Genomic DNA, 109,276 nt, shown 5'->3' with positions numbered 1-109,276 from the left:
GTACTAATTCCAACTCAGCAAGTGCTGGAGTATCTGAAGCTCTGGCAGATGCTCTGTGATCCAGGAACCGGGTACAGATCACATGGTAGGTTATCTCTCTCCAGGTGTCAGCCAGTGTTTGCCAGTATGTGAGGAATGCTGAATGGGATGGACCTAATGGAATCTTAGGGGAGTTTATTCTTGATTCTTGGAAGAATATATGCCTTACCTGTCTTACCCACTTAAGAGTATAATGATATATTTTAAACAATAATCTACAGTACATATATTATTTCTCTCATGAGATTTATTTAAAGATTCTATTGCCTGGCACCTAAATTCTCAGAGGAAATACAAGGAATAGAAAGGTCATATTTAACTTTTCCATTGCTATACATCATTTGATCTTATATAGAAAGATCTCTGACAAGGTCTGTGCCTTTTTATGCCCTGTACAGTTAGAATATAATATTGGTGAAATAGATAAGCAACATATATAAATAAAAACAAATGAATAATAAATGGAAAGAAATCTAATAAATTATTTCAGCCAGGCTCTGTGCTTTCATATTTCCTCATCACCCAAGGGAATAGAAATAGAATATTTTCTTTCACATGTTCGTAAGGCGAGTTTTCTTTTCTTCATCTGTGAGCCAAAGAGGAGCTGAAGTTAAGGGTTGAGAGAGAGAGAGAGAGAGAGAGAGAGAGAAAGAGAGAGAAGTCGTTGAGAGTCCAAAACAAACACAGTGATAAACATTTTATAGGCGGAATAAGTGGCATTCTGAGTTAAACATGGCAGTTCACTAGGAACACAAAAAAATGCGCACCCCCCTACCCCCATTTAAGGGATATAACAAGATTTTATAAGTTTTTTTTTTTTTAATACTGAAATTTAGGTAGGTCATATGAGAATGTTCAGGTGGGCAGGCCATTGGACTATTTCTCTATTTTTCTTCTGGTGGTCCAACCTTTGAAACAGAATACAGCTACAGTACCTCGGGAATAACCAGGCCTGTCCGGGGTACTTATGGCCACAAAATTTTGAGCACTTACTCAATGACTGTCACTGCCTACATGCTTTTCCCTCCTTGACTAACTAAATTTCAGTGTCTCTGTGTGGACCGCTCATTCGCACTGGATTCTTCTGGGGGCGGAGAGGGCGAGAGAATGGATGGGGCATCATAATTGTCATTAATGTGCTTCCAGGTGCTTTCCAGGAACAAGAGTTCTGGCACTTAACATGAATTGATTTTAAACTCTAGACCTTAATACTCTGGGGAGATTCAGAAGAAAAGCCATGAGAGCAACTGGGTTTCATTAGGAAAGAAAAGAGGACATTCAGTCTTCAAGGAGACAGCTTTCCAGTTTGGGCAGCGATCGCGTTTGTCAGGAGAGAAAGCCTTAACAATGAAAAACGGCTGTTTTGGCTAAAAACCGGCTCTCAATTTGGACCAAATCACTCGTGTGGTGTAAGGATTGGTGCTCATTCCTAGATCTTTCCGAGTGGCCCTCTTCCTCCGTCCCGCGCTGAGCCAAGTCCCGGCCTAGGGGCCAGGCAGCCCCAAGGGCCTCGATACGCGGACAGCGGGATCCCTGGCGCCGGCGGCGCCGGCAGCGCAGGCGGCGGGTTGAGCAGGCGGACGACGGCGGCCGCGCCTTCATTAGAGGGCGCTCTGGGGGCGGCTCTGCAGCAGTCTCGACTCCCGCCGCTTCCTCCCCGCCGCCCCTCCCCGTCAGCCCCGGCGAACGCGGCTGGGCCCTGGGGATCGAGTCTCGGCACCGCCGTGGACGGGGCGCGGGGCGCGCCGCAGCCGGAGCGGGGCCGGGCCCCGCCGCTCCTCCTTCCGCCTGCCATGCATTCTTCCGGCTCCTCTGGCTCCCGTAGCCCCAGCCGGGGCCGGGCCAGCCCGAGGTAACCCCAGGCTCGGTGGGCTCAGGCCCCGGGGCTGCGGCGGGCTGGGCCCGGGGAGGCGCTGGGGGGCCGGGGAAGGGGTGTCGTAGTCGCGTGGCCCGGGGAGGAGGCGGAGGCGGCGGCGGCGGCGGCGGCAGCGGCATGAGGGACGAGAGCGCGGTAGGCCCCAAGAAGGAGGCGGGGGTGCTGGGCATCCGCCCGCCTCCCCGGGACCCGCCCCGGTGACAGGTCTGGCCTCTGAGTCCCCGCCGTCCCTCTGTCCGCAGGCAGCCGCGAGGGGAGTAGGGCGTCCGCGCGCCCGCTCGCGCCGCGCCTCGGCCGCCGCTGCCGGGTCCATGACCGCGACCCCTCGGCCGGGGACACCCGCCGCCGCCGCCGCGCAGCACCGCGTCCCGGGCCGCCGACCCCCGGCCCCACCGTCTCCCGCGCTCCACCGCCCGCCGCCCGCGCCCGCCGAGGTGAGCCCGGCGCGCGGGCCGAGACCGCCGCCCTAACGCTTCCACATCGCGGAAATCGCGGCGGGCCCCACCCGCCCCCTGAGCTCTGCCGTCGCCTCCTCTTCCCTGCTTCTTTCATCATCCCTGGTTTCCCTGCCCTCTGGTCGGGGACGGTGCTCCTCATCCCTGGCCCTTTGCCTCCACCTCCTTCTGCTATTGCTCCCCTCCCCCTACTCCTGTCCTTAATCCTTTTTTCCTTATTATCGCCCACTTTCTTCCTCTCACCCTTTTGCCTTCTTTTCTGCCGCCCCCCTTTTTTTCTGTAAAAAAAAAAAAAAAAGGAACACAAGACCCGATTTGCCGCAAATGAACAATTTTAACTTAACTCTTTTTGCTAACGCGAGAGACCTTTTAAAGGAATGAATCAGTGCAGGAAGGGTCGTGGTGAGGGTACCGAGGTCGCAGTGTCTGGGAGATTTGATCTAGAGGTCCCCGTTTTAGTCTTCTTTTCACTCGTATCGTCAGTTTGGAGATAACTGAGCGTGTGTGAAGCAAGTGGGTCTATTTTTCTTCGTTAAAGTCCAACAGAAGACTGCAGTCAGACGCGGTGCGGGCCGGCCACAGATTAGTTGGTGGGAATAGTGTTATCATTTGCTAAATATATTATGACATAGCTGTGCCTCCGTGAACAGCTCCCTTGACCTTGTGCGGCTCCTCCTCCCTTGCTCTCTGTCCCCCTCTGGAATTTGCCGGACAGATCGCCGAGGTAATACACTAGGAAAGCTTAGACCCTCGATTTTTTCATTTATTTTTGTGCTGGAGGTGATTTCTCTGTTGGTGACTATCTAGATGTGTTTAATCCATTTTCCTTTTTAAATGAATTTTCTTTTCATCTCAGAAAGACAGGACAGTCTCCAATGTGAGAATGGCTGTGACTTTGGAAGAAGCTCCGTGGCTGGGCTGGATCTTGGTGAAAGCCCTGATGAGATTTGCCTTCATGGTCGCCAACAACCTGGTTGCTATTTCCTCCTACATCTGCTATGTAATTGTGCTTCAGCCCCTTCGACTGCTGGACAGTAAGCGGTTCTGGTATATTGAAGGAATCATGTACAAATGGCTTTTAGGAATGGTGGCTTCTTGGGGATGGTATGCTGGATATACAGGTAAGAGTGAGAGCACTTTTTTAATGCATATTAAAAATTTTGTAATGTTATGCTTAAGTCAGGAGCCATGATTTAAAAAAATATATATATATATTACACTTTGGGTGGAAGATGCTTTGACTATTGAAAAAATAAATAGAAAACAATTCTACTGAGTTGTTTTTTTCCAGAATCCTAATTTAGGAAGAATGATATTTTCAGAAGTATAATTTCGTAATTATATATTGATAAATTCCTTAAATAATGTTTTAAAATGATTGACGTCTATTAAAACCAGTATGTGAAAGCTCTCCTAGAGGAGTAGGAGTGAGTTTTATAGGGCTTCAGGGCTTGGAAAATGAAGAGGTGAGATATTTAGCCCATAATCATTAGGCATTAAGAAAAAGTACTGAGCCCCATTTGTGCTAAGATAGTTTAATAAGTTTTTTCACAGTGTGTCGTACTGTGTTCACATTTGAAGCCAAGCAAAAAATGGCTTTCTTTTCTGTTATGTGTTTCTTTTGTTTACTAGAATCTATGTTTTATCTCCTAATTCTATATTAGAATATTAAGTATAAGAAATTAAGTTTTATCCCTGTTAAGCTAATTTATCTTCTAAGTGTCTTTTAGTAGATTTTTATTAATTCTATTCTGAAGCGAACTTTTAAAGAACCGAATAAGTAGTGTTTATTTTCTGTTTATAAGCCTTATGTGCTTTGAGAACTTATGCCCCTGCTGTGAAAATTCTGTATTGTTTATTATATTTATTTGACTTCTTTCCTCTAAGAATTAGGATAAAGAAAAAGGCACTGAGGTTTCTGGCATTTGTCTTAGACATTGAGACTTTATCATAGAATTCTATAGCTGATAAGCTCCTTAGAGATAGTGCCGCAGGTGCTGTAGGTCGTATCTTGGAAGAGTGAGGAGGGTACTCTTAGTGTGGAACTGCACTGCAGTTCCCCATTGAAAATTTTCTGTCTCCCTCTTTCCTGCCCAGGCTACATCTCCAGATTTTATCCACACATGTGAGGGCACTGACAGCACACAGATTTTATGGAGTCTGACAGTCTCTTGCTAGATCAGAGTGCTCTTAGTTGCCCCAGATGAAGCCTTTTCTCCTTCTGTCAATGCCATTTATTATTCTGCAAGACCTGAAGCCTGGGGAATAGTGTAGGCATTGCTTCTTTGTTATGTGTCTTGTTGAGATCCCAGTGCTCTTTACATACAGTAGGTGAACTTTGAGTCCTTTTTTTGGGACCTGGTGTAGCAGTAGTAGTGGGAGAGAAAAAAAATTAAGTTTTCATCTATGGTGTTGAATTCTTACCTGAACTGCACTGCTGTCATAGAATTGCTTTGCTCTGTATAGTCTGAGCTTTCCCCAGTATGCTATGCGGTATGAGTGGCTTTGTTCTTTGCACAGTATACTTAAGTTTGCTTGTTTTAAATGAGCTCATAGTATTTTTAGATACAAGTTCTAGAAGTTCACTCTACTTAAAAATAATGAAATTACTGAAACACTTGTGCCTGTGTGTGTGTTTGTGGAATATTTGGGTATAAGTATTAGCATGATGAGAAGCTTGAAAAAAATAATTTGGCATTTACCTTGAGATTGTAAGGAGTGCAGTGGTGCTGATTGAAGTTAAAGTTAGTTATCCTATGGCCACAGCAAGGCTGCAGTGTATTTTTAAGCATATTTTCTTGGGGAATCTCTTCCTTGCTGCCTATAGAACTACGCATTTTCTTTTGCCACCTGCTTGGAAGGTGGTCTTGGCATGATCTGCATATTTTAGTCTCTCTGAAGCATCTGCTCTTCTTCAAGCTACTGCTTTTTGACCATTTGATCAGTTGGTCTCATTTAAATATAGGATATTTTAGTATGTACATTTTAAATGGTCTTTCTATAAACAGAATACTTCTAGAGGGTCTGGTCATAACAGAGCACAGTCAAAAGGTCAAACAAATGTAGGAATGACTTTTGTTGAAAGCCACGACTGGGTCTAAAGAAGCAAACATAAGCAAGGGTTGGTGAGCAGATGTTCCCAGAAGGGTCTAGGAAGTTGTATTAGGCTTTGTATAGATTATGTGTTTTATTTCTTACCTTTGTATCAAGAGGAGGGTGGGCCTAAGTTGTTTTTTTTCCCCTTTCCCTGTGCTTAAGTTTCACAGATGGAAAATTGAACGTTGCCAAAGGAATCCTGCTCAGCAGATCTAGTGTGTTCACGTTCTAGAATAAAAATTGCCAAACTTTGTTGAAAAGCCACTTCTGAGGAAACCTTAAATGTTAGTTAACTAAATATTAATTAGGAAGCTGAAAATTGAATATCGGTATAGAATATATTTTCAAATTGTGTCATTCTGTCTAAGGTAAGTCAATTACTCAGCTTTGCTGCTGAGGACTTAAGTTGATTATCTAATCTACACTGCCCCAAATGGTAGCTGCCAGCCATATATGGCTATTTAAATTTAAATTTATTAAAATGAAATAAATTTAAAACTCAGTTTCTCAGCCACACCAGTCACATTCCAAGTGCTCGGTTTTGGTGGCTAGTGGCTACTGTATTGGACAGTGAGATAATAGAACACTTCCATCATCACAGAAAGTTCTACTGGATGGAGCTGATAAATAATAGGTATGACATTCTCCTTTTTCTTAGAAAAAAATGCATTTTATCTTTATAAAAGAATATTTTTCTCAACACAGTTCTAAACAGATTTCTTTTGGGGAGGACAGGAAGATTTATTAAAGTTTTATAAAATTGTCCTTTAATTTGAGGCAAATGTCACAAAAAATGAGTCCTTTAAACTCAGACATGCTTCTTGGATGGGGAATGGTGAGGCTAGTAAGCCCAAGAACTTGACTGAACGTTCTTATACTTAATCTGCGTTCTCAGAGCTGGAGTACTGTCTGTGCACACAGAGGAGGGAAAGGGATTTTCTGGTCTTTCTGCGTGTTTCTGACTTTACATCTGTTCAGGGGAATACATTTCTTGAAATAACTGAGAATGTTGGGGTTTCTTCATCTCTAATATGCAGCTAGGTAGTGATGATTGTTGTTATCATATTTCCTTTAGTGGGAAGTGCTGTATAAGCATCTTATGTTGAGGAAAAGTTGTATACTGCCTTGCTCTCTTATTTCAAGAGCAAACCAAAAAAACCTATTACCTTAATTAATGATTCACTTCTACATGCTTCATTCAGATCTGGGATAAATCAGTACACTCCCCTGCCCTCAATTTAAGTGAAGATTGGCAAATATCAGTGAGAGATTTTGTTAAAATAAGATGTTTATTTTGATTTTCATTCACTTATTTTAATAAATTCATTGTTCCCCATCCAAACACATTTAATTAAAGTCTCTTACACAAAATAATTTAAAAATATTCAATGTAAGTGGAAGCTCCAGAATTTCTTGTGTAGAATGACGAGAGTCTTTTGGGCCACAGTCTGGCTGGAAGAGAGCTGAGGTGCCAGGGGACTTGCCACCAAGCCCCCTGTTTTTGCTTAGCAATAGCTGTTTCCCTTAGATCGGGTATTTACTTTAGAGAAAGCTGATGGAGATTAGGTTTAGCTTCCTCCCACTCCCCAAGTGACAGCTGTCATGGCTCTGTGTTAGTCTTTGGGGGTTATTTGATTATTTGATAGTGTTTTATTTTTTTTGCTGGGACATTCGTTGTGTGAGAAGAATAAATTATTAGGAATTATATCTGACTTTGACATTTTAGAGAGAGTTTTAAAATATATCTTCTAGAGCAGTATTTTTCCACCTTTGAGTCATAAACCAATTTAATGTGTCAAGATGAACATTTTAAAAAAGTGAAATAGAAAATAATTAAATAGAAAATATCAGAAGTGTATGTGTCTGTACTGGGTAGTGCTACAGAATACATTTTTTACTATGAGCCTGTCAACATTTGAAAGGCATTGTTCTCGTGGAAAGAGCACTGAAATTTAGGAGAATTCTGGGCATCAGCTGTCTTGATCTAGCCTTAACTTTAGCATCTCTTCTTAACTAGTAGGAGGGAGATCCTTACCTGCTCCGTGCCCACCGGGCTGTGAGCTCTCTATAGACAGAGATGTGGTCTTCTTTACAACCCTAGAGCCCGGTTCATTGCCTGGTACTCACAGGGTACTCTGTAAGTGTCTAAATATTTCTTCTTTCATTCTTGGTCCCAGCTGAGCTGCCTTAGCTGCCTGCCTTCCTGATCTTGATAACAGACCTTTCAGGAAGGTAGGCAGCTAAGGCAGCTCAGTCTGTAATCAAGATCATTGCAATCCACAGAATATAAACCCTGAACTGGATCATGTTTTTCACACACGTGCGCGCACACACACACAAAATACCTACAATACCACATTTGTTAATTTAACACACCTTACTTGAGCTTATATTATGTGTGGGAACAGGTGCCCTGGAGGTGTTGAGATGCATAAAGACATAATCACTGACTTTAAGGAGTTCACAGTAGCCTTGGTGGGGAAGACAGTGCCAACAACAATGAACACATCCTGATAAAATGCTCTAATGGAGATGTACCATGGGATGAAAGAGGAAGGGCTCCTGATCTCGCCCCAGGGGTAGCTGGTAGCAGAGAGGGAGTAGGGCATTTAGGAAAGGAGCAGCTTTACATTCTTTTTTTTTTCCATTAGGGAAATATTTCTCTGTGGGGCTAATTCTATCATCAGCAATTATAATAGATTTAAAAGATTTGAATAATACATCAGTTTGAAATTTATATCTTTGTGATGATAATATTAGCTAACATTTATTGCAATATAAGCTAAGCAGTGTGCTAAGCGTTTCAGTCATTTAATGCTCACAACAGTCTTATCAGGTTGATACTATTATTATCCCCCCTTTTATTATTGATGTTGAAATTGAAACAGATTTCACAATTACTTCCTCTTATGCATTAACTGAGTTGATGCTGCCACAAGTGTATTTTTGTATTTATAGAGCCGTTATTGACCTTTATATAATATTCCTAGAATGTTTCTTAATTTTTACTACCCATATTTTTGTTTCTGAGGCATGAAATCTCTTTCTGAAGCTACAGATCTTTAACACCTGAAAGCAATATTATAGCTGTGGCTTTCTGCAAGAGGTTTAAAAAAAAATTGTTGCTTCAACAGAATAATTTGTAGTATACTATAAATTTCATAAAATGCCACTTCCTTAAGATTCAGAGAACAACTCAAATTTTAGTATTTGAGTGCTTGACAGTAGATTGTCATAGAATAAGGAGTTACTGCATGCTTTTAGATCGACAACTTATCTTGACATAAATCCAGGTGAGGAGTTTTCAGTAGTGTTTTGATTTTTATATGGAAAAAATTTTATATACCATTATACCATTTATATACCATTACCATTTTTATAAGGAAAAATTTTTATATACCATTAAAGATAAATATTACTAAATTCTTTAAACTCAGAAATTTGATATCTAGTCTTATTTCAAAAACTGTATATAATTGAGTAATTTGTTATAGTTTTTAAAAATATATAAGGCATATTCATTCATGTACACATACCGTATACATGCACTATTACAGAAGCACATGAAACGTTATTTGCAGTTTTTGTTTATAGGTAAGACTTCAGATTCTGGAGTCAGAAAGAGCTGGGTCAAATAATTCTTTCTTTCTTTTTTTTTACATTTGCCGTGTATATCTTTGCCCATCCTTTTGTTTTCAAACTATTTAAATTATTTTGATTTAGATAGATCTCTAAATCAGCATGGAGTTAGGTTTTGCTTTATGAGTCAATTTGTCATTGTATTTTGTGTTTTTAATTATATAAATGTTAAGTCTTTCACTGTGTAGTCTTTCTTTGCTTTTTTGTTCTTTTGATATTTAGAAAGGTTTGTATTTTTGTCTTATTAGTTACTTTATAAGATATTTTAGTTCTCTATTCATAGTAACTATTAGCTGTTTTCTATGAAGAAAGGTAAAATTCTTTTAAAATACTCTCTTCTCTCTTCCCCTTTCTCTTCTGCATCACCCAGTTTCAGTCAATAGTGAATAGTATGTATTCACAATTGTATTTACATTTGCACTATTATGTATGCTTTTACTTCTACTGCTTGATTTGTGAGCTTTAAGGCTATCTATTGACTCCCAGCTGTTACATCAAGGTAAGCAGTAAGTTTATTATACTTCCTGCTCCCTTTCTCCCTTCACCCAATTTTTGTTATTTGAATTTATACATTGTTATAGCCTATAATGTTTGTGTTCTACTTTATCACCTTTATCTCTTTCTGTTTTAGTCTTAATCTTTCAGTTAAATATATATAATGCTCACCCAAGCACTTTTGCAGAAGTTTTTCCCAGTTATCCTGCAGCAGGTTAAAGTTTATCCTCTGGTAGTTTCTCAATAACGAGTCATGAAAATAATATGGGAATATTATTCTTACAGCATTTTCAGAACTTCTTTTTGTTGCTTTACACTTAGGATGGCTTAGCAGGTATAAAATCCTTGGCTCACTCTTTCTTTCCTTGAGTATCTTACAGGTGTTGTGCAGATGTATTCTGGCATTAAATGTTGCTGTAGAGATGTGTGAAGCCAACTTGAATTTTTTCCCATGATTAATGATTTGATCTTTTTGCCTGTTGGCCCCAAAAGATTCTCTCTTTGTCTCTAATATTTAGTAATTTTACTAGGATATGGTGGTGTAGGATATACTGGCACATGTGTGCCTTTTAATATGTAGATTCAAATCTATTTTTATTTCAGGAAAGTTTTCTTTAATTATAACTTTAAATATTTATTTTGTTTGATCATTTTGGTTTTCTTTCTTGGTGACCCTAATTATATGTCTGTTGGATCTCCCTTTGTATATCTTTTTTGTTTATTATTTTCTCTTTAATCCTTTTAAACACTTTTTCATTTGTTTGTTTCTGTCTTTAATGTCTCTTACTGTGTCTTCTGCAATGTCTCTTTGTTCTGCTTTCAGTTTCTTCTTCATTTCTGTGATGCTTTTGTTTTTTCTTCTGTTTCTTCCTTGAGTTCTGCCAATTCATGCTTCCTTTGTTCCTGTTGTCTAGACAGTTCTTCCTTGAGTTCTTATTTTATTTATGCTTTGTGAGCTTCTTCATAGTGGGGTGGCTTCACTGATTTTCTTAAATTCATGCAAGAATATTTAGTTATAGTTTTTATCTTCTCCATTGTAATGTTTTTCTAGCAGTATTGTTTGACAGCTGGTACGTTATGCTGCTTGTTTCTACCATTTTTCTTATAGTATCTCCAAGTCAGTGCTGTGCCAGTTACATTTTTATTCCCTGTGATTTAGTGAATTGGATTTTCCTCAGTTATTTGTAGGAGGTGTGGGTGGGGCCAAGGTATATTTCCAGATTTCTGCCTCAGAGATAGTTTTTTTTACATGTGGCGCCTGGGTGTGTTCTCTGTGTTGCCACAAGTCCTCTGCCTCTCCAAACCAGACTGAGTCTAGGAGGCTTTTTGCCACCAATTCTGGACTTCCCACTCCTTCCTTTGCAGCTGTGACTGGAGGGACACAGCCACAGCATGCCAGTGTAAATCCCTCTCCTTAAGAGTGTGTGGTTTTGCTGTTGCTTTCTGAGATCTGCCATTATTGGGCCCTCCTCATCACATGCCACACGTTCTGTCTCTGCTCTCCACTCCCAGTATAGATTCTGTCTGATATCAGCTTTGTTTGATCTCAGTCAGATCTCATGTATTTTGGAGTTTTTATATTTTTCTTTTTCTCCTAGGTTTGCTGGAAAAGTTTTGTGAGGTTTTCTTTTCCTCTTTCTCCTTGTTGCTATGTATATTTTCCAGGAAGATTCACGTCTATAACTCTACTGTGTTCATGCCAGAAAGTGCAACATAAGACTTTTATTCAACTATGTAATTATAATTCAGTCAACTCTGTCTCCATTCTAATGCATTACTAGTTGATTATTATAAAATGGAGACCAACTTTATTACATAATTAATTTTCTTTAAGGTCTGTCCAAAAGCAAGAAATAGCCTCCCCAAGGTTTTTTTCCTCCTAAACTGTTTTGGGTTTTGGTTCTCAAACTGTTTTGATTCTTGGAATACTTATCACTGGAGTATAGTTAAGATATCCACTCTGTTTCCACTTGGCTACAGTCAGAAAATGTCACCAAAATGAATGGAAGAAGTGAGTTACCTTTGATACTTGAGTAAGGAATATGAATGAAATGTAACATTACTACTGCTCTCTAGGGTCTGGTCTATAGACCACCTTGAAAACTTTAAGGATGACTAGTGCCCCCAAACTTTGAAAATATAATATAGTATATTATAATGATTAAACATATTAAGTATATATATTAGTAAAATAAAAAGTGTATTATCTCTATTAAATATAGTATATTTATAGTTTATCTGTTACAAACTAGTTTCAAGAGTTTCTTTTCAGAGTTTGCAAACTAGTGGCCATATTCAGCAGCTGATGGGCTTTATTTGACCTTCGCAGTATTTCAACTTTTCTTTTAATTAGTTGCCAACATTTCAAAATTAGGGGGATTTCCCAAAACATGAAAGATAAAACCAAGATTTCCAGCTCTTGAGAAATTAGAAATCTGGCCGTGTGGGGCTCTCACATCTGGCAGCAGTTTGCTGGAGCTGAGTGATGACCGCCTCCTTTAGATGGGCCTGTGCTCTCCACTTCACCCAAGAGCCCACGCCTTCCTTGTTTTACTCTGGACCTGCTTTGCTCGTTTACATTACCTGCCTGGACCCCAGAGGCTCAGATGATGTTCATTTAAAAATACTCAAGTAACAATTACTAGGCTATTTCTGCTGGGCATATGATAGTTTTGCATTTATATGCCTTAATAGTGCCTATATACTAATGAGTTCTACCATTAAAACTGAAAGCTTGTTAGTGACCTCAGCTGCTGATTTCATGTAGCAGAGGCATGCCATGAAAACTGAAAAATAAAGTTCTGTTAGTAAGAACTGTGGTCACGGGTTTTTCAAGTTTCATGTACCGTATTACTAGCCCAGTGAAATGTTTCCTGTTATTTGTGCACTCGTTAATTAGTAGAATGTCTCAATTCTTCTTTTGAATATAGTCATATAAAAATCTAGATTATTAAAAATTGGTTATTCTCTTTGCTTTTCATGTTTTGAATATGAAAAACAAAGCAAGTCTAGTTGATTTCTGTTTCTTTAAATTATAGTGCAGATAATTTTAAAATAGTATTGTAAAAAACATGCATAAATTTTAGTTATGAGGTTATACTTTTTCTTAAGGTTTGGTAGATCTGATCAAGTTTTGCTAGTAAAACAATTTTCCCCAAACTTTTTTCTTTCTTTTTTTTTGTGGTACGCGAGCCTCTCACTGTTGTGGCCTCTCCCATTGCGGAGCACAGGCTCCGGACGCGCAGGCTCAGCGGCCATGGCTCACGGGCCTAGCCGCTCTGCGGCATGTGGGATCTTTCCGGGACCGGGGCACGAACCCGTGTCCCCTGCATCGGCAGGCGGACTCTCAACCACTGCGCCACCAGGGAAGCCCCAAACTTTTTTATTACTCATTAAACTTTAAGAAACCATTATGAATCAGGTATATAAACCGTTTTGCATATGTTATTAACTTGGAGTTTACATTATTTGACACTTTAAGGGATAAAACATCTGTAAATTTAAACACATCAAGATGTTTTTGAATCATCAAAAGACTAAACTATGAACAATATAACTTTACTATATATGTTAAAAATTTATATACATATATAAATTGAGGTAGAATTCACATACCATAAATTTCACTATATTTAACAAATAAATGGTTTTTATTATAGTCACAATATTGTACAACCATCAGCGCTGACTAATTCTAGAACATTTCATTACCCCAAAAGAAGCCCCAAACCCTTTAGCAGACACTCCCCATTTCCTCCTCCGTTCAACCCCTGGCAACCTCTAATCTCTACTTTGTATGGATTTGCCTGTTCTGGACATTCATATAAATGGAATTGTACAATATTTAGCCTTATATGTTTGGCTTCTTTCACATAGCATAGTGTTTTCAAGGTTCATCCATATTGTAACATGTGTCAGTACTTTATTCCTTTGTATGTCTGAATAATATTCCATTGTATGGATAGACCACATTTTGTTTATACATTCATCAGTTGATGAACATCTGGGTTGTTTCCACATTTTGGCTATTGTGAATAATGCTTCCATGAACATTCGTATACAAATTTGGGGGTGAACATATGTTTTCAAATCTCTTGGACCTAGGAGTCCAATTGCTGGGTCATATGATAATTCTATGTTTAACTTTTTGAGGAACTGCCAAACTATTTTCCATACCAGCTGTCCCATTGTACATTCCTACCAACAGTGTAGAAGAGTTCCAATTTCTCCATATCCTCACTAATAGTTATTATTTTCTGGGTTTTTGTTGTTGTTTTAATTTGGCCATCGTAGTGGATGTGAAGTGATAGCTCATTGTGGTTTAGATTTGCATTTCCCTAATGACTAATGATGTTGAGCATCTTTTCATGTGCTTATATATGTCTTTAGAGAAATGTCTATTCAAATCCTTTGCCCATTTTTAAATTGGATTATTTGTCTTTTTAGTATTGAGTTATAAGGTTTTTTTCTGTATTTTATATACTGTACCCTATCTATTTTTTCACTGGTTGCTTGTGCTTTTCGTGTCATCTAAGGAACCACTGCCTAATCCAAGGTCACGAAGATTTACACCTATGTTTTCTTTTAAGAGTTTAGGTTTTATGTTTAGATCTTTGATCCATTTTGAGTTAATTTTTCTATATGGTGTAAGGTAGGGGTCCAAACTTCATTCTTTTGCATGTGGAGGATATCCAGTTGTTCTAGCATTGTTTGTTGGAAAGACTATTCTTTCCATATTGAATGATCTCAGCACCCTTGTTGAATATCAGTTGGCCATATGGGTTTATTTCTGGCCTCTCAATTCTGTTCCATTGATCTATATGTCTGTCCTTATGCCAGTACCACGCTTTCTTTATTACTGTAGTTTTGTACTAAGTTTTAATGTTAAGTATATTTTGTTGTATTTTAATTCTTTAAAAATTCATGATCCTTTTTGATATGTATAATGACTTCAATAATGAGGCTAGTTCACTAATCAGAACTAGTTTAAAGCTGTTTTGGATTTAAAAGTGTTTACTGAAAACCGTGTTTTTCAAGAATTAACATTCATAATTGGGTTAAATCACCCCTTTTTACCTCTGTGTTGAGGAAATGCTTACTAGCTATGTATTTCACTAGGAGTTGTCTTAGAAATAGTGTGATTAGGAATAACGATATTTCTTTCCTATTGCTCTGTCAAGAAAACAGGACCTTAGTTGTAGAAGTATCTTGTGCGATTGATCAATCAAATGCTTATTGACTGCCTGCTGCCAGTTAGCAAAGTTATTGATTTGTATAATACTGTGTTAGAGAGTGTGATTTAGATTAATTTCTACCAAAAGGATTTTTGGCATAGTTTCTACTTTGATGGATGGCTTTGGGAATAGTTGAGTTTGCTATGAACTATGTGTTCAAAATGCTTCTGCGAAAAGTTTTCTGAAAAATGGAGCTCAATATACAGATTTCCCGCTCATGTGATGGTTCCATTTTCTAAAGTTAATTTAATTTTAAAGTTAATTGAGGTCTTTGCAGAGAAGAAAATTAACTAGAAGCTAAATTTATGTTGTAGAATAAAGTATGGATTACATGGATAAGGAAAAAGGATGTCATTTTGAATGAGTCACAGGCTGTTTTTTATGGGTGGGATAGAATTAGTTTTTGTATATGAGAGGCTAAATTAGGCAGTCATTTTAAAGCTGAAATAATCATTTAAAGCTGTTTTAAGCCTCAAATACTTATATACAGGTGTTGTATTTTTAACAAATAATAGTTATTGCTAAATAAGTATGATATTGGAGACAGCACGACATATTAGAAAAAAACATTGACCTACAAAAATTTTTTTTTAATTTATTTATTTTTGGCTGCGTTGGGTCTTTGTTGCTGTGTGCAGGCTTTCTCTAGTAGCCTTGAGCGGGGGCTACTCTTCTTGTGCGTGGGCTTCTAATTTCGGTGGCTTCTCTTGTTTCAGGGCATGGGCTCTAGAGCGCAGGCTCAGTAGTTGCGGCGCACGGGCTTAGTTGCTCCACGGCATGTGGGATCTTCCCGGACCAGGGCTCGAACCTGCATCCCCTGCATTGGCAGGCGGATTTTTAATCACTTCGCTACCTGGGAAGTCCCAAAACGTTGACTTATGAGTTAGTATGAGTTTGAGTCCTGCTACCACCCATTGTTAGTTGTATAACTAGTTATAGTTACTAGTTACTTAACTTACTGAACTAGTTACTTAACTCTCTGAGCCTCAGTTTCACCATCTTTAAAAATGGAGGTTATAATATTTATCTCTTGTGAAGCTTAAATGTAAAGTGAATAGCATGATGTTTCTATAAATAATAATAATATTATTATTACCATTATTATTATCATTATATTAATGCCTAGGAAAACATATTAACCTTTGGGGGAAAGGTATGTCTAAATGAATAAAAGCTAAATTTATGGAATAGTTTTAGAAATACATTTGAGGATATTCACACTTAGCTAACAGTATATCTCAATATAGTTCTTGTGCTGTAATCAATAAATAAAAATAATTTATTATTAGTAATTTAAGCCATAGTCTAACTAAAATATTAACTGAATTTTATGTTTGTAAATTATGAAATGCTTCAAAGCAATTTATGTTTAACTACATTCTAATTCATTCAGTCACCTATTCTAATACCAAATACTTGAGTGCCTTCTCCATCAAGCACCATGCTGGTGGTGGAAATAAAACTGACAAATAAAACAGGACAGCTCCTGTTGACTTTTTCATGTGGGAGACAGAAGGAGTCACATGATAACCGTGTAATCACAAGTGTGAAAACAACAAGTATAGAGGCTATAAGAATAAGTAACAGAGAGCTTGTTCTGGAGGTGATGGTGTCAGGGAGGAATGGCCTCCTTGAGAAAGTGATATTGAGACTCAGACTTCAAGTATGAGTGGACCAGGTGATGCTGGGGGAGGGGCCACATATACAGAGGATGAAAAGAGTTTGTCATGTTTGAGGAACAAAGGGAAGGCCAGGTTGGCTGCAGCATGGAGTGAATGAAGAGCAGAGTAGTAGGGGTGGTGGTGTTGGTGGGGGTGAGCCGATGAGGCCAAGTCCACTGAGGCCTTGTAGTGCTTACTGAGGATTTTGAAATTTATCCTACGAGGAAACAATGCAAGGATTTTAAGCAAGGGAATGATGAACCCAGGTTCGTATCTGAAATTTGTAACTGTAACGATGAAATCAGATTCGTATCTGTAATTCTGCCTGTTTTGTGGAAATGGACTAGAGAGAAGTGAGAGTGTGCAGGCAATACCCTCTGGAAGAGTCTCAGCTTCCCCAGGTGAGGAGATAGTTGCTTGGCCCAAGGGTGACGGCAGTAGAGATGGAAAGGAGTGAACTAATTGGAGAGTTTTATAGGAGGAAATCTGTCAAGACTTGCTGAGGGATTGAACATAAAGGATGGAATACATGCTCAGGTGACGGGGGTGACCATGAGGTTTCTGGTGTGAGACGCTGGGTGGATAGGGAAGCCCACAGAAGGAGCAGTGTCGAGAGGAAGGATGAAAATTGAGCACAGGCTGAGTGAGAAGCATCTAAGTGTAGCTCTGAAGTAGACATGGATATGCAGTCTAGAACTCAGAAGAGAAACCTGAGCTAGAAAGATAAATTGGGAAATTACCAATGGTATTTAAAGCCATGGAGATGGGTGGGTTCACCTAGGGAGATTGTAAGTACTGAATGATTAGAGGCCCAGGGTCAGACTCTGAGGGCATGCCAACATTTGGAGTTTGGGGAGAGGAGGATGGTAGAGCCTGGGAAGGAGCAGCTAGAGAAGTAGAATGAATGCCTGCCCTACAAGTGTGTGTCAGAGTCAGCAGTGTTCCAGGGCTGGGGCTCTCCATGAGAGCTGCTGAGAGTTTACCTTTTGTAAGATGAGAGCTGGTTTAGCCTTTCATTGATTTGGCAAGAACAGCTTCGTTGAGGTGGTAGAAGTGGAAACTAGCTTGGAGTGGGTTGGAGATGAATGTGACTGGAGGAGCTAAAATGGAAACATGAACGTATGACTTTCCAGAAGCGTGGCTCTGAAGGAATAGAGAGTGATAGTTGCAGGAGAGAAATTGGGTCAAGGGAAGGCTTTAAAAATTTTTTTTAAGATTTAAAAGTTTAGCTTTCAATCCACTTAGAGTTGTACCTGATGAAACCAGGGTCATTTACTTACATGCCTCAGGTATTTAGGAATCTATTCTAAGACTGAATGAGAGAAAGCTAATCAGGGCTCCTTGATACAATGAAACATGGAAAGCACTTAGATGCTGGCTCTGGTGACAGAGGCAGGCAGCAAGGCAGGGCCTCCATAATTTGATCCTGTTCTCAACTCTTATTCAGTAAGGCTGCTTTCCCTTGGCCCCTCTGCATTTTCTCATTCATATTCTTCCTGTCCCTAAAATCTGTTCTTCAGTTTCTTTGAAAATTTATCTCCTTGTCTAAGCCTATGATGTCCTTGCCCGCTACTCCAGTTTCTACTGTTTCCTTCTTTCTGAACCTCTTTGGCATCTACTCTGTAACTGTGGTTATGAACCTTTGGGCTGAGGGTTTCGGCAGTGCTTCAGAGTTCTCTCAGGGGGTCAAGAATCCATACACATCTTAAGTAACATCTGTGGTTGTATAAATAATGGGTCTTATAAATACATGTTAATACTTTTCAAATATATGTAGCTGCTGTTCTCATTAATAAGAAATCCCTTAAAAGCATTATAGACTTTACAGTTGCTTTTTGTTACAGATCTTTTCACTCATTGCTTTAAAAAACTACTAGCATAGATCTCTGCCACATTTTTTTTTAATTTAAATTAATTTCAGATTGCTGTACCACTCACTTTGAGAAACAGTCTATTAATGATGGAGGGGGTAAATGTTACAAGATATAAAGCCAACTATTTATTAGGCTACTAATCTAGGACAGTAAGACAAGTGTTGGTGAAATGCTCAGATTTCATGTATCATTTCTCTGTGCTCTGAGTGCCCGTATTGCCAGGCCCAGGGCTTGTCACATTTTGTGACATTAAAAAAGACTCTTCATACTTGGAACAGTTAGGACTCACTGCTCTACAGCATAAAACATTCAGGATTCTGCTTCATGTTTTTCACTGTTGATTTCACCTTTGCTGTTCCTGTCTCTTTAACTCGTCAGTTGCTTCAGGGCAGCGGCTGTGGCTCCTTCTTCTTCCTTATACCTTCCTGCAGAGGTTGACAAGCTACAGCCCTTAAGCCAGATCCAGCCCACTGCCTGTTTGTTTTGCAAGTCCTCTCCAGCTCAGGAGGTTTTTATAGATGACGGTTTGCAACTGATTTTGAGCTGATGATAGGAAACACGAACTTTGAACCCCAATTAAGTAAAATCTTACCCCTCGCAAGAAAGGATTTTATTCTACTCATTAGTAGACCAATATTGCAAAAAGTTGTATTCAGTTATTTTTATAGTTTGAATTTTGTCAATAAAAAATTTGTAGAAATGTGTTGGAAAACAAATTTGTCATGTAAATACCTATATAATATCCTCAATTTTGCTTCTTGGCCTGCATAGCCTAAAAGTTTTACCATCTGACCTTTTAGAGAAAAAGTTGACTGATCCTTGCCTGATAGTAGTAGTTCCCAAATCTGTCTGCACATCTGCATTATCAGAGGAGTTTTAACATGTACATATATGAACTTCTCTACCCTGGAGATTCTGATCAATATATTGAGATGGAGCCTGAGAACCTATATTTTTAACAGGCTATTTAATTGTTTGGGAATCACTGCCTTTTAATGCATTTGTAGGGTTGAACTCCAAGAGATAGTGAAATGAATATTGGATTAGATATCATAGGAAAGCTTGTTATTTTCTTACTTCAATATTTACTAACTATGGGACCTTATCCAAGTAACTACTTGTTCTGCAGGTTTAAAAAAAATTTCTAGTTCCTTTGTTTATAGGTGGTTTTGCTTAATCTTCTACATAGTAGATCTTTTACCTTTTGGGGTTCATAAGAACCTCTTCTAGAGTCTGATGAAAGCTCTGCACCCTCCTCTCAGAAAAGTACACCTATATTAATTTCCTATGGCTGCCATTACAAGTGACTACAGAAGCACTTAAAACAACAGACCTTAATTCTGTCACATTTCTGGAGGGCTGAAGTTCAAATCAAGGTGTCAGCAGGGCTGCACTCCCTGCAGAGGCTCTAGGGGGAGATTCCTTGTCTCTTCTACCTTCTGGTAGCTCTCAGCATTCCTGGGCTTGTGGCTGCATTACTCCAAGCTCTACCTCAGGGTCCTGTGGCCGCCTCCTCTTCTCTATGTTGTCTTCTCTGTGTGTCTCTTGTAAGGACACTTGTCACTGATTGAGGGTCCATCTGGGTAATCCAGAATTAGCTCCTCTTCTCAAGATCCTTAACTAAATCACATCTTTTACCATATAACGTAACATTCACAGGTTCCAGAGGTTTGACATGGGTATCTTGTGGAGTGGGGGTAGGGAAGCATTTTTTGGCTTACCACAGCACCTTTGCACGTGCTCACAGTTTTACAAACAGTTTCAACAGGTTTACAACTCTTTGAAGTCCATTTATGGACCCTATGGACTCCAGGTTTGAGCTCCATGCTCAGTGAGAAGAGCTTTACACCTTAGTGTATTCTAGTCTATTTACTCTCTCCTCTGTGTCATGTCTCCTATTAATACCAAACTAGAAATGATGTTTTCTTCCAGTGACTTAGATTCTTCAATTTATCATATGTTTTTTGAGTTAGTTTCTCTGGTTCCTTTAGGAACTATTTATCTCCTAATAAGATTTACTGTTAAAATAAAAGCCTTTTCCAATCCCTTTTACTTAATTCTGTTGCAAGGAGACTAACTTCTGTGTAAACTGTAGATAACTGGTAATCCTTCCAGTGAGAAGAAGAACTTACCTTGATCAAGTACCTGATGTGCCAGACCTTTTAGCAAGTGCTTACATGTGGTTTCCTATAAATATCGAAAGCAGTCCTGAGAGGGAAGTAATATCAACCCCATTAAACAAATGAGAAGAGGAAGACTTCTGGAAGTTAAGTAACTTGCTTAATGTGGGTGACAGAGCTAGCAAGGGATGGAGCTGGTCTTTGAATGAAAGTCTTCTACTCTAAAGCCCATGCTATTTTCATTATACCTTGAAAACAGCACACTGCCCTTTTAATTGAATGGTTAATAATTTCATTAGACAGGGGCTATCCATAGTTTGGTTTTAGGGTCCAACAGACTTAGATTTCAGTCAGATTTATAGCGCTTACTCATAGTATTATCTTTTACAGTATCTTCTCAGATTCTTATCTTTAAATAAAATTGATATAATGTAAAATAGATAGCTAGTGGGAAGCAGCTGCATAGCACAGGAAGATCAGCTCGGTGCTTTGTGACCACCTAGAGGGGTGGGATAGGGAGGGTGGGAGGGAGGCGCAAGAGGGAGGAGATATGGGGATATATGTATACATATAGCTGACTCACTTTGTTATACAGCAGAAACTAACACCATTGTAAAGCAATTATACTCTAATAAAGATGTTAAAAAAACATTATTCACCCACATAAAGAAAAAAATAAGATTGATATATGGCCTGTTACGCCTTATAGTGCTGCTGTGGCAATTGAGAGAATATGAGTGAAAGTCCTTTAAAATAAGAAAGTTTTCCTAATATGTGGTACAATTAAATCGTTTCTCCTTTGATTATATTCTTAGTACTTTCTTCTTTCAGTATCCTAGGTTTCAAAGCTTAGGAATATGGCCAAGCCTCAACCCAGAGGGTATATTGGCTCCAACCATGAACTCCTTTGCTTCAGGCTTCTTGGACAGTTGGCTGGCATGAATGCTTGTATGTGCTTTCTGCTCTTTCATTTTAAGGGGCATCCCCAATTTTGTCTAGCTCAGCGCCACTTAGGATATCTACGTTCGTGGTGCTTTTCTGAGCAGTTCTCTTTTTAACTTTTTAACTCCTCTCATTGCCTCTTTGCCATGGGTTTGGTTAGTGCTCTGGAACTGTGCTGTGGAAAGTCTTCCCCTTTTCTCTGTCCTCCTCCTCCAACTTGTTCGCACCCTCATTCATCTGTAGGTAAGTCTGTTACCCAAAGCTAACATCCCATCTCTCTTGCTTCACGTTACTGATTACTATCTCCTTCTATCTTTGCTCTTAGTCTTCCAGGATATAAAGATACTAAAGACATTCTCACCTTAAAAAAAAAAAATCCCCCACTTAACAACTAGCTACTCTCCCAAATCCCTGCAGCCCTTCATCCCTTCCCTCCACCCCACATATTGTCAGTTCCTTTCCTGCTGGGTTTCTGTGGTTTGTGAGATAATGTGCAGAATTCTGGTGCTCTAGTAGCCTGGCCCAAGCCTACCTCTTAAGCTACATCTTTTGGTATTCCTTTATTCTTCCTGTTACATTGCAGGATGTCCTTTCTATCAAGAGCCAGTCCCTTTGCTTAGATTCCATTCCTTCCTGCTTGCCCAGGAACCGTCCTCCATTGTTAATCTCCTCTTTATTTAACTTTCATAAAAACTCTCAAATTTCCAATTACTCTTAAAAAATTGGAGGGTCTGGTAACCGGGGCCACGTTCCCAGATATCGGCAACAGCCTGGAGCTGGATAGGTAGCTGCCCTCTTTGGGGGTGGGGCATGCACTCTGTTTTTCACACAGTCCCACTGCTCTCTTCTGTCATATAGGAAGCCCACTTTCCTCACTTATGTCACCTGCCTGGTGACAAGAAAAGGGATTTTATATCTCCTGGCCTAAATTGTAGTATCTGACTTCTAAAAGTACCTCTGTAATCTGACCTCTTATTTACAGATACAACCTCATTTTCCATTTTTCCCAGTAGCAACTGTCTGTTCAAGGCCATTTCCCCCATGTCTTTGGTATCTCTTCCCTTCATGTTTTAGCTCCCAATGATTTCTCTTTCCCTGCCTCCTGTGGTACGTATCTTCATGTGTAATGCATTAATCCCCAATTTATCTTTTATTCCCAATAAGTGAGCAGACCTCTTGAGGGCAGGGATCATATTGCATCAATTAAAAAGTGTGCTTAAGTTTTATTTGGAAGAAAATGTATTTTTTAAAAAACTGAAATCATCCAGCTCAGCGAGCTGCTGCCTCAGTAAGATGCTGGCCTGATGACAGGCACACGCCAGCTGAATTGATGAGGAACAGCAGATTCACAATTCCAGTCTCAAGCTTCCTCCAGGGCATAGATCTGAGGACTGGAAAGGCTGGCAAAATTGCTTGTACTATTTAAAATGTTCTCTGTTTCAGTCTTTTATTTCTGCCCTTCCATGCTCTCTCTTCTCTCACCTTTTACTTTTTCTCTCTTTCTTTCTTTTTTGCTAAGTTCCTATGGTTGAATTTAATGAGTTAATTACCTTGTGATAGAACCCCTGTGTACGTTTATGTCCCCCGCAGTGGTAGAATCCTATTTCTCTATGAAGAGAATAAAACTAGTTGGATGAATGAATACATCAGTAAGTGCTTTGGGGGATAGTGAGCAGGAGGTGCTGTAAATTAATTATCCTTACCATCTGTATGTTTTTCTTTGCAACTAATTCGGTCAGTCAAGAAGCAGCCGTAGAGTTCTGTTTCTTTTATTTGATAAAATATCTGTGAAGTGAGGAACTTGGATTCAGATATCTGTAAATTCCTTTCTAGCTGTAAACTTCATTAAAATCAAAACCCCTACCATATGTAATAGTCTGATTCTAAAACTATTTAGAGCTCTAGTAGCAAAGCAGAGAAGTACCTACATTGCCCTCTTATTTCCTAGCAATTTGGTGCAATCCTTTACCTTTAGGAGAAGTTAGAATTTCCCTTCTTCCAGTTACTCATTTTAGCAGCCTAAGGCAGATAATATTTAATCCCACTGCTTACACTTTTCCCAATGGAAACAAATTAAAGTACCTTTGATTTAAATCCCCATCTCTGAATTTAGTATAGTGTTCTGTTGGTCCACTTACAAGTGAATGTAAGAAGCTGTTTAAAAGGTTGAGAAAACAAAACTTTGAGCAAGTTGAGCATTTTGCATAGAGTGAAGTACTTTTATTGGAACATACTATAAAAAGAAACGTAAGATGTAAAGTCTTAGCGACTTCAGCTCTCAGTGGTTTAATAAAATACATTTGAACCAGACAGGGGGAGAGGTTTTTAGTTAGTGAAAGTGAGAAAATGAACATTTAAGAAACAAACAAAAAGATTGCAGCCCAGTAGTAGTATCTTCCATTAATTTTTTTTTTTTTTTTTTTTTGCGGTACACGGGCCTCTCCCTGTTGTGGCCTCTCCCGTTGCGGAGCACAGGCTCCGGGCGCGCAGGCTCAGCGGCCATGGCTCACGGGCCCAGCCGCTCTGCGGCATGTGGGATCCTCGCGGACCAGGGCACGAACCCGCATCCCCCGCATCGGCAGGTGGACTCTCAACCACTGCGCCACCAGGGAAGCCCTTCCATTAATACTTTGATCTGGGGAGAAAAACCTTCCTGAATTACAAAAGTAATAAGTCAAATGCTGAAAACAGAAAAATATAAAGAAAAGAAAGAAAAATAACAGAGCAAGAATTATCTGTAGTTCTGCCATGCTTTAGTCATCATTATCCTTGGTACTCACATTCTCCCCTAACTTCTAACCCTGGCAATCCCTGATCTGTTCTCTTTCACTATAATTTTGTCTTTTTTGAGAATGTCATAAAATGGATTCATGCATTATGTAACCTTTTGAGACTGACTTCTCTCACTCAGCTTGCCTTTGAAAGTCATCCAAGTTGTTGCATGTATCATTAGAATGTTCTTTTTTGTTGCTGAGTCGTATTCCATTGTATGAATGTACCACAGTTTATATCCATTCAGCTACTGAAGGACATTTGGTTTGTTTCTAGTTTTTAGCAGTTATGAATAGGCTGGTATAACATTCATGTACAGGTTTCTGTATTAACTTAAGTTTTCATTTCTCTAGGGTAGGAGTCAACAAACTATGCCCAATGGGCCAAATTTTCCTGTTGCCTGTTTTTATATGGCCCTATGAGCTAAGAATGGCTTTTACATTTGTAAAGGTTTGTAAAAAAACAACAACAACAAAAGAAGAATTTGCAACAGAGACCATATGTGGCCTGCAAAGCTTAAAATATTTAATGGCTGACCCTTTGCAGAAAAAGTTTGCTAACCCCTGCTCTAGGGTAAATACCCAGGAGTGGGTTTCCTGGGTCAGATGGTAAGTGTATTTTTAACTTTATAAGAAACTGCCAAACTATTTCCAGAGTGGCTATACATTTTGCATTTCTATCAGCAGTGTCTACAAGTTCCAATTTTTCTGCATCCTTATCAAAATTTGGTATTATCAGTATGTTTAATTTTAGTCATTCTAGTAAATGTATAGTAGTTGCTCGTAATGGTTTTAATTTGTATTTCCCTAGTGGCTGATGATGTTGAACATCTTTTCATATGGTTGTTTGCCATCCTTATATCCTCTTTGGTGAGGTGTCCAAGTTTTCCGCCTGGTTTTTACTTGGGTGGTTTGTTATCTTACTGCTGAGTTTTGGAAGTTCTATAAGTATTCTGGATACAAAGACACAAATCCTTTGTTGGATATGTGATTGCATATATTTTCTCCCAGTCTTTTCATTCTCTTAACAGTGTCTTTTGCTGAGCAAAAGGTTTAAATTTCGATGAAGTGCAATTTACTGATTTTTTTTCTTTTATGAGTTATTAATTGTTGTATAAGGTATAGGTTTAGGTTTCATATTTTTCTAACATTGTTTTTTGAAAAGACTATTCTTTCTCCATTGGATTGACTTTACACCTTTATCAAAAATCATTTAGCCATATTTGTGTGGTCTATTTCTGGACTCTCTTTTCTGCTCTGTTGATCTGTGTGTCTGATCCTTCACCAATACCATGCCATTTGATTATTGTAGCTTTATAGTAAGTTTTAAAATTGGGTAGTGTGATTCCTCCAACTTTATTCTTCCTTTTCAAAGTTATTTTGGTTTTTCTAGTTTGTTGGCCTTTCTTTATAAGTTTTAGAATCCAATTGCCTGTATCTGCAAAAGTTCTTCTTGGCATTTTGATTAGAATTGTGTTTTACTTGTAGATCAATTTGTGGGAGAATTGATATCTTTAATATGTTGAATCTTTCAATCCATGAACATGGTATTCATTTCATTTTGGCCTTCTTTAATTTCTTTCATCAGGACTTTGTAGTTTTCAGCATACAGATCCTGTCCATGTGTTTTAGATTTGTACCTAAGTATATTTTTTGAGCTATTGTAAGTGGGATTTAATTTTTAAAAATTTCCTATCATTCATTACTAGCATAAAAATATGATTGATACTTACTGTTAGTAACTTTGCTAAACTCACTTATTAATAAGAGGAGCTTTTTGTAGATTAATTGGGACATTCTACAGAGACAGTCATGCTATTTGTGAATATGGGCAGACTTATCTCTTCCTTTCCAACCTGTATGACTTTCATTTATTTTTCTTATTTATTTATTTATTTATTTTTGCATTATTGAACGGGCTAGGACTTCTGGAATAATGTTAAATAAGAGAGGTGAGATTGGACATCCTTGCCTTGTTCTCAATCTTAGGGAGAAAGCACTCATATATAACTAATACTAAATATTATGTTAACTATACGTTTTGTGTAGAAACACTTTATTACATTGAGGAAAGTCCTTTCTGTTCTTAGTTTACTGAGAGTTTTTTTCATGAATGTATATTGGAATTTGTTTAGTGCTGTTTGTGCGTCAATTCATATGTGTCTTAGTCTGTTTGAGCTGCTATAACAAAATGTCACAGGCGGGGTGACTTATAAACAACAGAAGTTTATTGCTCATAGTTCTGGAGGCTTGGAAGTCCAAGACAAGGTGCCAGCATAGTCACCTTCTGATGAGGGCTCTCTTGATGGTTCATAGCCTTTTCACTGTGCCCTCATTTGGTAGAATGGGCTAGACAGCTCAGTGGGATCTCTTTTATAAGTGCACTAATCCCATTCATGAGGGCTCAACCCTTATGACCTAATCACTTGCCAAAGTCTTCATCTGCTAATGCCATCACCTTTGGGGATTAGGACTTCAACATTTGAATTTTAGGGGGACACAGACCTTCAGACCATAGCAATATAATCATGAGGTTTTTCTTTCTTAGATTGTTAATATAGTGGACTATTACACTGATTAATTTTTAATATTCAATCAACCTTGTATTCCTGTGATGATAAACCTTACTTGGTTGCAGTGTATATTATTGGATTCCATTTCCTAACATTTATTGAGGATTTTAATGGATATAAGTCTATAGTTTTGTTTGTTTGTTTGTTTGTTTCTGGTTTTGGTATAAGGGTAATGCTGGCCTTATAAAGTAAACTTGAAAGTTTTCCCTTCTTTTCTATTTTCTGGAAGAGATTGTTTAGAATTGGTGTTATTTCTTTTTAAAATGTTTGGCAGAATTTGCTAGTGAAATCATCTGGGCCAGAAGAATTATTTTTTGGAAGATTTCTGACTATAAAATCAATTTATTTAATAGGCTGCTTTATTTTCTGTCTTTCACATTAAAGGCTTTTTCTGGGTATCTGGTAATACCTGACCATCTGTTCTTATTTAAGAGTAGGGGACTATAAAGTTGATTGGTAGCCCTGTTTGTGGCTGCGTCTTGTCCACACTAAGCCTCACTGTAGGATAATCTGATTGGAATACTTCACTGGAGAATCCTAAATGTCAATATTTTTAGATCTTTTCTCTTGAGCTGATCAGATTTCCTAGAGAAGACTCCTCCAAACTCTTGCTGCCATATCCTGGGGCTGAGTGGGTAAAGATTAGGCATCAGAGGGCTTGATCTTTGTTTTCAATAAGCACATGTTCACTTAGTCCTCATGTTGTCTGTACTATTCTCATTTGTTATTTAACCTCACTCTGATTTTACCACAGGATTATATTGACCTAAATCATTTTGAACTTTCTAACGTAGTGGTTTTAAATGGATAGGGGTGGGGGTGGGATGTTTGGAAATGTGTAGGCTCTTGAGGGTTGTAACAGAGAATGTTGGCCAGGTGTGCTAAAAGTTTTGCAATGCTGATGACTGCGGGAAGAATTGCTTCTCCCGAGATACCAATATCTCCCCTGTTGGAAACTGTCTAGGTTTAAGTTAAAGCAAATCTCAATACCAGTTAGAGTTCATTATCACTTATTATCTTTGACTTTCTTGCTCTTTCTTTTTCCATTCTTGCCAGTGGTGATTTAGATTATACTGGTATTTGAAATTAGCAACTATTTTAAAGTTTTCTTTTAAGCAGGTGGCTAGAGTGGAAGTGAGAAGACTAGTTAGGAGGTCACTTCAGAAGTCCAAGAAAGAGGTACTGATGGCTTGGCCTAGAGTAGTAGTAGTAAAGAAGGAGAGACAGAGGTTGCAGGATGTGTTTTGGAGATAGAGTCCAAAGGACTTAGAGATGGATTAAATATGGAGAATTGAGGAAAGGGGGGAATCAAAAGTGGTCTTAGGTTTGGTCTTGAACTGACTGGGTGAATGATGGTGTCCTTCGCTGAGATGGAGCAGACTAGGGTAAAGAGCTGGTTCTGTATTGAGCACATTAAATTTAAGATACCTGTATCCTGGGCCCAAAGACAATGTTGCTTTTTTTTTTTTCTTAGATACTCTTTGCCTTTTTAGACTTGTTTATTATTCAGCTGTCATGCAAAAAACTCTTGATCCTTGGCTTCTGCACCGTTCCTTATTGTTGCCGCCCACTAACCTTATTTGTTGAGGACTTTGGGACTTGGCTTGTCCACCCCACTTCTTGGCATAATCATGGGCAACGTCAGGGGCTGTGTGGGCAACTTACCCGTTCCTGTTCTCAAGGTTCCTTGATGTAGCCTGCCAGCAGTGACAGCATGATACAGTGGTTTTGAATCCCAGTTCCCCTACTGCCTAACTGTGTAACTTTGAAGATACTGCTTAACCTTGTGTGTCTCATTTTCTTCAATTGTAAATTGGGGATAACAGTGTCTGTACACTTGGGATGTTGTGAAGATTACATAGGAAAATAATGTGAATTATTTTCTCTTACTAATTATTAATGCCTGACACATAGTAAGCATTCTATAAATGTTGGTTATTAAGATTATTAGTATTTAATTATATATCTATTTAATAATATATACTACTATTATTCTTTTAGTTAACCAACCCCTCCAAAAGCTACACCTTGAGCCTTGCCTCCTCAAATTTAACCTCTTAAATTAAATTAAATTAATTAAAGTGCCAAAAGGCACTGACCACAACTTCCTAGTATGTTCAGTATACTTGTTTTAAGAAAATAAAACTCGTCAGAGCTAAAATTCCAGTGGTTCTTATTTACAGACATACATTAGATTCACCCGGGGGCTTTCTCACAACGTCTGGGCCCTATCTATGGGGGTTTGAGTAGGATGGGTAAAGGTGGAGATGGGGGATGGCTTCAAGTATCTCTACTATAATAGCCCTCCCTCAGTTTTCTTTAGTGAATTACCCCCTTGCTTGGTTCCTTTCCTCACCAGTCTCCTCTCCATTAATCAGTACCTTAATCTACTTTCTCACGGCTACCCTTCATGTCCTCACTCCCTTTTTATCTTCCTCTGCTAACCCCTAACTTTGGATCAGTCCAACCCACTCTGCCTCCAACGTGTGTTACTGAAAGCCACAGTTCTTGAGCTACATGAGATTCTTTTATGTGTTTTGTTGTTCTCTAATCTTTACTATTCATATTAGAATACCTGACCTTACGTGACACGGTAGTTGTATGACTCTTTTAGTTAATAGTGATTTCAAAAGTAACTTCAACTGTCATGTAATCTAATTGCCCAGGACGTCTGTGATTCTGTCATTTATATCTCATTCATCTTCACAATATGTTTGAGTAGCATAATGATATTAATGTTTCTTAAGTGAGTCACAGAATGGTAAATAGTTTGCGGCATCAGCTTGCAGGCATTTTTTTTTGAACTTTGAGAAGTAAGGTATTATGGTCGTGTATAAAGCAACCTTTCTTCTCTGCATTAATTCTGTTTTGTGGGTCAGTATAACAGCTTTAGCATCACTGTTTTAAAGGAAATTGTGATGGTTTATTGTTTTTATTTTCTTTTTGAGATGTGAACTGTCATGATCAATTTTAGTCTAAAACTTTTGGGGGGAGGTTTATTAATATGTGTGTGTGTGTGTGTGTAGCAGGTGATAATCTTTGGCTTTGGTTTTTAACAAGAATTTTTAAAAATTCAATTACAACTAGGGAACTTTTCTTCCAGTTTTTACTCAGTTATTTTTCATTCCCTTTGGAAGTAGTGGACCTGACCCAGTTCTTTTTTGAGAATTCCTTTCACAGAACAGTGTGTTAAAATATTTTTGTCCTTCTAATCAAGTACAATGTAAGAACTGGCAGGCATCCATAGCTTCTGTTCTTTAACATGAGAATAATTCTATTCCTTGATTAAGATACTGGCTCCATTATTATACTTACTGGTTTGGATAGCAGGGTATGATTTGAGGAACATAGCTATTTCATACATAAAATAAATGCTTTTTCTCTACAAGCATTTTTTAGTCTTGATTTTGTTAGTCATATAACTTTCTAACAGTGATCTTTGAAGTATATAATGGTTTGGTAAAAGAAGAATACCATAGATACTGGAAATGAAATTTATTGTTGAATAAAATTTAGATTATTATAAAATCCAGCATGACTTTATTGCTACATCAGGATAATTTTAAAAAGTTGATCCTTCTACCTTCACTTGTTTGATTTAGTATGTGTGTGAGTCTTAGCAAATTGACATTTAGTTTGAAAATTAATTTTAGCTAAGTTATGGCTGAGAGATAAAATATGTATTGGATTAACTCTTAATGATTATACCCTGAAAGTATTATAGAAATAAACATTGAGAACCCTTTATAATACGTAATGGTAGATTTCTATGATAATGTTCTGGATGTTTAAACTACAGTGCTGTTGTTCTTTTCCTATAGTTGGTTAGAAAAAAACTATAATTTGGGGGGAATAGAGTGGAAAAGAGAAAGGATGGGGAAAATTGAGGAGGGTGGAGTATATTAGTTTCAGAGGGCTGCCATAACAAAGTACCACCAGCAAAGTTCCTGTGGCTTAAAACAACAGGAACTTATTCTCTCACAGTTCCAGAGGTTAGAAGTCTGAAACTGAGGTGCTGACAGGGTTGTGTTCTGTCTGAAGTCTCTGGTGGGAAGGATCCTTCCTTGCCTCTTGGTCACGTTGGGTGGTTGTCTGCAGTCCTTGGCTTGTAGACACATCACTCCAGTCTTTGCCTCCATTGTCGCATGGCATTCTGCCTGTGTATCTCTGTCCAAATTTCCCTCTTTTTATAAGGATACCGGTCATATTGGATATAGGTTTAGGGCCCATCCTAATCCATCATGACCTCATCTTAACTTGATACATCTACAAAGCCCCTGTTTCCAAATAGGGTCACATTCACAGGTTTTGGATGGATGTAAATTTGGTGGGACACTATTTAAGCCAGAACAGAGAGTTCTAAGTTCAATTTTTATTTTGAGATTTAAACCAACACACTAGATTTATCTACTTTATATAAAGCAAGTAAGATACATTTTAAGTAGAAAACTTATTTTTATTTGCAGTTATATTCACACATATGCTTTCCTACTGCACAGGCCTAGGTATCTAGTATTTTCCATTCATGTAGCAGAAATTGCATTAAAGGACTATTTGGTTATGAAACATCTATTTATATAGATGTGGAACTAGAAGACTTTCCACATTACCTCTTAATAGCCTAATATTTATAGAACCAAGTTAGACTTTTCTTGAGTGTTTTAACTGCATTAGAATAATACTTTTGTTCTTATTTGTTTTATATCCACAGTGCCTGATGCTGATTTATTGAGTGAAGAATGAATTAATGAAAGAATGGTGGTGTGTGTGTGTGTGTGCGCGTGCATGTGTGCATGTGCGTGCGCGCGCACGTTCATTGAAGGGTTGTCAACAGAGATGTGATATGAGGAGTTTTCATTTAGTAAATATATTCTCTCTTCACACGCTGTTCTGCACTTTGCTTTTATTACTTATAGTATATCATTCATATTAGTGTAAAAATGCTATGATTACATAATATTCCATTGCATGGATATATTATAATTTATTTAACTAGTCTCCCTTTTTATTTTTAATTGTGACAAAAGACACATAACATAAAATTTACCATCTTAACCATTTTTAAGTGTCAGTATTGTTAAGTATATTCACGTTATTGTGTAACCAATCTCCAAAACTTTTTCTTTTTTTTTTTTTTTTTTTTGCTGTACGCGGGCCTCTCACTGTTGTGGTCTCTCCCGTTGTGGAGCACAGGCTCTGGACGCGCAGACCCAGCGGCCATGGCTCATGGGCCCAGCCGCTCCGCGGCATGTGGGATCTTCCTAGACCGGGGCACGAACCCGTGTACCCTGCATCGGCAGGCGGACTCTCAACCACTGTGCCACCAGGGAAGCCCTAAAACTTTTTCATTTTACAAAACCAAAACTCCATACTAATTAAACAACTCCCCAGTTTTCCCTCCTGTCAACCACCATTTTAGAAATTTCTTTGAATTTGAGCTAGTCTCTCTTTTTAGTTTTCATCTTTGCTCTTATAAACAATGCTGCAATAAAGAGCTTTGCATATGTGTCATTTTACACATGAATAAGTATATCTGTAAGATGAATTCCTAGAAGTGGAATTGCTAGGTAGAAGGATTTTCACATTTCTTAGTTCTGATATATATATCGCCAAATTGACTTCCAAAACTCTTGTACCAATTTATACTCCCCCTGCTCCCACACACAGTGTATATCAGCTATTCAAGTATGTTTCAGTAAAGTTAGCTTGTCAGCTAAACTTCACTGGCAACTTGGGAGAGGAAAGGCCGCTGTGAAGGAAAGTTGGTGTTGCTGGGCTGTCCCCAGTGTTCTACATCTATTCCTTAAGGATTACTTGACATCTGTAATGTAGTTTCCATTCTGCATTCATTTTAAAAACTTAAAAACTGGGCTTCCCTGGTGGCGCAGTGGTTGGGAGTCCGCCTGCCGATGCAGGGGACATGGGTTCGTGTCCCGGTCTGGGAGGATCCCACATGCCGCGGAGCGGCTGGGCCTGTGAGCCATGGCCGCTGGGCCTGCGTGTCCGGAGCCTGTGCTCCGCCGCAGGAGAGGCCACAACAGTGAGAGGCCCGCGTATCGCCAAAAAAAAAAAAAAACTTAAAAACTTTCACCGTACAGTGTAAGCTATTTGTGTGTTAGTAATAATTTCTGAGAGAATGACTGGAATACCTCACTTTGCAGGTAGGTACCACAACTGCATATATGTTCAGCCCAGCTGAAATTCCCTTAATACAAATCTTTAAGATCTTTAAAATGAATGCATAGATACCTTGCTTTAATGGCTGGTTTGTTTTTTTGTGGGTTTTTTTTGGCTTCATTGGGTCTTCCATGCTGCGCATGGGCTCTCTAGTTGCGGTGAGCGGGGGCTTCTCTTGTTGCAGAGCACAGGCTCTAGGTGCAGGGGCTTCAGTAGTTGTAGCACGCAGGCTCAGTAGTTGTGGCTCGCGGGCTTTAGAGCGCAGGCTCGGTAGTTGTGACGCACGGGCTTAGTGGCTCCGCGACATGTGGGATCTACCCAGACCAAAGCTCGAACCCGTTTCCCCTGCATTGGCAAGCAGATTGTTAACCACTGCGCCACCAGGGAAGCCCTTAAATGGCTTTTAATAATAAAAAAAAATTAACAGAACTCTTTTCTCAAATGAACTCTTATGAGGAGCTCCGCTGTATTGGGGTGACAGTGAAAGGTGACTGTGAAGGAGGGAGGCTGGCAGAGGTAAAGCAGGTGAGCAACAGGTCTCCCATCCCTATTTCATCCAGAACTATTACACACAGGTGACTCAACTTCTTTCCTTATAGCAGTGAGTGAGATGAGTGAACGCTAACATATATTCAGCCTCTGGTAATTCACGTCAGACATTTGACGAACCTAGAACCTTCTTTGTAGAGTCCTGATGTTTGACACTGATGCTCAGTTTTATTTTTTTGCGTGTAGTAAATTTGGTATAAAATGAGGCGTAACTACCTGGAGATATCACTGTTTTCCTTAAAGTGTACATATAGGCTTTGGTGCATTGACTTTTCATCCAGAGATTTTTAATAAATGTAACATCCTTAATTAGTTTTCTTGTAAAATGAGAATGCTTACACATTTTATAATATTTGCATATTTTATTATAAAGTAGAATTTAAGGGGGCTTTGGGAACCACCTCCCAATGATAATCAGTATTAAGTTTTGAATTCATTTCCTCAGACTTTTTCAATGTATTACGTTGCATGTAAATTTTATTCCTTCTTTGAAAAGATGGGATTATATTTTATATACTGTTTTGTTTTGTTTACTTGATAAGAAGTCCTTTTGGGTTAGTGTATAGAGATATCCTCCATTCTTTTAATGGGTTTATACTCTTCCATTATATAAAAATTATCCATTCCCCTGTTGGTGAACGTGTAAGTTGCAATAAATATCCTTTGTGCATATCTTTGCCTGTTTGGACAAATGTTTCTATAGGATAAACTCTTAAATAGAATTTCTAAATCAAAGGTATGGCCGTTTTACATTTTAACGGATATTTTGAGTCTCTATAAAATATGAACATCCTGATTTTTATAGGAAATAAACTTAGTTCTAAACTTTTAGAAGTTTTAGCTAAGTGATGTATCATCATTAATGTGCACCAGTGTTTCTAATATAAGTCTTCTGGAAATGTATACATTTTTTAAATGACAGTTTTGAAACTTTTTGTTCTTACAGTGATGGAATGGGGGGAAGATATTAAAGCAATTTCAAAAGATGAAGCAGTAATGTTGGTGAATCATCAGGCAACAGGAGATGTGTGTACTTTGATGATGTGCCTCCAGGACAAAGGACTGGTAAGCCATCCTGAAGGCAGAGATAGACTGCAGAAAGGGGAGGTTAACAGAGAATCAGTTTACGGATCTTACCACAGTTGGGAATGTAGACTTACACTTTAATATGTATACTTTTCATGAAAATTTAGAAAAATTTAAAAAGAGAAATATACTATGTATATAACTCTAAATTATTCTAAGAGAGGAATTTACAGACCTAAAGAAAAATAACTGGGATAATGTGGATTATATCTCCACAAAGCTGTTTTTTAAAAAAGATAACTGAAATGGAAGCAAAGTTAATATGGTTCAGCATGGGGCTGTCTTGAGGTGAGTGGTGGATTGCCAGTTTGAGAAATACAAACACAAAAAGCAGTTTGCTTAAGATAGGAGAGTAAAATTGGACAGGGAATTAGGTGATCTTGGGGATCTTTAGCCAAAAGAAAGTAAGGTAAATATTATTTTGGATTTCACTTAGAAAGCAAATTGAAAGGAAAGATATTAGGGCCATTTTATTCAGTGTTCTAGGGCTGTGTTTGAACTGTTGACTTCACATTGCTTATATTGCTAACTAAAACATACCTGTAAACTGGGAGGGTTTAAAATAAAGTCAGTCCTTAACATTAAAAGAATTGTTACCTTAAGAGTAGGTAAAGCGGTTATGTTCATAGAAAAGTAAATAAATAGAAAATACATAAAATTAATGGAATTAATATTTGGCCTAATAGTGAAGAAACAAATCAATAGGTATTTTATAAGTGTTTCATATTTATGGTCACCGACTATAAATATAGAAGACCATCCTATAAGATACTATCCCCGTAAAGCAACTAATAATCTAGTGGTAGGTGGAGAGAGGGAATAGCAAACAATACTTAATTGCAAAGTGAGAAATATTCAGTGGAAAGTGAGCTCACCATGTACTTGGTGGATATAGAAAACTTTGCGTAGGGGAGAGGACATAAACTTGACCTTGAAGGGTGAGTAGAATTTAGTTAGGCAGAGTAGTGAAGCAAGGGCCTCTTCTTTAGTGAAATAATCTTGGCCAAAACATTAAGGCAAGAATACGCCTGGTGTGTTTAGGTCCCAGAGTTTGCATTCAGCAGCTCAGGGGTCAGAAAATGAGGTGACAGTAAATGGAAAATATGTTTGCTTATTATGGAATCTGTTTTTGTTGTTTATCTGAAAAGCAGAGGCATAATTTTGCTAGAATGTAGAATAAATTCAGTCCTTTCTTATATTCAGAATCATATTCAGAATTGTTATATCACTGTGTAGATATATTTGCATTATAATAATATTTACTGCCTGTCCCCTAAATTCTTGATGTTAAAATTGTGTAAAAACTAGTTTGTTTGGCTTTGTATCAAGGAGAACATTTTTATGCTTACCGATAAGATACTTATATTTATAGTGATTTTTCTGAGGGCCTACAGTGTCTTCTATTGGTTTTTGAATCTCAAAGAGTGCTTAAAACGGTGACTATAAATATGCCTAACTTTGTTACTCTAACTCCAGTTTGGCAGAGATGAGAACTGTATTAACCAGAGTATCAGGTAATCTGAGATTCACCGATATTGTGGACAAGAAAAATTTTGGTTTATTTGTTTGCTCTTGTAAAAAGATTTTAGTTGGTCTTTGGTTCATTTTTCTGTCCAGAGTTATTTTGTTTTTATTTTCAGATTAATTATACTAATGTTACTATCTAATATTACAAAATAATTTGAAACCTTGAAGAATTTTTTATCTTGTTTCATAAAGGAGTAATTGAGAAATAAAAAGGTGGAAACATGAAAATTTCTGGCTCCTGCGTAATAAGTATGGGGCAATATTAATTTACATTCACAAGTAGGAATGTTTACTTGATTAATTGCATACTCCATGGGCACGTTCAAAGAAAGAAAGCTAATGCTAAATTGTGGGCCAGTTTAAAAATACTAGTTTAATGGTGATGTGAGTATAACATAGCTTTTTGAATTCAGGAATTCCTGTAGCGCCTGTCGTTGTTCCTCAGTGGGGGCACTGCTTGCATTTTGGTAGGACGGCACTGTTGTTCTTGACTGTCCTGCTGCACATTGTTTTCCTTACCTGGCTGCAACCTACTATGTGCTAGTAGAACTCCCTGGTCATTGTGACAGCCAAAATTGTCCTTGTAGACTTCTAAACGGGAAAACCATTGGCTCCACTAAAATTTCAGAAGGATATGAAGAATGGAGCCATTCATGTAAGCCTCCCCAGATGTTTTGACATGTAGAAAATTCGTGCTTCCGGGTAAAGAATAATTGATGTAGAGCAATTTTGTCCCTTGGAAATACCTAACAACGTTCTGAGTGACAGCCTGTGAAACATTGACAGAGTTGATTCAGGCAGCTTGTGTTTACTGACCTCATTTTTTCAGAAATATGAAACAAAGGATTAGTTATATTTTCTAAACGTGCTGGTACCTTTTTAATAAGTATCTGTGAAGTGCGGAGTCTTGCCCTTTTCTGTCAATTGATGATAAACCCAAGAATTTTTATTTCTATCAATAGAACTTTTAGATATGTAATAAATATTTATTGACTTGTAACATTTCCCCTAAAATAAGTTAGGACAGAATTATCCATACAAATCTCAGAAGATAGCTTGGCTGTCTTACTGAATTTGTTTTACGTTACCCTTCTAACTGAGGCGGTAAATCCACTATAAATGTAAGATTAACCATAAAAGCTAGTTACTTTAGTGTTGGTATTAAACCCAGAGAGCAATAAATTGCAGCCACACTTCATACTGTGTATAAAGGTTTTACAGGTTGACTCCACTTGCTTTTTGTTTTGTTTCTTGGGGCACTTTTCCGCAAATTCCATTTAGTTCAGATCTCAATATATCTAAACAAAGTGGTTATCATTACAAAGCAAAACAAGATTCAAAAATGAGATGTTGGTGATTATTTTATTCTGTATTAAGTGATTTGGGAATCAGTCTTTCATGTATGTATCTTTATTTTTTTAAAGTTATTTTATATGGTAAAACTGTTGGAATAGGAGTCATGTAAATGAACTGTTCAGTGATACTGAAAAATTACATCAGAAGCTTGAATATTATTTGTGGGCTTTTATAATGTTTTTGTAAAAGCAACACATGGATGTCAATGCTTAGTTTTTTCCTTATATGTTAGTTCATACAATTTGGTGCTCAGAGATGAAGTTTACATTTGTTATTCCTGTAGGAACCAAAGTGGAGCTCTGTTGCTTTCTTGATGGAGGCTGTAGTTTTCACTTTATTTATTTAAGGCTTATAACAAGGGATGCTGTTATCTCAGCAGGGGAGAACAATTAACCAATTCATTTACTAGATCCTGTTTACACTTACTTTTAATTTTGAAATTTGCTTGAAATAAAGTCTTCTGCTCTTGATACAGCTATTAACTCTTATCAGCAGTGGATAATATTTTTGTGTTTAAGAAACTGAGTATTTTTATGCTGGCAAAGAGTAAGGCCTTGTATAAACTAACAAATACTCTTCGTGATATAGAATGTGTAAATCATTCTACTAAATGAATTTTAAAAAATTTTACAGTGTATTTATTGACTAAATGAATTCTTTAATGTTCTTTTATTTTGGATATTTTTGTATTTTATATTTTTATACATTTTTATATTTACATCTTTATATTTTATGACTTTTAATATTTTAGCCATGAAGTTAAGGTCACATTTTATAAAGGCTTAGTGCTTATTAATTAAACGTGGAGCCCTCATTTGATAACTTAGGTATATTGTATTGTTTCAAAATAACTTTACAAGTTATATAAGAATTTCCAAAGGTTTCGTTTACATAGAACAAATTGGAAATCATGAAGTTCAAATTTAAGAAGTTAATTCAGTTTTATTTGTTACCCAGTGATATGTATATACCTGTGACCTAGGAATCCAAGACTTGGAATCAAGACCTGTAATTTTTTTTTTTTTTTTAAGCACTAACATAGCAATAAATATATTATGTTTAAATAGTCTAAATACAGCAAGTTAAAGAAAGATTGGTGGAGTAGATAAACATATTATTCAACAATATTCTGTCTACAAGAAACTTACTTCAAATACACTGAACTAGTTAGTTTTAAGGTAAAAGATATAAATAAATAAATATATATATATATATATATATATCATGAACACATTAATCAAAGAAAACAGTGAGATTGGCCATATTAATATCAGAAAAAGTAACCTTCAAAGGAAAGAAAATTAATAGAAACAAAGAGGACCATTACATAAAAGGACCAATCTTCCAGGAAAGCATAACAGTCTTAAATGCATAAACACAAAACAACAAAACCTCAAAATGCATGAAGCAAAAACTGATAGAGATGAAAGGAGAAATAGATAAATACAAAATTATAGTTGGAGATTTTAGTACCCGTCTGTCAGCACCTGATAGAACTTACAGACAGAAAATCAACAATGATATGGAACTCAACGACACCATCAACCAATAAAATCTAATCAAAACGTGTAGAATACTACACCCCAAAACACAGAATACACGTTCTTTTTAATCGTCTGTGGAACATATACAATGATATTCTATATCCTGGGCCATAAAACAAACTTCAATACATTTTAAACATTGACCTAATACAGAATAGGTTATCTTAATATAATGAAGTCAAATTAGAACTCAGTAGCAGAAAACAGCAGAGAAATCTCAAAATCCTTGGAAATTATACAACACATTTCTAAAGAATGCATGAAGACCTGTAATTTTTCATGTAGTGCTTTATTTGTAGAAGTAACAGATTTAAGATAGTTAGGTTAATTAAAAGTATGCTTGGATGATTATACATAAAATTTAGAGACTGGCTAGACTATAGTCAGGTTTTTTTATTTTTTCTATTCAACATTTATTTCTTGCTTTTAAATATTTTAGGTTGTTGCTCAAATGATGTGGTTGATGGATCATATTTTTAAGTACACAAACTTTGGAATTGTTTCTCTAATTCACGGAGACTTCTTTATCAGACAGGTAAGTAATGAGCATTTTTTTCCACAGTGATAGCCTGATCAATCTAATTCTTTATTGTAAAAAGAGGCATCACAAAACCAGTTATAATAGATAGAGCCAGCTCTAGTTATCTGAGGGAGCTGGGAATCTTTTTTCCTAAAACATTTATTTCAGTCTGAATTTGAGTATGCATAAACATTAAAATGCAAATATTTTAATCTCTACCCTCCTCGCTTCTAAACAGTTTACCAAGCGCCTGCCACATTCTCAGCTCTTCTGCTTCTTAGCTGTGTGAATTGGGCAAGTTATTTAACCTCTCAAAGTTTCCTCATTTTTCAAATGAGAATAATGGGTACTCCTCTCACAGAGTTGCTGTGTGGATTACATGAAGTAATACGTGTTACACGCTCAGAACAGTCCCTGCTACTTTCATCAACTTCATCATGACTACCACTATCATCATCTATATTATCACTGTTATTTTTATTTACAAGTCACCGTTATATGATACAGAAGGTATCTATGTTAGCAGTTGGGAGATGGTTAAATAAATAAGATTACCAGTCGGGAGAATACTAAATAAATAAATAAGAGGAAATATTTTGCGAATTCATAGTATGAAAAGTGAGTACGTCAAATTTCTGTAAATTCAGAAAAACCTTAGAGGAGAAGATGATATGTGGCATACATTTAAAGAATGAGTACGGGTTTGATGGAGGAAGGTAGATTGGGAATGGGTCGTAAGCATTAGGGATAGTTTAGTATAGGAAAAAGAATAATACCCTCTTATCAAGTCAGCATACAGGGACTTCCCTGGCGGTCCAGTGGTTAGATTCCGCGCTTCCAATGCAGGGGCTGCGGGTTCAAAAAAAATAATAAAAGAAGAAATCAGCACTACATTATAGTGTTTCCCTGATATGCTACATGCTTTATTTTCTCAAAAATGGATAACCAAAATATGATATCAAGAGTTTTTATGTATGATAATGCTACACTTATCTGGTGTTTATGTATTTAGCCACTTCACCCTGGATGGTGCAGTACCTTACACGTAGTAATTACATAATGAATTGCTGGTGAATCTAATTAAGCCTCTTCTGAGTATCACAAATTCAGAAATAAGCTAGAAGTGTGTAGAAAAACTTCTAAGCTCTATGAAAATAGGTCTCCCCAAACACATATATTATACTTTGCTCCAGACAGTTTTTTTAATATTTATTTATTTATTTAGCTGCACCAGGTCTTAGTTACAGCACACGGGATCTTTGTTGTGGCATGAGTACTCTTAGTTGTGGCATGCATGTGGGATCTAGTTCCCTGACGTGGGATCTAGTTACCTGACCAGGGATCGAACCCAGGGCCCCCTGTACTGGGAGCACAGAGTCTTAACCATTGGACCATCAGGGAAGTCCCCTCCAGACAGTTTTATATACAAAACATATTTTTGTTTTTCATATTCTGTGTAATTGTCTAGTTTTTTCTGGAAACACCCTTGGTTTTTCTGAGCAGAGAGATGGAAAAAAGCAGGCACTGGAACCCTAGGAAGAATTGGGAATGGGGATTGGCCACAACAAGGTTGAGACAAAATAAACAATGATCAGAACAACTTAAGGAAGAAACTAACCTAATATCTTAGAGTGTCACTGGAGGCGAAGACAGGAGAGATTTACAAATTCATTTCTGAAGTGCAAAAATATTTTCCCTGTTTGATAGTAATAAAAATCTATAACATGGGGGAAGGGGAGAGAAAAAAAGTATTAATGTTAAAGAAAATCTCTTGGGACTTTGCTACTAAACATTTTTGACAAGGTATTTCCAAGAATATTAAAAATATTTTACATGTACTCTAGGGAACTTAAAAGTAAAGCTTAATTATAATCAATTCAATTCCGTAAATTAGCTAAGAAAATTGTTACTTAGTTTGCATTTAGAATAATTTAGTCTAAAGACTGAAAGTGTACAAATTATTTTGGGGAGCTTCTGTAATTGTGTTGGCTGGAAAATTATTAGCGAATTGACCATACTGAAAGGAAGAACCTTCTTATATTTAGTCATGGGTTTTGGGCTTTCCTAAAAAAGCTTCTAGGTTCCTCTTTTCGGTCTCCAAGTTATCCTCTTTCCTCTCTTTCCCTCACAACTAAGATCCAGTCTATCAGAATGTCCTGTTAGCTTTCAGATTTTTCCCTGAATGTGTGCGCCGCTCATCGATATCCCACAGTTGAATCTCATCAAACTCCCTTGTCCAGACTCTACAGGAGTCTCCTAACTTATTTCCTATAGTCTTTTTGTCACTGGAGCCAGCAGATTTTTTTTTTTAAGTAAATAAAATCATGACTCTCCCTTTTTGAGAACTATCTAATGATGTTCCATCCCAAACTACTACTTAACCAAGCTCAAGGCCTTTCTTATATGTCCTCTGCCTCTCTCTGCAATTTTCAGCCACACTGACCTTGCCACAGTTCTCTGAACATGCCAAACATGTTCCCACCTCAGGGCCTTTGTCCTTTTTCTCCTCATCACCTGGAGTACTCTGCCACTCATCTTCACATGGTTTATTCCCTCACATTATCAGCTCTTTGCTCAAATTTTACCTCCTTGGAGCTGCTTTTCCTGACCCTGTTGAGCTTCTCTAGTCTCTTACTCTTCTTCCTAACCTTATCACCAGTTGCATTTGTACATATGCACATATACATATGCATATGTATTATATATCTTCCCCATTCAAGTAAGCTTCATGAGGGTCTCTTACTTCTCTATCTCCAGGACAGTGCCAGGCAAGTAAGTAGTAGGTACTCAGTAAATACTCACTGACGATGAATGAATGAACTTTCGGGGGCAATTAGAGCAATTTTTTTCTGCAGGGGGAAGGGTTTATTTATGTAAGTGCTAATAACTTACTTTTTCCAGTATGGTCAAAAGGGGAAGTAAGTGGGGGGAAATCACTATTCTAGCCTATGATTGGGATTTACTCTAGAAGCAGTTATTTCTATTTAATTTTACAGCCTTTAAATTTCAAATGTGACTGTACTTACTCTATGTGTGTCTACCTTCTAGGGAAAATCTCATCGTGACCAACAGCTTCTTCTTCTCAAGAAGCATCTAGAAAATAATTACAGGAACAGAGATCGAAAATGGATTGTTCTGTTTCCAGAAGGGGGCTTCCTCAGGAAGAGGCGAGAAACCAGTCAGGCATTTGCCAAGAAAAATAACTTGCCATTTCTTACACATGTCACTTTGCCAAGGATTGGGGCAACAAAAATTATTCTGAATGCACTTGTAGCACGACAGGAAAATGGAAGTCCAGCAGGAGGAGATGCTAAGGAATTAGGTATGATGGTTTTTAGCATTTTTTTCTTTTCTTGGAATTAAAGGATTTTCTGGAGTTCCAGAAGATAACATTGTTCTTTTTTATATTTATAATTTTTGTCAAACAGAAATAATACTGAGGGAGAAGATGAAAATATAACTTTTTAATGTTTCTACAAAAGTAGTCCATGCTTACAATAATTTATTCAAATAATATAGGAATGTATAAAGTCGAAGGTATCTCTCCCTTACTGTACACCTTACTCATGGCCATTCCCACTGCTGCAGTCAACATTCCTGTAAATATCCTTACAGATTTGTGGAACATGTCTGTAGTATTAATTCGTAGAAGTGGAATTGCTGGATTAAAAGATACAGGAATAGAAATGACAAATTTGAGAAACTAATCATAGATATGCAAATGGAATTATAATGATTTATATTTTTTGCAGTTATCAAATTTAGAAAGTTTTTTTGTTTTTAATACAGAGAATGAGTTTAATGAAGTTTGGCAGTATTTACTAAGAGTCTTAAAATGTTGATAAATTACTCAGTTATTCTGCTGCAAATAATACTTATCAAAAGGGAATGATCTGAAATACTGGCAAAGTAGTTTATCACAGCATTATTTCTAATGGCAAGAAATTGGAAATAGCCAGAAGAGAGAACAGATAAGTAATTATTAAATATCCATCTAACAGAATACAACACAGCCATTACAAATGATGTTTATTGGCTTGGAAAATTCTTATGCTCTATAATGTTAACGGGGTGGGAGAAACATACAACTCTTGTGTAAACAATATGAGCTCAAATATGTAAATAATAAGGCAGTAGAAAATCAGTGAAAGGAAAGATTTCAGAATATTAGCAGTGATTGCTTCTCTGAGTTGTAACATTATGGATAATTTTTCTCCATTTCTTAATACTTTTCTGAATTAAAAAAATATAGTGAGTATGTATTACTTTTATGGCCAGTAAAAAGTAAACCATACTCAAAGATGCAACTGTGGACTTCCCTGGTGGTGCAGTGGTTAAGAATCCGCCTGCCAATGCAGGGGACACGCGTTTGATCCCTGGTCCGGGAAGATCCCACATGCCACGGAGCAACTAAGCTCGTGTGCCACAACTACTGAGGCCTATGCTCTAGAGCCCGTGAGCCACAACTGCTGAAGCCTGTGCGCCTAGAGCCTGTGCTCCGCAACAAGGAAAGCCACCGCAATGAGAAGCCCAGGCACCGCAACAAAGCCACAACTAGAGGCAGACTACGCGCAGCAACGAAGACCCAATGCAGCCAAAAATAAATAAATAAATAAATTTATTTATTTAAAAAAACAAACAAAACTGAACAAAAAAAGATGCAACTGTCTTGGAGACAGCCTAGTGAATTGTGCATATTTGCAGAAGATATTTGTGCCAACAGCATGAAGACTGTCTTGAACTACTTCATCCAAGACACTATGAAAGTTTGGTGATAAATTATAAATTAAAAAGCTGAAAGAAACTTAATAGGCCTGTTTCCGTAATAACATTTTGCTATTTCTTTTAATATTCTTCAGATAAAATAAAATGGGAATGATTGGCCCTCAGAAATATGTGTTATTTTAGGTGATGGTAAGGACCAAACATGGAAATAATGCCCGTGAGATTGTGCTGAGCTTTCCTTTCATTTGTTTTTTCCAAACAGCTGCCTGGCAGTCAGCTCTCTTAATGTTTCATCATCTATTAAAAAGACAAATTGAAAGAGTCTTTTAATAGAAAAGGAAGGTTCAGAATAGCTTCACTGCTGGAGAGACACTGTGGCAATGTCAGCCAAGCCAAAGCTTGAAGGCAAAGGTCTTCCAAATAGGATTAATTGTGCTAATAAATACCGCTGCTTTTAAGTAGTTTTACCCAGTCAATACCCTGTGGTCTAGATCTCAGAGAAATGAATGGGCACTTGTCATACTGATTACACAAGAGGGAAGAAAAATGATTTTTTCTTTTGGAGAGAAGCAATCTCTGTTTATAACCAAAGTGAAATTGTTTATTACTTATCTTACCTTAGTTAAAATTTAGGCCTCTCGCCTTCTGAGATGGCCCACACTCTGTCTGTGGAGTGTGATTCTCCCAGGGCCAGTCTTGCTTTTCGAGATGGACAGCATTCTGTCTATGGAATGTGTATCTCTCTAAATAAATCCACTTCTTACCTATCAAGAAACAATTTTTTATTCTAGCAGCTTAGGAAAATCATAAGAAATTTTAGAAAACCGTATACCCCAAAACTAGTTTTACTTAGATTTTACCATTTGCTTCTCTGCTTTGGTAAGGACATTTTGTGTTTTATTTTCTTTAGTATTCATACTCACGATTTAGTATTTTATTCCATATAAACACAAACCATGCCTTCATGTCTGTTTTAATGTGAGGTCCGTCCATACACATATAAAAATTAAGTTGTATCTAATTAACTTTAAGTTTTTATATATTTATTTATTTTGGCCGCCCCGTGCGGCGCGTGGGATCTTAGTTCCCTGACCAGGGATTGAACCTGTGCCCCCTGAAATGCAAGTGCGGAGTCTTAACCGCTGGACCGCCAGGGAAGTCCCTCTAATTAACTTTAAAAGGATTAGTATTTTTTTGTTTATTGTATGATTTAATAGATATTAAACTGAACTCTGGTGATTTTTCCCAACCATTTTATTATAAAAATTTTCAAACATACATAAAAGTTGAAATAATTTTGCAGTTAATATCCATGAGCTGGCCAACTAGATTTTATAATTAACACTTTACTATATTTGCTTTATCACATCTCTCTCCATCCTTCTATCCATCTATTAGTCCATCTTGGTTGTTTTTTTTAAATGCATTTCAAAGTAAGTTGCAGACATCAGTGTACTTTACCCCTAAACATTGTAGCATGTACATCACTGGTAGCTTGTTAAAATGTGTCTCTTTACATACATTCTGTTCCTTTAGCAATATGTTATTTAAAAATTAAATTTTTTAAGCTTATGTCTTATATGATTATTTCTTCCCCTTCAGAATGTTGTCTAAAATTTTAAAAGAATTTAAGGCCAGTTTTTAATTATTTGATATTTTAAGTAAAATATTATTGATTCCTACTGTACATTTGGCCTTATATTTAAAAATAAGTTTTATTTTTTTAGGGATCCTTTAAATACTTCAAACAAAGGATAGACCATTACACTTTAAAGTCTAGCTATCAGCGTTCTCTTTGAGAATTCCCGTCTCAATTCTTTGTTTTTAACATCTTTATTGGGGTATAATTGCTTTACAACCGTGTGTTAGTTTCTGCTTTATAATCGTGTGTTAGTTTCTACTTTATAACAAGGTGAATCAGTTATACATATACATATGTTCCCATATCTCTTCCCTGTTGCGTCTCCCTCCCTCCCACCCTCCCTATCCCACCCCTCCAGGCGGTCACAAAGCACCGAGCTGATTTCCCTGTGCTATGCGGCTGCTTCCCACTAGCTATCTACCTTACGTTTGGTAGTGTATATATGTCCATGCTTCTTGCTCAACTTTGTACTCCGTGCTGGGAATAAAAACAGCACGCAGAGGACCAAAGTAAACAGAACTTCCCCAGCCCCTCTCACAACGGTAGTTACCTGTTGTACCTACCAAAGGGTAGACAGATTTATTGCTTTATTTTTATATAACTCTTGCTAAAATGGAAGGAGTTTTTTGTTTGTTTTGAACAAGAGCAGCAACTGATGATCATGTGCATCAATAAAATGCTTAATTTTATTGCCTTATTTCAATATTTATTAATGCCTCCCAAGTATCACAAAACTTGGTGTTTGTATTATATTGTGTTATATTTAGTGAGTGGAGTTTTTTGTTTTAAGGTCTGCTTTTCGCTTTTGTGATGTGATACTTTAGCTACTGACTTTTTTTGTAGGCCAGTTTTTATGAGAGATAAAATGTAAATTAGACCTTGATACTGCATAATTGTATTGAATGCTTAAATGATGCATGTCCAATAAACTATAGCACTCTGTTGTTTAATTTGTTTGAGATTCAGCCATTTTATAATGTAATAGGAAATGCTTAATTTCATCCTAAGTGCATCATATAGAACAGTAACGCCAAAGTTCATTCTCTTAAAGCAAAGGATATATCAGTATGCTTTATAATTCTATACTATGTTATTTGCTGCAAATAATATAAAAATTGATCCAATTTTATATTGTTCTCAGACAGCCGATCGAAAGGCCTCCAGTGGATAATAGATACAACCATAGCTTATCCCAAAGCTGAACCCATAGATATTCAAACCTGGATCCTTGGATACAGGAAACCAGTAGTCACACATGTACATTACAGGTAAGAATTACACATTAGTACTCAGCGTAAAGCCAACATAAAGTACTATCTCAGGACATTGTGAATGTTTTAATATTAAATTATAATTGATAGTGAACACAGTTGGCTCAAAATCATTCTTATGCCGAATTTTTAATATGAAAATATCATTTGAAGTAGTTATTTTCACTGAGTGATAAAAGTCTCTAAAAATGGCATTCTAGAGGCACTATGATTATTTGATCGCCTGACACTCTTGAGTGAAAGTAATTAACTTAAAGGGCAAATATCAAGGATAAATATGTACTCAACTGGGGTAAGTAGATTTGTATTAATAGAAATGGAATTTGTTTTTAAATCATTAAGTCATGTAAGATTTTCTAAATGAATTGATAATTTAGCAATGACTTACACTTTCAAATTTTTAATATTTTAATATGCCTATGTCTTTTGCATGAACAACAGCAAAACCATTTATTGAATATTCTGCAACAGCTCCTTGAGATTTTTTTAATATAGACCTTTCTTTTTTTAAAGTGTTTGAGGTAAATGTGTATAGGTATTCATATCAAAAAATGATGCTGATAGGACCTGGATAGAATTGATCGCTTTATAAGCCATTTATCTCCTCGTCAAAGATCTCAACACATGGCAACTAAGTTACTAAGGGAGTAGTTGGTCCCAAGGAAGATCACAATTGCCACAAAAGCCTGCCTTTAATGAGGAAAACTACTCAAATTACATATACATTGGAAGTAAATAGGTAACATATTTTCATAGGTGTAAACCATTAGAGTTTTCAAATATAAAAACAAAGTTAGGGCTTCCCTGGTGGCGCAGTGGTTGAGAGTCCGCCTGCCGATGCAGGGTACACGGGTTCGTATCCCGGTCCGGGAAGATCCCACATGCCGCTGAGCAGCTGGGCCTGTGAGCCATGGCCGCTGAGCCTGCGCGTCCAGAGCCTGTGCTCCACAACAGGAGAGGCCACAACAGTGAGAGGCCCGCGTACCGCAAAAAAAAAAAAAAAAAGTTAACCATCACAATAGTCTACATAGAAAACCCAAGAAACTGAGTTCACCTTCTATTTATAGAGTTTAGCAATCTTGATATAAAATCATCACAGAAAAAAATCAATATTATCCCTTTTTACTGACATACATAGAAAATGTAATTTTTTTAAAGATACTTATCTGAGAAGCAAGAAGACTATAAAGTATCTACCAATAAAACTTAAGAAAAAATGTAGAAGACTTTTATGAAGGAAAATATAAAACTGCATCGAAGAACATAAAAGACCTGAATAAGTGGAAAGAGATACTGTGTTCATAGAGGGGAAGGCTGAAAATTATAGAGATGTCAGTTCTCCCAAATTAATCTATAAATTTAACATAATTGCAAATACATTATATCCAGGAGGATTATGATCAGAATCCAGGAGGGTTTTTCTGGAAACTTGACAAATGGTTCTAAAATTCATTTGAGAGAGTAAAGATAAATGAATAGCTAAGATAGTGTTGAAGATGAACAAGACAGAGGAATTCTTCCTACCAGATGTCAAGGCTTAGTGTAATTAAAGCAGTGTGGTATAAGGGCAGGGTCAGATCAATGGAAAGATTAGAAAAGCCACATTTACTTGGGAACATGTGTATGATTGATGATTTTCTATTTCTTATAGTTGATAGTTACAAAGGTGATAATTTGAAGCCCATCCCATAAAGTAGTGTTACTTCTTAGATACTGCATTTAAATTCTGAAAAACACAATCAGCGAGACATCATATACCATATTTCACCCATTAAGATACATATTTTTTCACATGTTAACATCTCTGAAACTGAGAGGCATCTTAAAAACCAGTATAATAAAGGCTTAGTTATAATTTAATTGTATATTTGGCATGCAGCACTTAAAAGTCCAAAAAGTAATTGCTACCTCTCCCCTGTCCCCCCCCATCCCCCCAAAAAAGGCAGCACAGTGACTGCTGAATGGTTGGTATTTGACTGTTGACAGTGAATGCCTCTGGGGAGGGACTCTTACTTCTCTTTGTACTATTTTAGGCCTTTTTTTTTTTTTTTTTTTAACAGTGTGAATATATTAATTGAAAAAAGAAATTGCCCACAATTTAGAATTTTGGTTTAATAATCATTTGAGTAATTGCAACAAAAGCATTTTTGTCGGGTAGTTATAAGAATTTAATAAGTTCACATTTAAAATGCATACTATTTAAAAGATACCAAATAGATTTTACCCCTTTAAATCAAGGTATTGAAATGCTCAAATTATATAATCTAGATTTTCATATTCTAGTGTTTCATCCATAATTTTTGTGAGGCTTAAATTTCTATAATAATTTTTTAGTATAAAATCTAGAATAAAGTAGAATATAATTAATATAGTAAAAATCAGTTATTCAACATAATGAGGTTTCACGTCACCTTTTCCCAGTAACTGTGAGTAACACTAAAGTGGTTCACACCTAAGTGGTATACACAGGTACTAATGATGCAGGTTTAGAGGTTTACCACCCTCAGCCCTGGCCCCCAAATTACTTACCTGGGAGTGAGGTCATTAGAGTGCCTCTTGAACTAAAAGTGGCTTTTTTCCCCAGGAGAAGGAAACATTGTCCTGTCTTCAGTTTTTCTTATGGGCCTTTTGTCTATCAGCACTTATAATTATTGCTCATTTCACCTCTACTTCTGATTCTCTTCTTCCTGTCTGCTTTTCTTGTCATCTCTTGTTTTCTATTGCTTTGCCTCTGGGCCCTAGCTTTTCCCTGGAAAAGGCTGGATGTTTAGTCATAAGTCACTATTCAAAGCTTCCAGTTGGAAAATGGAAAGTTACACATTAAATTTAATCTTCAAGTTTTTAGTTCTGCTTGACTGATTTTATTTATGTTCACCACCCCCAAGTTCTTTTCTCTTTTCTGCCCCAGCAGTTGTTTTCCCTTTTCTTTAAGAAAACAAAGCATTTTAGTTGGGCACCATTCAGGATGCTGATGGTATTAAATAAGTGGTCTTAATTGAGGTTTGACTGTATTATGGATTGAATTCTGTGTTTCTGTAATGAAGTTGAAGATTTGAAAGAGGCGAATCATCATTTCAAATAAGATAAAATCTCTATCCTCTAGTTAGAAGATATGCTTAATTTCTTCTCAAATGTTTATAAGAAGTTATAGATATACATGAAAGAAATCTTTAATGTTAACAGAGAACCAAGACATAACCTAAAATCTGATTTGCTAAGTCATTTTTCAGTATATGAATCTGGACATAATAAGCTTTGGAAATGAAGTGCTCTATCCCACCTTGTTGGCCCTCTGGGGGCTCACCACGTCTTTTTTCACTTTCAGATTTCTCTAGAGTCAAGGACAATGCCTGCCATTGGTATTCAAAAAATGCTTTTCGTTTTCTAATTAAGTTTTGTTGGAAATATTATGTACCCCAAATTTTCAAAAAAATTCTTAGAGTTTAAATTTTAAGTGAATAGTGGTTAAGCATAACTCTCACTGATCATTATTTATATTTTAGTTACTTAAAGTCATTGGATTGGATCTGAGAAGTAGAAAGGGCTAGCTAGGTCTTTTTGTCTAACCTTCCATTTGATACAGGAATACACACACAAACACACAGAGATTACTTAAGTATAGACCTTCTCTAGGAGCCTGTTTTTAGTCCTCTTTTTTTTTTCCTGTGGAGGTTGAGTCCATAATAGGAGACTATGTAGCAGTGGATCCTCTGTAGGTGTACCTCTAGCTCTCAGTCTTTCTGCCAAGTTCCAAATCCTCACTTAACTTCCTTGCCTCCACCTGGATACCCTGTTGCTTCTTCAAACCTAATATGTCTAGAACTGAACTCATTTTCCTTCACACCAACTTGTTTCTCCTGGCTTTCCAGTTGGGGTTTATGGTGACATCATTCTGCCCTCACCCAGAATAAAAATTTTGGAGTTCTTTGACTCTTACACTTTAAAATTTTATCCTCTCTCTCAAATCCAGCCACCATTTCCTATGAAAGTTACCTCTGCAATGTTTGTTTCTATTCCCTCTTCTTATTTCAATGCCATAGCCTAGCTCAGATTTCATTACTTCTTACCTGGAGTATATTTGCCTATTAAATATTCCCTTTATTGACAACCCTCAGAATGGGAGAAAATATTTGCAAACGAAGCAACTGACAAAGGATTAATCTCTTAAATATACAAGCAGCTCATGCAGCTCAATATCAAAAAAACAAACAGCCCAATCCAAAAATGGGTGGAAGGCCTAAATAGACATTTCTCCAAAGAAGACATACAGATTGCCAACAAACACATGAAAGGATGCTCAACATCGCTAATCATTAGAGAAATGCAAATCAAAACCACAATGAGGTATCACCTCACACTGGTCAGAATGGCCATCATCAAAAAATCTACAAACAATAAATGCTGGAGAGGATGTGGAGAAAAGGGAACCCTCTTGCACTGTTGGTGGGAATGTAAATTGATACAGCCACTATGGGGAACAGTATGGAGGTTCCTTAAAAAACTAAAAATAGAACTACCATATGACCCAGCAATCCCACTACTGGGCATATACTCTGAGAAAACCATCTGTCATACAGAATGAAGTAAGTCAGAAAGAAGAAAACAAATACCGTATGCTAACACATATATATGGAATCTAAAAAAAAACAACAACAAATGGTTCTGATGAACCCTAGGGGCAGGATAGAAATAAAGACGCAGACGTAGAGAGTGAACTTGAGGGCATGGGGAGGGGGAAGGGTAAGCTGGGATGAAGTGAGAGAGTAGCACTGACATATATACACTACCAGATGTAAAATAGATAGCTAGTGGGAAGCAGCACATAGCACAGGGAGATCAGCTCAGTGCTTTGTGACCACCTAGAGGGGTGGGATAGGGAGGGTGGGAGGGAGGAGTATGGGGATATATGTACACATGTATCTGACTCACTTTGTTATACAGCAGAAACTAACACACCATTGTAAAGCAATTATACTCCAATAAAGATGTTAAAAAATATATTCCCTTTATTGATATTGATACTTCACCCTGTGTTATTTATTTCACTGCTATTCTCCTCTTCCTAAAGCATGGTACCTTTTTTTTGGTTTCTTTTCTTGTTTCTTTATTCCTTTGTTTCTGTCTTTTTTCTTTTCTTTTTTTTTTGTTATAGACATTGGTGGGACACTTGGCAAAATTTGAATGAAATCTGTAGATTGTAGATTAGGTAATAGTATCAGTGTTGATTTCCTGATTTTGATCATTGCAGCATGGTTATATAAGAGACTGTTCTTGTATTTAGAAAATGCTCATGGGAGTGTTCAGGGGGCACACCATCTGTAACTTACTCTCAAAAATTGAGGAAAGATCATATATATACATATATATATATACATATATCAGAAAATATATACATCAGAAAATATATATATGGAGAAAAAGAATGATAAAGTAAATATGGGAAATAATGATATTTGGGGAATCTGGGTGAAGCATATATATGAATTCTTTGCACTATTTTTGTAACTTTTCTTTGAGTCTGAAATTATTTCAAAATAAAAATTATTTTAAAAGTCATTAGGGAGATATGGAAAAATCTCTGTACCTTCCCCTCAATTTTGCTGTGAACCTTAAACTACTCTAAAAAAAAAAGCCTCAAGATAAATTTTTAAATGTCATTAGACTCATGGAAAACATAATAGTGATTCTCTTAAGCAAATATACCAATCTTATATTTTGCTTACTGGATAGTTCAGTTCATTCAGCAAGCATCTGTGTCTCAAAGGACGTAATACGATAAAAGATATAATAAATAAATTTGAGGTGTAAACAATGCCATCTCATTGTTTATGCCCTCAAGTGGCATGTTAGTTTGCTATGGCTTTGACTCTTTCAAGGAGCAGGACTCAAGGGGAAGGTGTAACAGGCTCAATTGTCCCTGACTGTGAAGGGAAGCAGTAGTCTAGGTGCTGAGTATTTGCCATCTCCCTTTCTACACAAACCTTAAAAAGTCACTCAAAATTCTCTCCTATATGACCCTAGGTTTGCTACCTTAGAGCCTTGGTTTATTCCTCTATTAAAGTGGAAAAAAGTTTATATCTGAGTTGCTGAAATTGTTTTTCACATAGCTGAGTGGGTTTTTTTTTAAACCTTTCTAGTGGATGCAGGAGGAAGCTACAAATACTACGTTTTAGAATGTTGAGGATGAGGCTTGAGCAGCTTACCTAAGGACGATGGCTCAAAGCAAAACTTCTGGGAATTGAGTGCTGGGAGAGCTTCTGATACGTTAAATTTGACAGGATCTGTTCTTGTCCATAAATCTATTTTTGGTGACAAGTAGTTTCCGCATTTCTGAGTTATTCTTGTCATACCAGCCCTGCTGGTGTCAGTTAACTGTACCTGTGGTATTGTGGCTGTCTCCAGATGGTACCTCATCATGTTTTATGCTGGCGGATTACTTTGCATTTAATTCAGTTCAGCAAACTTGAGTCCCACAAAGGAGCAGGCACTGATGTGCACATGGGTATGCAAAGATGAGTATAGCACAGTCTGATAGAGGAAACAGACACATAAGAAAATAAATAGAACATAAACTAATAAGCATAGTTATGAAGGACAGAGTTGGCACTGAGGAGGAATTATTAACTGTAGGAGAGGAGGAGGAGGAAGCCAAAGGAGCAGACAACAAAGGTAGAAGAAAGCCAAGTCCTTATCTTCCTTAATAGGAAGTCAATGAATACACTTTAAATTGGACAGTCTAGCATGTTTATAAGCAATGTGGAAGTGAACAGCAAAAGAAAGTTGAAAGGGGTTGTATCTGGGGAACAGGGATCTGACGAGGGAAAAAATCGGTCTATTATTTTTCATTGTGAACCTTGTACTGCTCTGATTCTTGAAAGCTATATGCATATTGTTACTCTGTTAAAAATTTGTTTTAAGTTTTTTAATCCTACTGACTCTTTTAGGACAGCTCAAGTGATGCCTTTTCCATGTAGGCTATATCATAAGTAGACATGCACACCCCTTCATTTAAACTTACAGAGAAATTGTTTAAACTCCTTATATAACATTTACCACATTCTGATTTTAGACTTTTTGCTTGTCTGATCCCTCTGCTAGGTTATTAGGTTTTAGAAAGCACAGTTTATCTTCTTCAGTGCTTATTAGCTCCTAATATGTAGTTGGCATAATTGAATTGAGGATTTAGCCATGGTGTTTGTTAGCTCACGTTTGGGAGTCTTTGTGGCATGAAAATTCTAGTGAGAATGTATAGGTGCCAGCTAAGCATTATTTTATATCTTTTTTTGAAAGTATAATTTATCTAGTGCTCTTAAATTTAATACTGTGGATTTTGGTGGAATACTCTGTGTTTAAGAGCACATTCTGGATTACTGATAATAATTTTTATTTCTTGAAAATTAAGAGCTAAGTTTTCATTGGATAGCTATTGGTATTGGAAAGATTTGTTTCTGTTATTTATTTATATCCCACAAGAACTCCTTTTATTTGATTCCAAGAGGACTGGTATTCAGTGCATTTGACACTCTGCCATATTAGAAGATTAGTTGTTTTAATATTTTAATCCCATGGTGACCAAAGAATCGGAGTAATAGAGGTAGATTGCTCTTGAGGGAGCATTTGGTCTGCCCTCCTGGCTGCCTCCTAAGGCAAGAGAATGTCCCAGCTGCTCTAGGCGAATGGAAGGGTAGGTTTTCGGTTAAAACACAGCCCCACTCCCACATTCACCCCATTTAAAGCAATAGGTACTTCGCCAACCTCACCACATTCTTTCAAGAGTTTAATTGGTAAACCCAAACTTCCTCTATTAATTCAGCCTTATATTCAATGTCACTTTTCTCCTTATAAAGCTGCTTTAAGTACTATTTCAGGAAATCAGGAAATTCTTTTTCTTTCTTTCTTCCTTCCTTCCTTCCTTTCTTTCATTTATTATTGGCTGGGTTGGGTCTTTGTTGCTGTGCGCGGGCTTTCTCTAGTTGTGGCGAGCGGGGGCTACTCTTCATCATTGTGGTGCACGGGCTTCTCATTGCTGTGGCTTCTCTAGTTGTGGAGCACAGGCTCTAGGTGCGTGGGCTTCAGTAGTTGTGGCACGCAGGCTCAGTAGTTGTGGCTCACGGGCTTAGCTGCTCCGCAGCATGTGGATCTTCCCAGACCGGGCCTCGAACCCTTGTCCCCTGCATTGGCAGGCAGATTCTTAACCACTGCGCCACTAGGGAAGCCCAAGGATATTCTTTATCTCTATGGTTCTTTCTTAGTTATCCTTAGGTTGATTAGACCTGCTTTTATATTTATAGAAATAGTATATTTTTAGAGGCTAAAAAGTAATACAGGGCTTCCCTGGTGGTGCAGTGGTTGAGAGTTCGCCTGCCGATTCAGGGGACACAGGTTCGTGCCCCGGTCCGGGAAGATACCACATGCCGCGGAGCGGCTGGGCCCGTGAGCCATGGCCGCTGAGCCTGCACGTCCGGAGCCTGTGCTCCGTAACGGGAGAGACCACAACAGTGAGAGGCCCGCGTACCTCAAAAAAAAGAAAAAAAAAATAATACAAATAATTTCCCAAACCATTGGACTGTACCTAGTGTGGTAGAGGGGAATAGTTTAAAGAGCACTACTTATATTACAAAACTGTGTTAAGACAGTATTAAATTATCTAAAAGTAAAAAGTCAGTAATTTGTAATACCGTTCATTTAAAAAATAAAATTTGATTTTTAAGTTTAAATTGTTAATTTTTAATTTTAAAACATTCCCTAAATCAACTATACTACAATTTAAAAAAAAAAAAACAAAACACTTCCACGGAAGAAACAAACAAAACATTCTACTAGTATCAGGATGATGTTAACTGACTTTCCTAAAAATCCAGATATTAAGGACATTTAATTTGGCAAAAAGAAAAATAAACAAATGATTAAATTTCCTGAATAGTTATATTTCCTGCATAGCTCTGGGCATCTCCCTGTGTCCGCTGGCTTTATTCTGCTGGAGTCTGCCTCATACATACATAGTTCAGGGGTTACCCAGAGATCTGAGTGGGGATTATACTCAGAAGTCGTGGCTCCCACTCAGTGCTTACTTCTTTCTGGGATTCCTCACTTTACAACTTCTATGGTCACCCTAATCTCTGTCCTCGGATTCTGCAACCAGGAAGACTTACATAGAGGAACTATTCTCAGGTTAAAAGCTATAAAAACTGGAAAACCAGTGCCATTCCTGTCTGCCAAGTGTTGACTCTGCTCCAATATCTGCCTGCCTTTAGTCACTCTCCAGTGCCTTCCACTAATTACTTTTTGCATTTTGTCCAGAATTTATAACTGTTACCTATGAATTACTCTACAATTACAAGAAGCAGAACTCCTCTCATTTTTTTTTTTTTTTTCGGTATGTGGGCCTCTCACTGCTGTGGCCTCTCCCGTTGCGGAGCACAGGCTCCGGATGCGCAGGCTCAGCGGCCATGGCTCACGGGCCCAGCCGCTCTGCGGCATGTGGGATCTTCCCGGACTGGGGCACGAACCCGTGTCCTCTGCATCAGCAGGCGGACTCTCAACCACTGCGCCACCAGGGAAGCCCCTCTCTCATTTTATTTTAATGGATGTTAAAGATCACAGGGAGAGGTGACTTTTAAGAGGTGAAAGAATAGATTTTGCTCTTAAGTATGTCCCCCGTTAACGTCTCTGGCCTTTTAAAGTAGTACTGCATTGTGCCAAAATGACTATAAACATAGGCACCAAAGTCACATGGCAGTACTTACTCACATGTTTATCTATGATTCAGAATATTTTTATTAAGGTTAATATTAAAATGAAAACATAACATATCTATTTTCTTAAAGAGAGCTCATAGATGGATTCCCAAGAATGTGTCCCCAAATTGGCATATCCCAGTTGTGAAACACTGCTAGGCATCTTCTATACCTAAATCAGAGCCTTCTGATTTTATTATTCTCCAGCTTAAAAATCTTTCTGTGAGAGGCATTCTTATAAATTGCTAGTATAAAGTGGTATAATCTTTATGAAGACAATGTAGCAACATCTTTCAGAATTACTAATACATTTAGCCTTTGACTTAGCAGTTTCGCTTCCGGAATTTTATCCTATAGATATACACATATGAATGGACATTTGCACAGTGTTATTCATTGTAACATTGTTTATAATAACAAAAGATGAGAAACTGCCCATCAATAGTGAGTAATTTAATGTTTACCATGTATTAAGAGATTGCAATGAAATTAGAAAATATTTTTAACAGAATGATAATGAGAATATGATCTATAAAAATGTATGGGATACACCTTAATCTGTGTTTAGAGGAAAATTTATAGCCTTAAGAGCTTCCATTAGAAAAGAAGAAAATTGAAAATCAGCGATCTAAATATCTATCTCAAGAAGTTAGAAAAAGAAAAGTAAATGCAATCCAAAGATAGTAGAAGACAGGGGATAATAAAGGAGAATTTACTGAAATAGAAAACATACAATAGAAGGAATAATGTCATCAAAAATAATTGGTTTTTTGAAAACACTGTAAACTTGATCAGCTCCTGGCAAGGCTGATCAAGGAAAAAAAAAAGGTCCATGTTACTGATATCAGGAATGAAAAAGGGGACATCATCTCAGATCCTATAGTCATTAAAAAGAAAAATTAAAAGACATTAAGTGCAGTTAATTCAGAGCATCAAAAAGAGGGAATACTTCCTAGCTTGTTTTATGAGACCAGCATAACTTGGATACCAAAACCTGAACCAGGGATATTATAAGAAAGGAAAATTTATAGGCAAATCTCTTACATGATTATAGATATAAGACTAACCAGCAAAATATTTAAAATGCATCATATTGTATACTGAGAGCATACATTCCAGGAATGAAAGTTTGGTTTAACATTCAAAATCAGTCCCTTTAATTAATCACATTAACAGAATAAAGGGAGAAATTATATAAGCATTTCGGTAGATGGAAAAAATTGATAAAATGCAAATCTTATGGTAAAAAAGAAAACGCTTGGGCTTCCCTGGTGGCGCAGTGGTTGAGAGTCCGCCTGCCGATGCAGGGGATGCAGGTTCGTGCCCCGGCCCAGGAAGATCCCCCATGCCGTGGAGCGGCTGGGCCCGTGAGCCACGGCCGCTGAGCCTGCGCGTCCGGAGCCTGTGCTCCGCAACGGGAGAGGCCACAACAGCGAGAGGCCCACGTACCGCAAAAAAAAAAAAGGAACACTCAGAGAGCTCTTAGAAACTAAAAGTATGATTAAAAAAAAAAAACTCAGTAAAAAGTTTGAAATTAAATAAGAAATCTCAGAAAGGAGGACAATAAAACAGAGATGGAAGAAAATGAATTCCAACCCTGAATCCTGTATCTAGTCACATTATCAACCCAGGTATGAGGACAGAAAAAAAGACATCTGCACAAATGTAAGATTTCAAGTACCTTTTCTCAAGAAACTGCTGGAGGATGTACTCCATCAAAATGTGGAAGAAATACAGAAAAGGAAGTCATGAGATGTAGGAAACATTAAATCCACTTCAGGAGTACAGAGAATTACCAGGATGATGATGAAGGGGCTTTGCAGGATGAACACTACAGGCAGCAAATCCAGAATCTGGGTGAAGTTTCCTCAGGAGGGTGAAATTGAAAGGATTTCTGATGTAGGTGAATACCCTGGGAGGAGATCTAGACCACAGGTCGACCTGGCCCACTGCCTGGTTTTTAAATAAAATTTTATTTGAACACAGCTACGCTAATTTATTTATACCTTGTTTATGGCTGCCTTCACACTGCAAAGCAGAGTAGAGTAGTTGCAACAGAGATCTTAATAGCCTGCAAAGTCTAAATATTTTCTATCTGGCCCTTCAAAGGATAGATCTAGAGAATTGATTTTAGACAATTGGTCCAGAGTTTGTGGTTGAATTGGTTATGTATACATAGAAAACAATGCAATTGCTCAATCTAAGGAGAACAAAAATTGGGGAGGAAAGGAACAGTAGCCATGATTTTACTACATGGCTTACCTTTGAATATATTTACATGATTATAATAGTTTAAACATCAAATATTGTGGTAATTAAAATGACCATACAAGTGTATTGGGAAGATGGGAAGGATGTACATGTGTGGTGGGAACAGGAAGAGGAAGGAGCTTAGTCCTCATCTTCGATAGTCAGTAGATAAGCCCTAAAACTGAAGAAGAAATATGGCGATAAATACCAAGAGGTAAAAATCGATTCCTCTGTGGTGGGAGAAACAAAGGGCAGAGGAGGTGGGTTGCATTTTTTCATACAAAAAAACCTTTTGCAGATTTTTAAAACTGTACCTTTATACCTTTGATGAAGAAAAAAAATAAAGAACACCTCCCCTTCAAAATTGGAAAACAAAAAAGAAAAGAAACACCTTTTCAAGGTCAATTCTAGTATTGTACTTACTCATGCTGCCACTGTTCTGTTCTCACTCGCAATGGATATATATCACTGATCATCCCAGGCCATTTCCTGTTGAGTAAGGACACAGACACAGATTCTTCAGAATCATTTTCCAGCAACCACGCCCAGTCAGAAAGAGTTGGCCCTGCTCATGAAACCAGTATCTCTGATATAATTAACAAAGAGACACCAATTTAGGTAGATTCTGTCTGGTTCATAGGCATTCCCACCAAAGGAACATTGCCAAGATGCATTATTTGGCCTAGCGTCTGAGTACTCTAAATGTGTTCTAAAGAAACTGCATTTTAAAACTTCACCTGGGGCTTCCCTGGTGGGGCAGTGGTTGAGAGTCTGCCTGCCAATGCAGGGGACACGGGTTCGTGCCCCGGTCCAGGAGGATCCCACGTGCCGCGGAGCGGCTGGGCCCGTGAGCCATGGCCGCTGAGCCTGCGTGTCCGGAGCCTGTGCTCCACAGCGGGAGAGGCCACAACAGTGAGAGGCCTGTGTACCGCAAAAAAACAAAAGAAAAACCAACTTCACCTGTTCCAAAAACCATTCCTACTTAAACCTACAAACACGGGGAGACAGGTATTTCTCAATAATTATTTGTAGATATAGGATAATCTAAAGCTAAGTTGTGGTTCTGAATGATTCTGACTTCTGAATTAAAGTAGTTTTTGCTTTTTTTCTGACTCTTGATAGGATCTTTCCAATTAAAGATATACCCCTGGAGACTGATAACCTTGCTGACTGGCTCTATCAGCGTTTTATTGAAAAAGAGGACCTCTTATCACATTTTTATGAAACAGGTACACAGAGTCCTATTTTACATGTTCCTGATGTTACTGATAGTTTCAAAGATGTACGTTAGGGGAGATAACCATTTTTCGATTCTTCGGATACCCTAAAGGAATCACAGTATTTCTGTATTTAAGAATTTCAGCTTAGAATTTTTATAAAGACAGATTTATGTGAAATTTATTCAGGCTCTTCATCAGCCAGTGTGGAAAGATCAAATGGTGAGTATCCCTTATATAAATGGATCTAGTTCAAGAGAGTACACAGTCTGGAAGACGGCCAGCATACATTTGCGACTATATGGTCTGTTTTATGAAATAGCAAATATCATTCATGTGTTGGCATTGTACTTGATTGTTTGACTGATACCGTCACCATACAGTTGTTTCAGATCACTTTTGACTGCATTTTCAGGGACTTCGCTGGTGGTCCAGGAGTTAAGACTCCATACTTCTACTGCAGGGGGCGTGAGTTCAATCCCTGGTTGGGGAACTAAGATCCCGCATGTTGTGCGGCCAAATAAATAAATAACTGCATTTTCACATGCTTTATTCTTTTCTTTACATGGAGGGATAAAGTTTACATGTTAAGTTTTCATGGATATAACCTTATTACATTTTTCTCCTAGGGAGACATTTACCCTAAGATCCCTTTTCTATACTCAATATTCTCTACGTTCTGTGACAACTACAACGAGCGAAAAAGACCTAGGAGGCAGGGAGGGGAGAGGGAGGAAATAAAGGAAGTTAGGAAAGAAGGAAATAACATTGGTAGAACACCAGGCATACCAAAGTGCTTTCACAGTTAGCTGTGCCATGGGTCTATTTTCTAGACCCTGCAATAGGGATAAAAAGATGAAGAGAAAGTTGTCCCGGGCCTGAGGATAGCCATGGGGTTTTAGATTAGTAGAGGTCCAATTTTCTTCCCACCTAGACTTTTTTGGTACAGAATTAAAGTAGATATTGAATCAGACTACAGAAGGTCTAATACTAATAAGCAAAGGCTGATGCTGTTAATTACCTTTAAGGCTTTTTTCTTTATGTTTAGGGTTGTTTCACTTTGTCCTCAATAGGATTCCTTCCTCAACTTTCCAACCCTGGGGCTTTGGAGTAGTGCATATTAATATGACAGGAGTAGGACATTGTGTATGCCATTAGAATTCCTAGTAAGACTAGTTGAACAAGATGCCTCTCTCTGCTATGTGCATTCCTTGGTCTTACTCTAGAAATTTCTTTCAAGATGAGGTAGGATGGATATCTAAGAAGGCATCAAGTGATTAAAAGGCCAGCAAGATCTGTCTTCTTTTTCAGTCTCAATCTCTTCATGATATTTGGCCTAAATAATAGCAACAATAATAGTAACTCTTTTTAAGAAAGCTATTTGTATAACAGACCTTGAAACTTAAAAGCCTTCTCTGTAAATTGTTTGTGAGAAGCAAATCCTCTCTTGAATCAGCTTATCCTAGGGGATTATCAGCAAGGACAAAGACTATTTGAAATGCTGAAGAGTGTTTTCAGGATGACCTTAGGTAATATTGCTCCGAAGTGGTCTAGCCTTTCTTTCCAGAAGAGAATTTACAGACATCTGTTTACTTTGTGTTTCTCTTTTTATTATTAAGACATATTCCATAAACCATATTGCCTTTTGAAAATAATATCAGTAATTTACAATCCCTTTTGTGGCAAAAACATTTAATTTGTAAATAGAAGAATTAGTATAAATTATGCTATTCTGGAAATATTTTCTTTTTTATTGGCCTCGCCACATGGCTTACAGGATCTTAGTTCCCTGACCAGGGATTGAACCCAGGCCCTTGGCACAGAGGGCACAGAGTCCTAACCACTGGACCGCTAGGGAATTCCCTGGAAATTATTTAATTGAGTCACACATCCTGTGTCCTGGCCAGTGTGGAAATCTATAGGGATGCAGTGGAAAACAATGCAGCCATAGTGCCTTCTGTCATGCAGCTTATATTCCAGCAGGAGACAGAGAGTAAACCAGTCTGTAGAAAAAAGAAAAGGTAGATTGCAATCAATACAGATTGTGGAAAGTGCCAAGAAGGAAATAAACACGGAGATAAGAGTGACTGACGGGGGAAGGGGAGACTAGATGGGTGGTATTTTTCTGATATTGGAAGAATGCAAGGAGCCTGCCATTCACTGAGGTGGAGGAGGAGCGTACCAGCCAGAGAATAAAGGCGAAGACTCAGGGAGGCAGGAAAAGGCTTAGCGGTTTGAAAATCGTATTTCAAATGATATCGCTCTTTAAGAGCAACAAGAAGTCACAGAAGATGCTTTAAAAAAAAACAAGAGCAAAAAACTCTAGTTAAACTAATGTTCAACTTTTATTCTAGGACACCTACCACCAGAGTAAAACAAATTAATATTTCTATCTTGTCTTTTAGGGGCTTTTCCACCTCCCAAGGGCCATGAGGAAGCTGTTTCCAGGGAAATGACGCTCAGCAATACGTGGCTATTTCTTATACAGTCTTTTGCATTTTTGTCAGGCTATATGTGGTACAGCATCTTTCAGTATTTTTACCATTGCCTGTTTTAGGAATTGACTTGGACTTGTCAAGGTCACCACAGGAGCTTGGACTTTCATAAGCGTGCATTGTTTTACATGTACAAATCAGAATATAAAAAAAAAAAGGAAAAGGAAATTCAATGGATGGATTAATATTTATCCCCCTTTGGGATATTTTAAAACTCTACTAAAATGAGGATCAATAATATAATGACCTGCAAATATGTTTTAAGGACTTTTCATGTTTTAAAAAGATACACTCCACCACACATTTAAGCAAACATCACTTTTGGAGAAGAGGAAATCATAAAATCATCCTAGAAGACTCTCTGAGACAAATTCTGTTGCCACCAGATATACCTGTTAATCTAGTTCAAGCTCAGAAAGTTGTACGCATCCGTTCCTTTTAGCTAGTAGTCTCTGTTAGGCAGTGCTGTAGAGCGCCCTCATCTCCACCAACTCTTGCTGTGTTACTGGTAACCTCGAGGGGAGCTGGTTGGCACCTTCTGAAGAACTCTTTCCCTGTTGTTCGCAGCGACACTCCGGTCCTCCACAGCTACATGAAGTTCGGTGTCAAGCATACTCTGGGGGGCAAAGCAGTGTCCACTGGACATATTCTGGTACTAGAATGTGTTCTTCAGAAAGACCAGCTCAGTCCAATGCTGTGTTTACATGCACTAGTGCTTCCCCTTGTATAAGGGGTGGGTCATTTGATTTATCTTCTTGTATAGAAGACATATCATAGGTTGATGATTGTCTTTTACAAAATGCACTTTTATCAGATGCATATATAGCAAAGGATTAGTACTATAACCTAAAAACAAACATAAGCATAATCAGTGAGTGGGATTTTTGAGAGGCTGCCTGTCTGCACGTGGATCTGTGCTCTGGCGCTCTCCAGCGCTGCCTGCATTGGGCACCAACCACACCGAGGCTTCCGTCCCACTCAGAGCCTTTTTTTTTTTTTCCCTCCATTTTGCATATTAGCATTAAATGCATATGGGGATGGTTGAAACAAATTAAGGTAAGACATTTGAATGATCAATTTAAGGTGAAATAGACTAGTTTATTAGAAAAATAAGAGATAAGCCAGGCGCTGGCTTCCAGTGGTGACAAGTTCTCACATGGCACCCCCGGAACCTGTGTTCCCTTAGCACATCAAGGAGCTGCCCATGTCAGAGTGGTGTAACCAGGAGAGAGACCAGCAAAAGGGCTTCTCAGTCTCTTCCAATTGCCTTTGGAAAGGATAAAGTCAAGTTTTTATTTCTAGAAAACTTCTTTTTCTTAAATTTGTCACTATGTTCATGTGATTGACCTCATAGTAGAACCAAACACTTCTCAAAAAGTGCTGGCATGCCATCAGCCCATCACCTGCACTCCCAGTGTTGAGAGAGAGGCTATTTTTTGGCTTGGGACTATAAAACTATTTAGATCCTAGTGAGTCAGTGGTAGTTATCTGTGATGTGAGCATTGTAGGTTCCCCTATCGCCACTAATCGTACAAATGACAATTTTGAGAAGTAGCCAGAAAATAAAAGTAAAGGCTAGTGTTATCTTTTTTTCAATAAACCAAAAAAAACTGGAAAGATGTGAATTTTCTCCCAGTTATGTGGGAAAGGCAAAGCAACACCAAATCAAAGCCCACAGCATCTTCATCTTTAGGGTTAATTCAATGCCTATGTGAAATAGAATGATGCGTTACCTGAAATACCTCATTGAATATTAGACTACTACTGGTGAAATGCAGAAGATAGTGTTAATGTGTTTAGTTTGGTAATGGTTGTTATAAGATGCAGTTTTTTTGAAATCTAAGCATTTCCTTATGTGTTTTACAGTGACAGTGAATAGGTGAAGCCAATCTCAATATAGAGGTATGGATAATGATAGGAAGACGGATAGAAGCTTAAAGATGCTTTTGTTCGAGGCCCAGCAAACACCGCTTGACAAGATGAATTGAAATTGTTCATTTGAGAGATTAGTCAGCCATCTGGAGGATAAGTTGCTCACTGTCGAGTATGGCACGCACAGTCCTAGCCAATAGACCTTTTCCTCGTTGCTAAGCAAGCCGCAGATAGCGTGGCCAGTTCTCCCATCCAAGAAAATAAAAAAAGAGAGAGGAATGCATACATGCATATATAAATGTGGTTTAGGGCCACTTTTGCCATCACTGTGCTCCAAAGGAACGTGGTATTGTTTAATATACTGTATATGTTAAACAGACTATTATGTAAGATGCTTTACTTTTCCAGTGCAGTCATTTCAACAGTCTGTAGAGTGACAAATACCAGTAGATGTGTGAGTTAACTTTTGAAAATAGATCTGTGAGTTGTAAATAGATGTGTATTTGATCTGCCCTATCCCTCTTTGATCCTTCATCAACATGTTCTCTCTCTTCTGTTGGCAAAATGTTTGAGAGCATTGATAGTGCTTTCCGTTATCAGTAACTGGAGTTCTCCTGCTTGTACTAGAGAATGTAAAGAGAGAATCCATGTTTTTATATGGCAATCAGGGAAGCAGCAATATGCCACTGTACAGAACTGAATTAAAAGTCCTAATTTGTATTTTCTTTGCAAAGTGAGATCAAAGGATGTTTAGAAAATATACATTTTGTCAAGGGGAAAGAAAATAAAACTGTGCCAATTTTATGCCTTGTAGAATCTCAGCACTTCTTGGTCTCAGCTGATCTGCCTAGATTCACACAGCAGAGAGGGTTGAGAACTCCCTGCTGGACCCTGGTCTCAACGAGTCGCAGTGAGGGGAGCATCTGCTTGGCCACAGGCAGGCGCAGTGACTACAGAAGTGACCACCCCAGCAGTTCATGCTTAACTTCAGAAACTCTCATTGGTGTTGAAATATACAGATATTGTGGAGAAACCTATATGCCAGTAGAAGGTAAAGGAAAATTACAGAATGGAAAATGATGTTTTGGGTGGGCAAACGAGTTGAGAATCTAAATAGTAGATTTTTTTTAAAGCTAGCTCTGAGTTCAGATCTGTCATGTTATTAAGTAGTTGTTAATATTACAACCAACCCTTAATTTTCCACAGTAAAAGAACTAGAGATTACTGGATAGTTAATCCAGTAATAAGTCATAGTAAGCCAAAAATCTAATTGTATTTAGGTGTTTGAGTTTTTATTATCATCAAACTTTTTTTCTTCTAGGGATGCATATTAATTTAAAAAAATGATTTGAGTTTATTAGTTTCTATTGCCTACATATTTATGACTGTTAATGAGTAGTGAAAAGATTTGGAAAGACAGCTTCAGGAAGAGGAAACACAAAAGCCTAAATAATCCATGGGCTAGAAAAGGAATCCATGAATAATCAAGAGTTGGCGGTATTGTAATTTTTCTCGAGCCTTTTTGTGAAAATGAAACGTTAAATCACCAAATGTAAACCTCAGAACATCCCTGTAGCGTTAATAGTGTTTGGATTAGTGTTAAGAATGCCTCTCATTCTTTGCTCACGTTACTCACTTCTGGTGGATTTGTCTTAGTAACGTTTCTTGACAATCACTTCCCTACAGACTGTTCTGAACTATTGGGACCTGGTTATAATCGTAGAAAGTTAATCATGGATAGCCTTATTGGATTCTTTTTATATTTAAGAAAATTTTATTTGCATTGCTGAATAGGAAGAGTCAGCTATTTCCTTCATTACATAGGACCTCCTTCCAGAGTTACCATTATGAGTATGTCAGCTCTGGTCCACAAAGGATGGATAAAAATGGTTCTTCTTATTTTTTTGCAATGTAGTGCTGTGAATTTTACATCTGTTAACATGAAAGGCAAAGGCAAAGCCACCCTGGGCAGCAAGTATACTGGTTCACTTTATAGAGACTAATACCTTTGGGACCAAAACCACCTAAATTGGACATTTCTCAGTCACAGAGGGGCCAGATGTTCTCTGGAACAGTCGCTGGTTGGTGCTTTATTGTAATCATTTTGCATTGGTACCCAACAATTAGGAACTGGACCCTGGGGATAAGCTGAGGGTGCTGAACTGTTGGGGAAGGCTGACTGTAGCTATATGGAAAATAAAATAAGGGTTTTTCTGCAAATTTCCATTTGAGGATTTTTACATTTAATATTTTTTTAAAACAGTTAAAAGAGCAAAAAAAAGTTTTAAGTGTAATCTACTTGCGAGGTATGCACACATATTTTGAATGGCTTTATTTTTATTGTGTAAAACTGTTGAACACATGACTGTGATGCACAAATTCTTTACATGTAAGGAGTCTATGCATTTTACAGTAACTCATTTCATGATTGGGTAATGAAACAGTTGTACATTGAATTGCCATTGTTGTATTAAGTGCTTTCATTTTCTTTACAGTTATTACAAAGTTGTATTTATTTTATACAGGTGGATTTTCATTTTCCTGATGCCATAATGTTTACTTTAGCTTGTTGACCTGTCTTTCTTTGTGTATCTGCATGTTGTAATATATGATAAGAATGAATGTAAAGGCTGTGGCAACTGTAATTAAATTTTGCAAAGGGCTGGTCACATGTGGATCTGGTTTATGAACGCATTTGGGATTATTTTCGTAACCAGATCACCTTTTCAGAAATTTAGATGTGAACACCAAAAGAAGCATTTTCTCAACAAAAATTAATAGCTGGTTCTATTTTTTTTAACCTAGAAAAAATAAAGTTGATTTTTTTCAAGTAAAGTGCTTTTAATTCTTAGTAGTGGGGATGGGTGGTTGTATTTTACTGGAGATATTTAAGCATTAACATCTGTGGACGTGTATCATGGCAGTTGGATGCTGAGGGCAAACTGAAAACCCAAATGAAAAAACATTGTACTTCCTCCTTTGGTTTTAAACTATTCCCCCCACTCCTTCCCACTTTCCCCATCCAGTGGTCTACTGGTAAATGTTGAATAGACTGCTCTAGAAAAAAAATTCTGTATTCAAATGTGCATACGTTTGTTAAAATTTTGCTGATAGCAAGGACATATAAACACAGTTAACAAATAATAAAATATACTTTATTGTAAATCCCATATAGCCAGTTGATTCTCCCAGGATACTTTAATTGATTTTTGCTGAACTCTTGTAGCCAATCTATGATCGCAATTCAACCATGATTTAAAAAATGGAATTACATCGTAATCCACTTATTTCTCAAATTTATTGTCATTCAATCTGATACATGATCTGTTAAACTATTTCTTACCCTTGTACAAATTATACTCATTAAAGTGAACCACTTTTAGCTTCAGCACTCATTGTAAGCTTATATAATTTAATTTTAATAACAACTGTTTAGCAACTGCTGGCAAAACTCTAAAATTTAACAATCAGCTGTAGGCAGCCAGTAGGGGCTGTCCAGCACACCACTGCCCTGTGCTGTTTTTTTGTTTTTGTTTTTTTTGGCAGTACATAGGCCTCTGTGGCCTCTTCCGTTGCGGAGCACAGGCCCCGGATGCGCAGGCTCAGCGGCCATGGCTCACGGGCCCAGCTGCTCCGCGGCATATGGGAGCTTCCCGGACCGGGGCACGAACCCGTGTCCCCTGCATCGGCAGGCGGACTCTCAACCACTGCGCCACCAGGGAAAACCCCTGTGCTTTTTTTTTTTAATGTAACTGTTAGTGTTGAGTAAACTCACTGCTCTCAGGAAATTCCTATCACTGACCCTTTAAAGGGTGGGAAAGCATTAATATCTGTCCTACAGAGCATGCTTTTGATTTGAAGAATTTGACAACAGCAAATCTTTCCTGAAGTGCATGGGAAGCTTGCACATTTCTAAATTTGGTTCTTTGCTTTCATTTCTCAAAACGAAGTAAACTGATAACAGGCATCTCTAAGATTTTGTTTTGAACACTGAAAACATTTATTGTTTAGGTATTTTTTTGGTGGACAGTATGTTTGATCCCACTGAAAATTTTAAATGCATTTAAATATCTTACACAATCGACCAAATAAGTTAAATAGTTACAGTTCAGCCTACCTCTTCTTTTTCCATCTGGATTTAGGCTGCTGTTTTGGTGAGGCTGTAATTTTTTCCCTAGTGTGGTTTCTGTGGAAGACAACAGACTGAGGGCAAAGGCCTGAAAGCAAATTTGAAGCACTCTGAGATCTGTTGCTGACCAGCCCTATTCTGCATGAGTTGGGAAAAAAAGAAAAGCCATTGCTTTTAACCTCAACTTAATGGGAAAATGTTTGTTTTTAGAAAATGTTTCTTCCTGCTGAAAAAATGTATTTTTAAAAGGAAAAAATTTCCTCTTTTGGCTATAAGAAAAAGTCAGCCCTGTGAGCAGGTGTGACCATATCATAACAGGCTGATACAATATAAATCAATAAATTTTTACCTTTCAGGACTTGGATAACCTTGTTCTTAACTCTTAGAGGCTTGAGAAACGTTAAACTAAGTATCAGTTACCCAGATCACATATAAACACACGCACAAATGTATTGTGAGAGGAGGGTTGGCTAACCACTGGAAATGAGACAGGCTCCTTTCCTAGTCAGAAAAATACTCTTAATTAGGTGAGTAAACCTATTTTCCAAAGGAAGAAATTGGAACTTTTTTTTTCTCTTTCTAGAAATCATGAACATATCACAAAGCTCCTTCCTGAGTTTTCCCTTGGAAAGTTTCTGTTGCCTCTCCTTGGAATACTTTCTGCCTTTAGGTGTGAGATTCACTCTAGAGATGGTGGTAAAGTTCTCACTGCTGAAGAGGGAACACTGGGCCGTCCTTGCAATTACAGTAGCTGTCTTAGTGGTGTCATTGAGAAATCACGTGGCTAAGATACCTCCCCTAAAATATCAATTGCTGCATCTTCATTCCTTTGTTTCGTTTTTGGTGCAAAACTCCCTGAAAAGGTCTTCAGTTTTTATTCGTTAACTAACACCTAACACTCTATCAGGATCAGCTGATGGACAGCTAAGGGAAAAGAAAATAGATACCTAGAAGTGGGGGGAGTTGGGAGGGGATTAGAAGAGCTTGGAGTACTAGGAAGAGGAACCCAGGAGTGTTAAAAAAGAAAATGCCAAAGTCTGCTGTCTACAAACAGGTACACACACCCCTGATACGTGAGGACCCCAGGGAGTATTCAAACATGATGGTCTTAAGGAGGTCGACTTCCATGTGAACTGTCCTCAGACTGCCATTCCTGAGGGCTCACCTCTAGAGGATCCCAGCTGCCATCTTACATACTCCTGCCCTCTTAGCAGAAGAAATATGCCTCTGAGCCATTAGGCATCTCCAGGACGCCAGACAAAGGGACAATTCAATATTGGTGACAAGGAGCCTCTTTTAATCAAGGAATCTAGAGGCCACAATAGGGCTTTTTCTCTTTCCCTGATATGTACACTTTTTAATAGGGACAAAGGATGGCATTGGAAATGAGGCATCTGGGCCCGTATTGGGTCTGTTGAACTCTGATATGTTTAGTGTGCAGCAGTGAGAAGAATGGCAGTTCGGGGCTCCCTCAAAGCACAAAAGTAGCAGCAACCAAGACTTCTTTTGGCTTAGAGCCAGGACTGGCACAATGTCACTTTGGCTAAAGTGAGTCACAGGGCAATGTGGGAGGGTCTACAAAAGGGTGTGAACCCCGGGAGGCATGGCTCATTGGGAGCCATCTTTGAAGACCAGTTATCACAGTAAAAAAAAATTCCTCAGCTATTTGAATAATTAAAGGACGTTACATAGGTCTAGAAGAGCTCTCTCACTTCCACAAGTTTGCCCATAATTTCAAAAGCTGGAAATTTTTTGAGTTTCCAAATACTTGAACAGGATTAGATCTGTTGATCCATCACTCATTCATATAAGTCACATTAATCAGAGGGACACCCGTCTAAAACAATGGAGGTTTTGTTTGGGAGTAACCTTTTTATTATCTTTGGCACTGATTGATGTGTAACGCATTAGCCCTTAGAATTTCAGAGCTACTGGAACTTTAGAAATCACCTTGTTTTGAGATGGTAGATTTCATTCTGGTGCAATTTTGGTCCATTTGCCGGTAGCCTCAAATGGCTACTTAATAGTATTGTGGGGACTACAACCAGGTCTTTTGATTTCCATTCAAATGTTTTCCTCAAAACAGCAGATTGCCTCCGTTGGATTTCTGTTTTTAGTAAATAACAGTTAAATCTAAAGGATTAGGTATGCTTGTTAAAGGGGTAATGGACCTAAAAGCTTCTATAATTTCCTTTTCCCCTGATTTTAAAATAAACATAATAGTTCCCAAACCCTAGAAGATTACTTTTTAATATGTGTTCCCCTCAGCTGTTGCAGAGATACAATTAGCCACTAAAAAGTCGGGAATCCATGCTTTTTATCTTTTTGGATATGGACATGAAATGTATTTTGTTTTTATTTTTGCCCTGTAGAGTACAACATAAAGAGAATGCCTTTGTTTCAGACTGAAGGGGATAGAGATTTCAATCTCATAATGATTCCTTTCATTTCTGAATTCCAGGTATGAAACTGGCAGCAGGTAGTAAATTCATGACTACCTCTAGTGCCCGAATGGCCCTCCATCATGGTGGCTTCTGGGTTCCAGGGCTTGTCCAAGTAGGAGCCCGCAGAGAGGCAGCAGAACCCAGGACTTGTCCCATGAGCTTGAATCTCAACCCCTTTGGCAAGTTTCTTATCCTCTCAACCTCATGCTCATGTGTTAAATGGGAAACTTTCAAAGAGGTATTTTCAGTGTTAAATGAGATCGTGTATGTGAAGAACATTGTGCTGAATGCTCAGTAATGGAGGCTGTTTTATCCCACCCCAACTAGGTTTAACAAAGGGTATAAATTATTCCTACACCTAGCTGTGCCTAAGGTCCAAATAACCTGTTCGGTTCATTAGAATTGTATCACTGTGGCATAGGCTATAATACCCACCATCTCACTTTCCAGAGCCCTGGGTCCTTTGGCCCAGGTAAACTGAAATGCAATCAGCATAGCCAAGCTCCTAACCTCACCTAGTCAGACTATATCTAATTATCTAAGGCTCCAGACAGTAGCAAGAAAAGGCTTTGTGGTCAGAGAGCCAATTAGAAAGGTGAGGAGACTAGGGCCTAAAGAGGAAATAGGACCTGTTAGAAAGAAGACATTACATAGTCTTAATAGGGACCTATTTTTGCTTCTGAGACATGATGTCACTTGTGGTGAAGACCTTGAACTAATTATCAAAAGGGAGGGAAATATAATTTCTAGTAGTTAGAAGCTATCCACCAGCCCAACAGTTCTCTATGAATAATTTATATGATCCTAAATATAAAAGCCTGCATTGACAGCATCCTAAAGATTTAGGAAGCTGCAGTAATTTTGAAAACCTTTTCCTTTCTAGGTGCAGAAGATTCTGAGGTTTATATCTTGAGAACTGACATTTTATCTTCCAGTCCTAAGTGCGGTATACTCAATTCTTGGAAATCTGGGTACCAGAAGGAAGTGGGCAGATTAGAATCAAATGTTGCCTGTGGTTATGGAGGTGTCATGGTAAAGTACAGAGGAACTTTAGGCAGAGCTGGGACAGCAGGTATGGGTTTGAGGCCTGGCTCTGCTGAGGGTTGGAGTGGAGAAGTGATATAAAGGTGATGTTTCAAAGTCCAGTCTGGCCCTAAGGGCCTTTGATTTCCCAGCCTGATAGCTAGCAGGCTGTTCAGTCCACCACTCACAGAACTTCTTCAGAGTATTGACACCAGAAGGTGGAACTCCACAAGAAAGAGGATGAAGGGCAAAGATGAGAGTGCAGAACAGGTCTCCTAGAAGAGACTTGGAAACACCTAGAAGCTATCGGCCGGTGATGACACATGGAGACACATCTGTGCCTGCCCCTGCATGATACTATTCAGAGAAGCCCTGGGCTGGCTTCTAACGAGGAGATCCTGGCTTTGTTTTCCTAAAGAACTACTGAAAAAGGCAAGGGACTGAGCGAGTTCATGAATGTGGAATCTATAAAGCAGTTTCTCCTTGGAGGCAAAGACATGATCTAGTTGACTACTCAACCTGCCGAATCCGCTGCCTTTTAGATCAGGAATAGTCATTGGAATAAATCGGAATCCTGTCTGAATCCTGTCTGAAGAGTGAGGAGACGTGGTGTGTCAGGCGAAGCACTGACTCAGACTGACTGACTCTTTACTGAAAGAGGAAGAGGAGTGACAGGAGGCCTACCTGCCCGTCCCCGCTGGAGCTACCTGTCTTACCCAGGGGTAGATTCTAACACAGACCAGCCCAAGTGGAGGCCCCATGGGTTTTTCATTTGAAAGGTATTTATGGTTGGGGTCGGGTAGGGAGGAGAGGTGGTGGGCACAGAACAGAGCAACAGAGAATCTGAAAACCACGGACAGGAAGGAAATGAAAGTAAAGGCTTTTGCTTTACTCTGAGTAAGGGAAGCAGGAGAGCACTAGTTCTACGGAGCAGGTGAGGAGCAGCAAGCCTGGCCACGTGCTCAGCCACAGATATCTGGGCGGTGCAGGGTGTGCTCACGGGCAAGGCAGCACGTGAGCCTTATTCTACCTGTGCAGCCCCTCCCGGGGCTCCAGCTCTTCATGTCAACCCTGCACCCACCAGGCAGACAGCAAGCCAAGGACAGCCCTTCCTGCCCACGCGGGCCCCCGGGTCCCGGGGACCTCCACTCTCAGGCAGTTCCTTGCCCTTCCCACTCCCTCTGGTGGCTGCCCTTCGAATCCGAGGACACGGGTGAAGGGCTCAGGATTTTCTCAACGGACCTATTTCCCCAGTCTGGGGTGGGATGAAACCACATGGTTCTAGAAGCTTCTGCCTCTTTCCTTGCCTGGCCCTTTTAGAAGGGCCATGTGCTCTACCCTCTTTCCTTGTATGATGGACTCTTCAGCTGTTTGAGGTTGTTGGGTTTTTGTTTTGTTTTAAAATTTCTGTGTTATTTCTTTGGGCAGAAACGGAATGAGTTTCTGTGATCCTGCTTTATTCCACCATCGTTGAACAGAAGTCTAATGCCTCAGCTCAGTTTTCTGAGTTTCAGTTCATTGAAAGTCTGCTTAGCTCATGCCATTTTCATGATTGTTATTCAAAGAAAGCACATCTGAAAAAAAGGCATTATATTCCCCACAGCCCAGGGGGGAAAACAATTTAGTACTAGAAAGAATTAAGGAGTTTTTTCTTCTCCCTTGATAGGGGAAGTGAGATTTCAATTGCTGATAGATGGAAGGGAAAGGCTGAGTGGGGCAACAAAGGCTGTTAATCTGGAAGTTAACAATTTCCTCAATTTCTATGCCTAAGAAAACTCCTATCGTGTCAGAGGGTTGGTAAGAATCCAGTGAGATAATCCTTGTGAAAGGTTTGGAGAACCTCAAAACACCCCACAAGGGTGAGGGGCAGTTACAATTAAAATCGACAATGAAAGGAGTCCTTTTTGGCACTAGAAGAATTCACAAAGAGGCTTGGGTAAGCCTGTGCCAGGGGTGCTGGGCAGGAGATCATGACTCCGGGAGCGGTTGGACCAGCTGGCCCCTAAGGCCTGTCTCCACCCCAGGAGCCATTGTCAGTCACACTGGCTGTGATAAAAGCTCCCACTGTGCCTGCATTTTCTGCTCTGCTCAGGGGAGGGAAGAAGCTGAGCCCAGCTTGGCCAGAGGACAGGGTTCCTTTCACCCTCATCATTTGCAGAGGCCTCTCCCCGAGATGCAAGCCACCAGGCAGGACCAGCTACACAGTTCGTGGGACTTAGTGCAAAATGAAATGTGGAGCCCGTGGTTCAAAAATTTAAAGTTTTTCAAGATGGGAAACAACAGAGCATTTAACCAAGTGCAGGTCACTGGTTTATGAAGTCAGCCTTGCCACCAGGACCACCAGGGAGGAAACAGGAACGGAAAGGAGCCAGGCCCCTGGGGGTCCTCAGGGTCCCCGCTCTGTCCCTCTTCCCAAGGCACTGCACAAGGAGCCCTTATGGAGGAGATAAGAGTCCCAAACACAAAAAGCATTGCCGTGAGCCAGGCAGTGTTCTAAGCATGTCCCACACAACTCCTCTAACCTTCACAACCGCGCAGGTAGGTACTATTATTATCACTGTTTTACAGATGTAGGAAATGACACAGAGTTTAAGTGACTTACCCAAGACCACCCAACCAGCAGTGGCGGAGCCAGAATTCAGATGCCGGCAGTCTGGCCTCAGAGTCTGACCTCTTAGCCGCTATGATTTCCTCTTTTTCCAGGGGAGTTCCGCGCAATGGCTCAGACGGGGGAACAGTTGCAGGTGAAACTGCTGCAGGAATGGAAGTGGATCACCGGGCTGTAGCCTCTTCTCCTTTATTGCCCTTAGTAAAACCACACCAGACCCACCGAGGAGGCGGGCAAGGCTGCCGGGAGCTCTGGGTGCCCAGGCGGGCGGAGATAACCGTGCATCTGAGGGGTGTCTTAGTTTGGGGTCCCTCTTAAGCAAAGCCTGAGATGAGGTTTTGGGTGCAGGTAGTTATTTGGGAGATGATTCCTGGAATGAGACAGGGAGCAGAGGGCATGGAAAGGAAATGGAACGAGGAAAAGTAATATTGGGGACATTATTGAGGCCACCATCACAGGCAGTGGGAGCGCAGCTCTGCCGGGGGCGGGCCGTCACTCACCACCTCCTGCCCCACCCCCCCCGTTGGTGAGGGGTTGGCCCTGTGGCTGGTAACGTCCCCAAACTTGAGGGTTGCCCCTGCAATGAGTGTCCTCCAGCCACTCCCCCCACACACAGTAAAGAAGCCCCCAGGCCAAAAGCAGAAAGACTCAGGGTGCCTACTTGAGGTGAGTGTGAGTCCCCAGGAAACCCGAGCCGTCCACTGCAATGACAGCTGAAGACAGTGGGCCAGGGGACTACGGGCAGGGACATCCAAGAGGTCTGTCTAGGGGCCACCAGATTTCCCTAGGAACTGGCTCCCCATAGGGGCAGGGGGCGGCCAGAAGCTCTGTGGACAAAACGCCATTTGCATTCTTCTCCTGTGCATCTCTTTGTTTCCTCTCCCTTCCTCACTGACTGCAGCTGTTTGTTATTTGAGACGTCTTCTCAGCCCGCCCCCTGCCCAGTCGCACCACGGAACCAGCACCAGAACCCGGGAAAGCAGGACAGTGGGGTGGGGCCAGTCAGCTGTTGTTTGCTGGGTGTGTTTACTGGGTGGACTGGAAAGGGGGTGAAGGAGAGGAGAGAGGACACAGCTCTGTCACCCTTCCAGCAGCATGTTGACACACCCCAGGTGGCATCACTGAGATTAGCTGTGGCCCTGCTGAAGGGCTTCGGAGGAGGGGTTAATCCCAGGAGGCTTCCTGGAGAAGGAGCCTCGAAGCCGAGGCAAGGATTCAGAGTGAACCTTTGCCGTTGGCAGGAGAACCCTGGAGACCCCCCCACCCCAGGCCCCTCAGCCCCATCCTGCTCTCGGGGAGCTCCCCGGCTGCTGGCCTGGGGTGTCCAGGCTGAGTCAGGGTTGCTGGTTCAGCGGGCCTGCCCCTAGCCTCTTGCCAAGTCCTTTCTTCTCTTGGCCCCATTTCCTCGAAACCGCTTTCTAGGCTCTGATTGCCTCCCATACTGTTCTGAGAAACTGGTTGACAAGCTGTCTGTCTAGCCCAGAAGCCCTGAGCCCAGGCAAGTTTATGATTGTTTATGATTGTTTTTTGGTTGTTTGACTGTTTCAGATCGATTTATGATTTCTATGCATCTGTGTGGGGAAGAATCCAGGCCTGGGAAATAGGAACCTTAGGGTGAGGTCCCAGCTCAGCTTCTTTGTAGCCAGCGAGGTCACATTGCCTCTGTTTCCACATCTGCAACAGTAACCAGCCCTGCTACGTCCACCTCACAGAGCTGTTGTGAGACCAAAGGGAACAAGACCTGGGAGTGGGATCTTTGAACCCCTGGAGTTTTATGTGAGTGGAACATAATAACCATTGTTTCTGCCCTTGCGCCTGGCATCGCTTTAGACCTTCCTGGCACACGCAGTGGACTTTGTTATTTGGAACTTGTTCACTTGGCAAACTCCTGCTTGTCTGGAATCTAAAATGGACACTCACACAGGCCAGCTGTGAGTTGTCTGGGGTCGTGGTGCGATGGAAGGGGCACGCAATCCTGGGCCAGAGCCAGGAACTCTCCCTCCAGATCCAACTCTTAGGAGCTCCGCGGCCTTGGGCAACCTCCTTGATTTCCTAGAGCCTTGCATCTGACAAAAGGGCTTATTATGCCTGCCCTGTCTGCCTCTCGAGTGCTCATGAGGGTCAAGCTAGATGAAAAGGGCCAACTAAATGCTCAAGTTTTGTGTAAATGTTGGGGATCGCTATTGAGGAAAGACTTTCTGACTTGATTCCACAGCACACATCCACCCACCAGGCCTGATGAGATCCTGAAATGCTTCCTGAATCTCCTGAGAAAGTCAGTGCACAAGAGAAAGACTTTTCCTTTTATCAACCAGGGGTACCGGTAGTTGTCACCGTTTCGGTGGTGGTGGTTGTATGAAGGTATTGGGGGGTCAGAAAGAAGAAAGGGAAGGGAGTGGACTTTGAGTCCCAGAAAAGGAAAAAGAAAATGGTAAGTCTTGGGAGGGATGGCAGGAGCCAGAAAGAAGGAGCAAGACAGGGCCCACAATGCAGAGTCTGGAAGGAGGCAGCGAGAGAGGCTGGGGGCTGTGGTAGGAGATGCAGGAGGGGATGGAACAGGGGCTGCAGGAGGGGATACAGGAGGGGATGCAGGGGGGGATATAAGAGGGGATGCAGAAGGGGATACAGGAGCGGATGAAGGAGGGGGGGCAGGAGGGGATGCAGGAGATGGTGCAGGAGGGGATGCAGGAGATGGTGCAGGAGGGGGTGCAGGAGATGGTGCAGGAGGGGGTGCAGGAGGGCCAGGAGAAGACGAGGCAGCACATGTGGCAGGTGATCTTGGCTCCTGCGCCCGCAAGGGCCCTCCCCCCCACCCATGAACCATGGATGAACCATGATTGGTTTAGAACCTCATTCTGTACCAGTAATCAGCTTATTAGTGTAACCCAGTCCTGGGCAATAGAATCTGAGAGTTAGTCTACTGGGGGCTTCCGAGAAAGATTTTTTCATGCTTGATTAAAATTAAATAGATGAGGGAGCCTCTTCCCTCCTCCCCATCAGCTACTCCCCCGGTGCCTGTGCCCTCCCACCTGACATTAAGCACCTGAGCTTGACAACAGCTGGTTCACGTTTCTAACCGGCTCCCGCACTGCCCGCACCTTCCTGTGGTGACTGGCGGTGTGAGAGGCTAAAGCCTGGAGTGGCTACAGCCTTCTAGTGACAAAGTCAAGAGCACGGTAGAGATGCTAACCCAGAGCCTGGACAGTGTCAAGCTGCTGAATCTTGGAATTCCTTCCAGGCTTCTCAATGTGTGAGACAAGGATCGGTTTAAGCCACTTGTAATCTAATATTCCATTGACAAGAGGACCAGGGGTAAAATAACACTGATAATACATGCCACTGGAGGGAACGTTACAGTTGGCACTGCATTTTTATATACACTTATGCTATTTGATTGTCACAAAAGACAAGAGGATAAGTGACCTTATCTTTTTTTTAAAACACATGAGGAAACTGAGGCCAGGGAGGGGAAATGACCCCCCAAAGTCACACAGCTAATTGGTGGTAGGTCTGATATCATAAATCAGGGTTTCTGACTCTTGGCCCAGGAGACTTTGCACTCTGCCTGCGAGAGACGGAAATCAGAGCTAAACAGAAGCAGGTGCAAATGCCCGCAGACACTAAACTGGAAGGTCAGGCAGCTCCTTGCTGTCACCTCCCAGAAGAGTCCAGGGGAGAATAAAAGAGAATCTGGTCATCAACTCTTGGTCAGACATTGGGTTGGGGAACTGAGACCAGGGTGTTACCTGACAGCATGGGGTGGAGAGGTGGCCAGATGAAGAACGTGGTAAGTTCCTCCACCACATCCAGAGGAGCTCCCTCACATCCTCCCGCCTTCCTTCCTGCCTTTTATTTTTTCTTTCAATCAACAATCATGTACTGAATACTTCCCGTGTGCTAAGCATTGTACCAAGGAGCTGGGAATGTGGCAGTGAACAAAGCAGACAAGGTCTCCTGGAGCTTATCTTCTAGTCAGGAGAAATATAACACAACCAAATACAGCTGATCCTCCTTAATTTCAGATTCCATTATTTGCAAGCTCACCTATTTGCTAGAACTTATTTGCAACCCCAAGATCAATACATCCAGTACTTTCGGAGTCATTCAGAGACAAGTGAAGGGCAGTGAAAATTCTGAGTGGCTGATGTGCACATTCAGATGAGGTGGAAGCTCTTGTTTCAGCTCTCATACTATAAACAAGCGTCTTTTGTTTTGTTTTCCGGTACGCGGGCCTCTCACTGCTGTGGCCTCTCCCGTTGCAGAGCACAGGCTCCGGATGCGCAGGCTCAGCGGCCATGGCTCACGGGCCCAGCCGCTCCGCGGCATGTGGGAACTTCCCGGACCGGGGCACGAACCCATGTCCCCTGCATCGCCAGGCGGACTCTCAACCACTGCGCCACCTGGGAAGCCCATGGTTCCCATTTCTAACCAGCTCATTTCCCTTGCTACTGGGAGCTGGGCATCCAGTGAGGAGACCAAAGGCCGGACTGGCCTGAGGTGGAGCGGGATTAGAGAACACGGGGTTTTCAGAGTCTGCCATCGCTTTGGATGAGGGGGCAGAGATGGGAGGAGGAAGAGCAGGCTGGCAGCCCAAGGTTCTGGTAATAGCTGTGTTGTCCCCAATAAATCAGGAAGGGGTGATCCTCACTGCCCGAGGGAGCACAGTGAGGCAGTTCACGCACACAGGCTCTGAAGCCTGACCCTTGGATTCTGCTCATAGCGCCGCCACTTTCTCACTGCGGCGCTCAATCTCTCCATCTGCAAAAAAACGCCGAGAGCACGGTGCCCTCATGGAGCGCTTAGAACAGTGGCAGCAAGTGGGCGAGCACTCAGTGGTCAGTGTCCAGAGCTGTCCACTTAACTTCCTCCTCTGAGCTCAGTGATGATTTCCAAGCTGCAGGTCACACCTGCACAGATGACAGAGAGGTGGCTACGGCTGGATTAAGGCTATGGATGTGGCGACAACATAACGAACAGATCCGGGCAGTGCTCAGAACCAGGCAAAAGATCTCTGAGTTCAATAGGTTTCTGTGTAATCACTGTGCTGATTGTAATAACATTCTTGATCCCATAATGCTGTGTGTTTCTCACGCTGTTCATCTTAACCTTACGTATCGTTTCCTACGGCTGCCATAACAAATTACCACCAACTCAGTGGCTTAGAACAACAGACATTTATTCTCTCACAGTTCAGGAGGACAGAAATCTGAAGTCCAGGTGCCTGCTGGATTGGTTCCTTCTGAGGGCTGTGAGGGAGAGACCTCCCTGTTCCTCTCTCCTGGCTTCTGGTGGCTTCCCTCAGTGCTCGCCATCCTTTGGCTTGTAGGCGCGCCTCTCCAATCTCTGCCTCCGTCTTCACGTGGCCTTTTTCCTCTGTCTCCCTGTGCCCTCTCTCTTTTTATAGGGACACCAGTCACTGGATTTAGAGCCCCCCTAAACCCAGGATCATTTCATCTCAAGATCCTTAATTAATTATATCTCCAGATACTCTTGAAACAAAGTCACATTCCGAGGTCCTATGTAAACATGAATTTTGGGGAGACACCATTCAGTCCTCTACAGCTTCCACTCGCAGCCTCTCTCTGGAGCAAGGATGACAGGTACTATAATTCCCTCCTCATGCATTGTGAAGCCAGGGTCTAGAGAGAAGTGAACCAGCCTGTGGTCATATAACTAGTGGGTGGGGATAGATCCCAGATTTCAATTCCTGCCCCACCACCCAAGTTTTATTCCCTTTAGATAAGCGCCGTGTGAGAGAGACACACAGGGAAGGCAAGGCGGAGCTCTCGTCTTATCTGTCCCGCTCTCCTCCCTCTTCCAGCAAATTGGCTTGGCCTCTTCCAGTCATGTGGTGCTGCCACGGAGACAGCCACGCTCTGACAGAACCACCACTCCCCAGCACAGGGGTTGCCCAGGGACCCAACACCCGCCCCAAACTGAGCGCCATGGTACCACCACTGACTGCCCTTGACTGGTCCAGAGATGGGCATGTGACTCAAACTGAGGAAAACAGAGCCTCTTCTTAGCAATTTAGACCTCAAGGCCTGAGAGCATGAGTCTCAGTTTTATTCTACTGGCCAGGCTGGGAGAGGGAGCCTGGAGCTGTGGGTGGCCATGAGGGACAATGCAGACACAAGGTGTGCAGAGAGAGGCCTGGTGATGCTGCAGGTCTTGTTGCGGCCGTCCCTACGCCCTTCCCATAGCTCGGTTACTGGAGGCAACTTATTAGCCCTCTTGCTTGCAATCACAACACTCTGAATTATCATCTTAGCCCCAAAAGATATGTCAGCTCACTTTGCCAATAAGGAGGTCAGTAAACAAAGTTAGAAATCATTTGGTTTTCAATTTAATGTTAGACAGCAAAGTATTTATTTAAATAAATAAATTTATTTAATCAGGGGGTTAACACAAAAGTGTTGATGGAGCTCTGTTTTTATTCAGTATGAAAGAACAAAGGTGACATTCAAACAGTTTCAGGATTTTAATGGCTACACCCTGTGACAGGCAGACTCCTAAGATGGTCCCCAATGATTCCATCCCCTGGTACTCACAACCTTCCCTTGAGTATGAGCTGAACCTAGTAACTTGCTTCTGACAAATACAACACAGCAAAGGTGGTGGAATGTCACATCTGTGATTAGGTTACAAAAAATTATGTAGCTGACTCTGTCTTTTGCTGACTTTGATGAAACCAGCTGCCATGGTGGAGAGGCTGACCTGGCAAGGAACTGAGGGTGGCCCCCAGCCAGTAGCCAGCAAGGGACTGAACGCTGCCACCACCCATGTAAGGGAGCTCGGAAGTGGATCAGGCCCCAGAAACCTAGTTACAGCTGGGTGACACTCCCTGAAACAGAGGGCCCAGCTCAGCTGTGCCCAGATTCCTGACACACAGATGCTCTGAGATAATGCGTGTGTAATATTTTAAGCCACTAATGGTTGGGGGGATTTGTTACAAAGCATTTCCTGTATACACACACACACACACACACACACACAGAGCAGACTTCAGCGTGCAGTGATAGACAAGATAGAAAGTTCTGTCAACTGAAGAAAAACGCACGACCTAAAAGTTGTGAGTTAAGTTTTATTTGGGGACCTGCTGAGGACTATAGCCCAGGAGACTACAGCTTCTCAGGTAGCTCTGAGGAACTGCTCTGAAGTGGTAAGGGAGGAGCCAGGATATAGAGGAGTTTTTTTGCTGGAAAAAAACCAAACAAACGTGTAGTTGAACACCTAAAGATTATTGCTCATCACAAAGAACAGACATCTCGAATTAATGATTTTAATACTTTTCTATGCACGGGAAGAGGCAAGAATCTGGGATCATTTGAAATTATTCCTTAGATTTGCCTCTTAACTATCTAGGGCCCGTATCCAAAGCACAGAATGCGTCCTGCTTTTCTATATCCTGAATTCCCTTAAGGGCATGTGGTCAGTGGCTAAAGGCTTGATCCTTGTAGAACTGAGATGACGGGCAACCTTCTTTGTTTACAGGCAACATTCCCTGTCCACGGTTCCATAGAGAGAGGGAAAGTGAAAAGAGGAGCTGGAACGATAGAGAAAACAGAGCATGAGCACTGGAAATTCAGGGGGAAAACATCATTGTTTCAAGAACCTCACTAAGGCCTTACAATGTTTTTTGTTTTGTTTTCAGTTATGGGTGCGTTTAAATTTGCCTTAGTGGCAGGAGGTGGGATTCATTTATTCATTTGTCTTTTCATTGATCAACAAATATTTACCCAGTGTCTGTAGTGTATTGGACACCATCAGCGCAGCTGGGGTAAGAAATGAAAAACAGGGTCATGCTCCTGAGGCATCCACAGAGCCTATGTACACAGAGCATATGGTCAGAGCCAGATGGTGCACAGTTACAATGCAGAGATGACTGCTATGAGCAGGGTGTGTACTATGGATGGAAGCAGAGAGAACTAGGTCTAACCCAGCCTGGGCTGGGTCACAGAAACCTCCCTGGAAGAGTGGAAGAGTGGATGCCTTGGTCTAAGTTAGCAGGGCCCACCATAGTAGTCTTTGCAAGAACAGACCTGGGCCTGAACTAAGACAGTGTCATAGAATGGAAAGGAATGGCGAATGTGGAGGGGATCCAGGGAGAACTTGGCTGAGGGAGACAGACAGCCCCAAGTTCCCCAGATTTCAGCTCGTGGAACTGGCAAGATGGGGATGGCATTAACTGAAATAGGAAGAAAAGAACAGTTTTAGGGCCAAGAGGATTTTTTCCCAAATATAAGAATCTGATCATATAAATACATGATATAATATTTTCCCAAGGTTCTCCATAGCTTTTAGGATAATATTTAAACTCTGTTGTTCAGCACATATGGCCCCCCAAATTCTTTCTTCTTCTCTAGGTTTATTTCTTGCCACTCATCCAAGTTCATCCTTAGATCCAGCTATAGGAAACTACTAGTAATTCCCAGGCACATTCCATGGCTGTTGTACAGGTTTGTACATGCGATTCTCTCTGTTTAGAAAGTTCTCTATTACGAATATTGTTGTTTTTGTGTTTTCAGTATCCCCTCCTTTGGCTTGCCTCCCCTGTCTCTTTCTGTGTGGCCCTGATGGAGCTACCAATCACAGTATCCTGCTCCCCAGCCCCAGGATTGGGCAGGAGATCCAGGCCTCATCAATCATAGTACCCCAGCCCTCAGTGATTGGTCCAGGATTGGCACATGACCCAATCTGGACCAATCAGAGCCCTTCTCTGGGATTTCATATATGGGTGCTGGGATAGTTTTCTCTTTCTTGTGGGGCCAACAAACTGAAGTGATGTAAGCCTGGAACTTCCTGTGGCCATGCTCCTTCTGCCCACTGAAACACAGAGGAAGCTTAACTGGTTAGGAGAGAATGAGTCCAACATAGAGGGAGAGACAAGAAGAGCAGCAGATCTGAAGGCTTTTTTTTTTTTTAATACATCTTTATGGGAGTAAAATTGCTTCACAGTACTGTGTTAGTCTCTGTTGCACAACAAAGCGAATCAGCCATATGCATACCCATGTCCCCATATCCCCTCCCTCTTGAGCCTCCCTCCCATCCTCCCTACCCCACCCCTCTAGGTCATCACAAAGCACTGAACCCATCTCCCTGTGCTGTGCTGCTGCTTCCCACCAGCCAACTATTTTACATTCCGTAGCGTATACATGTCAATGCTACTCTCACTTCGCCCCAGCTTCACCCTCCCACCCCATGTCCTGAAGTCCATTTTCTATGTCGACCTCTTTATTCCTGCCCTGCCACTAGGTTCATCAGTACCATTTTTTTTTTTTTTTTAGATTCCATATATATGCGTTAGCATACAGTATTTGTTTTTCTCTTTCTGACTTACTTCACTCTGTATGACAGACTCTAGGTCCATCCACCTCACTACAAATAACTCAATTTTGTTCCTTTTTATGGCTGAGTAATATTCCATTGTATATATGTGCCACACCTTTATCCATTCATCTGTTGATGGACACTTAGGTTGCTTCCATGTCCTGGCTATTGTAAATAGTGCTGCAATGAACATTGTGGTACATGACGCTTTTTGAATTATGGTTTTCTCAGGGTATATGCCCAGTGGTGGGACTGCTGGGTCATATGGTGGTTCTATTTTTGAGGCTATGAAGCCACTTCACCTGGTCGGCCAAGTTATATAGTCCTGGTTTGCTTAAGTTAGTCCTGTCACTTAAAATTGAAAGAGTCCTGCAGCCAGAATCCCAATTTCTTCTACCCACTTCTTATACATCATTTAAAACTCAGTTCCAACCCAATTCCTCCAGAAAGACTACTATGACCGGTTGCTCCTCCCTTCCCAGTTTGATGCACTTCCCTGGGTTCTCATAACATTCTGGGCAGATTTCAGTTACATTCCCTAATAATCAGATCAGTAAGGGTTGGTTTACCATCAAATAAGCTCTTTAACCCTCATTGTACTCACCTTATTGCTCAATGTCTGTCACAAAGAAAGTATTTTACAAACGTTTGATGAATGAATAACAAGTTCAGAGTCTGCCTGTGGAACATTCAGGTGCCCAGGAGAGTTTGTGGGTATATAAGTCATGGGGGTGTCTCTGTGTCAGTGGAGCAGGTGGAGACAAGTGGAATGTGGGCAGGGTGCAGCGTGGAGGGCATGTTGCCCTCAGTGTCTTTCCAGTGGCTGATCCAAGAAGGGAAGGAGAGAAGGGGGCTGGTGACTGGAGGGACAAAGGGGAATTTAAGATACCCAAGTCCCAGGTGTGTTTATACATTGAGGGAATGGAGCCAGTGGAGAGAGAAGGGTGCGGATTCAGGAGAACCAAGGCATGGGACACGGGGAGGGGATGAGCCCGGAGCACAGGTAGAGAACAAGGAACAGGCACGATCAGCAGACACTCCAGTTTGGTCAACAGCAGAGACAGGGTGGGGAGTGAGGCACGCACACCGGAGTAACCTCATTCAGCAGCCCCACAGGCTAGCGAGGTTGGGCGAAACAGAGCCGCCTTCTTTCTCCTAAGGCTCCCAGAGCACTCAGCTTCCTGTTCCCTAATTACCCTCCACCCCCGGCAAGTGAAAGGCCACTGCAGAGCTTAAGCGGCCCTGTCAGGTCACTGGCCTCCTGCCGGCTCCGGCTCCGGATCTCCCTGAGCTCTGGCCAGAGTTCAGGGTAATCCTTGCATTGTTCGCCTTGTTGTTGTTACCTGACCTAGGAGATCAGGTTCCCCCGGCATAGTGTTCACCCACTTTGTCCGGGGCCATGTGATCCCGTCCAGGGAGGAGCAAGGATGTAAATTATGGAGGAGACCTCAGGTTCTCTACAACTCCCTAGCGATTCCGATCTGCCAGGACACCTGAGCGCACCGGCCCTGGGGGCCCTGCAGCGGGGACTGAACAGAATCACTGCCCAGGCCTCCAGTGATTGACTCCCGAAGGTTGGTGGCTCGCTGGGGCCTCGGCAGCCAGGATTTCCCAAGATCTGTAGGGGAGAGTGTGCAACAAGTCACTGAGAAACCCAGCTCAGAACCACGGCTCCGGGGCCCTCCAGATGTGGGAAGGTGAGGAGGAAGCAATGCCCGTTCCCTTGGGAGGAGCCCAAGGGAGGCAGGGTCTTCCCTCAAGACAGGCTCAGCCTCATTGTAGAAGACACGCTCCCTGCCCTTGGGGAGCTCCTGGGCAGAGGACACACACACACACACACACACACACACACACACACCCTTGCTCTTTCCAGCTGCTGTGCATCAGACGCTGTGTTTCCTTACGGGGGCAAAGCTGCAAGGGTCTAGCTAAAGTCCCAGACTACTTTCTGGAAAAGAGGAAAAGAAGGCGTTCAGTGTTCAGCCCCTCCAAGCATCCTTTGGCTTTGGTTGTCAGGAGACAGCCCATGCTCCGGGCTCTCACTTCCCTGCCCTTTAACAACTGTGATCACACTCGCTGTGTTCCGTGGGCTCTCAAAGACTGCTGAGCCTGTGCGTGTGTGTGTGTGTATGTGTGTGTGTGTGTTCATGTAAGCCTCGCGTGCATCTCTACACGCCTGGCAATCCAAGTGCACATCTGCGCATTTACATGCGGATGTGACCTTGTGTGGTAATTCCTGCGTTTGCCTAAGTGGTCCCTATACACACACAAGCATGTGCAGGTGAACGTGGTGGGTGTCCTCTTTCATAAACTCACTGAGCATTCCTCTACAAGGTTTTAATGTCCAGCAACATGATGATGTCAACACGGCAGGCTGGACGTTGAACTGAGTCTTGCCACTCCCCTGGCTTTGCCCGGAGCTGACCCATGTACCCTAATGGCCCAAAGTGCCCCCCTCCTCAGCCTGCCTTCAGCCCCTAAAGAACTCTGATTTGCTACACCCGAGACTTTCCCGGAAGGGCTGAGGATGTCTGCTGTCTGCAGCTTCCACTTGACCTCAGTTCATCTGGTCATTTACTCCTCAATCACTGAGCTCCTGCCAGGCCAGGCTCTGTATTAAGAGCCAGGAATACAGAAATGAGTATTTCATGGCCCCTGTCTTCATGAAAGGCACACTCTAGTCAGGGAGAAAGGCCCGGACACAACCAGCAGTGTTCAAAGGCAGACTCTGAGGAGATCATGGGAGGGCAGAGAAAGAAGTCACTACCACACCTTGTGGGACCCGGGATGGTTTCACTGAGGGCCCATTTAACTGGGACTTGAGTAGAATTTCGACAGGAGAATGTGCAGAAGAGCATTCCAAGCAGAGCGATGATGTGATTGGAGATTAGAAATGAGGAAGCCCATGGAGTGTCTGCTTTCAAACCCTTCCTTAGGGCTGAGTGTTGCACGACTCTAGGGGAATGCAAGTGCAGGGCACCCTTTGAAGGTGTGCAGATTGGGGATGGGAGTTCTGAGGAGCTGCTGTGACAATGGTAAACAAGGGAAAAAGGATTCATAAACTCATGGGCAGATGGTGTGGCAAGGAGATGCATCATTTATCTCACTCCATCCAGGAAGACTTCCTGGAGGATGTGTGGCCTCAGGAACAATCAAGGCAAGAAAGGGCAATCTGAAGGGATTGAAGCAGAATTTGTGACACATGAAAGCAAACGGGTATTTGGGGGAGAATAACCAGGCAGTAAAATGTGATGGACTTAAATATGCTTTGAAGAAAGGATAAAGAGGAAGGAGGAGGCTCAGGTCTTACCTGTGCTTGAGCAGCACCCAGCCTGATAAGAGCAAGCATAACACCTCCTGGGAGCTCCTAGCCTGATGGAGGGACATAGGAAATGAGGCTTCTAAGACACCAGACATCAGGCAACAAAGGTCAGTGATACCCAAGAGATGCCCCAGTTTACAGCCTTGAGAGAATGTCTAAGCCACAGTGCAGGGAAGGGGAACCGAGGTGGAACCCAGCAGTATTTATGAGTGGGGAGAAGGAGCTGGGGGTCTGGGGAGACCCAGGCAGCTATAGTACATACAAGAGAGTATCTAAGAGGAGAGAGTTACACAGAGAAAACCCTGGAAATCAAATTTTCAGCAGAGCGCAGATCAGCATATGTGTGTAAGGCAACTACCCGTGGCTGGGGAAATAACCACCCAAAAAGATGAAGGAAAGAGTGCCCAGAGCTCACACAGGGCTGGGAATACTTCCTACTCCCACCAGACTGAAAAAATTCATAATTTTTTTTGACTTTATATTTTTTATTTTATTTTCCCAGTTTCCATCCCCATTACTACAAAGTACAGAATAATATTCCCACACTTATACTTCTGTCTCAGGTATTGTAGTATTAAGGATGTGTCCTTCTTTTCAAGGTTTTGGTAGAATAAACTTCGAGGTAACAGATCTTGATAAGGACCTTCTGAAGCTGATTTCAGGAAAGGTAATGCAGAAATCTATAAGTAAGCCAAAACATTCAGAATAATGTCACCTAAATCCTCAGAGTTTTATTTCAATCTTATTTCTAAAGGTATATCTTAGTCTCCAAATTCTATCTCCCATTTCTCTGAGATGCTGTTATTTAATACATATTCTCCAAATAGGGTACAGTAGAGGTCAACTTCAGTCAAGTCTGAAACTATCAAATTACCCAGGGAAGAAATTCATAATTTATGGGGAGATTACTCAGAAGGGTCTTGCTTCAGTAGTGAAAAACAATTAGCGCTAGACTAAATACTGCTTTCATCTCACCTAACAAATCTTAAAGACCTGAAAGGATAAAACTGCTGCATCCTGAAACAAGTTCAAGGGCATTTATATGAATACAAAAATATCTAGCACCCACCAAAGTAAAACTCCCCATGTCTGGCATCCAAAACAAAATTACCACTAGTGTAAAGAAATAGGAAAATACAACCTATGATAAGGAGAAAAAAATCGTTGAAACTGACCCCACAATTAGGTGATCAATTGTCCTAGTTTGCCTGGGGCTACCCCAGTTTTAGCACTGAAAGTGGTACACCCCAGGAAATCCCTCAGTTCTGGGAAATCTGGGACAGTTGCTCACCGAACCTATAACTAACATCATACTTAGTAGTGAAAGACTGAATACTTTCCCCCTAAGATCAGGTACACAGCAGAATGTCCACGCTCATTACTCTTACCAACATTGCATTGGAGTTTCCAACCAATGCATAAGGCAAAGAAAAGAAATCCAAACTGGAAAGGAAGAAGTAAAACTGTTTTTATGCTCAGATGATATGATCATCTATGAAGAAAATCTGACTGACTCTATAAAAAAGTCACTAAAACTAATAAGTGAGGCTAGTAAGATTGTAAGATACAGGTAAATATCCACAAATCAATTGGATTTCTACACACTATCAGTGAACAAACAGAATTGAAATTAAAATAACAATATCCTTTTCAATAGCATCAAAAAATATGAAATAGGGATAAACATGACAATAGATGAGAAAGACCTGTATGTTAAAAACTATAAAACATTGCTGGGGGAAATTAAAGAAGATCTAAATAAATGGAGAGATATACTTTGGTTATACTTTGGAAGACTCAATGTTGTTAAGCTGTTAATTCTCCCCACATAGATTCAACACAATCTCCCCAAAATCCCACTAGTCCTTTTTTGTAGAAACTGACAGGCTGATTCCAAAATTCACATGAAAATACAAAGGACCTAGAATAGCCAAAACGACTTTGAAAAAGAACAAAGTTGGAGGACTAACACTACTTGATTTCAAGACTTATTATAGGACTTCCCTGGTGGCGCAGTGGTTAAGAATCCGCTTGCCAATGCAGGGGAACACAGGTTCGATCCCTGGTCTGGGGAGATCCCACATGCCATGGAGCAACTAAATCTGTGCACCACAACCACTGAGCCAATGCACTGCAATTACTGAAGCCCGTGCACCTAGAGCCTGTGCTCCGCAACAAGAGAAGGCACTGCAATGAGAAGCCAGTGCACCGCAACGAAGAGTAGCCCCCGCTCACAGCAACTAGAGAAAGCCCACGGGCAGCAATGAAGACCCAACACAGCCCCCCAAAAAAGACTTACTATAAAGCTATAGTAACCAAATAGAGCCACACATAGGTGTCAGTAGTGCGGTGACTCCTGTCCCCCTCCATGAAAATCATATGTCTACCTGGAACTTGTGACTGTGACCTTATTTGGGAAAAGGGTCTGTGCAGACGTAATTAAGTTACGGATCTTAAGATGAGATCATTCTGGATTAAGGATTGGCCCTAAACGCAATGACAGTTATCCTTATAAGAAGAAGGGAAGACACAGAGATACTTGGGGAGAAGGCCAGGTAAAGACAGAAGCAGAGATTGGAGTTACGCTGCCACAAACCAAGGAATGTCTGGAGCCACCAGAAGCTGGAAGAGGCAAGAGAGGATTCTCCCCTAGAGCCTCCAGAGGGAGTGCTGCCTGCCAATACCTTGGTTTTGGACTTCTGACCTCCAGAACTGGGAGAGAGTTACATTTCTGTTGTATTAAGCCATCGAGTTTGTGGTACTTTGTTAGGCAGTCCTAGAAGCCAATGCATAAGTAATATTCTGCAAAGGTGCAAAGGCAATTCAGTTGAGCAAAAATAGCCTTTGAACAAGTGGTGCTGAGAAAATTGGATATACATATGCAAATAAGTAAATTTGGTTTCATACCTTTTAGCATATATAAAAATTAACTCAAAATGGATCATAAACCTAAATGTAAAACCAAATCTATAAAATATCTGGAAGAACTCATGAGAAAAAGCCTTTGTGACCTTCTGTTAAGCAAGGATTTCTTAGACATGACACCAGAGCGTGAGCCATAAAATTAAAAATTGATAAACTAGACTTCTTAAAATCAAAATTTTGTACTTTTCATAAGACGCCATTAAGAGAATTAAAAGACGAGTCACAGACTGCAGTGCATATATTTGATAAAAGACTCATGTTTAAATTATATTTTTAAAAATTCTCCAAACTCAATAATAAAGACACAAACAACCCAATGTTAAAAATAGACACTCCACCAAAGAAGATATACAGATGGCAAATAAGCATATGAAAAGATGCTCAAAATCTTTAGTTAGGGAAATGGAAATCAAAACCACAAAGTACACTTATTAGAATGTCTGTGATTAAAGACCTTCAGTGCCAGGACTTCCTTGGCTGTCCAGTGGTTAAGACTCTGCGCTTCCACTGCAGGGGGCATGGATTCGAACCCTGGTTGGGGAAATAAGATCCTGCATGCTGCACAGTGTGGCCAAAAATTTTTTTTAATTAAAAAATAAGTGGCACAGTGGATAAGAATCTGCCTGCCAATGCAGGGGACATGAGTTCGATCCCTGGTCCGGGAAGATCCCACATGCCGCGGAGCAGCTAAGCCCGTGCGCCACAACTACTGAGCCTGCGCTCTAGAGCCCGTGAGCCACAACTACTGGAGCCCATGTGCCACAACCACTGAAGCCCGTGCGCCTAGAGCCCGAGCTGTGCAACAAAAGAAGCCACCGCAATGAGAAGCCCATGCACTTCAATGAAGAGTAGGCCCCGCTTGCCGCAACTAGAGAAAGCCTGCGTGCAGCAACAAAGACCAAATGCAGCCAATAAATAAATATATTAAAAAAAAAAAAGACCTTCAGTGCCAAATGCTGGCAAGAATGCAGAGCAACTGGAATTCACATGCACTGCTGGTGGGGATGTAAAATGGTACAACCAATTTGGAAAACAGTGAGACAGTTTCTTAAATAAACATGTACCTTTTATGTGATACAGCTCTTCCACTCCTAGCCATTTACCCAAAAGAAATGAAAGCATATGTCCACACAAAGACCTGTACACAAATGCCCATCATCCGTTAGGTGGACAAATTATGGTGTTTATACAATGGACTACTACTCGGCTACAAAAAGGAACGAGCCAGTGATATATGCAACAATGAATGAATCACAAAATAATTAAGCTGAGTGAAAAGAATCTGGACCAAAAAAAAGTATATAATGTACCATTTATGTAAAATTTTATGTAAAATTTTATAAAATGAAATGAATTTATAGTGACAAAAAGCAGATCAATGGCTGCCTGGGGAGGATTAGGGAGGTATGGAGGGAGAGGGGGGAAATTGGAGGGGAGGGTGGATATGTTCATTATCTCGTGGTTTCATGGGGTTTACATATGTCACACTTATCAAAGTGCATACTTTAAATAGGTGCAGTTTATTGTATGTCGATTAAGCCTCAAAAAGCTATAAAAGAAGAAAGAAGAAAAACCAATGTCTCCAGCGCTCCCAGCATTACTGCTGCAGCCACTGCCTGAGGACGGAGGGCAGCGGGAAGGGGTGAGGTGCTGAGGGGTCCCGCAGCTCTTACTCTTAGGCAGCCATGCAAGCCCACCGCATCCACGCTCACACCCTGGACACTGGGTGTAAGAGCAGCAGGCTGTGGTCCCCACTCGCCAGTCCCTCCCTCAGGAGACAGCTGTGCTTGCCTGAGGCCGGCCAGAGGGGAAAGTTAGGGGAAATGAGGTCATTAGAGGCCTTGGAGCGAGAGCCCAAGAGAGTTAATACAAATGTCAGAAAACATTTGGGCCAGCAGATGCTGTAAAACCCCTCATTAGTCTTTGCTGCCCATCTGCAGCTGGATCTTTCCACAACATTGGGGGACTCTGCTCAGTTGCCATCCTGCAGTCACAGAGGGGGGACAGCGTGGGGGGCAGAGTCCAGGACCAAGGATTCCCTGGGGTAGGACCCCAATATAATTGGGGGCTATACTTCCTGGATTCACAAGGGTGTGATTTTTTTTCCTGTCAGTAGAGTTGTTTATTAAATGTCATTACATTTTATATTGTCGTAATTCTTTTAAAATGAATACATGTTTTAAAATTGCTATGAGGATCTATCTACTCAACTCGAAGGTGAGACAATTTGCCACCGTATTCCCAGAAAGACCTGCCGAAGGACTTGGAGGTCGTTTATTCTCTTAAGAAATTCAGAAAACTCTCTTGCACTCGGCTTATCTGGTTTGTACCAAAACTGAATTCAGCTCACCCTTTTGCTAGGTAAAAGCCTCAGAAATTCCAGCCTGCTGTGCATAAGCTTAAAATGATTAGAGCCTACATAACTGGGAGATGTTGGTAGTTCTGCTGGGACCCAGATGTTCAGGTCAACAAGCCTTGAGGAATTCCTCCTTCTTGAGGGGCCTATCCCCAACGTCCCAGAATAGACTCCCCTCCCCCAAAACACACCTCCACCATGTCATCCTGCCATCTCCGTCCCCTTTCTCTGAAAAATAGATCTTCGGATTCGTCCCCTTCCTGCCCTGCTCAACCTGAAACATTAATAATGATAATAGCTGACACGAGCGCACTCAGATGGCCAGGCACGATGTGAAACCTTTATATATATTACCCAGCAAATCCTTATGACAACCCTATTAGCTGGGTAGCATGATGATTCCTATTTTACAAATGAGGAAGCTCAGGCAGAAAGAGGGGAGGGGTGTACAGAGTTTCCAGCTTTGGGTTTTTTTTTTTTTTTTTAGTTTAAGATTTTTTCATTGTGGTAAATTACACACAACATAAAATTTACCATCTTGGCCATTTTTTAAAATGTACAGCTCGATAGTGTTTAAGTACATTCACATTGCTGTTCATCCACCTCTAAAACTCTTTTCATTTTGCAAAACTGAAACTCTGTACCCATGAAACAACAGCCCCCCACTTCCCCCTCTGCCCAGCCCCTGGCACCCACCGTTCCACTTTCTGTCTGTATGGATTTGACTACTCTAGTGACCCCCATATAAGTGGAATCATACAGCATTTGTCCTTTTGTAACTGGCTTACTTCACCTAGCACAATGTCCTCAAGGTGCATTCATGTGGTACAGAATTTCCCAGAGTTTCAGTTTGGCAGGACAAAAAGAATTCTGGAGATGAGTGGTGGTGATTTGCACAACAATGTGAATGTACTTAATGCTGCTGAACTGTACGCTTAAAAATGGCTTAAATGGGGCTTCCCTGGTGGCGCAGTGGCTGAGAGTCCGCCTGCCGATGCAGGGGACACAGGTTCGTGCCCCGGCCCGGGAAGAACCCACATGCCGCGGAGCGGCTGGGCCCGTGAGCCATGGCCGCTAAGCCTGCGCGTCCGGAGCCTGTGCTCCGCAACGGGAGAGGCCACAACAGTGAGAGGCCCGTGTACCGCAAAAAAAAAATAAATAAATTTAAAAAAATGGTTTAAATGGTCAATTTTAAGTTATGTATGTTTTACCACAATTAAAATAACAACCACAAAAATAGGTGAGAAGATGTGCCCAAGGGCACGCAGTAAGTGTCAGACCCACACCCACGTGGGCAGGCGCCGGCATCCGGCACTGTGCTTAACCGCCACTCAGAACAGAAGCGACACACAAAAAGCCTGAAGCCCCGAGGCTTTCCAGGCCATCACACGGATGTGGGCATGGCTGCAGATTCAGGCTTGGGGGTAATTACCAGCAGGAGTGGGCAGTCCACGCAGGGCTCTCAGTGGAAGACGGCATCAGATGCAACAGGATGCTGGGGCCTTCGGGTCAGACAGAGGAAGACAGAGAGGAAAGAACCCTGTGTGGGGAGGGGAGAGAGCCAGAAGGTCTGGGAGCCTCAGGATGGCAGACCCTGGGACGAGCTGGGCAGGGAGGGCCGCAGGAGGCTACGTGAGGACGGTGTGACAAGAAGCCTTGTTTAATGGAGGCAGGGGTGGGGCTAACAGGAGGTGGGACACCTTCTTCCCTCGCCTCTGCAGGGCTCCCGGAGGAGCAAAGGAGCATCGGACCCTCCTCTGTGGGCAGGGACTAGGGGAAGAGGGGGGCAGGGAGAGAGGGCCCGAAGCTGAAGGGGCACAGTGGCCAACTCACCAAGACCCCAGCACTCTCCATGTATCTTAGACATGACTGTGCCCTGCCTTGGCGATCATTTTCTTCCCATAGTTATATTTCACCCGCTTTGAAATAAGGAGTGGACTACCACTAAAAAAGATGTCTTTCATCAACAATTTTAGGTGGTTTTTCAAGAATCCAGATAACAAAAAGACATATAAATCATGTCATAAAAATCGGGATCATTGGCAAAAATACATACCTGAATGTAAGGTCAACAGGAATAGATGACGGTTTTTCTCTCTCTCTGATTTGCCCCTGGCCTGGCATATCTTTTGCTGGGGTGTTAGCCTTCTCGCCCCATTTTGTGAGCCTCACTGGGTGGGGTGGGGTGGCAGGAGAGCACACCATGGAATATGCCAGAGCCTTGTTGGTTATCTCTGCAGGGCTTGGGGTGGGATTAGGGTCGGGAAGCCCACTGCAGAGGGAAATCTAAGTCAGGAACAGACCAGGAAGGTGCCACCTGTGCATGCAGGTGAGGCTGCCACATCCCAGCCGCTCCAGGGCTGTGTCCTAGCAGGCAAGGACTTCAAACTGGGCTGTGGCTCCCCCTCTGGGGCAGGGTGACCTTGGCATGGTGGCCCAGCGACCAGATTACCTCCCAGAGAATCCTTGGAAGGAGCTGAGGAAGAGCCTTGTTTGGCCTCCGTCCTCTGAAGAGGTGTGTGCGCCCCGCCTCCCGCCCTGTGCCAGAGGAGGCTGGCCGGTCTCTGCCCAGTTGCACCGTGCGGCCAGCCCTGGGAGTCGTAATGCCATGAGGGGCCCCTCCAGCATCACCCAGTTAAAAGTTCCCGGCAGAAGAGTGGGGCGGGGCAGGACATGCACATTCCGGAAATTAGCTCAGTGTGTGCATACATCTCCCGTGGTTTTCTTCTTAACTGCTCAGGGCAGCTGTCTCTAGCAGTGGCAGAGCTGGTTCAGGCACAGGGCTTTATTACAGCTTTAAGCAACCTCCTACTCCCTGGGTAGCTGAACAGAGGTGCTTAAAGGGCCCTAACCAAGAAGTCAAAGAGGCAACATGAACACCAAGACTGTGCTCCCACCCTGCCTGGTGTCTGGCTCCTCCCGGGAAATCCATGGCTCCCTCCCCTTTCACACACACCTATTTATCACCTCGCCCTCCTGCATCCACTCTTCCTCCAGTGCCCACAGCCTTCCTTCTTCAGATCCTGCACCAGGCACTGATTTTGCACTGTCTGGTCTCGTGATGACAGCATGCGTGTGTAGCCTTATCTGAGGCCATACTTCCTAGAGCAAGTCGAGGCCAGATTCCTGACAACTCTTGCCTATAAGCCCTCAGGGTCACAAGACAGTGAGCTAAGCAGACTCACCAGTCCTGCTGGGTGGCAAAAAGCACCTGGCCAGCCAGACAGCCTGTTCAAGAGAGGCCTCCTCGGGTCACGCTGAGGTTTTTGACCAACTCCCAATGCTCCAAAGCTAGGGTAGGTAGGCCTGCTCTCCATATGCAGACAGGAGAACAACATCATAATGAAAGAAAAACTAGCTGCTGTTTACTGTACTCGTGCCAGGTCCCAGGCACTTACATGCACTAGTTAATACCCTCTGCATAACTTCAGAAGTCGGTACCGGAAGTTATGCTATTTTTATGCCCTTATAAGATAGGGGAACTAAACCTCAGAAAGCAGAGAGCCAGTTCTCACGCTGGACTCCATTTGTCCGGACTGCCATGCTTGTACCTGATACCAGTGTTTCTCGTCTTTGGGGAGCATGTGGCAACTCCTGAGGTCCCCACGCCAGAGGTCCTAATTCAGTAGATCTGGGGCCAGCGGCACTAGTGGTCCCGGGAGTGACCCTTCGAGTTGCACTGCCCTGAACTACACTTAGGGCCCCCAACCTCCAGCAAAGACCACCCGAGTCTCTCACAACCCTGTGGTGTTGTCACCTCATGGTCTTTATCTAGGAAATCCAGCCACTGCAGGAGTTATGTGTCCCTGCCACCTTGGCTAGAAAGCACCTCTCCCAAAATACCCGGCTGTAGGGATGGGGCAGACACAAACTAACATCCCTGTCTGGACGCAAGACACACAGCCTTTCACGATCGGCAAGACCCTTCACAGCGCTACGAGGCTGCTTCTCTATAACTGAGCCATGCTTGTCTTCCATTGGTGGAAGCAGGTGGGGGTCAGGGTCATGGTTAGCTGGGACAACAAGACCCCAGCTAATTGCTGTTTCTGTCATTGCAGCTCTTACCACTGTCAGAACTAACCCTGATTTCAGCACTGTTTGACTAATGTCTTGTCCTCTGACCGTATGAAAGTGCCGTGAGGACAGGTCTTTTGTCTGCCTCGTTCCCCACTGTTGCCAAACATCTAGAACAGCAGTTTGCACACAGGATGTGGGCAAGAAAGACATGCTGAAGGAATAAACAGATGGACAATGGATGAATGAAGACGTGAACGACCAAATGCAGAGACTCATGGACAGGCTCTGGAGAGGGCCGAGCGTGACTTGTTGAGAATCTGGAATAGAAACTTGAATAGAGAAGCCAGAAGATTCTGTTCTGGGACACTCAGCTCCCTCCTTTCCTTCTCAAAAGAAGTCACCTTTTCACAGGTGTGAGAGGTGGGGCCTGGTGGCCTGACCACGCAGTAATCTGGGCAGAGGTGTGCTTGCCTACTAGGGCTGCTGTTACAAGTATCACAAACTGGACGGCTTAAGCAACAGAAATTTACTGTCCCACAGCTCCGGAGGCCAGAAGTCTGAGATCCAGTTGTGGGCAGGGCCAGTTCCTTCTACGGCCTGAGAGGAGGATCTGTTCCATCCCCTCTCCTGGCTGCCGGTGGTTTGCAGGCATACATATATAATTTTTTTTTTGCGGTACGCGGGCCTCTCACTGTTGTGGCCTCTCCCGTTGCGGAGCACAGGCTCCAGACGCGCAGGCTCAGCGGCCATGGCTCACGGGCCCAGCTGCTCCGCGGCATGTGGGATCTTCCCGGACCGGGTCACGAACCCGTGTCCCCTGCATCGGCAGGCGGACTCTCAACCACTGCGCCACCAGCGAAGCCCTGCAGGCATCTCTGATGTGACTTGGCTTGTAGAAGCATCACATTTCTCTGTCTTCATCCTCACTTGGCATTCTCCCTGTGTGCCTGTCTGTCTCCCAATTTCCCCTTTTAATAAGGACACCAGTCATATTGGATCAGGGCCCACTGAAATGACCTTGTCTTAACTAATTACATCCGCAATTATGGACTCTATTTCCAAGGAAGGTCACATTCCGAAGTACCAGGAGTTAGGACTTCAACGTATCTTTTCTGGGGGGGACATATTTCAACTTATAACAGAGGTATATTTAGCAGCTGGGCTTCCAGGCACAATTTCCAAAAGTAGGTCCTTTTCTTTAGTTTCTGGAGGTGGTCTGTTGACATGACTTTTAAGTCTGTAAGGAAAATATGCTGCAGGCAGTGTGAAAGTAAGACCATGAGAAGACCCGCTGAGGAGGTGGGTCAAGGTGCTTGTCCCCAGGGCAGTGGGCTTCAGACCACACCAGCAGAGCAGCTGCACCTGCTCCCTGGGATTGGCAGACAAGGCGGAGGGCCTGGTGGGGGCCAGGGTGCAAGCCCCATCCCCCAGGTGCTGCCAGGACCCAGCTCTCCCCTGGGAGGCTGCCTCCCTGAGCCCAGCCCACTACACTGCCGGCAAGAGCAAGAGTGGCCAGAGGAGGGCTTCCCTGGTGGCGCGGTGGTTGGGAGTCCGCCTGCCGATGCAGGGGACACGGGTTCGTGCCCCGGTCTGGCAAGATCCCACATGCCGCAGAGCGGCTGGGCCCGTGAGCCATGGCCGCTGAGCCTGCGCGTCCGGAGCCTGTGCTCCGCAAAGGGAGAGGCCACAACAGTGAGAGGCCCGCGTACCGCAAAAAAAAAAAAAAAAAAAAAAAGAGTGGCCAGAGGAACAAAAAGGCTGATGCTCCCCTTGCAGACTTCCCTTTCTGGTGCTTCCTGTGCAGCGTGCAAATTTCAACACTGCCGCCTCTCTGCCACCTCTTTTGTGTGGTGCAGGAAGGAAAGAAGGTCACTTCCGGACATGGACCCACTTGGGCCAGGCTGAGCTGCTGCAGTGTCACCCCACACCGCTTGCTGCTGCTTCTGGGCCTTTTCTCCTGCCTTGCTGCCAGCATTCCTACCGCCCCCTCACTTCCTCCCAAGGCCCATCACTGCGCTGTGTGTGGTGATTGTACTGCGGAGAAGGAGGGCATCTCTAAGTCTCTTCTATATTCTAATTTTCTTTCTTTCAATCAGGCTCAATAAACTCAGTTTTAACGCTTTGATCAGTAGATCTTAATGAAGGCAGCAGCCAGTAATTACATAAAACAATGTATTGGGGAACTACTTTCAATTCCAGGCACCATGCCTAACTTAGTGACTATAGGCAGAATCTGGCTGGTTTCGGATTCGTCAGAACTGGGGCTTGCAAGGTCATGAAGATAGAGAGTTCTGTCACCACACGCGCTGCGTGGCTGGTGTCTGCCCACCTGTGACCCTCCGCTCACCTCGCTCTGCCCTGCACTCTGCCCCACCCTCCCGGCCACCTCATCTACGCCCACATCTGTGGCTGCCACTACCATTTACCTGTTGCTGACCCCATATCTCTATGCATCTCCTTCCCGGATCATCTATCTGCCTTGTGTCAGAATCCCCAGTGGAATGGCCACAGGCACTTCAGAGGCTCCACGTCTGGCTCGGCATGAGCTCCTCCCCAGAGCTGCCCCTCCCTCCTCCTTATCTCCGTGGATGGTGCTATCATGTGCAGGCCTGCACACCCAGGAGCCTGGGTATCTGCCTCAACTCCTCCCTCCCATGGGCATTGATTTTTCGTGATACCATTTCATCTCGGTGGTCAGAAGATACAAGACCATTAAAAATCATGTCCAAGCATGTGCTGGTATATTTGTATTAAATGCCTATATCTAAATCTTACAGGCCACTTTCTTCCCCGCATGCCCACGGCAGGTGACCTGGCCCTGCACAGAAGTCACCCTGGCGTCCCTGCCCAGGTGGCTTCTGGAGAATGTCACGCAGTGCAGCAGTCTGATGACTGCAGCCCTGGTCTGGATTTGGTCCTGTCTCCACCCTGCCATGTGCCCTGTAATTTGGGTAGGAAGGGGGACAGTGTCCCCCACAAGCATGACAGTGTCACGCTGGTCCTCTTCCCCTCACAGGGCTGATGGTGGCATGAGGGCCCTTAGGGGCTCCTGGAGACACAGGACTTCACCAATATTTGATAGAGCCTGGGAAAGCCTGGAGGCTGCTCCAGGAAGGCTCTCACACATGGTCTACACACAGTGTTTTGGGGAATGCAGCCATACCTTGGCCCATGGGTTTAGGTTCCTTGAACTCAGAGTGTGTGGGTTTGGAATACAGTATACTCTGGGCTGGGGTAGGGAGAGGCTTCTTAATTAGAAAATATATTAAAATAAGTGCCGCTTTATTTCTTTAGCAGTGGTTAGGATACGGACTTTGGAGTCGGGCAGAAGCAAAGCCAAGGTCAGTTCTGGCATTTTCTAGTGGTCCGAACTTGGCAAATTACTTAACCCCTGGACCCTTGGTTTCCTCATCTGTAAACAGAGATTATTATAGTATCTGGTCTTCAGGTTGTGGTGCCTTGTGCCTCGGCTGGTACGCAGTCAATGCCCCAGAAGGGTAGCTACATTATTGTCACCGTTAGTGTCACAGTTTCACAGGCCGCTGGAGAAGGCGCCTGGCAGGACCCCTGATGGGCCTCCTTTAAGGAACCACTTGTCATTGGCACACAGTTAGTAACTGAAAGCTCCAAGATGCTGCCAAGCTACTTGAAAAGATGTGTTAGAAATCCACACTTGGTAAAGGAGAACGAAATTCTCAGTTCGCAGAGCTTAGAGATCAGGCTGACTTTTTTTTTTTTTTAATAAATCTTTTCCTTCTGAAGAGTTTTCAGTTTGTAGAAAAGTTGTAACGCTAGCACAGAGTTCTCACATACCCCACACCCAGTTTCCCCCATTGTTAACGTCTTACATTAATGTGGTCCCCGGGTGAACGGGTGACGCTGCACAGCCTCATCCTGCCCCAGCCTTGGGTGCCCAGGGCAGGTCCTCCTTGTCTCACCAGCTCCCTGCTGGGCAGGCCTTGCTGTGGTCCAGTTGTTCAGTTTCTGTCTGGCTTCCCTTTTTCTGTGGTGAGGCTGTGAGAAGGCTGCAGACTTTTCATTTATCAAAACAACCCTCGGGGCTTCCCTGGTGGCGCAGTGGTTGAGAGTCCGCCTGCCGATGCAGGGGACGTGGGTTCGTGCCCTGGTCCGGGAGGATCCCATGTGCCGTGGAGCAGCTGGGCCAGTGAGCCATGGCCGCTGAGCCTGCGCGTCCGGAGCCTGTGCTCCGCAACGGGAGAGGCCACAACAGTGAGAGGCCCGCATACTGCAAAAAACAAAAACAAAAACAAAAAAAACAACCCTCGTCCCCACCTGTATCCTTCCCTCTGTGTGCAGAAATGCCTACCCTTGGTATACAGCCATCCAGGGTGATGAGCACGCCCACCGAGCCAGGGGTCTTGCTGACCCCTGACTTGTCCCCCTGCAGGCACTAGTTCCGACCAGAGTCCTTGCAGGAGCCTATGGTTTCTAGGTGGTCCGGAGTGGAGGGGCTGGGATGAGGGAGCTTCCTCAGAGACTCGTGAGCCAGACCTCTAAGAATCTGTAGGGTGGGTGGGCACATTTCTGCCTTCTCTTTTTCAGATGAGAACTGTTATAGTGGCCTGCAACCTTAGGCTTCACCATCCTGAGCCTCGGTTTTCTTTCCTGAAAAATGCGAATAAACTGACACTCCAGTTATGGGTACGTGGTGAAGAGTGAAGGGCACAGTGCCTGGCACAGAAGAGTGGCTGTTATCATTCCCGGCTCCACGGGCCACATCCATCAGGCTGGGTACACCTGTGCCCTCAGCTCACCAGATGCTCCAGGACAGCCCTCTGCTGCTGCCCAGGGTCAGGGGCAGTGTGAGGGCGGCAACGTGATAATGCAACAGCCTGGCCTGAACCTGAAGAGCTGTACGTTTGACAGTTGCCAAGATCTGCTCACATTAGGTCTCTATGCACGACAACATTGCTCCAGAAAAACAAAAGTGCAAAGAACATTTTCTACTTAAACCGTGTTTTAGGAGGACTCGGGAAGATTGGTATTTAAAATAATCAGTAGCAAATTCTTTTATAAAGTGATGAGTGGTTTGTGTCTCCAATCATCCCCTTCCCAGTTACTGTGTGTGGTGAATTCTGATTTCAGGTGTTGAGTTCTCTTAAGTAAGAGATTTAACTAACAACATTGTGCTTTGGGTTCAAGCTATGTGTTTGGGAGACAGATATATATATGTCTCCCATATATATATATATATGATTTCTCATAATATTCAACAAACAAAGAACTCTGGCAGAATGTACAGGAGTCTGAAGTTCACTAGAGGCCATGGGACAGATCTCCCCAGCGGAGCTTCCAGATGTTTCCTGAAAAAGAAGAGAGGAAGAGTGAGGTCTCTGCATCATGTCCCAAACCTGAGTGAAGCCAGTTCTGGAACTCGAGGCTTGTGGGGGAGGGAATAAGGTCTGAAGGACCGAGGACCAGGGCCTCTCCTCTCCTCAGATACCCTCTCTGCCCTGTATGGGTAGCTGAGGATGGTAAGAGAAGGAAACAAGGGAGAGAGAGAAGGTAAGAGCAGAAAAAGAAGGCTGGCAGGCACCTGGGGGCTGTTTGCACCTGCTCATCAATGGGGGAGTGGATTTTAAAACACCCCCAAAACAGCCATGTCTTGGCTTTGCTCCCCTTGCCTTGTCTTGAGAGATATGTGCTCGAATACCCTCGAATGCAGGCTTGAGAACCCACCCGAGGCAGGATGCCACGTACAGGCAGAGAGAACAGAAGCAAAGGGAATGAGCCAGGCCAGCGGAGGAAGTGTTGGCCCTTAGCCATGCTGGCCAGGGTGGCCAGGTTGGATAAAATGCCCCTCAGGAAGCCTTGGCAGTCGGCAGAAAGTCTAGGGATTGGGCCGTCCTCCAGGGTTCCACCCAGTGAGAGAACTGCACTAAAGACCCTAATAGCCACCCTGTCTGGGGCATCTGCAGAGGGGCAGACACTACATACATTACTGCATTCAACCCTCAGTGAAGCCCTGGGAGGTTGGCACCATCTCCCCCCCTCTACAGGGTCCCTGCCGTGGTCTCACCCAGCTTGTGTGCCAGGCTGGGCATCCACCTCAGGTCCGGATGATTCGGGAGCAGAAGCTCAGAGCCCCTCTCGCTGCGGTGTCTAACGGTTGCAGTAGCTGAGCTCTCTGGGGTCCAGGGAGGGTGGGGAAGCCTGATCAGCAGGCAGATGCCAGGCCTCGAGGCGCAGCTGTTAAAACGGAACCTAAAGTAGACATTGGGTGGTTGCCATTGCTGTTGAAAATCCTCTCCCCCTTAGATGAGACCAGTTAAGTCACACAAACTAGCCGTCACGATCCTGGATCCCGTACTGGACGCCATCGGGCCTTCAGTTTGGATCTGCCACTCAGCACCCTGAGTCAGTTACTTAACATCTTTGTGTCTCCAGTTCCCCATCTGTAAATTCCCCATGGGCATGTGTGAGATGGAGCGAGACAGGCTTACCGGGTGCTGGACCTGAGCTCAGTGACCGGTCACTGGTCACCGTAACAGGCTGTCGCTGCAGGCTTTCCTTTCTGCCTCTGCCCCGGGGTGTCCTCCCTAACGAAAGCCAGCAGCCCGGAGGTGACCCTCTAGCTGGGCTTTGTTAAAGGATTAGCGCAGAAAAGCAACACAAAGGGCACGGGGCTCTTGCGGACTGAATCCAGACTCAAGTCGGCTGCTGATGGGAGGCACCTGGGAGCTCGTGGCGGTCCCTATAGTGGAACAGGCCCGAGCCGCTGTCTTTGAGTTCTGCCTCCTAAAAGTCGAAATGAAAGTTCCTCCTCTGACTTCTTTCCAAACCCTCCTCACTAAGCAAACGCAGCCTCTCCCAAGGTCTCCATGGGTTACATTCAGGTCGCCGTGGCCACCGTGCTGGCAGTGGCTGGCAGCAGCTGGGAACCTGGGGCAGGCGTTGGCTGTGAGGAACCACTCGCTCCTCTGGGTGACATGTCATGAGTGTGTTACGTGACGTCAGCTGCAGGCTGGTATCATGGGAGTGGTGACAATGAGGGTGGAAATGCCTCGGGGAGAGGTCACTCATTCTCCAGGGGCACAGGACCAAGGTGCAAACAAACAGAAAGGCCGGGCCCGCAGCTGCTCTGGAAGGCTGTGCGGGGCTGTCCACACACACACACTGTGTTGCCCGCCCTCCCCATCTGGTCCAGCGGCAACCCCCGCAGGCTGGTCTCTGCCCCACTCGACTTGCAAATGCTCTCAGGGAGGTCACCTGTGCTCTCCAAATCCAGTTTTCATTTCTGTCCATCCTTTCTGTGCTCTTTTTGCAACATCCGGCCCCGTGGACCACTCCCACATTCTTAAAACGATCTCCTCTTTTGGAACCTGGGTTAGAGATTATTTCCATATTGCCTTCTACCCCTTTGGTCATGTTTCTTGGTCTCTTTTGCTGACTCTTCTTCCTTTACAGACCAGTATAACCTCCAGGCTCCCTTCTCTGCCACTCTTGAGGCATATTCATCCCCACACCTGGCTTCTGTCACCACCTACTTCCAGTTCTCTGGCTCCAGCCTAGACTACTCTGTTGAGACTCTGCATCCAGCTGCCCACTGGCCAGTCCCCCCATAGGCCTGTGGGCTCATCATGCTCTCAGTATCCCCCACCCCAACCTGCTCCTCCTTCAGCATTGTCTCCTGCAGTGGAGGACACCGCCATCCATCTGGTCACTCAAGCCAGGAGTTGTCCTCCCGACTTCCCCTACATAGGGTTGCTCACCGTATCTCATCTAATCTACCACCCAAACGGTTCTAGACTCCCTCCTTCTCCTCCATTGCCCCATTTCAGCTGATATCATTTCCTCCTGAGTTGCTACCATAACCTCTCGTAACATATTCCTGTCCTCCCACGTTCATTCTCTATCTTGTTACTGGGGGATCTTTCTAGAGCACAGCCTGGTAATATTCGTCTGCTCAAAGCTTCCACTGTGACTCCATCACCTTCAGAAGATTGCCTCAACTCCTGGGTCATCCTGCTTACCTAACTGGCTGTCTCACGAGGTAACCACAGGCAGCCTTTGGTCCGCTAACCTGCAGGCCCCGGCATGCCTTCATGTTTTCACCCACAGTCCCCTCTCTCCTAATTCTAATTCATCCTTTAGATGTAGTTCAGGGGTCACCTCCCCCAGGAACACTTGCCCGGACCTGCACTCCCTGCCATTCCTATCAGAGCCTGGCTCCTCCCTCTGGGTTCCTTTGACATTTAGGTAAAGCTCTTGCAGAGAGATTATCACCCTGAATAGGGATAGCTGATTTACACGTCTCACCTTTCCAGGGGAACCTCTTTGAGGGCAAGTGCTGATCTTTTATCTTTCTATCTCCAGCACCTGTCACTGTGTCTGTTACTCAATAAATGTTGCTGATAAAAGTCAAGAATGAAGAGGATGTTGAGAAAGCTAATGCAGACGTAGCTTCTTAATAAAAGCTGTTATCTGGGGTCAAACCAAGGGCTAAGCAGACCAGCTTTCTGGCTCTGATAGCAGTTCTGGTGAGTTTTCAAGAGGAGGGTTTTCAGTTTTCAGTTTTCATGTGAAGCTGGAAGGATCATTAAAGGTCATCACATTTAAAACCCTCATTTTACAGGGAGGTGAAGTGGATTCCCTTGGTCATACAGTTCATCAAAACAGAACTAGCCAAACCTGGGTCCCTAGACCTCATGCTCACTGCTCCTACAATTTCACTGTGCTGTCCCCTGAAGGGAAAATTAGGAGTGTTCTCTAAAAGCTCCTGAAGTCCCTTAGATACACATTACGGCTTCAGCATCTGTGATTCGTTCTAACTTTCTTCTTAACCAATTTATATTATCACTATTCTTAGAGATTTGATAATATATATCCTGAATATACAAATATCATTAAAAAAACATAAAATTTGTGGGTGGCTCTTTATCTGAAAGTTTATCCTTGTATTGAACAGAAGTCAACCTTTCCCTAACTTGTACCCTTGGGTGCTAGCATGACACTATCCCTCTTTAAAATGTGACAGAGCTAGAACTAACCACAATGTGGTCTCAAAGAAAAATTTCTTAGCATCCTCTTCCATCAGCTGCCTGCCATTAAACCCAAAGCTGTCTCTTAGCTTCATCTTGTCCTTCTGTTTAGATCAAGTGGTGGGTCGCTATTAGGGTCAGTCTCCATAACACCTCATTCTTTCCTCTAGAACATGGTTATTTATTGAGCACATACTATGTCGTGCACCTTCCTTTAACATCTTTTAGCTCCTATTCTCTCTAAAGAATCTCTCTCTCTTTTATTTCTAGAAATCTTTATTAAGCAATTTAAAGAATTTCCATAATCCATGACTTCAAATGTTTCCAAGTAACTGTGGAGATAAGACACACAAACATCTTTTCTGAGATTTGACATGCTAAATATGCAAATCTCGAAGTGACCTCTCAGGACAGGTCTGGGGGTGGGCTGGTGCAGACGTACTGACTCCTCGTTTATCATGCGGTGATTTACAGCCCTCTAGTGGGTCTTTAATGCAACATATAAAGGGAAGCCGAGGGCAATGGAGTATGATGGCTCATTTGTTTGTTCCTTCGCTGGTACATTCTTTCAATGTACAAATGCCAACTGAGTGCCTACTACGTTCCAGGCATGTTTTAGGTGATGGAGATACTGCAGTGAACAAAAGAAACAACAAAAATATCACGTGCATTAGTTACTTAAGACGAAGAAAACAGTGAGTAGAACAAGTCTGGGACAAACCTCGAGTATGAGTTTGGACACGTTAAGTTGGAGGTGCCCATTAGTCTTCCAAGGAGCTTCTTTTAAAAATGTGTTGGGGCTTCCCTGGTGGCGCAGTGGTTGAGAGTCCGCCTGCCGATGCAGGGGACACGGGTTCATGCCCCAGTCCGGGAAGATCCCACATGCTGCGGAGCGGCTGCGCCCGTGAGCCATGGCCGCTGAGCCTGCGCGTCCGGAGCCTGTTGCTCCGCAACGGAAGAGGCCACAACAGTGAGAGGCCCGCATACCGCAAAAAAAAAAAAAAAAAAAAAAAAAAAAAAAAAAAAAAATGTGTTGGTGTCTTTGGGAACACCTGTAGAGCACTTGTGAGCAGAACACACAGACATAGTGCAAATAATCTCTTTATTTGAGATTTCACCAAATTTAAATTAAAACTGACAACAATGAGCTTATTTAGCAAGAAAATTGTGAAGACACTGAATCAGACCCTCGGTGTGGGAGCCTGGTTATAGACAAGTTCAAGCCTTGGTCCCACCATTATGGAGCTGGTCATCTCTTAGTTCTCTCTTTCAATGTAGTCTTTGTAGTCTTCTCCATTTCTGTCTCAGTTCTTTGTTTTCTTAATTCTTAGCAGAATTTGTAATGGTTGCATCTCTCTGTCTCCTTGGTACATCTACTGTCTCTACCTCCAAGACTGCACGTCAGTCCCACTCACTGGGGTATCTTCAGCACCTGGCGGGGCCTCGATTTATAGTTGTTGAAGGATGAGTTTTCGATTTAATAGGTCAGGTAAGATAGATATACATGAGCAGCAAGTAATTCAGACTATTATATGGCACATCCTAAATGAGTAAAGAACACAGTTAATTGCTCTTTTAGGAGGTCACCGTGGGTTGAGGGCAGCCAGGGAAATTTTTGGGGAAGGAACTGGGCTTGAGCTGAGTCTTAAAGGATGGGTGGAATATGAAGGAAGGAGGGAGGAAGTGATGGGGGAAGGGGTATTTCCTCTAAATTGTTCCTGATCGACCTCCACGTGTTCCTCAGCCACCAATGTCTCTCTTTTCTCAGCGTCTAGGCTGTCCTGCCCCTCACTCCCACCCAATGATACGGGCTAACTTTGGCATGTTTTTAGGGTTTGTCATGCCATACCCATGTCACTCTTTACCACCTCTGTCTCTTTTCTAATGAACACTCAGCATATGAATTCCTATCATTATATCTGGCACATAAAAAGTGCTCAATAAATATTTGCTGAATGAACATATGTGCCTAGGAGCCACTCTCCATACTCTTGGGATGGCTCTTTACCCAGTATTTAGTCTCTGCCACAGGGCTGGAGGCTATCGAAACGTGAGTACTTGAGGGCTCATCCAAATTCTTACATGATTATTAATAAGCTGCTTTCTCATATTTTCATTTAACAAAGATTTTTTGCATGCCTGTTTTATTACAGGGCTTATGCTAGCTACAAGGAATTTGAAGTTGAGCCACTGTGAGATCCATATAAACAAATAATGATAAATAACAAGTTAAGGTGGACTTATGTACAAAGTGGTTTATGAACGCTATAGATGGAGGAATTGCTTGTTCTAGGATGCTAGGAAAGGCTTTCCAGAGTACAGGAGAGAAAGTTGGCACTGAGTCTTGAAAGACAAGTTGTGTCCTCTAGACAGACATGATCAGGGGTAGGGGAGTGGATAAGGGAGTGGGATGGACAGTATTCCAGACAAATGGAGTAACAGGTGCAAAGGTGGTGGTGGTAGGAGGGAACTGAGAAAGTGTGCCGGGTTTGGGGAATTGGGGCAAAGCATCAGAGCATAAGAATGGCCAGAGAGAAGGTGCAGGGTTGGATTTGAGGTGGGCCAGCGAAAGAGCTCCAGGGATGTCAATCTTTAAGAGGTACTAAAATAAAAAAATATAAAGCCAATTAACTGAGCCACTTGTGGCTCCTTACATAACTTTTGAAAACTAAACTGGTTCCATTCCCTTGAGGTAAGACAGTGCCCTTGAACGTTACTTTAAAAATCTCCTGGCTGGCAATTCCAATTATGTTATATTCAGTGCAGGTAATAAATTCCTTATTTTTAACATAAAGAGGTTTGTAATTCTTATTAATAGGAAATCAAGTTACTTTCAATCCCATGCTGATCAGATATTTAAAGAAAATTGACCTATATATGCATTGCCAAATTATTAGCCTTCTTGTAAAGTACTCCTCCACCTTTGGATGGAGGTCTCCAGGTCCCCTCTCCCAGGTAAAAGTGGGACTGTTCCATCTGGCTGGGCGAGCTGAAAGTGTTTGTCTCTGTGCATGCCCAGAAAAGGCTGCATTCAATGAAGTATTGTCAATCAACTATGTGCTTGGCACCCCTTATAACCTATTTGGTAGTCTTTTCTAAAAAAAAAAAAAAATTTGTAGGAGTCTTAAAGGTAAACCTCTCTCTGCCTTAGAGCCACCATATTCTCCTGGGTATTCCAAAACATCAGGGACTTCCATATTGCACCCTGAGGTTTTGTACACATCCTCTGCATGTTAAACAGGCCTCTAAGTTTGGTGTTCAAAGATATAGTCTCTCTATGAGGACTACATCCTAAAGTCATGTGTGAACTTTAAATCATTACTATGAGTATCCACTGTTTTTGCATTTATTCTTCTCTTCCTGGATGTTGGAACTAA

General features: G+C 41.6%; 1 protein-coding gene and 1 long non-coding RNA gene across 8 annotated transcripts; one reads left to right on the top strand and one right to left on the bottom strand.

The window, feature by feature from the left end:
• Positions 1-1,751: 1,751 nt before the first annotated feature.
• LPGAT1 (lysophosphatidylglycerol acyltransferase 1) lies at positions 1,752-67,578 on the top strand. Of its 7 annotated transcripts, none has more exons than XM_004275277.4 (9): positions 1,752-1,891; positions 2,158-2,349; positions 3,227-3,491; positions 34,448-34,566; positions 39,454-39,549; positions 42,583-42,856; positions 47,043-47,169; positions 60,282-60,388; positions 62,782-67,578. In XM_004275277.4, exons 2-9 carry the CDS (start codon positions 2,227-2,229, stop codon positions 62,931-62,933), a joined length of 1,263 nt encoding a protein of 420 aa, XP_004275325.2. In that variant the 5' UTR covers positions 1,752-1,891; positions 2,158-2,226; the 3' UTR covers positions 62,934-67,578. The 7 variants fall into 7 exon arrangements, 6 of the variants coding, with proteins under 6 accessions (XP_004275325.2, XP_033293962.1, XP_049564949.1 ...); XR_007476942.1 differs by lacking the exon at positions 1,752-1,891 and having other exon boundaries at positions 62,782-63,927; positions 65,558-67,578; XM_049708984.1 differs by lacking the exon at positions 1,752-1,891 and having other exon boundaries at positions 62,782-62,893; positions 65,558-67,578.
• A 20,539-nt stretch (positions 67,579-88,117) lies between these two features.
• LOC117203452 (uncharacterized) lies at positions 88,118-97,539 on the bottom strand. Its single transcript, XR_004486223.2, has 3 exons — positions 95,837-97,539; positions 94,937-95,152; positions 88,118-88,279 (listed from the first exon to the last, which is right to left on the bottom strand). It is a non-coding gene; the product is annotated as an uncharacterized LOC117203452 (long non-coding RNA).
• Between the last annotated feature and the right edge of the window lie 11,737 nt (positions 97,540-109,276).

Source organism: Orcinus orca, chromosome 1 (assembly GCF_937001465.1).
Source record: "Orcinus orca chromosome 1, mOrcOrc1.1, whole genome shotgun sequence".
Classification (NCBI taxonomy): domain Eukaryota; kingdom Metazoa; phylum Chordata; class Mammalia; order Artiodactyla; family Delphinidae; genus Orcinus; species Orcinus orca.
The sequence above is the reverse complement of the archived record's forward strand: the minus strand, read 5'-3'. Positions and strand labels throughout refer to the sequence as shown.

What these genes read in the sequence shown, in the direction of transcription:
- LPGAT1 (XM_004275277.4), top strand. Translation starts at nt 2,227, where the DNA reads ATGACCGCGACCCCTCGGCCGGGGACACCCGCCGCCGCCGCCGCGCAG. An exon ending in GCCTCCAGGACAAAGGACTG is followed by an intron (nt 34,567 to 39,453) that starts GTAAGCCATCCT and finishes TAAATATTTTAG; the next exon opens with GTTGTTGCTCAAATGATGTG. An exon ending in ATCACATTTTTATGAAACAG is followed by an intron (nt 60,389 to 62,781) that starts GTACACAGAGTC and finishes CTTGTCTTTTAG; the next exon opens with GGGCTTTTCCACCTCCCAAG.